Below are 112,664 nucleotides of genomic sequence, written 5' to 3'. Positions count from 1 at the left end.
ATTCGCGGGCACTGGGTTTTGGCAGAACCGAGAACACAACACAGTGACAGGTCAGTTGCTGATGACGCTGCCTGGTGCCAGGTGTCTTCTCCGGAGCTCAGGGGTGAGACCTTCTCAATAATGATCTTGCCCGACAGACTGAGGCTGCTTTGCTCCGATGTCTGCGTCCTCTCGTGCATCCTCTTGAGGAATCTTGTTTTCCAAATGTCTTCCTGGCCTTAAGCTTCTCTGTCCTGCATTATTTCTCTTCTGATGCCAGTTGTGTGCTTGTGCGGGGGGACTGTCCTTCTGCAGACCTGCCCCTGTGGCATTGTCAGCCTGAGGTGGGGACCTGAGGTGGTAGGCTCGCCCACAGTGTTCCCCAGGCACCTAGGGCGTCACAGGCTCAGCAACTAGCTGGGCTCTGGTGAAGTTTACTAACCCACCTGTGTCCACCCTGGTTATGTCTTGGCTGCTTGACTGCGTGAGAGCAGGAGTGGAGAGCTCCGGCTTCACAGTGAGAGGACAGTTGCTCCCGGCCCAGCCACTGAAGAAGTCACTTCAGCAAGTCACTTAGGCTTCCTGGGTTTCAATGTCCTCAACTGCCAAAGGGGGGGTGGGACGTGGGGGAAGATCCAATGAGAAAGTGCTGTGGTCGGGCCTTGTGGCCTGCGAAGCCTGTGCAGCAGCCGGAGACATCAGGGACTACTTCTCTGGCCCTGGGGCAGGCCAGAGCTGTCAGACCCAAGGCTGGGGACTTTCCAGCTGTGACGGACATTCCCTAGCCATCAGGCCAAGGCCTGGAAGGTCAGATGTGGGGGTCCGAGAGGGCGGAAAGCCAACCAGAAAAGAAAAGGTGGGGAGTCCAGGCACCCACTTTGCTCCTGAGCTGGAGATGGCTGATCTGACTATGAAGCTGTTTTTGGTGGCACTTGCTTTTACCTTTGAGAAGCAAGGAAAGTAGATTCAGCTGGAGTCTTGATGCTCTAATAGGCTGTGAAAGCGTTCAGGCTCATGGGGAGGGACAGCACGGGGACCGGGAGGGTTATAAGGCAGCAAGAATGGTTCCTTCGGGGTCTTCGGAGCAGAGCTGCCCCTCTCTCATCCGCACCCTCTGCCTGACGTGGGCTAGGGCTCTTTGGGCCTACGGCACAGAACAGAGGACATGGGGCTGAGCTGACTGCCCCAGGCAGGTGGCCTCTGTCCGTGGAGGCCCCGCAGGGCATGGCCTTGCTGCTCGCAGGAGGAGAGCACCCTCTGAGGGAGCGTGACAAAGCCACATTGTTGAAAAGGCCCCACAAATATTTATCAATGGCACAGACAGCTGGGGTCCGGGAGGCTCCTTCTCAGCTGGAGCTCACTCTGCCCGGCAGGGGAACAAGAGCGGAGGCCGTGGCACTGAACCTGGAGCTGAAGCCTGGCTGTTCTCTCCTACCAGCCGGGCAACGCACGTCAAGTTACTCCACCTTTCTGACCTCAGGCCACTCACTGATGACACAGGAACCATACTACATACTGCTTAGGGATGTTGTGAGATTTGAATGTGGTGAAGTTTGTGCATGGGCTGGAATTAAGAAAAGGGGAGGCGGTACCCAAAGGCAGGCCCAGACTCTCTGCGGAGGCAATTGTCCTACTCAGGCTGGAGTGCTTGTGCTTGACACAGAGGAAGCGGTCAGCAAGCATGTGTGAGGGAGTGAGGGAGTGAGTGAATAAGAGAATGAGTGGAGTAGCTCCGCGTGAGGCAAAAGAGCCTCTCTGCGGCAGCTTTGAGTGCAGCCCCGCCCCAGCCCAGGGCCCCCAGGACTCCAAAGGTGGGTATATGTTCAAGATTGGCTTGTTAACTTTGCAGAGAGAGGAGTCCTGTCGGGCATGGGGCTGAGAGTTGGACAAATGGATGTAATTCATGGGCAAGAATTACAACCTCAAGCTTCCCTGAGATTCCTGGTCTCCATCTCTAGGCCACTGGGTGAACGGCCTTCCTAGGGGCTCCCCGGGTGTCCATTCATCTCCCCTTTACCTCAAACCGAGGTCGTATCAGGCTGGCCCGTACTTTTCTACACTCCCATTAGATCGCAAACTGCATGAAAAAGAAGGTCTTGTCCACATCAACCGATAAAGTGTCCGGTACACGGTAGGTATTTAGTAAGTGTGCGGTGAGCGACTGAATGTGTAAACTAAAACTGCTGTTGCCCCTCGGTTCTGGGAGTCCGCTCTCGGACCACACGGTTTGGGATGCCTGTCAGTTTTGTTCTCAGCTTTCTCTTCTGATCTAGCCGATTTGGGTTTTCCAGGAATCAGCTGATGTTTGACCATGAACATTCCTTTTCCTGTGGCACAGGAGGCCCAGCATTTGCAAGTTAATGCCAAATCCGTTCCTGATTAAACAGGCAACAAATGTGGAAACAAAAATCACACAGCGGAGATGATGCAGCAAACACAGGTGGGGGATGCACCTACCTGTGAGAAGACTACATACTAATGAATTCGTTACAGTTAGGCTAAGGCAGTGAAAAGTGCAGCATTGCGTTTATCTATGGTTTTCGTTTAAACTAGCAGCAGAAGGAAGTGATGAAGGCTTCTCTGTGCTCCAAGCCCTCGGCTTCTTGCAGTTTTTCCCCCTGGCCACGGGCCATGTCTCTGCTTGGGATATAAGTCTTTAGTTTATTTGCATATAAATTGCAAACATCTACAAAATCTTCAGCTCAAGCAATTTTTAAGTAAAATGTTATTGCTTCCCTGAAGGCTATAATTCCTTGGTTTTTCTCAATATTCTTCTCATTTAGCAGCCACAAAAGTTGACCCAGATTTTCCACCCCAGAGTGTCTACTACAGGGAGTGGAAGGAGCCAAAGTAAGGGAAAGCAGAGCAGGGAGAAGGGAGCTGGGAGATCGAACCCGCGTTCTCAGGACACCGAGAACCTGACCTAAGTGTTATTAAGTATTATTTTAATTATGAAGCTAACTCTGCGGGGTAGACACTGTCTTCATTTGTAGTGAGGAAATCAAGGTTAGGAGATGTTATGTGACTTGCTCAAGGTCAGACAGCTAGGAAATTGTAGGGATTGGACTCTAAGGGTGTCTGGCTCCTGGAATTTTACACACACACACTTATAAATTTATATTATGTAATTATAATTTCAATAATATACACAAGCATCATACTTATTATACATTTTATAATACAATAAATAATTTAATTTTAAATATTTATAACATTATTTTATAATTTTACTATTATGATTATTATATAATTATAATTATAATTACATTATTATTATATAATTATAAAATGTGTGTATATATTTTTATATATATGTATTTTTTGCCCTGCAAAAAGCTTTATTGTTTCAATTTGATCCATGGCATGGGAGAAGGCTCCAGGGTGGTTAAAAGGCTGATTAGCAGTTGCAGGGAGAGTCGCAGGCAGAAGCCAGGCATCAGGGGAAGGTAGAGAAGCCCCTCAAAGGCCTCTGGGCTCCAAAGGCTCAAGTGAGGGTGAGCCTTTCCAGGAGCTACTTGCCCCGCCCAGCCTGTGGAGCTTAGTCAGGTGGGCTCCCATCCTCTTGATGAGTTTCACCTGCTTATCCAGGAAGTGGTTTCCAGGAAGTCACAGAGATGAGGGTCTGTGCAGGTAGGACCCAGGCATGGAGATGCAAAAGGGCCTGGTCCAGGTTCTTCTCCTTGACCATGGCGGCTTCCCTGGTGCCCTGAGTTTCACCCCACTCATTTGGGAAGAGAACATGGCTACCGCGCTCCTTTTGTGTCTTTGAGAGATGCTCCACTCCCTCACAGAGGTGGCCCATGCCCTCCAGAGCCACACCCTTGCAGTCGAGAAAGAAGCCCAGAGAAAAGTTGGTGCAGGAGGCCGGCAAAGGGAGGTCAACCAGTCAGCCTCTGCCACAGGGGAATAATTTTGAGGAATTGGGGAGCTCGTGGTTTGCTCGGCAATAAGGAGGTAAGCTCAAAAAATGGTGCTGGCTGCTCTTGGAGGCTGAGGTGGTTCTGGAGATGGTGACTGGAGAAGAGGTTGGAGGGTGCTTGGAGCTGGAGGAAAGGGCGTCCCTGGGTCTGTTCTGTCTAAACACTGTTGAAGCAAGAGGCAGACGTGGGGGCTTCCACAGGGTGTTGTCCAGAATTCTGTGTTTAAGCTCTGCTATCTGTGCAAATCACTTATTCTTTACATAGCTTTAAATATATAAGGCAGCCTGTTAACTTACTAATAGTAGTGTGCAGGGTCTACTGACTCGTCCCTACACTGTTTTCAAATCTGAATGTGCTAAGGATTTTGGAGTTACTCTCAGGATAGGGTTGGCTATGTACTTTGTGGGGTTTATTGCAAAATAAAATTATGGGTCATTTCATTCATACACTGTTAAGAATTTCAAAAATGATGACAGCAGCATAAGCATAGGGCCCCTTGGAGCACAGGGCGTTGTACAGCTGCACAGACTGCAGGCCCATGAAGCTGCCTGAGTTGGAATTCTCAGAGGAAACATGTCCATTGTTTCTGGGTACCTGGCCTGGGTCTGGCACATGATAGGCAGTAAAAACTGTTGGCTAACCGAATGAACCAATGCAATAAATATGCATATTCATCTAGTACTGCCTACCAGGTAGTGTTCTAGGCACAGGGCATACAGCAGTAAGCAATATACACAGGGTCCCTGACCCCATGGAGCATAGATTCTGAAGGGATGGAAAAATACAAGGGCACTGGCCCTGGTCGGGTGGCTCAGCTGGTTAGAGTCATTCTGATACATCAAGGTTGTGGGTTCAACACCCAGTCAGGGCACATATTACACGAGAATCAACCGATGAATGTATAAATAAGTGGAATAACAAATCAATGTTTCTTCCTTTCTCTCTCTCTCTTAAAAAAATCAATAAAAAGAAAAACACCAAGGGCACTACCAGGCACACTACCAGGTGGTAGGAATTAATGGGGGGGCGGAGGGGTTACAGGCTTCCTACCCAGACAGGATAGTGAGAAGCTAGGAAAATTCCTTGGCAAGTGGAATAGAGAAGCTGAGACATCTGAACACAATGGCTGAGCAATTTACAGCCAAGTTCATTCGGTCACCACAGCAGAAGACCAGGGTCCCTGACAGGGGGCAGCACTGGGAAAACAAGGACCTCACCCTGAGAGTAACATTTCCTCTATGGAGGGAACATCTAGGCCTCAGGTGTGTTTCAGCTCCAGGCCCGGAAAAGCAACAAAACCAGGTGGGAGACACCAGAACCAATTGCCACGACCCTGACCTGTCAATGACCAATCAGAGGAGACCATGACCCCAAAAGGGTGTTTCTGGATTACTGATGTATCTTCTGCTGAAACCCTCCCCTGAGATCTCCCCTAAGGTTTCCTTCTGCAAGAGAGAAAAAATCTCAAGACAAAAAACCCCAGAGTGCCCTCTCCCTCTGGGCAGCAGCCCGTGCCGTTCCCTTCTTCCCCTTCTTTCTTCATACGCACATGTCTCCTAAACTCAAAGGCAGTGAGAAGTGGCAGCTTGTCCCAGGCTAATCCCCTGAAAGTGTCCCCCAAACCCCCTTTTCTCTGACTTCCCAGTGAGCTAAGGCAGCCCAGCCCAGGCTCTCCTGTTGCTCTTTCTATGCTAGGCCTGTCCTTGTTTCACTGTCCCCAGCTTTAATAGATGTATCCTCACAGGCTCCTGGACTCGTGCTGTGACATCTTTCCTGCATGAAGTCAAGAACCCACACACTACAGCTGGCCCAAGGCAGACCCGCTCAGGGACAGGCCCCTGTCCTGTAACACTTTGCAGGCCCCACCTTTTTCTTAGGTCAGGCGGCCCAAGGAAATATTTCCAACCAGAACATTTCTTCAGGATTGGTGAACCCAGCTAGAAAAGAGGTAAAGCTTGGAGACCCTGTGGACAGCCACGCTCCGCCCTGAGTGGAAGACACTGGTCCGTGGGAAGAATGAAACTGACACCCCGAGGGAAGCGGAGACCCACAGTGGTGGGCCTCCCCGACTGCCTGTGCTCCTGGTGTCATGTGACCCGAGACTCGCCTGTGCTCTGGCCAGTCCTGTAGTTTGGTTGTAGGAGTCAACAAGCTACATCACCTCTATTGTCGCCTGAGCTAATTCAAGGAGGGTTTGTCATTTTAACAAGGGAATGACAACCTGTTAACTGATCCCTGAGGCAGGAAGTCAGTGAGGAAACCATTGCTGTACTTGAGGAGAGAACTAACTGGTGGGGGCCTCAAGAAAGGCCCAGGCGGGAGACCATGAAGAACTGAAGGCAGGGATCCTGCAGGACTGTCCTATCCCCTGCTGTATCCCCAGAGGCAACACTGTGTCTGGCACCTAGGAAAGTGCTCAATAAATATTCACGGAAATGAATGATTAAATGAATGAAGGCAGGAAAGGTAAAAGCCAGGCTTGCTGACCAGCCCTGCCCAGGGTGGCTCAGTTGGTTGGGTATTGTATTGCAGAGCAAAGGGTCAGTATTTTGGTTCCTGGTTGGGACGCATGCCCGGGTTTAGCATTCGGTTCCCAGTGGGGGCGCGTATGAAAGGCAACGGATCAATGTTTCTCTCCCTCTCTTTCTCTTTCACTTCCCCCCCCTCTAAAGATAAATAAAATCTTAAAAGACTTGCTGACTAACAGGAAATAGAAGATGAGCAAGAGGGAGAAATGCAACCTTACAGGGGGCTGGCAGCCCTGTTCAAGACGAGAGGAGCTGCTTTGGATGTCATTGGGTCTGAGGGTCCTGCACTTTGGGTAATGAGTTCAGTTCTGAACTGCTGGCATGCATTTTCAACATGAGTGGCTGGTCTTAGGAAACAGAGGAGTTAACCCACTACACAAGGACCATCCCTGTCCTCGGCCTCCTTAACTCTGGCCACGTAACCAACTGAGTGACTCCAGTGTGTGTGCTCAAAGCCTTTTTACTCCGGAGAAAGACCTAATTTCACAAGTAGGCAATGATCATAACTGCCGCAGGGACTGGAGGTTCTTGATTAGGAGCAGTCTAAAGTTACTGTGACAAAACCAGCTGTCGAGTGTCAGCCTAATGAGTCCTCCTGCCTCCCAGCACCGTTCTCCAGGGTCCCCTGGATGACAGCTCACTTCCCAGCCAGACTGGGCAAGATTATAGAGATGAGCTGAGAAGCTTGAAATTGGGTATTCAGAAAACACACTTGCTTTTCTCCTTTGGGGATGCCCGCATGGAGGCGGGGCATAAACGGCAGCTTTAAAAAGACCGGCACTATAATCTCCTTGGGGCCTGGGTAGCTCAGACGCGGAGGATTAAAGAACTGGCATTATAAAGCTGTCAGAGGTGGGCAAGGCCCCTTGTATTTTGGCATTCTGTGTTCAGTCAGAAGCAGTCCAGGGAGATGGTTAAGCAAAGGTTGTTAAACTTCACCAGAATTTAGTTCGAAGTGCTGTGTTTACATCCCTGGGCGAAGCTTATTAGCATGTGTCAGGAAGGCGGCTTCAGCAGCTCCACAAGGCCCCTGCTGGCCCCTGCTGCTCCGGGCTTGCAGAACGCCTGCCTCACTGCAAGGTCCGCTTCTCTAAGTTCTTCCAAGTTCCTCCTGCCCGAGTAAAGTCTTCTTTTGTGACCCCAGTATGTCCTGCTTTGAGAATGCCTCCTTCCCTCCTCTGAGCTCAGGCCGTGGGAAGGGAGCTGAGCAGAGTACCCAGGAAGAATGGAGTAGTGAAGGCGAGATGCGGCAGATAAACGGCAAAGCTCTAAGAGGGGCAAGGGACCGGTGCTCCTCACCAGCCTCCCAAATGATCGAATTGGCTTCAGCAATTCAGCTCTGCAGCAGTAGAGACAAGCATAACTGCATTAGCAATCCCTGTTTAAAAAAACTTTTCATTGTGGAAAATTTCAAGCATATAAAAAATAGAGATTAATACCCACCACCCAGTTTCAACAACTATCAATTTATGGCTTATCTTGTTTCATTTGAAACAAATCACAGTTATTATGTCATTTTATCTGTAAATATTTCGGCACATGCTCTTTAAAAATAACAATACCACTGTCAAACCTAAAACACCTAATACTGACAGAATTGTACACTGCACTACCTTACCCTTGACCTCTAACAGGAACAATGTGTCAAACAAAAGCCTTGAAAAAGTCAAAGGCAAGGTTATGCCCACACTCAGATGCACTGATATGCATATGTTTGAAACATTTCTTGAAGTAGTCTCATAGAGAAGTTAAAAAAAAAAACAAGAAACAAAAAACAACCCTGGCTTGTGTGGCTCAGTGGATTGAACACTGGTCTGCAAACTGAAAGGTCGCGGGGTCAATTCCCAGTCAGGGCACATGCCTGGGTTGCAGGCCAGGTCCTCAGTAGGGAGGCGTAAGGCAACCACACATTGATGTTTATCTCCCTCCTTCTTTCTCCCTCCCTTCCCCTCTCTCTAAAAATAAGTAAGTAAAATCTAAAAAAAAAAACCCCAAACCAGCAACCCTCCGTTTTTAACCATTTGGTGTTTCCCAGTGCTGCAAGGATGACCCATTAGAGAACGGAGAAGTGGGGGGAAGTGAACAAGGTTCCTCCTCTGATCAGGAGGCTGCCAGGCTGCCGCAGGGTCCTAGCCCTCCACCAGGGTACAGGGGCAATTTCATGGTAACACGAATTTTTAGACTTCTTTCTGGTAGGGTTGTTTTAACAACAGTACTAGATATTTCTGGGAAATAAGTTTTATTAAAGTATACATCTGTAGGAAAGTGCCCAAAACTCTAAAGCACACTTATTTTATAATAATGATTGCTGACCTGAGCTCTATGTTTGTCCCAAGGATTAAGCTAAACACTGAAAGTGAGATGTAAATGGAACAACTGATGTTAGGGCAGCCAGTCACATGGGAAATCATCTCTGTGGGTGAGCAGGATGGGAGGGCATCCCAATGTGGAACGGCCTGGAGCGGGAGTCAGAGGAGCAGGTAGGGGACATGTCTATGCAGAGGGTAGCCAGGTGCAGGATTTCAGGGCCCAGGTGGGGTGGGGAAGCTGCCCATGTGGATGACCCCCAGTGATCCACGGACTCTCAGGACAGCACGCTCCGTGCTGAGCACCAGCGCTGACTCACTATTGGGTGGTGTGTTGACGTGGTGATACAGCATCTTTTATAAAAACTGTATAATCCCAGAATGTAGGCTGGTCAGTGGCAGAAACAGCTGGTCAGTATTAGAGATGGTCACTGTTCACACACAGGTCACACAGGCCTCAAATACTCTTGTTTAGATTAGTGGTCATTAGCCTTTAAAAAAAAAGATTTAACTTATTTTTAGGGAGGGGGGAAGGGAGAGAGAGAGGGAGAGAAACATCCATGGGTGGTTGCCTCTCATGTGTCCCGTATTGGGCACCTGGCCTGCAACCCAGGCATGTGCCCTGACTGGGATTCGAACCAGTGACCCTTTGGTTTGCAGGATAGCACTTAATCCACCGAGCCACACCAAAGGGTATTCATTAGCCTTTTACACAGAAGAGGGAGTGAGGCATTCTCAGTCCAAGCATGGACTAAATCCTTGAGAGTATGGATCAGAGAAGCCATCAAGTGGGGTGTCGAGGCCTTCCACTTTAAATCCCAAGAGCTGCACCAGGACCTCTTGCTAACACGCATTGACCCTCAAACAGCCTGTCAGTAACTGCCTTCAAGTCCCTTCCTAACACTTGCCTGAAGGGAGTGCGAAGCAATCCCTTCTCGCTCCCAACTGCCACCTCTTGCTAGGATTTAATAAATGGGAAAAGCATTATGATAATCCTTCCTGGAACTGCTTGTTGGTGGAAGGAAGTGGGGTGACCTTGCCTCTAACAGGCATCTAGCCTCACAGTGTCATGGACAAAGCTATCTCTGGAAGGGCCAGGGCCACTGGGAAGAGGTGGCCCAGCATTGCTGGGTTTATCCTGGAACAGGTACTGACAGACTCAACCATCCTCTTTTTCCCAAAGACTAGAGGGGCAATGTAGCTGGCCAGGCCCGAAGGGTCCCGAGGGGACAGAGCAGGTACTCCCCAACAAATGCTGTAGGTGAAGGTGGGAGCTAGCATTACCATGGCAACCCCTCCAACCTCAGGCTTTCAAGGAAGACACCATGATCGATCCCGTTTCTCTTAAATTACAGTCCACAGGTTTTAAATTCAAACATCTGTTGACAAGGATACAGAGCCTGTCTCAGTTAAATGATATAATCTGTCCTCATTAGCCTTCTCCCTACTCTCTTGAAAAGCGTGAAGAAAATTACCTTTGGCACGGCAGAGGCTTTTAAACCAAGCTCTTCGCAGTATGTCTCAAATTGAACATTCAGTTAAAACACGTAATTACCAAATAGAAGAGTGCGCTAGATGAGTTGACACAGGATCGCTAATGTAGCTGAAGAGATGATCCCTATTGCCTTTGAAGTTAAAATGTCTTAGATCAGGCCTGCAAGTCAAACAGTGTAATGAAGGAGGCAGACAGTGAATCACTCAGAAATTACGCCCCTCTAAGGTTTCTGTTGCTGAAATTCCCCTTAGACCACCATCTGGCTTCCTCCAACCTCTCCCATCTCCCACACGTCCTCATGACTCCAGTCTCTCAGCTCCTCTGTATCTCTTTGCCACCTGATGTCCAACGTCAGAAAGCCCCTTTGCTTAGTTTGTTGTTTTCCGGTTGTCAAGTCTGCTCCCTATTCTATTATGGATAGAAATTAGGTCCTGGGGAGCTTATAAAAAGTTCTCCTTTCCCCAGGTCCCAATTCAGATGGACTAAATCAGATCCTCTAGAGCAGGAGTTGGCAAACTACAGCCCGCAATCCCAATCCAGCCTGTAGCCTATTTTTGTATGTGTGGCAGGCTAAGAATGGTTTTTACATCTTTGAAGGGTTATAAAAAACACAAATAAGAATTTTGACAGAGACCATGTGCGGCCTGTTGTCTAAAATACTTATTATTGACCCTTTATAGAAAACGTTTGCTGACCCCTGATCCAGAGGAAGGGTCCGGGAATCTGATTTTTAAAAAGCTTCCAAAGTGACCGTGGGCTAGTAGCTGGCAGAGCAATATTCGGGATCTGTTACTGTGGTGGTAGGAGTGATCTCTGGAGCCAGAGGCCTGGGTAAATGCTCTGAGCTCACTATTTCTACAGTTGTAACAATGGATGTGCAGTAATTAATGCAAAACATAACGCATTCAGGTAAAGTACCTCTGTATGGTACAGCACAGGTCACCATCAAGTGGTTATTTTATTATTTTTACTAAATAAGAAGCACTCATTAAGGGTGTCTGGGGAAAAGTTACAAGATGTGCTAATATCACTAAAAACATGTTAGCCTCCCCACATTTCTTGCGAGTGTTTCCCACCATCATCAAGGCCCCTGATAAAGCGACTCACTCTTTTCTTTCTCAAAGATGGCGACCTGTTTTACCCACTTACTGGATTGGGACCATCTAACACAAACATCTCAACTTCCCATTTCTCCTGAGTTTCATTATTCCATCAACACACTAAACATTTTCCCTCTTCAACTGGCATTGTAATTTTTAATTACCCAATTACATTTTAAAATCTTAGACCCTTCCTCTGCTTACATATATGAACACATTGTCTTTATTTTTAAAAAATCTGTCCAACCTATCACTCCATTATCACTACTTTTTCTTTCTGCATTTCCAGTGAACTTGACCTTCCTTGCCTATACTTACTCCATTTCCCTTGCTCTTTACCTATAAATTGCCTTTTTATAGTTCCTTACCTCTCACACTTGACTTGGCTTCTGGGACATTTTATTGTTTCCGACCTAATCTATACAGAGCAGAGTTTCATCCTTTTGAAACTAAACTCTGTAGGTTCGTGTTCAAGGCACCACCTTTCCTAAATACGCCCTGTACTCCATCCATGATGGCTTACTCGCTGTTCCCCAAGTACCCCCAGCTCTTCACCATCCCCCCATCACTCCTGTCCTTTTCCTGTCTCCAAATTTTAGCCATTCTTCAAGGTCCAGCTCAAATATTTCCTCTTTCATATAGCCGGCTGGATGTGATATCTCACACTCTCTGCTAAGCCAGTGCAGCTCTTGAACTTACCTGCCTCACCTCTTGTACCTGAGCTATCACTCCCAGTGTGTGCAGAAAAATCCTCTCGGGTGGTTGTGTAAACTGCCACGAGGACTGCTCACTCCCGTGGGAGAGAACTGCTTGATGCTGATTGGTGGGCTGTCTTCTCTGTCTACATGCTTTGCGTCAACTGGTGACCACCACCACCTATTCAGGTATCGTGAATCCAAATCTTGTGAGTCTGAAGTTTCCTCTGACAGGTGTCAAGAGATTCATAACTTACCTCACCACTAGTCATTTTGTGGGGCTCCCAACACCCCTCAAGATCATTTAGCAGTTTTTGCGGTACTGTTGTGGGATCTGGGTGGATCACTTGAATCTGAACTTATTTTTTTCACCATTAATAAAGGAATAATTATTTCCTACCTCAGAGTTGCTGTGATGATTAACTATGTAAAAATGTTCAAGCAGTTATATGCTGTGTCTAAGTAGTAATGCCAGTATAATTATGCTTATAAATTAATATTCCCTCTTCTAAAGTTATCTCTACAAAAATGGTATTTATTAAACAGCTCACATATTAACCCTGACTTTCATTCCAAACCTCAAAAACAATCTGATAGAGAATGGCCATGCTGACATGAAGCTGACATCACAGTAACTGCCCTGCCCTTTCCTCCAGCCCAAAGCACAGCCTGCCTTTAGGACAGTACAAAGTAGTCTGCTCATCCCTCCCTGGAAATAAAACAGTTCACCATTTGCACCCAAATGACAGGAGTAAGATATAGAACTTGTCCAAACAATGCCAAAACATTTAGTGAGTTGCTAAAATATTTTAAGCCAGAGAACTGCAAGTGAAGTGAGATAGTTATAATCTCCCTTTTATACTCCCAGGACCTCTTAGATGGAATGCACAACGCAAGCAGCAGCACAGTGCTGTCAGGACACATTTTAGAAATTTCCAGGTATATAAAACCAAGTGAATCAGAGATTCAGGAACTTTGTAATTTGTCTGGTAGGTTTGATCTTTACAGAGCAGCATAAAATGTCACTTTATAAACAGAAAACAAACCTGTTTTACTCGTGGGTAGGGAAACCATGCAATCAATACCCCAACTGACGTGGGAACAGGGTTTGGAGTGCAGCCAAACCACTGAGTTTCATCAGACTTCACCTTAACAATGAAAAGTGGTATTACCTCTTCTGTGTAATACCAGACAGTTAAATGTGTACTCTCCATATTTAACCCAGTCATATTTTTACTTAAGCCTTATGCAGTTATGATTCAAAATACTGCTCCCCTCCTTTTTGCTCTCATCACCCAGTACCTAGCACCCAGATGTTTTCTTGTATTCCACAGAAAATTGTTTTCCTATGAGCCCAATGCCAGAAACTCTATTGTACCTAAGAATCAAGGGATCCCATTCCCTCCAGATTTGCTTTAGAGTAGGGGTGTCAAACTCTTCACTGGGGGCCACATGAGCCTCACGGTTACCTTCAAAAGGCCAAAATAATTTTAGGTGTGTATAAATGTAACTGCTCCTTAACTATTAAGGAGTTAAAAATTACATTCAGCCCTTTGACTGTAAAGGGCCATGGACTATAACTATAACTAGGAGGCTGATGTGGCCCCGGGTGAAAATACATTCGACACCCCTGCTCTAGAGCATTAAAAAACCCCCCCACAAAGATCTGATCTATTACACAAATAAAACTGTATTAATAGAATAGGACTAGTGAAAAGTAGGGCTTTCTGCTGATTTTAAATTAAAAGAAAAAGACTTTACTTACTTTTAGAGAGAGGGTAAAAGAGGAAGAGAAAAATTGGTTTGTTTCTTTTCACCTGTGCCTTGACCAGGAATCAAACCTACAAGGTTTTGGTTTACGGGATAACTCTCCAACCAAGTGAGCCACACCAACCAGGGGAGGCACGCTGATTTTAGTAACACTTTGATGTGATTACATTAACAGAATAATTATTCTGTAGAAAAAGTGAGCACATACAAATACTTAGAATTTGGTTCTGCATAAAACAAAAGAATGCAGAAGTAGGGCCCGGGGCAAGGGGAATACAGGGACACTCATGAAGCCTCCAGAAAACCTGCAAAACTTACGGTGCATAAAGATATAATTGGCTGTCAGTCACAACAGCAGAACCAGGAAACGCCTGTATCCTTGATGACTGGAGACACAGTACAATCACAAAGTGACCACAGTCTACATCGAAAGTAAGAGGATCTTGAACTTCACCGTGGTCTTTCCTTCACTCTTCACACTGCCACACGAGAGTAGTAATCCGCACTCAGCTGCTGAAGGCTATGGGAAGGGCACAAGACCTTCCCACAGGGGCACATGACCGAAGCTAAGGAACTAACCTGGCTGCTGCAGACAAGCCGTGTCAACGCAAAGACTTTCATAACCTCTGTGTCCACAGTAGGCACAAACCTTCATCTACAAATGAGATCTACTTATATAAGGCTAGGAAAATACGGTAAAGCTTGTTAGCTTCCCATCAAGCAAATCACAGCAAAATTGAAATTCTATCAATTTTGAAACTGATAATGCTTCACAAAAACAGTCAATGTTCAGAGACAAAAAAACCACTCAGGGGGAAAATATAACTAAAGAACATTTATTCATTTTGCACTAAGACTTTATCTTAGGACATAACTAAACTGTGTCACCACCCTCCACCCCAACTTGAAGAAGGGTTAGTACAGTGAATGTTACAAAGCAGATCTGAATATTAACTGACAAAGAAAACCCCTTCAAAATCATCATAACAATGTTTAAGTAAAAAAAGAAAAAATAGGAGGTGATGGGAGTTTCAGATTGAACAAGATCCTCACATTTCATCTAACACATTCAATCCTGACTAGAGTGTACCAAAATGGAAACAGGATTATTATAGTACAAAACTTCCACTACAGATTGCTGTACACACCTGTGTTCCAAGCCCACCCCCAATCCCTAATTCTCCTAGCACAACTATTTCCCAGCCTGTTGGGCCTGCCGACGAAGGAGCACGTAGATCTTCTCTTTAATCCAGTCTTTGTTATAGGGCTGGTATGTCTGGGTATCAGCTCGGTAACTGAGGAACAAAAAAGTAATAGGCAAAGTTACAATGGTCAAGTACTGTCATTTTTTTAAACCCCAGATTCTAACCCCCCAATGGTGTGATAGATACATACATATTCATAAATGAAATTCAAAAAATGTAAAAGAGCCAATTACAAAATTGTTGAATTTTTTAAGCAATATGAACTTTTGATCATCTAGTACTACTATCTTATAGTAGAGAAGAAACCAAGGCCTGGACATCTTAAGTTAAATGATCATTGTGTTTATCTACCTACTTAAGAGTATGACTGGAAACTGTGTGTTCTCCTGCACAGTCACTATTTTTATAGTACCTCTAGTAATTAAAAAACAAAACCAAACACTCACTAGTACCACAATTTCAAATTTGCTAAATTTATTCTGAATTAACTAAAAAATCTTTAAAAACATATTACCACCACAAAGACTTTTTTCCCCAAAATGCATTAACAAGAAGCAACTTTTTCACCTATATTTTAGGATTGGTTTTTAAAAATAAATAATGCCCCTGGCTGGTGTAGCTCAGTGGATTGAGCTCAGGCCTGCAAACCACACAATCGTGGTTGATTCCCAGTCAGGGCACATGCCTGGGTTGCAGGCCAGGTCCCAGCAGGGGACTCACAAGAGGCAACCACACATTGATATTTCTCTCCTTCTTTCCTTCCCCTCTAAAGATAAATAAATAAAATCTTTAATAAGTAAATAAATAAATAAATAAAAATAATGCTAGAGGCCAGTGGATAATTATTAGAAAAGACAACAGGCTCCGAAATGGCTCTTACAAGAGAAGGGTCAGGATGAACAGTGGGAATGAAATTCCAATGGGACTCTAGGGTTTTAGGAGTCCAAAGTGTCACTAGCCAATCACTCAAGGTATCTTTAGAGGGCTCAATAAACAGATACATTCATCTGACCTACAACTAAAATCTCAGCTGAGCAGGCAATAAATTCATCTTTGGGGTAAAAAAACCTGAAAAGACTGCACAAACACAAAGCCTATCCCAGTGTTTCACAGCCATGTGCACCATCTGGTGGAAACACTCAACGGCACCCTAGAGAGGCAAAGATGCAGTCTGCCTAGAAAGCAACACCTCAGGGGTACCCCAGGACAGCGCTTTCCAACCTGCGTGCACAAGAACTTTAAAAACATGCCACATCGACTATTTTAATCAGGGACACTGACCTCTTTTCCTTCAAACTGTCAAATACAAAAACGACAGCAGCCAACACAACAATAGCTGTCTGAAGTGAATGAATCAAAATTATACCTATTTTTTGGTCAGATTGGCCAAAAAATACAGCATTTTTTTTTGGTGAGCCACAGAATGTTAGTAATTATTTCACGTGTGCCACCAGATGAAAAAAGTTGGTAATTGCTGCCCTAGGAAAATAAAGTATCTAATTTATCAATTATTGTTTAATTTTATCCAAAGTTTCATTTTTTCACATTGTTAGCAAAAAGTTATATAGATACTGTACCTATTAAAAAGTTGCCAACTGCTGGGTACAGTTTAAGTGCTTATCTAAATCAATCCTTTTAACAACCCTGTGAGAGCAGATGCAATTATCCTTTTATAAAGAAGGAAGTTAAGGCTTAAAGAAGTACTTCGGCTTACCAGCTAAGTGCTTTGGGCCAGCAGCAGAAGCTTAAACACCCCTGAGCAGAGTCCTCCTCGCTGATATCCAATTTTTTGGCACGAGAAACAAACTCCAAAGGCTTTGTCATATTATTCCCCTGAATGGTTTATTAAAAATGCACAAGCTTTCTACTTTTACAAAATGCTTAACTAAATAAGAATCTCTAAATTACTAAAAAGTAAAACAATTTTCTCTGAATATCCCTTTTTCATGCTTCCTAAGTATTAATCTAGTCTACTTCAAGGTATGGCAGAATAGAGAATAATATTTATATCAACCCAGGAAAAGAACTAAAAAAGGAACAGAATTTTTCAGTATTATATCTGGGTAGGGTAGTCTTATTTAGAACCCCCCCCCAAGTCAGTTTGGTAGTGAACATTTAGAAATCCATCAACTTACAGGCTATTTCCCAACTATAAAAAAAAAAAAAGTAACAATGCTTTCTTTATGGAAAGCTGTTATATTGATGGTTATTAACTGGTGCTTGAAAATGAGACAATTAAATGTTAAGTATATTTATAAAATCCCAAGCTTTTAGCACAGATGAATCTTTTAGCTTAATATTTGCTCAACAAACAGGTTCATAAAAGAACAAGCTGTAGGAGTGGTGAAACCAACCCGCATCTTTACTGCAGGCGGTGTCTTCCTGATTAGGAGTTCCTTCTCATCACAGTAAAGAGGGGTAAAATTGTCCCTTTTGTCTCTTAAACAAACAAAAACAGCTTACGTATTCAAAGGCTGTTATTTTCATCTTATAAAAAGTCCTATGTCACTGTCAAGTACCCTTAAGAGAAACAAGTACACAGTTCATTTACAAACCAAACTCTATTCAATTCCTGGTCTGAGGAGCAAACAGCCCAGGTCACAATCCCTAAATAAAGAGAGGAGCAGGATGTGCTTGCTAACTGTGTTAAGTGCTATGACACTGGGTGAACTTTGTAGAAACAATATTGTATTCCTCCTGAACATTTAAGTAAGAAAAGAGACAAGACAAAGTCATATGGGCAAGATAGCTCTAAATCCTAAATTTGATTCTTTTGAAAAGTTTTCAGAGGCCAAAAAAGTTTCAACATTGTTTTATAGAAACATAAGCTACAATTTATAATTTTCAGGCAGACTAATAATGCAAATACTAGAAATCATCTTAGCATGCCAAATGTAGTTTCTAGTTTACATTCAGTGACAAAGAAATGTTATGTTCCACTGTTAATGACATACATACAGTGTCTCTTAGAACCATTTTTATTTTGTGCAATTTTCACTGTCAAAAACCCCAGCATAACACTTATTTATTAGTTAACAGCACAATTTAAGTTACTTGTGGTATTTGAAACTTATCATTTGAGTCAAGGCAAATTTTAAATAGCCAATCGACTCACTGTAATTAAAAATAAGCCCTAGGTTTGTGGCTGAATGGACTGAGTGGTGGCCTAAGAACCCGAGGGTCACCAGTTTGATTCCCAGTCAGGGCACATGCCTGGGTTGCCAGCCAGGTCCCCAGTAGGAGGTGCTCAAGAGGCAACTACACATTGATGTTTCTCTCCTTCTTACTCCTTCCTTTACCCTCTCTAAAAATAAATAAAATCTTAAAAAACAAAACGAAACAAAGGCCTGGCCTGACTTTGTCAATCTGTTTAAAAATGGAGTTCCTGCTCCATTTTTATCTTAATAAATTTATCTTAATTTTCCAAACAAGCAAACTGAGGATTAGCAATATTAAGCTAACTTGACCAAGGGAGCCAGAAAATGACAGAGTCAGCACTCAAACTCAGCTATGGCTAAGTGTGAAACTCCAGCTAACTCTTATCTACAACCTCTCAAAAGGTGACTAAAACACGATCTTTAGCTTTAAGTAACTCCCCACCTGTTGGGAATGAGTGCCATGTCCCTAAGCCTCAGGATACCCGATGTCCCAATAAGTGATTTTCATAAAATCCGAATAGTAACTATTAATTTTAAAAATAAAATAATTTTCATTTAAAAAGTAAAGTGAGGGTATGCATATGAACACTGCAAAATTTAGCATGACGTAAGTCAGATTCTTCACTTTTGTTTAACCACCCTATCAATTCAGAATATAGCTGTAATGTAAACAAAGGAAAAGGGAAACTTCCAAGAATTTTAAAAAGCTATGCCTCCAATTACATGGGTGACATGCATTTATACAACTAGTATTTACTCAGTATCAAGTATGTGCCAGATACTATTCTAGGTACTGGGGATACAGCAGTGAATAAAAACAAAGCTGCTGTTCTCAGATTAAAGTCTAGAAAGTAAGTATATTATCAGTGACTTCATACCCAGTAGATAATCCTGCCAACATCTGGACCTCTCAGTTCCTTGAACTCTTCTCCTTCAGTGACCTTGTTGTCTCTTTCCATGCCTCAGCCAGACCCCTTTACCTTGTCATTAGCAGCAACTTCAATGTCTCAATTCCAAGCATCTCATTTTTTGATCACTACTAATTCCCAATAGTCCAACTTAAACAACGCTTTGACACCCCCACCCCAGGATCTATAATTATTTGCTTCTACCTCTGTCTCGACTCCACCCCAACCCTTATATTTCATGGTCATTCAGTCTGTTGCACAATACTCCCTTGCACATGAGGTCTGTCTGGAAAAAGTCCAACCATTGTTAATATAACCGTGCAACATTGATGTAACCTGGCAGCCAAGGAGAGAGGACTGGAATGCACATGAGTGAATGACTTCACTATACTAGTCAGTGGGGGTGGCAGACATCACTGAGTCAGCATGTGTACTGTGTGGCCGTCACATTCAAAATGCCTTGAGCGAGCAGAGCAATGAATCTGCATTAAGCTTGAACATTCCTCTGTGGAAACTATTTGGATTCAGAAGGCCATAGCTATGGACAACTGGTGACTGGCAGCTTCATCACTACAAGCCCCCTCATGCATCACGTCTCATGCAGAGGTTTTTGGCAAAACATCAAATCACCCAGGTGACTCAGTGCCCCTACAGCCCAGATTTGGCTCCCTGCGACTTTGGGCTTTTCTGAAAACTAAAATCGCCTTTGAAAGGGAAGAGATTTCACAACATCGATGAGATTCAGGAAAATACGATGGGGCAGCTGATGGTGACTGTGTGGGGTCTCAAGGTGCCTACTTTGAAGGGGACTGAGGTATGACATCACTGTCCTATGTATAATGTTTCTTGTATCTTCAATAAATGTCTCTTTTTATTATTACGTGGCTGGATACTTTGTGGATGACCTCATATACCCTTAACCTTTTATATTCGCCAACTCCTACCTGTAACCATCAGGTTAAGAATGACTAGAGAAAACCCCATTACCACAAAGACTTACTTCATTTTAAATTCATTATCAGATACCCCATAAATCACACATTCCCCTAATTCTTTCAACCTCCTAGATTATTTCTTTCCTTTTTTTCCACAAACCTTCAACACCTTGCCCCTCACCCTTACCTCTCAAGGGTATCCATGGTTTTTATTTCCCTGAGATAGCTAAAACAATCAGAAAATAATTTCCCCAAACTTCCACCTCTGTCTGTACTTCCTGCTTTACTATTAACAAACCGTCCAAGATTCCATCTAAAACCACCCCCCCATTATAAGTCATCAGCCTTTACACTCACCACTATCCCTCCCACCTTGTCTCTCCCTCCAGCTTTAACCCCTCTTCTCTGCTCTCCTCCTTGCTGGCTACCTACATAGAGCTCCTCTTTTCTCCTGAGCCCAACAACTGCAGCTTTGTTGGCCTCTTATTGTTTTCCGAGCTTTTTATATTAAAATTAGGAGCTACAAGTTTTGCATCACTGAAAAACATATTCACTTCTAGCACAGTGTCTGGAACAGAAAAAATTTCAACTTGACAAAGTTTCTGAGAATAGAAAACATATGGGTCTAAAAATCTCATTCTAGCATACCAAAATATACATGGTTAACACTGGATAGTATTAAAATTAAATTCCATTTCAGTTCTGCATATATTTACATTTAGAAAACAGGGCCATGAGGACAAAAAAACCTAACTTTTAATCCAAAGCTAATTGTTTTAGAGACAAAGACTACAAGGGAAGAAAAACTAAGAAAAAAGATTGATGTAAAGGAACAAAGAATCAGGACTCTGAACTTCTTAATCAGTATTCTCTCTGCATACTAACTGTATCAATTAGCAAAGTTCTCTAGGTTTTCCTGTGCCTTTATCTTACATTGACAACTTAATTTATGAGCCATATGTAAGTGAAATATTATTGCCTAGTAGTTAAAATAAAAAGATCAGTGTCAGGCACAAAGTAACCTCCTAATACCATAAATCACCTCAAACAGATGAATAAACAATAGAAAAATACAACGTTTAAGACACTTGGTGGTAAATACTTACACGAGACAGCTGAGGTCTGCCAGATCATCAATAAAATCAAACAACTGGCTGATATCATATGTGATAGAGGGGCTGTTAGGATTCATTCTCTTCAGATGTTCTTCATACATTTTACAAACGCCTAAAAGAATGGGGGGAGGAGGGAAAACCAGTATTTTATAATTGCATACTCTGATGTTAGTGTTGTATCTTGATATCACAATACTAATTTTTATAAACAGGCTGGGAAAAGAAAGTGAGTTGTTTACATTTGTTTTAACTGTTATCACCAGGACTTTAAAAAAATTATAAACTCACCAAAATGTTAGTATTTTGTGCCTTAATGATTACTTCAACCACTGAGTCTAAAAGGACTTTAAAAATCTGCTATATGATGGTTCAGACAAGTGAGAACATTATAAGTCTTACGGCTTCTCAATAAATGAATATTGCCATGCCTCAGAGTAAAGTAAAACACCACACCTGGGAGTAAGGGATGATAAACGGATGCTTTCCTATTTTGCTTTCAAATTCTGATACAATACAATACAAAAAACCACCACCACCACCACACATACAACAACAGAAAAACAAAACCTGGTAACAAAAACAAAACAAAACAGGCAACGAGAAAGAGATTATCCTAACAAAGTATTTAAGATTATTGATTCTGGGTTCAGAGACTTGGAGATAATAGTATCTTCAAAACTGTCATGAAGATTATGGGAAATAATGCACAAAAAGCACTAGCACATGTAATAAGTACTCAAATATAATAAAGACATTAAAATCACCGAAGTCACTGATAGCACGCCTGCATTAACTTAATTATCTACAGAGCACATTATTTTTAATCCAGTGACACAGGCCTCTCCTGTTCCTAACAAAAGCAAGCATAACCCACTTCAGTCCACCCCACTTCAAGTATACACTCATTAATTTGTTCTGGAACTCATGATGAGTGCCGAAACCAACGAGGATCAAATGATGAAGCATTTTCTCTTGTGGGGCAGCATCACAACTTAAACAAGTTCTAGCAAATGGGATGAGCCCCGAGCAAGTGCCTAGAGCCTGAAGTTTTTTCTTGTCAAAATGCCACGAGTACAGGGTTTGATGAGTTCTGAAGCTGTCAAGTACCAATGTATGTTTGTCTTACACTGACCCACAGCTACTATCATACTCAATAGTGGAGTACAATAGTGGGAAAAGTACTCAATGCTTTCCCACTGATTAGGAAGAACACAGTATCTGTTCATGCCACTTGTGTACAACATTGTAGTGGAGGTGCTGGCCAGGATGGTTTGGGAAGAAAAAGAAGTAGCAGGTATTCAGATTGGAAAGGAAGAAGTGCAACTATCTCTATTCACAGATAACATGATCTTGTATATAGAACATCTTAAGGAAACCACACACGCCTCTATTAGAACTACTAAATGAGTGCTGCGAGACTGCAGGATGTAAGGTCAATATACAAAAATCAATTGTATTTACATACCCCAACAATAAACAATCTGAAAAGGAAATAGCTCTGTGTATAACAGCAAACCCCTGCCCCCCACCAAACACACACCTACACACACACACACCCACACCCACACCCACCCACCAACTCATACATTTAATAAAAGAAGCATAAGCTCTGGCCAGTGTGGCTCAGTTGGCTGGAGCATCATCCCATGAACCAAGAGGTTGCAGGTTCAACCCCCAGGGCACATGCCTGGTTTTGGTTTGGATCCCCAGTCAGGACACATTATAGGAGGTAACTGATCAATGTTTCTGTCTCTCAAAGCAATAAAAAAAAAAGTGTCATTGGGTGAAGATTAAAAAAAAAAAATACAGTGAAAACTACAAAATTTCATTGAAAGTAAAGACTTAATGGAATAATATCTTGTGTTCATGGATTGGGAGACTTAATGTCAAGATGGTAATACTCCCTGAAATGATCTAGAGCTTCAATGCAATCCCTATCAAAATCAGAGTTTTTGCAGAAATTAAGAAGCTGACCCTAAATGTAACAGGAAGTACAAGGGACTCAGGATAGACAAAACAATCTCGAAAAAGAACAAAGTTGGAAGACTCAAGCTTCCAATTCCAAAACTTGCTACAAAACTACAGCAGTCATGATAGTGTGGTAATGTTTATGCATAAAGACAGTGTACAGATCAATGGAACAGAAATGAGAGTTCACAACAAGCCCTACTTACACTTATGGTCGACTGCTTTTTGATAAGGGTACCAAGACAATTCAACAGAGAAGGAATGTCTTTGCAAAAAAAGGAGCTGGAAAACTGTATATTCACGTACAAAAGAGTGAAGCTGGACTCTTACCTCACAGCACACATAAATATTCACTCAAAATGGCTAGGAGACCTAAATATAAGAGCCAAAACTATAAAAACCCTTGTAAAGCATCCCTGTGACTTTGTATAAGGCAATGGCTTCTCAGGTATGACACCAAAGCCACAAGGAACAGAAGAAAAAATATGTAAATTCGAGTTCATAAAAATTTAAACTTTTTATTCTTCAAGAAAGTGAAAAGATAAGCCAGACTTAAAGAAAATCTTTGCAATACACATGTGATAAAGAACTGTTACCCAAAATATGCAAAGGACTCCTAAAACTCAACAGTAAGAAAACAACTCAATTAAAAAATGAGCAGAAGATCTGAAGACACCTCACCAAAGATACACAGATGACAAAGAAGCATTCGGAAAAGATGTTCAAAATTGTGTGATTAGGAAGCTTGCAAATTAAAATAATAAGATATCACTACATACCTAATAGAATGGCAAAAATCCAAAACACTGACAGTGCCAAATATTGCCAAGGATGAAGAGCAATAGGGCCTCTCATTCAATGCTGGTAGGAATGCAAAATGATACAGCCATTTCTGAAGACAGTTTCAGTTCCCTACAAAGCTAATCATAGCCTTACTTATGATCCAATAATCATACTCCTTGTTATTTACCCAAAGGCGGTGAAAACTAATATCCACACAAAAACCTGTACATGAATTGTTTATAGCAGCTTATGCATAACTGCCAAAACTTTGAAAGCAACCAAAATGTCCTTCAATAGGTGAATGGATAACCAAACTGTGGTACACCAATACAATAGAACACTTCAGAGATAAAAAGCCATTTACTGTATAATCCCAACCCTATTCCGGAAAAGGCAAAACTATGAAGACATTAAAAAGATCAGTGGTTGCCAGAAGTTTTGGAGGTGGGAAGAGAAAGGAATAGGTGGAGCAAAGGGGATTTCTAGGAGAGTGAAATTATTCTGTTGATACTGTAATGGTGCACACATGACATTATACATTTGTCAAAACCCACAGAACTGGCCATTGCTGGATAATTCAGCTGGTTAGAGTGTCATCCTGATACATCAAGGCTGCAGGTTCAATCTTTGGTCAGGGCACATACAAGAATCAACCAATAAAAGCATAAATAAGTGGAGTAACAAATCAATGTGTATCTCTCTCTAAAAAACAGAAAAATCAATGAAAATAAAAACCCCACAGAATGATACAACACAAAGAATGAATCCTAATGTAAAATATGGACCTCAGTTAATAATGATAATGTATCAATACTTATTCATCAACTGTAAGCAATGTACTATACCAATGCAAGGTGTTATTAATAGGGGAAACTGTGGTGGTAGTGGGGTAGGGTAGGGCATGGGTAGAGGAAATACATGAGAACTCTCTGTACCTCCTGTCTAATTTTTCTGTAAACCTAAAACTGCTCTAGAAATAAAGTGTACTAATTAAAAAAAACACTAGGCTTCGCTAAAATTAGTGAAGGTTAGTAAAGAGTATTACAGAATCAAAGGCCAAACATAATACATGTAAGGCAACAATCTGCTGAGGCAGCATGCAAACAAAATCTACCTAGATGGCAAGCGAGAATGACAGCAGAGAAAGGGACCTGAAAAGAGCCTTGCTTTTCTTTAAAAATCAGAGCAGAATTTGATGGCAACCAGAAAGACATGGTACCAGTGACCTAGAAGCTGTCTCTAAGTATTACAAGTAGCTTTTTTCACAGGTCTACCCACTGTTGGCTTGCTTTAAATGAACAGATTTTAAGAAGAATACAGTTAGCTTTGGACAGCAACAAATTCAGGGACATGCCTGGCTATAAAAACAGTGAATATAAAAACCTTTACAGAAGTTCTGGCCTGGTAGCTCATCTTAGCACCAAAAGCTTGCAGGTTCAATCCCTGGCTGGGGTGCATACAGGAGGTAACCAATCGATTGATGTCTATCTGTCTGTCTCTCTCACTCAAATCAATAATCCTTGAGTGAGGATTAAAAAAATATTCAGCCCTGGCTGGTGTAGCTCAGTGGATTGAGCACGGGCTTGCAAACCAAGGATCACGGTTTGATTCCCAGTTAGGGCACATGCCTGGGTTGCAGGCCAGTTCCCAGCAGAGGATGCATGAGAAGCAACCATACATTGATATTTCTCTCCCTCTCTCCTTCCCTTCCCCTCTAAAGATAAATAAATAAAATCTTTAAAAAATATTCATAGAAAAAGAATGGACAATTTGCTACAAAGGGTACAGGGTAGATACAAATGCTTTACATGATGTTAACAACTCAATGTAAGGAGTAATGCAATTTGTGAGAATCGCATTATGTGCTCTCATTAGATTCTCATTATGAGAATCTAATTTATGTGCGCTCATCTAATGGTTCACTAAGTAAAGAAAGGGCTAATAGTTCCCTTTAGGGTGGTATCAGCGTATCAAATACACAAGAAATTGTACTGATTTGGTTCCATCTGCCTTGATTCTGTCCGCTAATTTTCATATGTTAATAACATTTCTAAGTATCTAAATATTTAAATCTATCTAAATACCCCCCCCCCCGAAACAATCCAAGAAATCTGGAGGAAAAAACAAATCCAGTTCTTAAATGACATATATTCTAATTGTGAATGTCAGGAGGAAAAAGATGTCTACCCCTTAATGAGTGTTTAAACTCACCTTCCATGCATTCGTTCACTGATTCATAGTCAGCGTAAGTTCTGCCTTCTGGCCTCTTGGTAGGCTGTACCAGTAAAATGGTATGAGACTGCAAGGGAAAAATGTGATTTCAGTATAAGGTTCTAACTCATATTTGAGAAATTCAATTATGCTATAAAATTCATGAAATCCCACTATCTTCAATTCCTACAGCTCAAGGACAAAAAGTAAACATTACTAAACAAATAAATGACCTAATTTACAAAACTATAGTCACAATGATTATTTTTAAATGGCAGTGCTTTCCTGTACCTTCTAAACCAGTTTAGGTCATTTTTTATTGGAGCTATTTTCAGAACCTTTGGTTTTATTAAAAATCCAAATTCATTTGTCTTACAGTTTTTTCCCTTCTTTGGAACTGATTTAGTCCTTGATTTCCTTATGGTCCTGTTTGTCGGAGAAAATATATACTTAAAAAATATATATAAATACATACTGTCAAACCTCAGTTCTCCACAAGTTGTTCACAGGAAAAAATTGTCTAGGTTGCTCTGGGAAAACCTTTCATGCTGATACAATGTAACTTGGGTTCTCGAACTTAATTCATTCAATTTGCAATTGAAGATGTAGAAGAGGGAAGGGAGGACATTCCTACTTCACTGCTAATCAAGGAAATGCTTGGTAAATGGGAAGTAACACAAAAGATCTTTTGAGAAATATCAATCACCCTGATAAAGAAGTAGCAAATTATGTGATAAACTTGTTCAAGTAGTGTTTCACTTCAGGCAAGTGTTAAAAGGCAGGCAAAAACAATCAGCGGATAGGTTTTTAGTGAGAAGCCCAGTGAGCCTGAATCAAGTTCTAGTGAAGCGGAGAGACAAAAGAATGAAGCCCAGAAGACCAACTACCTGACTTTTCCTTGGAAGGGGACTCCTCTTCCAAACGGTAACATCCCTCTACCCCTCCTCTCCATAGTCAGTCATCAAGAGCTCTTAACATTAAAGGTAAGTTCTAGTGTGTACATAGATTTCATTTTTTAACTGTATACTTATCTTCGTTTTTTGTTAAATTTTCATTTATCCAACACATTTCAGGTCCTTTTTGTTTTTAAAGTGTTTATAGGTTAAACAGTACAGTAGACATATACTGTATATAAGAAAGGTTAGCCTTCCGGAATGAATTAGAGAACAAGGTTCCACTCTATACACAAAATATAAGTACAGTCAGGCAAATATATATATATTTAAAAATTTGCCACAATAAAAAAATCATGAAATGTAATCAGAAAACGTTTCACAAAATTATCTTTCTTTTTAAAGATTTTATTTATTTATTTATCTTTAGAGGGGAAGGAGAGAGGGAGAGAAACATCAATGTATGGTTGCCTTTTGTGCATTCCCTGCTGGTAGGTAGTCTGCAAGGAACCAGCCTGCAACCCAGGCATGTGCCCTGACCGGGAATCGAACCGCGATTCTCTGGTTCGCGGGCCCGCGCTCAATCCACTGAGCTACGCCAGCCAGGCGTTTCAGAAAATTATTTTAATGCTATTCTCCGATTACCAAGCAGCTATGATTCACTGCAATGAATGTTAATCTGTTACCTTTTTTCAAGCCTCACAAACATGAACCCTGAATTCTCAGTAATTCCACTGAGAAATACAATACATACAACTTACTCATTAGCTTTAAAAGAAACTGAAGCTTGTATATCCAGTAAAGGAAAAGGCTTTTGAACCAGTAATCAAATATGAATTCTTTTAATTCTACAAGGAATCACTACTGATAATTGTCCGAGAAATGAGTTGAAATGAACTGCCGTCACCTTTTCAGATCTTAATCTAAGCATTTTAACACATCAAATAGTGACAGAGAAAGCAGAGATAGGAAACTCAGAGACACTGTAAAATGACTTGCCCAAAGTCACTCAGCTGGTTATGACAAAATGGGAACCGGAAACCCAATCTTCTAATCTCCAACCCTCTTTGGGAGACTACGCGGGGTCAAATAGTGAAATAGCTTAACTCAGCAAAGCACCACCCGAAACAGTGCCCTCTTCTCAACAGCTGCATAACTTGTTAACAGTAACTGCAGCAACCACAAGTTCAAAGTTGAAGTAACCTCTTAATCTCAGTGTGATCTACTTTTTCAGGATTAAAAAACACACAAACCCCCCCAAAACCCACCCACCCACTGCACCCGACTACCCGGGTCAGATTCTAAGGAGCCTGGACGACAGCTAAGCCTATCTTTTCAGCCTCCACATCCGAGAGAATGTAAAGCCGGTTAAGATCAGGCTTGAAGGCTGAGAGCAACGTCAAACCAGGCTTCTAGGGGTCTTGGAAAAGAGAAAAGGCTATATTTTTCAAAAAGTAGAGCACAGAAAAAAAAGGGGGATAGTTGCTAACACACACTACAAAACCAAGGCGACCTTTTTTGGCCAGGTGCAATATATTCAAACCGTTAGCTTCGGGGACAGGCTTTCAGACATTCCCTCGGCCATTGTTCCTACAGTAAGCCAGGGCGTTTTGGAGGGGAAGAGAAGCATCCCTACGTGTGCCTCTACCAAGCAGCCATCCCGAAAAAGCGCGCAACCACAGGGTGTACCCGGGCTCCGGGGCCTAGTGCCAGGCCCTGCATCTCCACGGCGGGAAGGGGAATGGCAGACCCACAAGCCGAAGGGTGGGGGGCAGCACGCTCGCGGGAGATGGGCCGGGTAAAAGAGGTACCGGGATGGGGTCACCCGGAAGGCTAGGGGTTCGGGAAGCCGCTGAGGCATGTCTCACCATCGCGCCAAACTCTTTCGCTGCAGCCGCCGCGAACACCACCACCTCACACGAGCTAACTCACAACGCCGCCAACAGCCAACCCCCGCGAGAGGAGCCGCCGGAAGTCGTCAAAAACGCACCGCGAAGAAGCCTTTTGGACCATAGAGGCTTACGTATTTCCGGCAGCTAGAGCAGATTCCGACTCTGTTTCAGCCATCTTGGGTAAGGACGATGAAACACGGAGACTTTGGGAAGGTTTAAAAAAATAATTTCTTTCAAAAATCTGTCTTCCTTCTCTTGTTAGGCATACGGTTAAAGTGATCACCGATTTAGTCAGTGACACTAGTCATGTTTCATCTGCCCTACTCAAAAATGGCGGCAGTATAAGAATCCCGCCGTAGGTCGGTTGTTACCCGGAAGTACCCTTTAAAGGAGGGGCGGTGCGGCAATCCGGAAGTGAATGTAATGAAGGGGTGCCACTTGGCGGCCATGGCTGCTGTAACATCGGTATCTCCGGGTCAAAGCCCAGTGGAGTGGAGTAATATGGACAGCACCGGGTATAGGGCAGAGACAGCTTTGTATCGGATTCGCTGCTGAACCCCTAAGACCCATCGTTAGAGACTTACTGGACTCCTTTCCTCCTTCTAGACTCGGACGAGAGTTTGCTGAGACTGGTGGGCTGGTCCCAGCCTGAGGGGATCATTGGCTGGGTGGCCCAAAGAGCTAGGATTGCCGGGAGAACGAACAAGTTCGCTTGGGTTTTCCTCCTCCTTTCTGCTGCTACCCGCAACGTTGTCTGTGAAAGAGTGGACCCGTTGTGCCACCCTCATTCCGACCATTGAAATCGCTCATTCGCGTATTTTCCCCATTGACTTTCCCATCTTTGTTAAGCCACTGGAATCCAGTGACTGGCATCTGAAAACCCAGGGCCTGGGGACCTAAGATTGCTGAAAGTTCTCTCTGGTGCTAATATCAGCATAAGGGGCTATTTCCAGGTACGTTCAATAGTAAGGTGCCTCGTGAACACATCTGCTAGTTGGGAGGACCAAAGAACTGGAAAGTCCTTCCTGTTCCCCTGGAATCACCACACGCATTTAAGAACCTTTTGAAGCCACTGAAAATTTGTAGTCTGGTGGTGGTGGGTGAATAAAGGAGGGCAGAATGGATGATTTCATCTCCATTAGTCTGCTGTCTTTGTCTATGTTGGTGGGATGTTACGTGGCTGGAATCATTCCCTTGGCTGTTAATTTCTCCGAGGTAAGAAATTTGCAATTTTTTTGTCAGCTGTCAGGATGGTTGCTAGAAAGTAGTGACAGTTGTAAAGGATGGCTGCTTCCCTGAATTAATCTAAGAGCTAAAGGTTTTATTAAGGAAGACTTACGTTTTTTAAAAAATGCATAACATTTAATAATAGAAGCAAACTTCATATTCAGCATGAGAGTTTTTAACCTGGTGGGTGGATCCACTGAGATTCTGGAGTACTCCGAACTCTCTGAAATTGCATACAAAAATTTGGAGCTCTGTGCATTTTCCAGGAGAAAGGCACCATAACAGTCTTTGATTCTCAGAAGTTTCAAGGAATGAAGATTTGCGATTGCTGTCAAGAACTATGAATAGTGGATGTTATTTGCTCATATGAGTTAAGATTGATATAACTTATCTTTTTGAAAGAATCAAGCCTCAAGCATAGTTTTTTGGAGAAAGGTAGTTTTTTGGATACCTGTATTAGAATGAAGGAAAAAATACTTTAAAAAATAGATTGTTCAAAATAAAAAACTTAGATTGTTCATAACTCATTTTTCTTTTTAAAGAAGAAAAGCATTGGAATGGATATTCAGTGTTGTCTTCAAATCTGTTTGCTTAGAAGTGAAATTTTTGCTAATATGTTTTGACATTTTGGCTAATTGTCATTACTTATACAGACATTAACTGATGGGGGAAAGAAAGACAGATGAAAGCATTGCTCAGAGGAAAGGGAGATAGGTTCTGCAGGTTGTCGTAAAGAGTGCACGAGGTGCACAGTGCTCAAACCTTTAGGGAGGAAAACACTACACTTCGGGGAACAGGAGTTCATGAGTCTGGCCTGGCCCAAGTTTTACTGCCAGTCCTGAAAGTGCTTTCGTAGGACAGGGGGAAGAATGACTGAAATAGAAAGGAATGGTAAAGACAGGTAGGCTTTGAAGATAGCCTGTGGATGGGAAAGAAAGTGAGACCAGGTCCTATGAGTTTGAAACATAGGTTAAGCCCGCAGCCGGATGGAAGGGAGGGTTGAATTGCTGCCGCTCCTTTCCCATTTCCTTTTTGCATCTGTAGTCTTCAGCATCTCATGCTAACACTAAGCTACATTTTTTTGAGCATGTACACTACCTAACTTCATTTAAAAAGCCTAATGAGGTACATAAGGAATCCAGTACTCAGGTTATATAACTTGGATAAAGTCATAAAGTATGTTAGAATTAGAGCTGGGTGGCTTTTTTTTATTGAATTTATTGAGGTGACATTGGTTAATAAAATGATATAGGTTTCAGGTGTACAGTCCTATAATACATTATCTGTGTATTGTATTTTGTCTTTATCACCACAAAGCAAGTGTCCTTCTATAGCTGTTTTTTAAATCTAAGTTTTTTAGACTCAGAGCAGTTTGTAGCCATTGTCCATTGAGGCAGAGGTAGCAACTGGTAGCCTGTGCACCAAATTTAGCTGGCAGACTTAGTTGTTATACTATAACAGGGGAGTGTGGGGGAGTGTTTAATTTTATTATTGTGTTTTTCTTTTGTCTGTATTTCCTCAAGGCAACAGTTAGCTAGAGCTTAGCAGCAGTAGATTGTCTCTGTATCCTTGGCTGTGAAGCCCACCAAACTCATGTTTAGCTACCTGCCTGCCCAGTGCTTTGTGAGCCTCTTTGTGAGCCCCCATTTTTCCTCTCACATAAACCATATTTTCTTATAACTACATTAGAATTGAATTGACATTAATGGGACTGATGTTTATGAGCTTAAGTTGGTTCGTATATTTAAAAATTTATTGAGGTGACATCAAGAATTATAATTCAAATAAATCGATAAAACTTATTATTTCTATAGAATGCTTAGGACTTTTCCAATTTCAGTATTTTCTATATCTTGGGTGATTTTTGCAATAAGCAGATATATGCTATTTTCTTTTTCACTGAAAGGAAATGTATACACAAATGATATAATTAAGTAGGCCATTAATAAAAGTAATCTGTATGTTTTCTCATCCTAAATTGATAGTCATGTGGTCTTTTCCAATTGTGGGTCTTAAAATGCTATAAATTGGCATTTGTAATATCTATTTATTAAAGCAGGAACAATGCATTTTGAACTGTTAGAATAAAATGAACATTATAAATAAAGGCATTTTAGATTTAACTGGCGTTTTTATCTTGTAGGAGTTGAGAATTTTTTTTAGGTAAATTATACTATTATTATCAACCAAAGTATTATGAAAATAATGAAATGATAAATTTGTAAAAATCAACTTCATCATGGAGGCTGGGAAACACAACTTCTACCCTTAGAAAATAGCTTCCCACATTTCTAGCTTTTCTTAGGGATTAGTGTTATTGTAAATAGGAAGACCAATAAACCTAATTTATTATACAGTTCACTTTAGTTTACGTGAAACAATATGCTTTTTATTTATGTTCTTAATCTAGCTGCCGCTTTGTCACTCAATACTTTTTTTCTTCAGAATGTCTCAGCAGGAATAAAAGATTAATAAAATCAATAATTATTGTCAGGATTGAGTTAAAATCAGGTAGTCTGAAATTACTGTAGCAGTAGTGTCTACCTACCATATTTGAACATCAAGAAGTTTACATGACATTGATTTCTTTGTCATTTTCTCCAACATTCCTTGCCCCCACACCAACATTTTTGATGCTTTTGTAACTTCTCTTCCTTGCCTTTTGGCCTGGTGACTGTGCCTTCATGCCCAAATGATTTCTAAAATGAAGGGAAAAAACCTCTGACTCTCATGCATTTATAAGTAACTGATGAACAAGATGCTCTCTTCCTGAGCATATGGGAAGGAGAAAAACTAAACCTGTAAAGGAGGCCAAAACATGCTCTACACAGATGAGGTCCTGTCTGGTAAGGGAGTTAGACACACTAGCTTAGCTGTCTTATGTTTTTTTATTCAATTGTTAATAAGCGGTTTTCTTTGGCTCTAAATGGAAATACATGTGTAAGTTGAGAACCTGCAACTTAACATTACCTAGTAAAAACCCAACTTAGCAGGTGATCTGATTGATGAATGAAGTTAAGATATAAATGACAGCCAAAGTGGGATTTCAGTTGTATTATCTGAGGGTTGTAATTTACCTGAGCCGGTAACAGTGCAAGCTGCTGCGATTGCATCGAAGCTCTAGGGCAGTGTACCTCTAACTGTCTGGTAAATGACAGCTTTTGTTTTTAACTGCTGTTCCTCTGAAGACCCAATATATTTCTAAAAATGAAACACTTAAGATAATGAAGCAAGGGAAAATGTACAAAATACAGGCCCAAATGTAGTGTTACTAAGTTGAAGAGACTTACAGTTACTTCCTTAATTATAATGATCATATTGCTATAAGTTGTTTCAAGGCTTTCTTTCACTTTTGTACTTTTCTTGTAGACTAGTTTGGATTATAATGCCACATTTTTTCATGGGTTAAAACAGTATAAATAAATCCATAGGTATGCAGATGAAAGTGGTGCTACTCTTTTAAAGAATTTAAGATTATTAGTAATGCATTAATTTCAAAGGGTACTGTCTGAGACAGGTGATATAGTTCAAAATCAGTGTCACTACTGAGCAAGCTATTTAACATCCAACTGTGTTCTGTTAAATGATCTTAATAAGACTGTTGTGAGGTTATAATGAAATAATATAAGCACAGGACTTAACACTGTATTTAGAACATAATAAGGATTTTTTAAAACATTGAGGATTATTCTCAGTACTGATTATGAAGACTTTTGAGGTTTTGATTTTTATGACTTTGTTGTAAGTTATAATTTTTAAACTTTTTTATTTTTGGAACAGACTTATAATAGTGGGTAACCCCTCCCCACCACCACTTCCCTTTAACATGGGAACTCCTCAGCAGTTTGGAATCTGGAAAGGTCTTGTTTGGGGGTTGGCGTTCCTATTTGTTAATGGTCCACTTGGAGAGGCCAGGGCTTTTCCTTTAGTCTCCCTGCCTTATAGTACTTTCCTTAATATTTAACTTTCTTTTCTCCCTTATACTTATTCTTATTTGAAGCTGCGTTTATTTGTTCATGTGTAGAAGTTTTGTTTGTTATCTAATTATAACCGACTCATTTATAATAAATATCGTTAGGGTTTTGAGTTGCCACCAAATGAAAGGTTTATTTTGTAAAGAACAAATTTGTTCAGTATTCTTTGTTTCCTGGCAATTGGTTCTTTTTGAAATAGATTTGGCAAAGTTGCACTTTTAAAGACTTTTGCATTGTTTGGTATATTCACCTTTTATTCTTTTAGGGTCATACAATAGATTTTACTTTTTTTATATCTGTTAGGAATTTCATTTCTAAATTCTAATATTTTAAAGTTTGCATTTTCTGTAATTTACTAGTATCTGGAAAGTGCTCCTTAACTTTGTCTTTTTTCAGGTTATTTTCTTATAAGGTTATTGCCTCCTAAGTATCTTTGCTTGATAAAACTAAATTTGGATCAAGTAAAATCTCAGTGCAATCTGATTCAATATTACTTTCCCGAAAAACTTTTCTCTAGGATGTTATATGGATAAGCATCATTGGAACTTATGTGCACATTGCTTATTGAGCTCCTTCTGTGTACCGGGCACTGATTTGCATCATCGTATTTAAGCTTCAGGTTGCGACTGAGATAGATGCTGTTAAACCTCACTTTGCGAATCAGTAGAGAGGGGGCTCCCTCAACTTTTTTTTTAGGCTTGGAGAGGTCACAAACATTGGTAGGGATGAATTTGAAACTAAGTCTGTTTGATTACCAGTCCAAAGCACTTGACCATTAGATGATTTATTTTTTCCTAATGAAAACTGTGTCAAAAGGAATGAAATGGATCTATATAGGCACGTTCAGCTCCCCACATTAGGAACTTCTTAACCCCACTAATAATGTACCCCTTAAACTCCCCAATTTAGGAATTTTTTTTCTGGCTGCTTGTCATGTAATTTCCACTTGGTGCAAGGAACATGGTTACTGAGTACCAGCAGGGCTCGTAGGTAGTAGAGAGGGGCTCCCTCAACTTATTTTTTTGGTGTTTTGCCATTCTGATATAGAAGAACCCAACTGCTTCTGCTTGCTGCAGCCTGCCTAGTCTGTGGGGTGGGTCAGGAGGGGAAGGAGGTTGAGGAGGGGTGTGAAGAGGGTTCAAGAGAGTCCAGTGCCTCTGGAAGTCTGGCGGCTGGTGATGGCCATTGGGATGGGGGCCTGGTGTTGGCTTTGCTGGTCTGGCTGCCAGGCTCCTTTCTTGTGGCTTCCGGAGCCAGGTCACAGGTGATCATGCTGCCGGAGGCCCAGGGAGATTCCGAGTGCCCTGGGGACTCCAGTACTGTGGCCATGAACTAGAGGGAGGGTAGACTTCCTGAAAATGAAGCATGCCCACCAGTGACCCAGGTCAGCCTTGTGGCGACTAGGGTGGTGGGCAGTGGCATTCCCAAAGTACTCTACACTCCACAGGAGCTGTTACTGGAAGTGGAGCCCAGGAGGCAGTGCTGGTAGTAGTCGTGGGTGGCACCAGCGAGCCGCTGGAGGGGTGTCTGCCATGCTTTTGCTTGTAGACAGGTGGAAATCTTGGCAATGACCCCTCACAGGCCTCAGCACACGATTATGGGTGTCGGAGGACCTGGGAGCTAGGCCACGGAGCCCTGTTGCAGAGGAACTCAGCTCTGTGGCTAAGCCTGAGCCACATGGCATCCCACCTTAGAGACTCACTCGCATTTTACCTTTCACAGTACCTCTCGTGCCTTGTGCCTAGTCAGTGTAACAGCATGGATATTACAGAGGCAGACAGTCTTCAGATACCTTTGAAACCTATGAGAAGGAACTACGTCTTAGATGTCCTGTAAATGAACACCTACCAAATTGGAATCTGAAGCAGTTCCTGCTTTGAACTATCCAAGATTAATTTCACACTTTATATTTTCATAGTTTAGCCATTTCTCAATTATGCTATTTAAGAATTAACATACTTTTTTTTTTGAGGGAAAAAGACCTGAAATGGATTCAGAATGCTTCTGTATGTAAGTCTTAACCTTTCCTCTAACTGGAGAATTTAGTTGAGACTTTGTTGAATGATAAGGTTTAAGATCCTCTGTAGCTCATTTTGAATTCTAGGTAACAAGTAGTAATGCTAAATACAAATATATATATAGGTATTTTTTAAAACCTATGATGGAACTTAAAAAATCTCAATCCTCCTTGAATACTAATATTCAATGTCTAACTTTATTGAAATAAAATAGAAATAGGTGTCGATCTGGAAATTGAAATCCTTCTATCCCAAATACATGGATTTTTAAGTGGTAGGGTTTTGGGGTTAACTACTAGATAATTACATCAAACTACTTACTAAATTCCTGTATTTACCTGGAGGTCAATTTTCTATTAAGCAAAAAATGTTACTATAGCTTCTGTACCTCATATGTTCTTTTCATTACTTCTTTAGTCATTTGCCAAAGGCAAATTGAGGAAAGAAGACAGGTGCTAAAGGCAAAAAATGAAACAGTGAAATGGGTTTTATAGAGATGCAGTTTAGCACAGTGCCTCGGAGTGAAGACCCCGAGGCTGGACTGTTGTATGACGTGGAGGAGTTGGACTGCCTGGCTCTGCCATGTGCCGCCGCATGAGCCCGAGCAGATTATCTGAGCTTCCTGTGCCTCTTGTGAAGTGGGGATACAGGAAGTACCTACCTCATAGGGTTGGGTTAATAGATTATAATAGGACATGCTTGACACAGTAAGTACTTAGGAAGAATATTGGTAGCACCTCTCATCACTTAGGAAATTTCAGTGGTCTTAGATGTTCCAGGCCAAAGTCAGGGATGAAGACCAAATGTATATTTCTTTATAGTTAGAGTGACTTTTGTTATGTGAATGAGGTGACTTATCTTAGGTTATTACTAGATAACCTAAGGGTGGGGGCTGGTTGAAGGATTGAAACTTCAGTCCCACTGGGAAAGTAAGAGGGGCTGGAGGTCGACTCAGTCGCCAGTGTCTGATGGTTTAATCAGTCTTGCCTATGTAATGAAGCCTTGATTTAAAAGGGGTTCATGCCCTGGCTGATGTGACTCAGTGGGTTGAGTACCTGCCTGTGAAGCAAAGGATTGCTGGTTCAATTCCCAGTCAGGGCACATGCCTGGGTTGCAGGCCAGGTCCCTGATGGGGAGGGGGCATATGAGAGGCAACCACACATTGATGTTTCTCTCCCTCTATTTCTCACTCCCTTCCCCTCTTTCTAAAAATAAATAATTTTTTTAAAAACTGAGTTTAGAGAGCTTTCAGGTTGGTGAACACATACATGGAGGTCTTGGGGAGTTTCACGCTTGGGGGGGTGTATGGAAGTTCTACACCCTTTCCCCATTCCTTGACCAGTGCTATCACGTGTATGTCCCTGAATTATATCTTTTAATGATGAACCTCCACCCATAGCCAGTCAGTCAGCAGCCCAGGTAATGAGGGCTTCTGGCTGATTTCTAAAGTGGGTGGACCTGGGCAGCTTTGTAAGACTGAGCTCTCATCCTGTGGGATTTGATGCTGTCTCACAGGGTGAGATAGTGTTAGATAGTTTTAGAGTTCAGTTGAATTGTAGGACGGCCAGCTGGTGTTCCAGCGTTGCTTGGTGTGGGGAAATATACCCCTCATACACACACACACACACACACACACACACACACATGCATGCGCGTGCGCGCGTCAGAGTTGGTCCCAGAACCTTACTCCCAGTTCACGGAGCCCAGCCATGCCCTCTCCAGCAGGGTTTGTATCAGCCCTGGTGGTACCTCTTCTTTGAGTATTCTCTCTGGGCCCTACAGTAGTCACTGGTCCTTTTATTTGCTACTCTTATATGCCTTAGAATTCTCTTATTAGCTAATTTCTCATTCACTCCCCTGCTGTGATTATTCTTTATATTAAACTTCCCTATTCAAATTACTTTTTGATTCCTCTTTCTTGATTGGACCCTACTCGGTACTGGTTATGAAATCAAATAACTATTGAGGCTGAACAGTGAGTCAGGCCTGGAGTAAGATAAAGTAGTTAAAGTTTAATCAAGATACGGGGTGGCTGACCATCAGTGTCAGTGCCTGGGAGCATTTGGGAGTAGTGAGAACTGTCGTCAGCTGAAGAACATGTGGCAGTTGGTGACACCATTGCTGGTGTTGCCTAGTCTTCCTACTTTTCAGAAGGTGGAAATACGAATTTTCACATGCAATCTTCTGAATTTGACATTTGGCTACTAATTCAGATTTTATTAACTCACTGTATGGTCCAGACAACCCATGTTTGTGACCTCCAGGGTAGAACCTCTGCGCTAGCCTGTGTGATTTCTAAGCTCTTTGAAAACTTGTTTTAGAAACAGTAAACTAGAATGGGTAGGGGAGCAAACAGAGGACATGTGTCACAGCATGACAGAAAGGGGGAGACTAAAAAACATTTCAAATTAGTACAAAAACCTCAAAGTGCAGTTGTTTAGAACCACTTAATAAAGGGGAAAACATCTCTTTACATTAAGGACATTGTGCTCTTTAGTCCAACCACACTACAATGATTAATAATAATAATAATTAATAATAATAGCTACTGTGTTAACTGAAGTGTTAAGTTCTGTGTAGCTCTTAACAATAACCTTGGAAGAGAAGAATTCTTCTCTTATAAATGAGGACATTGAGCCTCAAAGCTTATAAGTTCAAAGCCATTAATAACGTAGCCTCTAATTAAATGATCATCCTTTTAAAAAAAAAAGCCTGATTATATAGTAGAGGCTCTTTGTCGAAAATTTAGAAAATGTGATGATGTGTAAAAGGAAAATAAAATCATCTTTTAGCCCTGGCCTCTGTGGCTCAGTTGGTTGGAGTGTTGTCCTGTAGACCAAAAGGTTGCAGGTTCAATTCTGGTCAGGGCACATACCCAGATTGTGGGTTCAGCCCTGGGTTGGGGTGTGTACGAGAAGGCAACCAATCAGTGTTTCTCTCTCACATCAGTGCTTCTCTCTCTTGCTGTCTCTCAAAATAACAGGAAAAAATGTCCTCAGGTAAGGATTAAAAAAATTTCTATCCCACTGTCCAATGAGAATCACTAGTAACATTTTTGTTTTCTTTCCATTCTTTTTTTTCTATTTGTTTGCATTTTTAACGTGGTTGGTTATGTGGTAGATGTGTAATTTTACAGTCTCCCTTCGTTTACTTGGTAGTATAACATGAGTATTTCTGTTATTATTATAAATGAGTTCTAGGCATTGTTAATGCCTTCATTACATTCTGTTATTTTATGTACAGAAATTCCTATTATGCATTTAATTTGTTTTCATAATAGTGTTTTTTAAAAAAATATTTATTTATTTTAGAGAGTGGAAGGGAGGAAGAAAGAGGGAGAGAGACATCAATGTGTGGTTGCCTCGCACACGCCCCCCCACTGTGGACCTGGCCTGCAGCCCAGGCATGTGCCATGACTGGGAATCAAACCAGCGACCCTTGGCTTCATAGTCTGACACTCAATCCACTGAGCCACATCAGCCAGGGCTCATAATAGTGTTGAAAGTGTATTTTCATGTCTGAGGTTAGGAACATATTTCAGATTATTTCTTCAGGGGTAGAATGACAGAATCAAAGAGTATATGTGTTCTTAAGAAGATTCTCAATTTGTATTACCAGCTTTTATAAAACACATTTATTCCAAAAAATGCAAATGACACGTATTCTCACAAACATTGAATGCTATCATTGTTAATTTTTAAAACTTTGCTAATTTGATAGAGAAAAAAGTATTGTTCATTATTTTAGTCTTTCTCAGTTCAATTAAATATCTTTTTTAAAGATTTTATTTTTATTTATTTATTTATTTATTTATTTTTGAGAGGGGGGAAGGGAAGGAGAGAGGGAGAGAAACATCAATGTGTGGTTGCGCCTTGTGCGCTCCCTACTGGGGACCTGGCCCCGCAACCCAGGCATGTGCCCTGAATGGGAATCAGACCAGCAACCCTTTGATTCCCAGACCTGTGCTCAATCCACAGCGCCACACCAGCCAGGGCTAAATTAAACACCTTATAAATCAATAACAGTATTTATTACCAATGTTTTCCCAAGTCCTTTCCCAATGGGTTTTTGTTTGTTTTTGTTTTTATGGTCACATTGAACAGTCATTCTTATGGGATTTAAATTTTTGTTTAGTTCTTTTATATTTAAAAAGGACTGATAGAAAAAGAAATTAGTCTTGTTTTCCAAGATTGGAGGAAGTGGCATTAATAAAGTATTGCTTGTTATTTCTTCTATGTGAAATGAATTAGGAAAAGGAGCCTATATGATGCTGGCAAAAGGGCAAGTATCATGTAGTATTGTTCACTGGAACTTAAGGATCTGGGTTTTATTTTCTTGTTCTATTGGAGGAGGGGCTCAGGAGCTTCCCCTGCTTACAATGGATGCAGTTAAAGATAAGCAATACGGCAGTTACTATGTGCTAAGTGTGCTCATACCCTACTCCTGCATGATAATAGTAGTAGTAGTCATGATCTCAGCACCTTCTTATAGAGGAGGACAGTGAACTTGCTCAGGATCACACAGCTGCTACCTAGAGGCAGGAAGCTTTTTGGCATCTTGTCTCAGGTGTAAGGGCTTGAATAACAAAGTTCATATTTGAGTTTTCTTCAGTACCTGTTACTGACATTTAGCAGATAATATAGTAGTTAAATTAGAAAGTATCTCCGTGAACAGGGTTGTTTTTAAGAATATGGAGAAAGCCTTTGTTGCTTGAACAAGAGGTACTCTGTACCCTATGTATTTCATCTCTTCAGTGTGTAGAGCTTGGAAGAGGTGCATCTCTAATTTTTTAGGAAATTACAGTTGATTTCAGTACAAAAATGAGCATAGTACAAGGGGTGTTGAAATAAACTATTTTCAATATTAAGAGCTTTAAAAATTATTGGCTTATATTTAGGGTAACCAAACAATTTATTGACTCTTTTTATGAGCAAGAAAAGAAAAATCATTTAACTATCTTGGTGTCTGCCAAGAAAATTAAACTTCAAAGCTTTGCACTGATAGTTAATGGCATTGAGTACATGCTGTTGTTTAAAATAATACGCCTGGTCAGTCCTTTGGCTCAGCCAAACTTCTGCTGTGAAGTGGTAGAATGGGATGGCATAAAACCAATGCATTGCACAGTTCATGTCTCTCTTGAGCAAATATTTTATTTTGCTGACAGAAATGATCGCTTTGGGAACTCACTTTTCATCTTGAACTGTACTTGGAATCTGTAGTTCTTCCTTCAGATGCACCCTTTTAGTGATTTACCATAAGCAAAGGAGAGAAACTCTCAGCATTTTAACTGTGACATGCACATAATTTTGAGATTGAATCCCAGGTTGTGAAGTTGTGTGAAAGAATACAGCTATACAGATAACATGGAGCCACATCTGTAGTGCTTAAAATAAGTATGATTGCATCTAAAACAATTCAGGTAGTTAAGAAATTTAAAAAATAAAAACTGAAATGACATCTCATGGCAGTGATGCTTATTCCTTTAAACACTGGTTGTTCTTTTCATGAAAAATGTTGTTTCTATAGTACTGACCACTGAGGTTAGTAGACATTTACCAAGCTAATAAAAGTTATGTGGAATTGAGCTTCTGGTTAAGATGGCAACGTAGGCAGACATGGTTTGCCTCTTCACACAGCCACATCAAAATTACAACTAAAATATAAAACAGCCATCACTCAGGAAGGTCAGAAATCAAGTTGAATGGAAGTGCGACAGCTATAAAATCAAGTTAAATGGAAGTCTGACAACTGCAGAATTGAAGGAACCACATCCTTCCAGACTGCTAGGATGGGCACAGATGTGGAACAGGCTGATCCCACACCCATGCGGATAAAAATTAGGGAGGGATATCTTGGGAGTAAAGAGTCCAGACCCATACTAGGCCCTCCAGCCCAGGGTTCTAATGTCAGAAAGGTAAGTCCCCACAACTTAAGTCTGTGAAAACCAGTGGGGATTGAATGGGTGGAGGAGGCTGCTGGAGCACCAAGCAGTTACTCTGAGGAACCCACACATGGACTCACCTACTCAGACTAGCTCCCTCTGAGCTCCAGCATGGTATGACAGCGTGAAGGGCAACATTGGGGTACAGGGAGAGACTGAAGTATCTGGCATTGGGATGAGCAGAGGTCACTGTCCCTTTGCTGAGTCCTCCCCACACAGAGCCTGTAGGCTTGTGCCGCATCTGAGACTCCATTAACCTGGCTAACACTGTGTGACCCACCTTAGAGATTCACAGAGGCTCTATCCCACCCAATTTACTGGCCCACCTGAGCTGCTTTTCTATATGAATGGCTGGTCTTGGCTCCTAAATCCTATCAAACAAGAAACAGCTGGCTTCAGTGAGCCCTAGCAGCAGTCAGGTTAGAGTCACGGCTTGTCTTTGCCCAGGAATCTCCAAGCCCAGCTCCAGTAGCAGCCATCTCAGGTGGCTTTACAGCTCAGACAGTATACCTTGGGCAAGACACAGGTGGGGCTGACCTTGGCCTGCACCACCTGGGAAGCCCTAGTGCCAGCACACCCAGTAGACAGCTGCAGACCTCGGCGGAACACCACCACCCTGCCCCTGAACACTTGATCCTCTGTGGAGGGCAGAGGTGGTAGTAAGTGGTCACAGCCAGTCCTTGCAGCTGACTAGCCTGGGTAAAGTTCTCTATTAATTTTCCCAACGGCAACCAAGGCTCAACTACAAGAAGAGGGTGTACTGAGCCCACACGAAGGGCGCACCTTGAGTACCCAGCTTGGGTAATAGGGGAGGCTGTGCCACTGGACCCTACAGGACACCTGCTACATTAGGCCACACTACCAAGATACGGGGGCAAAGCAGCTCTACCTAATACATAGAAATAAACACAGGGAAGCTGCCAAAACAAGTAGACAAAGAAACAGGGCTCAAATGAAAGAACAGATCAAAATTCTAGAAAGAGCTGAATGAAATGGGGAGAAGAATCTATCAGGTAGATACTTATGGAGCATCCATAAGATGCAGAGTTTAAAACCCTGGTTATGAGGATGCTCAAGGAACTTAGTGAGAACCTCAGCAGCATATAAAAGATCCAGTCAGAAATGAAGGATACACTAATTGAAGTAAAGAACAATTTACAGCTAGACAACAGTAGAGTGAATGAAGCCAAGAATCAAGTCAGTAATTTGAAACATAGGCAAAAACCAACCACACAGAACAACAAGAAAAAAAAATAAAAAGGGGATAGTATAAACAGCCTCTGGGACAACTTCAAGAGGTCCAACCTTCGCCTCATAGAGGTGCCTGAAGGAGAAGTGCACTGAAAGTGCAAGAAATTGGAAATTTCTCTGAGAAAATGAAAGAAAACTTTACTAATTTGGTGAAGGAAGTAGACATACAAGTCCAAGAAGCACGGAGTCCCAAACAAAATGGATGTAAAGAGGTCCACTCCAAGACATATCATTATTAAAAGACCAGAAGGTTAAACATAGACTCTTAAAAGCAAGAGAAAAGAAGTTGATGACCAGAAGGTTGCCAGATGGGAGGGGAGAAGGGGAGAATGGGTGAAGAGGTGAGGAGATTAAAAACTACAGATAGATAGTTACAGAATAGCCATGGGGATGTAAAATATAGTGTAGGAAATGGAGTAGCCAAAGAGCTTATGCACGTGACCTATGGACATGGACAATGGTGGGGGGATTGCCTGAGGGAGTTGGGGGTGCTGCACGGAGCGGGACAAAGGGGGGAAAATCAGGACAACTGTAATAGCAAAATCAATAAAATATAATTTAAAAAAATTATGTAGGATAAAAGTTTTATATCACTTTACTGAAGATTGAAACAGTGACTGAACACTTCTTGACAAAAAATAGATGTTATTTAAGATATTTGTATTAATGAGATAAATGACAACACTGCCTCACATTTACTATGATGGAATCCTATAGTTCTTGATTATAAGTACTTGAATACCCTTTAAGCCAAAGCATAAATTCCAAGTCAGTTAACCACTGAAAATTCTTGATGAGGTTACACTTGTAAGAAACATGTTTAAACCTGTTTTCCAGTGCAAATATTCTAAAGAAGTTCCATTATATTAATATATTTGTTGATATTAGGGCCAGTGAAGTGGAGCCTAGTGTCTTTCATGATACTCAACATTGAATTTATTCTTTCCGTAAATGTTTAGGGAGACTCTGTTATGTGCCAGATACTGTTCTATAAACAGGTTCAGCAATAAATTAAAAACAAAAATCTCTGCCTTCGTGTAACCTAAAATTTGGGGAAAGCAGTACAGGGACATACAAACATAGTGTTCAGTGGATGTTTAATTTCTTTTGGTAAATAAATGTGCTTTACTTAATTTCAGAGTGAGTTGAAAACATAATACAGTAATTTTAGCTCATATTGCCTTTCCTCCAGAGAAATATTACAAAGCTAGATGGTTCACTCAGGTTTATCTTCATGATCACTTCCTACAAATTCTTATACTTATTGTTGCAGAAGTTTGTTATGGTGTTATAACAGAGCTCATGCTTACACTGTAGATCACACTTTTCCAGGCTTTTATGTTTCACAGGCCAAGAATATTTTTGAAATTAGGGAAAATTGATACAGGGTTGCCCGTTTTTAAGTTTGTCAAATAAGAATGCTAAAAATAGGAACTGTTGTCATCATTATCTTTTAAAAGAAAGGACATTTGATTTTTTAAAAATTAAAGTGTGAAACTATAAGCAAATTTCATTTAATAAAAATTAAATGAGAAGAATACTGGTGTCCTTCTATTATTTCTTACAACCATTTATAATAAAAAATTATCTCAGAAAATATGTTTATCTTTTTTAGAGATCCATTGTAATTGTTTTTATTGTATTTTTCCATTCTATTTATCCCCTTATACTCCCCTCCCCACTGCAATCACCGCAGTGTTGTCCATGTCCACGGGTCAGTAGTTTGTTCCTTTTGGTTCCTCAGTAGAATTACATTGTATGAGTTAACCACAATTTGTTTATCCATTCTCCTGTTGATGGACATTTGTTCTAGATAAAGCTTTTGTAAACATTGTGTACATACATCCTCATTGCTCTTGGTAAATACCCAAAAGTGGAGCTCCTGGTTTAACTTATAAAAGATGAGCAGTTTTCCAAAGTGGTTGTACTATTTTATGTTCCCACCAGTATTGGATGAGAAAGCCAGATGCTCTGTATCCTTGCCGTCATTAAGTGTTGTCAGTCTTATAATTTTAGACATTCTTGTAGGTGTGAAGAGGTATTTCACTGTAGTTTAAATTTGCATTTTCCTGATGACTAAATGATGTTGAGCACCTTTTCCTGAGCTTATAGGCTATTCATATATTTTTTGTGAAGTAGCCGTTCTGTTACTTACTTAGTTATTTATTTACTATCTCTTACTGAGTGTAGAAATTCTTTATATTTCAAATACAAGCCCTACCTCTGTATCTTAGGTTGGGTTCCCAGAAAAACAGACTCTGACAAGTAGATTTGCTTGCAGGAAGTTAATTGGGGAGTGCTCTTGGAGGTGTCAAAGAATGAGCTGGATTAAGCAGATGGAGAAATTAAACTGTAATTAAGTTGCAGTAGCAGCCTCAGCTCACCCCACAGTAAGACTCTGGAGATGGATGGCCCTTCAGAGATATCCTGAATGAAGGCAAAGGGAGCAGACTTTGTCCTCCCTCCAGATAATCCAGTGGACTAGTCAGTGGACATGGACTGACCTGGGAGGGGGAAGTACTTCCCTTTGGCCCTCTGTGAGCCAGTGGTAGGCAACACTCCCAGCAGCTGGGGGAGCAGTGTCTCTGACCTGAAGGGGGCTGATGGGGGCAGTGTTACCACAGCACCCACCACGGATTATATGTATTGCTGCTGATATTTTCTTCCAGTATGTAGCTTGTCTGTTCATTTTTTAATGGATCAGCAAATGTTTTAAATTCTGGTGTTGAATTTTGTGTTTTTGTGTTCTCACTAAGCAATTTTGCAAACCCAAGATTGCAAAAGTATTCTATTCATAGTTTCATTGATTAGAGAGAATGATGAATTAATTACCCTATCAGTCTGCACCTATTGGAGCTGGTTTTCCGTATTGTTCATGCTCTGACAGTTTGTCTCAAATGGATGCTGTGATTAGCAACATTGGTGAGTTTAGTAACATGGAGAAGACAAAGACTCTCAGAATAGCTCAGTATTAAACATTAAAATAGTAACACCAGTTGTTTGGTGTCATTTTTCTGAAATGCTTTAATCACTTTATTGTTTCCTCCTAAATCTCCACAAGATGTGCAGAAATGTTCTTTTTTAAAAAGATTTATTTATTTATTTATCCTTAGAGAGGAAGGGAAGGAGAGAAATATAAATGTATGGTTGCCTCTCGTGATTCCCCTGCTGGGAACTGGCCTGCAACCCAGGCATGTGCCCTGACTGGGAATCGAATCTCGATCATGTGGTTCTTGGGCCTGTGCTCAATCCACTGAGCCACACCAGCCAGGGTGCTGGTGGCTCAGTGAGAAAATAAATAATATTCTTATTTTACAGAAGAAAAGTTGAGGTACTGAATTGTTAACTAAGTTGGACATGGAATCAATTGTATCTCCCAAGCCAGTGCCCCAGCCGCTGGATACATTTAGAATCCTTTTAGTTTATACGTTGCTAATAATGACCATCCTAAATGTTTGAAGGGCTGACCTGGCCTGTGTGCTTGGGTTGTGGGAATTCTCCTCTTGCCGTATGGCAGGTGTTAGTTGGTGCTGGTGAGCAACTGTAGTTGCCTTGTTTTCAATAGAGACACATGATCTATAGATCCCTTTCTTCTTCCCAAATGGGAGACACAGTGAGCTATAGATCATTTCCTCTTTCCCGAACAAGGAGGAGGTAACATTTCAACCAGCCTTTCAGCTAAGAGCTCATTTTCCTCTAGAGATACACGTATATTTATTTCCCCATCCTCATAGACACAAGTTCAGTAGTAACATCAGAGCTAATACAGCCACTCATATTTTGCTAACCTCATAAAGGGAAGTAAATAGAAAAGTAAAGTACATGATATACCATTAAATTGTTGAAACTTTTTCACGAGGAACATACATAATTGCCCTGTACAGTTTTTAAGATCATGTTTTACACTGCTAAGACTCCAGGAAGCCATAGAGGGTATACCACTGCTTCAGGAAGTTTTGAAATGTAATCTTTTTTATTTTGTAGATCAGGAGGCAGCTCTCAAAGAAATCTGGGTTAAAAAAAATTGGGATTAAGTGGCTTAAAGCTGTTTATGGTAAACGCATCAAGTTGTATTCATTAAATATCTGCAGCTTTTGGTATGTCTATCATACCTGAGTAAGTGGTTTAAAAAACCCAGAGAACACTTTAATATTGAACTGAACACAATTTATTGTTGTATGAGTAATACATGTTTATTTTAGATAAATTATAAATGTTTTATAAAATGTGTTACAAAGTGTATATTGTATGTTATGTTTATAAATTATAAAGTAAGAAATTTGTCAACACTTAATTTATATTTGTACTTACATATACACTTTTTGTTAAAAATACGAGATTAACAAAAAACAAAAACCGTGTTGTCTGCCACCAACCTTTTCCTCATAGCAGTACATTATGAGATTTTATAGCCATAAGTAGACCTATATCATAATTTTTAATGAATGGGTGTTATGGTACTGTGGTGAAGTATTATAGTTTATTTAGCCGATCTCCTTGGACATTTAGGTTATTTTTGGGTTTGCACTTTTAACAAGTGAAGTGGTCATCTTTGTATAGTTCTTCTTCTTTGGGGTGAATTTCTAGAAGAGAAATTTTTGAATCAAAGAGTTCACAGTTTTGAGATGTTAAATCCGATTGCCAAATTGTGGTCCATATAGATTACAGCAATTCATATTCCTTCCAGTGGCAGGCAAGTGTGCTTATTATTCCCTATTATGGATAGTGTACAAGTTTTCCTACATCACCGCCAAGCTTGCTAATTTTAAAATGTCATCTTCAGCCCTGGCTGGTGTGGCTCAGTGGATTGTGTGCTGGCCTGTGAACTGAAAGGTTGCCTGTTCAATTCCCAGTTCAGATACATAATTGGGTTGCAGGCCAGGTTCCCAGTAGGGGCACATGAGAGGCAACCACACACTGGTGTTTCTCTCCCTCTCTTTCTCCCTGCCTTCCCCTCTCTATAAATAAATAAATAAATAAATAAATAAATAAATAAATAAATAAATAAAGTTTTAAATGTGATCTTCATGTTTTAACTGGCATTAGTTATTCAGAAAGCTGACTCTTTTTCATTTTCACTGGCCATTGTAGATTTTGGTCTCACAAATGAGCAGCTCACAGTCTTGATTATATACTTCAGAACTGTTTCCCATTCATTGAACGGTTTCTTGTATTTTCTTTCCAGGAGCGACTAAAGCTGGTGACTGTTTTGGGTGCCGGCCTTCTCTGTGGAACTGCACTGGCAGTCATCGTGCCTGAAGGAGTGCATGCACTTTACGAAGATATTCTTGAGGGTGAGTGCGAGAAAGGCCTTCTTTGAGACATGTCATTGACATGGAGGGTTGAAAGGAGCTTAGTGATATTTTTTTCTGAACGCAGTTCAAGTTTGCCATGGAGTCCCCTGAGAAGAGTTCTTAAAATACATCTTTTCAAATCTTGGACATTCAGTGTCCCAATTCATGGGTACTACTTAAGATTTATTTGCAATAATGTATTAATTTAAGTCTTTCAGAATATGACTGGTCTTTATTTTTAAAAAATATTTATTTATTTTTAGAGAGAGGGTAAGGGAGAGAGAAAGGGAGAATGAAACATCAATGTGTGATTGCCTCTCCCACGCCCCCATACTGGGGACCTGGCCTGCAACCCAGACATGTGCCCTGACTGGGGATCAAACTGGCAACACTTTGGTTCGCAGCTGGTGCTCAATCCACTGAGCCAGACCAGTCAGGGCAGGTGTAAGTTTTTTATAGATCCCTTTTCAGGTTAAGGAAACTTTTTTCTATTTTTTCTTTGCTAACAGTTTTTTTTAATCTTAAATGGATGTTGTCAAATGCTTTTTTTTTTAGTGTGTTAATGTGGTGAAATGGAGTGATTTTCAAATGTCACACTAACTTGCATATACCACCCTCCTCACCTCACCCTTGGCTGTTCTGTATTATCCTTTTTATATATTGCCAGATTCAGTTTGCTAATATTTTGTTGAGAATTTTTGTGTCTCTGTTCATGAGGAATATTGGCCTGTGGTTTTCCTTTCTTACCAGGTTTTTATATGTTTTTTGTTATCAGAATAATGCTGGTTTCTTAGGATTAAGAAGTGTTCTCTCTTCTTCTATATTGTGGAAGAGATTGTATAAAATAAAAAATATTTCTTCTGCAGGAACAAGTATAAAGGACACATGGACAATAACAAGGGGGGTGGAAATGGGAGGGAGGGGGGAGCACTGGGGGGTGGGCTGGGATGGGGGTAAAAGGCAGAAAACTGTACTTGAACAACAATTAAAATAATGAAATAAAATATATTTCTTCCTTAAATGTTTGCTGTAGTTTACCAGTGAAATCATCTGGGCCTTTCTATGTTGGAAGGTTTTTGGCTATGAATTCTATTTCTTTAATAGATATAAGACTATTTACGTTCTCTGTTTCTTCTCAAGTGTGCTTTAGAAGTTTATGTCTTTCAAGGAGTTGATTCTTTTCTTCTGAGGTGAAGAATTTATGGGCATAAGGTTGTTCATAGTAATCTTTTATTACCATTTTTATGTTAATAGTAATTTCTTCTCTTTTATTCCTGATGCTGATGATTTATCTTCTCTCATTTTAACTTGGTTGTTCTGGCTAAAGGTTTTTCAGTCTTTTTTTTTTTTTAAAGAACTATATTTGATTTCATTGGGTTTTTTTGTTGATTTTTCTGCTTTCTATTTTATTGATTTCTGCTTTTTATAATTCTTTTTGCTTGCCTTAGGCTTTATTTGCTCTTCTTTTGCAAATTTCTTTAGGTAGAAGCTTATTGACTTGATATCTTGCTCTTCTTTTCTAGTACAGTTAATGCTATATGTTTTCCTCCAACCACTGCTTTAGTTGCATCCCAGGAATTTTGATTTGTTACAGTATTATCTTTATTCAATTCAAAATATTTTCTAATTTCCTTTCCAAATTCTTCTTTGGCTTATATCTTATTTAGAAGTGTTATTTAATTTTCAGTCCTTTTCCCAGATTCTTTCTGTACTGATTTCTAGTTTAATTTTATTATTTATGGCCCTGGCTGATGTGGCTCAGTGGATTGAATGCTGGCCTGTGAACCAAAGGGTCATTGGTTCGAGTCCCACTCAGGAGACATGCCTGGGCTGCAGGCCAGGTCCCCAGTGGGGGGTGCGTGGAAGGCAACCACACATTGATGTTTCTCTCCCTCTGTTTTCCCTCCCTTCCCCTCTGTCTAAAAAAATAAATAAAATCTTTTAAAGTTTTTATTATTTATGGTCAGAGAACATATTTAGTATGATTTGAATAGTTACAAATTTGTAAATGCTTTTTTTAATGGTCCAGAATATGGTTTGTTTTGTTGAATGTTCCATGCACACTGAAAAGAGCATGTATTCTGTTGTTATTTGGTAGAGTGTTCTATAAATTTCAGTTGGGTCAAGTTGTTTGGTAATATTGGTTTTCTATATCCTTGCTGATTTTCTGATTGTTCTATAATTGTTCTATTAATTAATTGTTCTATTAATTACTCCTAGATAGGAGTATTGAAGTCTCCAGGGATGATTGGATTTGTCTGTTGCTTCTTTCAGTTCTATTAGTTTTTGCTTTATGCATATTGAACCTCTTTGGCTAGGTGCCTACACATTTAGGATTGCCATGTCTTATTGATGAACTGACCTTGTTCTCAAGTCTACTTTGTATGATATTAATATAGCCACTCCAGCTTTCTTTTGATCAGTGTTTACGTAGTGTATCTTCTTTCATCCTTTCACTGTTAATCTATGTCATTCATTATATTTCAAGTGAATTTCTTGTAAATAGCATACAGTTGGATCATGTTTTTTATGATTTGTGATTTGACAATCTCTGTCTTCTTATTGACGTGTTTAGACTAGGGGTTGACAGACTGTTTCTGTGAAGAGTCAGATGGTAAATATTTTGGACTTTGGGAGCCGTGTGATCCCTGTTGGTCCTGTTCAACTCCACCCTGGTAGCTAAGCAGACTGATCCTCTCCTGTTTTCTCCTTTCTGCTGCTGGGCCATTTGGTGAATTTACTGTTTCAGATAAATTCTAAAATTTCTACTTGGTTCCTTTTTATACTTTGTTTCTCTGCTGACAACACCCATTCATTTGAAGTGTGTTTAGCTCAGAGAGCATAGTTTAAAGTCTTGTGCGTATTCTAGTGTCTGAGTTGTATTGGGGTTGGGTTGGTTATCTTTTCCCTTGGTAACTGGTTATATTTTCCTTTTTCTTTATATGTCAAGTAATTTTGGATTGTATTCTGGACATTTTAAATATAAGAATTTGAGACTCTGGGTCTTTTCAAAATCTTCTGGAGAATGTTTATTTCTTTCATTTCAGCAGGCAGTTCAGTGTTGCCTTTTTTGGGTGATATTTCCAATTTTAATTCAATTTTCAAAGCCTTAGCAGTGCTGCTTTGGGTATGTCATATCCCTGCAGATTTCAGGGGTGAGTCTTGGACATGTGTCATTTATGCACAGGGTTAGGGGGACACCACCCTCAGCTCTTTCCAATTTTTCCTTCGTGCTCTCTGGCTCCCAGGGGACCCAGAAGAAGTTTCTCTAGGAGTTTTAGCTGCCTATGTTGTCATTGCATAGTTGTGTGTAGCCTGGGCTGCTTTTGGAGCAAAGTGAACAGAATAACTGAATTTCCCTCCATACTTTTCAGACGATTGAGGGCATCTTCCTAGTTACTATGGCCAGAAAGATGGAATTTTTCATGGGGTTTTAATGCCTGTGTTACTGCCATGCATTCTGCCACTGGTGCTGCTTTCAAGTTCACCTGGGGAAGAAGAAAGGGGGAAACGGAAAAGGGGAGTGGGGACTTCCCTGCACACCAGTACTTCTCAGCAGCTCCCTTTCCTGGTCCTTTGGTCCTTTTGAAGCTTTTGCTGCCCTCTCTCCTCTTGATGTTGTTTAGTTTTTTATAGTCTTCAGGTAGTTACTGTAGATGTTTTTTGAACAGAGTTTTGGTCTTAATCAGTACGTAATTGAGACTATAGTGGATTTAATCCATTTGACCAGCACTGGATGTCCCCATCATTCTTTATAAAAAGCAAATATTTTTAGGTAGCTTAGCCATGATACTAGCTTATTTAAACTAAGCTGTCTCCAGATTTTTCACACCTCTCTTCATACTGATGAGTTTAATTACAGTTGTTATAGTTTTTACTACTTTATTTTTTTCTCCCCTCACCTTTTCCCTCTCTTTCTTTCTTTGTAGATCAAACCAACTTTGCTCTAAATTTAAATGAAGGAGTTTGTTTACTTGTTACAACAGCCTATGGCTTAATTTTTCTATGGACCTTGTAATTATGATAATTAACAGATTTTTTTTTCAGAGCTCAGTATACCATGTTAACTAAGTGCTCTGATACTTTAATAAGCACTATTAAATACTAATTAATGTAAAAAGGCATCTCTCACATGTTCTGTAATTATAGCTCTAAAACCACTGGAATTAGTTATCAGCATTCATGTGAGAAAACTGTCTTTCTATAGAAACAGATTTTAAAAACAGTTTATTGAGTACTGCAGTACTTGTTAACCATGGAGCTAAAAGTCGAAACCCCCATAATTCCTCGGGACATGTTTAGGAAAGCAGGCTATTGGGTCAGAGACCTAAATATAGATGTGATGTAGTCGTAGATAATCATTGAGACTATTGTTATGTGGAATGATTCAGTATTGATTTCCCACTCATTTCTGCAAGAGGTGTACACTTACCAGCTTACGGCTTTTCTCTGTCATTTTGCTCCACATTTAAACTTTTAAAAACATTTTATAAGGATTCTGGCCTTGAAAGCATTTATGTTTTGAGTGTCACATGTGTGAATATACACTAGTAGTATTTCTTGGCCAGGTGTTATTTACTGTAATTCAGAATCCCCCAATGATCACGATAATTCTAGAACTGAATTTAGATTGCAGGCTGTACCTCTCTTAACCTGCTCTCCTCTTTTGGTTTCTAGTTAGTGATTTCCCCCTGATATTTTTAAAAACTAAAAGTGTTATATTCAATTTGCTCTTTACCTGCAGTTTTAATATCAACCTAGGTATAAAACTAGATGAATTTGATTGTGACTACTCTTGTTACTTCATTCACCTGTTTTCATCAGAGCAAAATTTACTGTGGTTTCTGATAAGATGGGCATGAATTTCTTAGCCAAAAGTGAGGATTTGGGGATAATATTCCTTGGGATTATAATTGCTTGCTTGGTGATTTGCTTCCATGTCCTAGGTTTTGAGAGAATAGGCAGTTAAAAGGTTTGCATGCCAAAAGTGGAAGACATGTGGGAATTTTCTCATCATGAACTTTAACTTGAAGGAGTTTATAATTAGTTGGATTACAATGTAGAAAATGGATGATTTTGCAGTGAAGTAGAACTTGAAACACCAAAGAATGGAAGCTTCTACATGAAAATGTTTTAAGAGGAAAATATTTTTTCTCTTTATGGTTCATTCTACTCTAGGGAAACACCACCAAGGGAGTGAAACACAGAATGTGATTGCATCAGACAAAGCAGCAGAAGTACCAGTTGCCCATGAACATGAGCACAGCCATGACCACACGCAGCTGCATGCCTACATTGGTGTTTCCCTCGTACTGGGCTTTGTTTTCATGTTGCTGGTGGACCAGATTGGCAGCTCCCATGTGCATTCTACTGATGGTAAGTGATTCCAAGGCTTTCTAGGCGTGCAGTAAATTTGCAGTTTAGAAAATCACAAATGATTGAATATTTTAATGTGTGGCACAGGCCTGATTTAGGGTTAAAACTCTTGTCTTTTTCAGGTTCCTGTGAACATTTTATTCAGTTGTGGGAGCTAGTGAGTTGTAACATGTGACACAGAGTGTTTATTGAATACTACCCTGGTTATCTTAAAACTGTCAAGTTTACTTAAGAGTCTGGGTCAGAAGTCTTGACTCTTTTTGTGCCATGGGACTCTTAGGTAGTATAAAGCCTGTGGACATTTTTTTGAGTAATGTTTTTAAACATGTAAAACATAGTGCATAGCAAACAGTAAACCAGTTATACTGAAATATAGTTACCAAAGCACTAATACAAATTTGTGATCTAGTAATATATGTGTTCTTTATCAATGCATTAAATAATGAGATAATATAAGCAAGGTTAAGTTTTATTTTTCAGGGTATTTGTATGATAGCTACCACTGTTGCTTAGCTTGACTAAGAATTTCAGAATGTGAGATGGGCTCTAACAAGTCAACATGAGTGTCAAGTTGAACATCCATGTCATTCTCGTGTTTGTTTTCATGATCATTAGTGTAAACAACTTTGATTCACAAAGATACTTTCTTATAAATATATGTAAGCACATTTGTAGCTTGCTTATCAAGGAAAGATAAGCTTCTTTCAAGTAGCTTATCTAAGGACAAGGACAACTAGAATTCTCCAAGACTTTTTAAATTTAACTCCAGTTATAGTAACTTTTTGTCTTAAGATCACTGAATTCATCTTCAGTGAGGTCAACATCTTTGATATGGTTTTTCTTAAATAAAAAAGGATTTTGATCTGTGATACAACTTTGAAGCCATCAAAATAGAAATCAATTTGAAAGAGTTATAATAGACATAGGGTTCTAGAGATACAATGTATTGGAAAACATGAAGTTTTCTGCCCTGGCTGGTGTGGCTCAGTGGATGGAGCACGGGCTTGCGAACCAGAATATCATGGTTCGATTCCCAGTCAGGGCACATGCCTGGGTTGCAGGCCAGTCCCCAGCAGGGGACACACGAGAAGCAACCATACATTGATATTTCTCTCCTTCCCTTCCTTCCCCTCTAAAGATAAATAAATAAAATCTTTAAAAAAATGTAGAGTTTTCCAACATATTGACAGAATTTTTGTAGATAGGAACTACTGGAAGACAGCACAGATATCTTGGTCTCCAGGGGGTGGCGATCCCATGACTTTTACTGTCTGACAGCTAAATGACTGTTAGGTGCAGAGGTGCCTGATAGTTGCCTGGCTCAGTCACGTGAGCATCTACAGACAGGAAGGCTAATCAGGCAATGCAGCAGCAGTTCTATAGGCCCTTAAGTTAAAGTAGTGATGAATGAAAGTAATAATGTCAAGATATCTACAACAGTTGTAAAATAATATGAAATTATCTGGGTTCGGGCAAAAATTATAGGTAGTGCAGATATTATTTGTGGTTTATTGTCTATATTTGTAATGAAAGGAAATGCTAATTTTTAGCATTTAAAAGAGGTTAGTAAAAATTAAAACGTATTTTTTCCCAAGCTAAGGCCACAGTCACCCCTACATTCTACATGTGCTCTCCTCTGTGGATCTCAGGTTCATAATCCTTGGTTTAAAGAGAACTGGAGAAAAGCAGGCAAAAGACATGAACAGATAGTTCATAAAAAGATATAATAATAATCTTTAAGCATATGAAAAGTTGTTCACTTTCACTTAAAGTAAGAATATTGCAAATCAGAACTCTGCTGAGATGCTATTTCTCGCCTGTCAGGCAAAAATTCAAAAGCTTGACTATATACTTTATTGGCAAAGCTGTGAAATCTCTGAGAAGCAGAGATTCTCATCTATTCCTGTAGGGATGCAAAATTGTACAATTCCTGTGAGGGGGGATTTGGCAGTACCTAGCAAAACTACATGTATATTTAGCCAAAAATCCCACGTTAGGAATTTATTCTGGTAATATGATCATATGGCTCCATTATGGAAATGTTTATGTACAAGATTAGTCAGTTCAGTACTATTTATCATTATAAAATCACTTAAATGTCCAGTTATGAGGTTGCTTGAATGAAGTGCGGTATGTACATATAACAGAGTTCTGTGTAACTATGAAAAGGAACAAAGAATCAGATTTCCGTGAACTGATGGAGAATTCCAGGAGATATTAAGTGAATAAAAAAAGCAAAAATGTAAATTTGTTTCTATCATATACTATATTTTGTGTAAGAAAGAATGAATGATAAGAATATACATGTTTATTTTTACAAAAAAAGGGACAGAAGGATAGAAAGGGACAGAAGGTTACCTATAAGGGGTGGGGTAGGCTGGGTGGGGGCTATGATAGATAGGTGTTAGGAGGGCATGGCACTTCGCTGGGCTTGCCATTTTAATATAGTTTTGACTTTAGGAAACATGTTAATATTCTCCTTATTCAAAAATAAAATGAAGCCAACAATGCTGGGGGAGCTAACTGAAACAGTTGAACTGTATTTTAGATGAGTAACACAATCACACTGAGGGGGATTTTAAAAAACTACCTCAGACTTCTGATCAAGATAGAGGTGTTGGTAACACTCTTTGCTTCCTTGTGCAACCAAAGAAAAAAATTACAACTAGACCTCAAAACAAATAACACCCAGACCCATCAGAAAATCAAGCTTTATGGAAGTCTGACAACCAAGGATTTAAAAAAAGCTGCATTCATCCAGACAGGTAGGAGGGATGGAGATGTGTATTGCGGTGAGGCAGTTGTGGCAGAATGGGTGGTCCCACATTCATGTGTGGTGGATAGAAGTCGGGAGGATACCTTGGGAGCAAGCGATCTCAGCCCCAGGCCAGATTGCACAGCCCAGGGTTCCAATGGCAGGAAGCATAGCTTTTAGCTGTAAAAACCTGTGTGGGTTGGAGAGGCAGAAGAAACTGACAGATTTTCAGGAGACTGTTAAAGGGCCTGCACAGACTTAAAACATGTGCAGACCCACCAACTCTGGGTTTCAGCAGCAGGGCAACAGCTGGAAGGGTGCCAGTCGCACAGGGCAAGTGCCAGGCACACCTCCAGAAGCCAGGCAGCAGCATTGTCCACTCTTTGAGCTTTCCCCCTATACAGAGTCACAAAGCCGTGAAGTGGGTCACCCCACCCTGGCAATTACCTAAGGCTCTGCCCCACACAGTTTATAGGTGCCTTTTCTACAATAGGTCACACCACTAGGACAGGGAGTCAAAACAGTTTTACCTAATACACAGAAACAAACACAGGGAGGCTGCCAAATTGAGGAGGCAAAGAAACATGGCCCAAAGGAAAGAACAGAACAAAACTTCAGAAAAAGAGCTAAAATGAAATGGAGATAAGCAAACTGTTGGATGCAGAGTTCAAAACGCTGGTGATCAGGATGTTCAAGAATTTAGTGAGGACCTCAGTGGCATAAAAAAGATACAGTCAGAAACAAAGGATTCACTAATTAAAATAAAGAACAATATACAGGGAAACAACAGTAGAGTGGATGAAGCTAAGAACCAAATTAATGATATAGAATATAAAGAAGCAAAAAAACCCAGGCAATTAAAAGAACAGGAAGAAAAAAAAGAATCCAAAAAAAGCAGCCTCTGGGACAACTTCAAGAGGTCCAACAGTAACATCACAGTGGGGCGAGAAGGAGAAGAGAAAGAGCAAGACATTGAGAATCTATTTGAAAAATTAATGAAAGAGCCCTGGCTGGTGTGGCTCAGTGGATTGAGCACTGGCCTGTGAACCAAAAGGTCACGGGTTCCATTCCCAGTCAGGGTACATGCCTGGGTTGTGGTCCAGGTCTCCAGTGCAGAGCATGTGAGAGGCAACCATACACTGATGTTTCTCTCCCCGCCTCCCCCTCTCTTTAAAAATAAATAAATAAAAGTTTTAAAAAGATAATGAAAGAAAACTTTCCTAATTTGGTGAAGGGAATAGACATGCCAGTCCAGGAATCACAGAGAGTCCCAAACAAGATTGATGCAAAAGGCCCACTCTAAGACACTTCATACTTAAAATGCCAAAGATAATGTGAAAGATAAAGAGAGAATCTTAAAAGCAACAAGAGAAAAGATGTTAGTTACCTCCATGGGAGTTCCCATAAGGCTGTCAACTGATTTCTCAAAAGAAACCTTATAGGCTAGAAGGTGCTGGAAAGAAGTATTCAAATTGATGAAAAGCAAGGACCTACAACCTAGATTACTCTACCCACCAAAGCTATTATTTAGAATTGAAGGGCAGATAAAGTGCTTCCCAGACAAAGTAAAGCTAAAGGAGTTCATTATCACTAAGCCATTATTGTATGAAATGTTAAAGGGACTTATTTGAGAAAAAAAGATCAAAACTATAAACATTAAAATGGCAACAAATTCACAACTATCAACAACTCAATGTAAAAAAACTAAGTAAACAATCATAACAAGAACAAAATCATAGATATGGAGGTCATTTGGAGGGTTATCAGCTGGGTGGAGGAAGGGGGAGAATGGGGGAAAAGATGTAGGGATTAAGAAGCATAATTGGTACCTACAAAATAGACAGGGGCATGTTAAGAATAGTATAGGAAATAGAGAAGCCGAAGAACTTATATGCACGACCTGTGGACATGAACTAAGGGGGAGGGATTGCTGGAGGAAATGGGGGTACCAGGCAAAGGAAGGCAATGGGGAAAAAATTGGGACAACTATAATAGCATAATCAATACTTTTAAAAAACCTAACTCAAGTAACTTATGACCATAGTATTTGCTTATATATTTTTAGTCTCAGGTGGAATTGGGGACAAAGCATAAGTAAGCAGTGAACTCTTTTTCATATGCTTTGCTTTTTGTAATGCTATCGGCAAAACATTATAAAATTGTTGTAGGTATATTATAGGATTAAGCAAATGAGTAAATGTGTTGTTGTTGGTGGAAACAGTGTTCTCACTGTGGATGAAGAGATATACCCATATGGAATTGGGGAAGGCAAGAAAGAACCCCTTTAGGGATGGGTTAGATTAGAATTGGAGCAATAGGACTCATGATTTCTGGAACTTACATGTGTAAAGGCATATATGTGTGTGTGTTTATGTCTGCATCTCCTAACTCAGTCTGTAGGGAGGGCCTAGAAGGAAAGACACCCCACTAGCAATGAACGTATTCAGAGAAATGGCTAATTCTGGATAGGGGCAAAGTGGGGTATAGAATAAGCTGGGAATGTCTAATGCTCCAAAAAATCCCAAAACCAAAAACAAACAAACAAACAAAAAAATCCCCAGCAACAAAAAAGCAAGAAGGAAGAAGCTGGAAAATTTTCACAGGATATATGAACCAGCTTGAAGGGACTCCCACTGACCAGATAATAAGATAGAGCACCAAAATAATTAAGAATAGTAGTAAGTGTAAAGCATTGACAAAATGGGAGTCAGTGAGCCCATCTGAGGAGTGGCAGTAGGTAAGGTGGGAGGTTGTGGGGAGGGAGGGAGAAGGCAAGTAGAAGGAAAAGGGAGTGTACTTGCTCACAGCAGAATGCTGAATACCAACTGGTAAATGTAGAAAGAATGCTGGAGTTGGAAAATCATCATTTTTGCAAGCTTCATAGTAAAAATTGGCTTAGGCAAAAAGCATCAATGACTGTTAAATCTAGAAGGTAAATTTTGATTTGTTTATTAGTTAGAAGAGAAAAAGAAGTAACTAAATGAAGAAATCAGACAGTACCTTGACTAGATGATCCAAATTAATGGCCTTAGCGTTCATTCTGCTTTCAGTGTGGGCAAGTAAGTTGCTATCAGACTAACCTTCCTACAGATAACTCTAAATTCTGGACAAAATTTTAAAAACAGCTACCTAAAGACAGAGGAGAATGATCTAAAACAGGCAAATTCTAAAAGGGAGTCATTTTTGTGAGTGTGCAAGAGTTCTTGTTTTTACTGCTTGTTGTAGCAGTCAGCACATGGGAGGTCGCTGCGTCAAACGAAGAGTTTTCTCCCATCCACCTCCTCAGGACAGGGGAAACTTTTAAGGATTTGAAGCAGAAGAAAAAAAGACAGTAGTGAGAAAAATAATCTACTTTAAGAGTTTTCAAAGGATGCTTCTACCTCTGGGTCCGTAGCCTTAACAGTTCTGTTTCTCATTGCTTAATGGCTGCCTTGCTTATTTTTACCTCAGATCCAGAAGCAGCAAGGTCTAGCAACTCCAAAATCACCACCACGCTGGGTCTGGTCGTCCATGCTGCAGGTAGGGAGCCCTTATCTTTTCTGTTGCACAGGAGAGACTTGGTATTTACATCACAGGGACCATCCACAGGACCCACTTTCGGGCTGGCCTTCAGGGAAAGGGGTGCTTAATAAAGTCCTCCAGTGCAAGCACGAGCCCTGGTGTACTGAATGGTTTTTATATTTTTTACTGGTTGAAAGAAAAAGAGTTATTTCATGGCAAATGAAAATTACATAAAATTCAAATTTCAGGGTCTATACATAAAGTTTTGTTGGAAGAGCCGTGACCAGTGTAGCTCAGTTGGTTGGACATCACCCTGCAAAGTGAAAGGTCTGTGGTTTGATCCCCAGTCAGGGGATGTGCAAGAGGCAACTGATCAATGTTTCTTTCCCTCTCTTTCTCCTAACCTTCCCCGCTTTCCAAGAATAAATAAATTAAATATTTTAAAAACCAGTTTTATTGGAATGAAGCCATGCCTACTTGTTTACATATTATCTGTGGCTGCTTTCGTACAGTAATGGCAGAGTTGAGTAGTTGCAAAAGACCAAATGGCCCACAAAGCCTAAAATGCTTCCCATCTGGCCATGGCCAGGTGGCTCATTTAGTTGAAGCATCGTCCCGTACACCAAAAGTTTGCAGGTTGGACCCCAGTCAGGGCACATACCTAGGTCGCAGATTCCATCCCCTGTCAGGGCGTGTAAGGGAGGCAGCTGATCTATGTTTCTCTCATATCGATGTTTCTCTCTCTCTTCTCCCCTTCCTCTCTCTCTCTCTTTCTCAGAAAAATCAATAAACACATTATCAGGTGAGGATTTAATAAAATATAAAATAAAATAAAATAAAAATTTACTATCTGGCCCTTTACCAGAAGTTTGCTGATCTTTATCCAAGAATTTCATCTTGAAAAAAGCCTCAGCACTTCTGTACTGAACAGCCACCCACTCCGTACCCCAGGCGTCAGTTTTAGGTGGAGTGTGGAAGTCTCAGCATTGCTGACTGGGCATGCCTTCGAATCGTAACCCAGTACTTGTCCCATGGTTGGATTCTGTCAGAGACAGACAAAGACGGAAAGGTGGCACACTATTACCTGGACCTTTCTAGTATCAAACCAAAAATTCTTTTCTAACCAAAAATTCATCCATTTAACCAACATTTACTGATATGTCAACCATGCAGACCCGTGTATGTTTATTTTGTTTTTGCATCTGTAAGATGTGGAGCTATTTCCTTTGAAATTCTTTGATATTTCTGTTATTACAATTTGATTATCAGTGGACTTTTTAGGAATTGATTTTAGAAAAAGGAAGGGAGAGAGAAAGAGAGAAACATCAGTTTGTTTTTCCACTCATTTATGTATTCATTGGTAGATTCTCGTATGTGCCCCAACTTGGGATTGAACCCATAACCTAGGTGTATTGGAATGACACTCTAACCAACTGAGCTGCCTGGCCAGGGCTTATCACTTGATTGTTTGAGCATCATACTTTTTCCAATAACATCAGTAGTAATGGCTGACATAGTAAATATTCTGGGCCAGGTGCTAAGCACTTTGCATGTTATCTCAGTTAACCCTCATGAAAACCCCAACAATACATACTTCATTGAATCCATTTTGGAGATGAGAAGGCTAAAAAAAAGTTCACAAGGTTAAGTAACCCTCCCAGAGTCAGACCCAGCTCTGCTTGTCTCTACAGCTCACACAGGCAAACACTACACTGTTATAATTGTTGTTATTTATAGTGTTTTATGTTTTGCTTTTCTCAAATTTAGCTGATGGTGTTGCATTGGGAGCAGCAGCTTCTACTTCACAGACTAGTGTTCAGTTAATTGTGTTTGTGGCAATAATGCTACATAAGGTAAGCAAAATTTTGGTGTAAGATTTAATGTTGAATATATTCATAATTAAAATTAATCTTCTATCATTAATGTTTTTCTGGAATGGGAAATTTTTTTAGTTATTTTCATGATTGCTGTCCATTTAAGAGAATTGAATAAGTTTGTCGTGGATGCTTTTTTGTTACCATTTTCTTAAACTTTTACTTGAAAGGGTTGTTATTTTTTAATCTTCCCCCAAGGATTTATTCATTGATTTTATTTGATTATATTTTATTGATTATTTTATTACAGTTGTCCGTATTTTTCCTCTTTTGCTTCCCCTTCACCCAGCACCACCCACTCCCGCAGGCAATCCCCCCACCATTATTCATGTCAGTGGGTCATGCATATAAGTTCTTTGGCTACTTCATTTCCTACACTGTACTTTACATCTGCATGGCTATTCTGTAACAACCTATTTGTACTTTTTAAAAAATATATATTGTATTGATTATACCATTACAGTTGTTCTATTCCTCCCTTCATTTCCCTCCACCCGGCATACCCCCTCCCCACCCTTCCCCCCTTTAGTTTATGCCCACGTGTCTCAAGTTCTTTAGATTCTATATTTCCCCTACTATTCTTGCCCTCCCCCCTATCTATTTTTTACCTACCGTCTATGCTACTTATTTTCTGTACCTTCTCCCCCCTTCTCCTCCTCCCACTCCCCTGTTGCCAACCCTCCATGTGTTCTTCATTTCTATGGTTCTGCTCCTGATCTGGAAGGGCAGATGAAGTGCTTCTTAGATAAGATCAAATTCAAGGAGTTCATCATCACCAAGCCCTTATTATATGAATGTTAAAGGGACTTATCTAAGAAAAAGAAGATAAAAAATAGGAACAGTGAAAGGACAGCAAACTCACAGTTACTAACAACCACACCTAAAACAAAAGCAAACCAACCTATTTGTACTTTTAATCGCCTCACTTCACCCATTCCCCACAACCCACTCCCATCTGGCAGCCATCAAAATGCTCTCTGTCTCTGTTCTTTTTGTTTGCTTAGTTTGTTTCTTAAATTTGCTTGTTGGTAGATCTGTATTTTTTACCATTTTTTATTCATACTTTTGATCTTCTTTTTTGTAAATAAGTTCCTTTAATATTTCATATAATAATGGTTTAGTGATGATGAACTCCTTTAGTTTTTTCTTGTCTGGGAAGCTGTTTATCTGCTCTTCAATTCTAAATGATAGCTTTGCTGGGTAGAGCAATCTTGGCTGTAGATCCCTGCTTTTCATGTCTTTGACTATTTCTTGCCAATCCCTTGTAGCCTGCAAAGTTTCTTTTGAGAAATCAGCTGACAGTTTTATGGAACTCCTTTGTAAGTAATTGTCTGCATTTCTCTTGCTGCTTTTAAGAGTCTCTCTATCTTTCACCTTTGGCATTTTAATAATGATGTGTCTTGGAGAGGCCTCTTTGCATCCATCTTGTTTGGGACTCTGTGCTTCTTGGACTTCTATGTCTATTTCCTTCACCAAATTAGTGAAGTTTTCTTTCATTGTTTTTTCAGATAAATTTCCAATTTCTTTCTCTTTCTTGTCTCCTTCTGGCACCCCTGTGATGTTACTGTTGGACCTCTTGAAGTTGTCCCAGAGGCTGTTTAAACTGTCCTAATTTTGAGGGATTTTTTTTTCTTCTTGTTGTTCTGTGTGGCTGTTTTTTGCTTCCTTATGTTCCAAATCATTGATTTGATTCTCAGCTTCATCCAGTGTACTGCTGTTTCCCTGTAAATTGTTCTTTATTTCAATTAGTGTATCCTTTGTTTCTGATTGGGTCTTTTTTATGCTGTTGAAGTTTTCACTGAGTTCCTTGAGCATCCTCATAACCAGTGTTTTGAACTCTGCATCTGATAGATTGCTTATCTCCATTTCATTTAGCTCTTTTTCTGGAGTTTTGATCTGTTCTTTCATTTGGGTCATGTTTCTTTCTCCTCAATTTGGCAGCATCCCTGTGTTTGCTCCTGTGTATTAGGTAGAGCAGCTTTGACTCCATGTCTTGGTAGTGTGGCCTAATGCAGCAGGTATCTTGTAGGGTCCAGTGGCACAGCCTCCCCTATTACCCAAGCTGGGTACTCAAGGTGCGCCCTTCACATGGGTTGAATACACCCTTGTAGTAAAGCCTTGGTTACTGTTGGCAGGTCAATGGGAGGGATTTACCCAGGCCTGTCAGATGTAAGGATTGGCTGTAATCACTCACCACCGTCTCTGCCTTCCATGGAGGATCAGCTGTTCAGGGGCAGGGTGGTGGTGCTCGGACGTGGTCTGTAGCTGTTCTTGGGGTTTCCTGGGTGGTGCAGGCCGAGGTCAGCCCCCACCTGTGTTTTGCCTGGGGCACCCTGCTTGAGCTGTAAGGCAATCTGAGATGGCTGTTACTGGAGCTGGGCTTGGAGATTCCCAGGTGGAGCCCAGCTGGGAATCTAGGCTGGCTGCTGCTAGTGCCAGGCCTGGGGTTCACTGGGACCAGTTGTTGCTTATTGGATAGGATTTAGGAAGTTGTGAAGCAGGAGCCAAGACTAGTCATTCCTATGGAAAAGCAGCTTGGGTGGGCCCATAGTAGGGTGGGACAGTCTCTAGGGATCTCCATGGTGGGTCAGTGTTAGCCAAGTTAATGGAATCTCAGATTTGGCGCTAGCCTGCAGGCTCTGTGGAGGGAGGGTTTAGAAAAGGGACAATGGACTCAGCTTGCCTTGATGCCAGACACTTCAAGTGTCTCCTATATGCCACTGGTGCCTTTCAAGCTGCTGCCCCAGTGCTGGAGCTCAGAGGGAAGGAGTCTGAGTAGGTGAGTCCATGTATGGGTTCTTTAAGAGGAACTGCCTGATGCTTTAGCAATTTCTCCCACCTACTCAATCCACAGTGGTTTTTGCACTCAGACATTGTGGGGACTTATCTTCCTGGCACTGGAACGCTGGGCTGGGGGGCCTGGTGTGGGTCTGGGACATCTCACTCTACTTATCCCTCCTGAATTTTTATCCACCACACGTAGGTGAAGACTAGCCCATTCCACGTCTGCGCCCCTCCTAACAGTCTGGACGGATGTGGTTTCTTTAATTCCATGGTTGTCAGACTTCAACTCGATTTCTGATGATTCTGAGTGATGGTTGTTCTATATTTTAGTTGTAATTTTGATGTGGTTGTGTGAAGAGGTGAGCTATGTCTGCCGATGCCGCCGCCTTGACCGGAGTCTTATTTATTGATTTGAAAGAGAGACAGAAACATCAATTGGTTGCCTCCCATATATGCCCCTACTGGGGATCAAACCAGCACCGTAGGAGTGTGATCAGGAATCGAACCCATCCATAACCTTTTGGTATATGGGAAAATGCTTCAACCGACTGAGCCACCTGGCCAGAGTGAAAGGATTTTATTTTTTATGGTCATATACAAACTATTAAATTCTCTATAGATTTCTATATTTTGTAGTACTTTTTGTTTATATATTTTTTCTTATACTTTTTTTGACTGTTTCTTTTTTTCTACTATCCAGGAAACACACGTATGCACACAATACACCCACAAATATGATATATTCTTATGGTAGAACATTAATTCCTAAAAGGCAGAAAAGTCTTGGTATTATGTTTGTTATTTTTGGTATGAAAATTCAGTTAAATGGCAGGTACTTCTTAATGTAGAAGCAATTCACACTTCTGGGGTAATAAAGGATAATTTTTCTTTTCCAGGCACCAGCTGCTTTTGGGCTGGTTTCATTCTTAATGCATGCCGGCCTAGAGCGGAATCGAATCAGAAAGCACTTACTGGTCTTTGCTCTGGCAGCACCAGTTATGTCCATGGTGACGTTTTTAGGACTAAGTAAGGTAAGCCTGGCTCATTACTACTTGATCTAGACAGAGGCCTAGTTCTTCTGTGATCTACCAGAACCTACAGTGTCTTGTGTTGAATTTTTAATTACCTCCTCCAACAGGAGTTAAAAACCTTTACAAGGTAAATGTCTTAATTCCAAGTTGATCCTCTTCATAAATTTAGAGCATTTCCTTAATTTATTTAATTCAAAAACTTTTTTCCCATCAGTTCCAAAAATATTTGCACAGATATATTATCCTTAAAATAATATAACTTAAACCTAACCAGATAAGCTAATTTTATTTGCTAGAGACAGACCTCACAATACACATTTAATGTTTAAGTAGGCACAGGAAGCATGAGTGATAAGCATGCAGCAGCTGTGAGAAGAGTAGGGGATGAGCAGAGATGTCTGCATTCAGCTGAGACTCAAATTCTTCTACTCCCACCTCTCATATCTCTGAATATTAAATATTCAGACTCACAAACAGAGCTCAGGCTGATGGTTGTCAGAGGGGAAGGAGGGGGGGATGGGTAAAAAAAGTGGGGGGCACTGTAAAGTCAGTACTGACTGGTGTGATAAGTTTGCATGGTGAGGTGAGCACATTGTAAGGTATATAAATATTGAATCACTATACTCTGCACCTGAAACTAATATAATTTGTACACCAACTGTACTGAAATAATAAGTAAATAAACATTCAGTTCTTTATCACTGGACTGAATGCTTGAAGTGACCTGAGTCATTTGTCAGCTCAGACCCTGGTAGACCTTCCCATGCCTTATAATTCTGTCCACGAGGGCTGTAGTTCTTAGCGGCAACTGTCCCAATTTTACTTACATGTCAACTGTCAGACAATAGGAGGAAAATTTTAGAGCCAAACCGACTCAGGGCTGGTGCATGGGAACTGCTTCTCCCCATACTCTTTCTGAAGGTCATTCATTCCTCTGGGTGTTGTTTGGTTCATATTTGATACAGTAGAACTTGTACTAAAGGGAGCCTCTGAGGAATGAGATGGACAAAGGATGGGTAAGTTCCTGTTAACCAAGGGTTTGTTTATTGGGATCGCTAACAAATGAGGTGCTATGAAACCCCTTTCCATTCACCTTATCTTTTTTCAGTCAATGAACAATAAATATATGGTTCCTTTAAAAACAGTACCCTGTTTATCACTTCATTCATCAGCGTAAGTTTTTAGAACTTTAAATAGGAATGTAGGATAATTTTGGAGGCATGGAGTTAATTTATGGCATGATCTTTTCTTAAAATTTTAATTAATTATCTTAGTTCCTATGTCCACTTTTTAAGTAGAAAAGCTGAAGTTAGCTTTCTGAGATGTGTCTAAGCTCTGTGAGGGCAGGTACGCATCTTGATTACCTTCGTATCTCAAGCATCTGGTCGACAGCCTGGTGCATAGGCAGTACTTATTAAATGCCAGTAGCCTAAATGCATGAATGTGTGAAATTCAGTATCTGCATGAATAATGCTATTGGTTCCATCTTATGAATTATACAGACCAAACCTGTCAATCAGGCTTGAGGAGTGTCTGAAGAAGCAGTGTGGGCACCACCCGTAGTCTTAAACACTTATTTGGAAGCTTCCCATAAATAACATAAGATTGCTTTGATCTCAAGATGTCCCCAGTGTCCTGGATAGCACTAGTTGTGAATACTGAGTGTTTTTGGTCTTCCTGACCCTGTATTATTCTTGACTTAATTTTTCTTCTCTTTCTCTTTCTGAATTCACAGAGCAGTAAAGAAGCCCTTTCAGAGGTCAATGCCACTGGAGTGGCCATGCTTTTCTCTGCCGGGACATTTCTTTATGTTGCCACAGTACACGTCCTCCCTGAGGTGGGCGGAATGGGGCACAGTCACAGACCCGACCCCACTGGAGGCAGAGGTCTCAGCCGCCTGGAGGTGGCAGCCCTGGTTTTGGGTTGCCTCATCCCACTCATCCTGTCAGTAGGGCACCAGCATTAAATGTTCAGGTTCCAGCCGCAGTCGTGGCCGTTTGCCATCCAGTGAGGACAGCCAGCACATGACAGCCTCTCATTTTCTCAGTCTCTTGTGTCACCTCGCCCTTCTCCACCTGTATTCCTAGCATCCGGAGGGAGGTGAGATTCCAATCTGGAGTTAATGGAACGCTTTTAGAGTAGGAACAACACATTGCGAGTGGGTACAGGCATTCCATTGTGTTGTCTTTTAAAGGGCCCTGGGCATTTTGAGTTTTGATGTTTCTCTTAACCCTATTCTCAGGGAAGATGGAATTCAGTTTTAAGGAAAAGTGGAGGACTTTTCATACTCACAATGAAATAGTAATTAAGACAGTACAGTGTTCTGTAATTAAGCTGAATCTTAGTCTAGAGGCTCTGCCACTTTACCCATTGATTTTTAACGTGGTTCTCGCTGTGTGAGATGGTGCTTTTAGCATCTGTGCCACACGCCTTGAGAGAAGGTCATGGTGCCTGCTGTCTTAGATGCTAAAGATAACTGTAGTCAATTTGGGGCGAGAGTCAAGAAGATGATGGCACGACACCTTGAGAGCTGACTTCATACTCGAGGGGTATCGACTGAAAAGGGACGTCTGCAGGGGTCGAACCTCCTTCTGCTCGTGCCTCCTGGAAGACAGCCTGCCGTCCCACCAAACGGAGCAGCAGAGGTGGACTGGCGGCCGAAGAGGTGACTGGTGTTTAGCAGCATTTCTTTTCAAGTTCTCCTTTGCAGAACTCCTGCCTCCAACACATTCTCATGAGCAGCCAAGTGCTAGTAGGTTCAGGCCGAGGCTTTCCCTCAAGAACAGTCAGATCCCAAAGTATCTTTGGAGATTAACTGGTGTTTAATTTTAAGTGAATTTGGACCCTTACTGACATCTTTGTAAAAGCCTTTGTAAAAGTAAGGTTACCAAAACCTATGTTGTCCTTTTTTTCTTTTTAAGTGTTTATCTTAGCTGACCAGCAGTTCCTCTGGCAGAAATACATGGTGTCCCTTGGGAGATGCCAGGTCAGTGTCGCCTAAGCACCTGCAGCAGTGAAGAAAGTCATGATGTGTCCCACCTGGCAAGTGTCTGCCTGTTCGTTGAAAGCTTACTGAAAGCATGTCTTTTGTCTCTTCATCTTTTCCATGCCTTTCTCCTCACGTTTCCCTCCGCTCCCCCCTCCCTCCAACATGCTGCTTACTGCTGGTGCGATGTTCATGTTTGTGTGAGTTGAGTTCCCGTCAGGACAACCACTTCTGGAGCTGTGGTGACGAAGATAAGATTGTGTCTGTTCCTTACTCCCTTCAAGGAAGTTACCTTTGTGTCAAATGCAGCTTTGATAAGCCCTTAAAATAGCACTTCCTCCTAGGTGAGGTGACACAATCACTAATATTTTGGTAACTTAAACGGTTGAGACAGTTAAAGTGTTTAACAAACTAGGATGATTTTTCCATATTTACCAATATCCATGTAAACCTTATGTTATCAGATAAGTTTATAATGTTGTATTATTTATTTTGATTTGTGGTACCATTTCAAAACGTAGGACATAAAGAGGGAACCAAGACTATTTTCTTCAGGGCAGTGGATTTAGGAGTTTGTAAAATGTTTTATATGACGCGTATGCCAGCATGCCTGTGATTTCTTTATTCCTTCTTATCACTGGGTCAGCAGCTGTGGAAATAGAACTTGGGAGCCCTCTGCTGGCAGTAGACCAAAGTAGCATAAGTGGGTGTAGGTTTTGTGTAGTGGCTGACAACTGCTGCATACAATATTAAAATCAATGAAAGTCTGAGTGACTTTCCTGATAACAACACTCACTTCTGAGAGTTATGGGGTTTCACCTGGTCCTTCCAAGTGACATGGTTGCCTTGATTCTCCCTGGATGTTTTACTTTGTTAAATGAATAGCATATTTTAGTGTCTGGTTTGGATAGTAGCACTTTTTATCAGATTGTTGTGTGCAATGATGAGAAATTTGTTCTGCTGGCCAAAGCCTCTTTCAGCAGTGCCTTGCCATCATGTCTAAAAGTTTGGCTAGAATATCTTGCTGGTTAAGGCCTTGAACTCTGGCAAGGATTGAACCATCCAACTTCTAAATTTGCCTTCCTCTCCGGACCTCACATTAACAGGCAAACCTTTCAAGGCTTATCAGCTCTCCAAAGTGGTGGGCGTTCCCAGATTTTAGAGCTGTTGCCTCAGGAGCTACTCTTTTCTCTCCTGGTCAGCAGACAGAAATAGCCATACTAACCTAATAGGGCTCAAATGCATCTTCAGGCAGCAGGGACCGAGCCGTGCAGCCGAGGCCTCCCTTCCCTGGGGAGAGAACTTGCTCGTGATGGGCAGTGTCCCAGGAGAGGCCACATCGATGGTCACTTATTGGCACGTTTCAGTTTCGTTTTTGTCTTGTATAAAACTGCCTCCTTAGATGTGGATGCCTTAATGCTCTCATACATTTGAAAACATTTGCGGTACCTAAGTGGCTGCCATGATTAGAGGTGGAATTATTGGCTACCAAAGATGCAATTGATGATGAAAAGCATAGTCCTTCCTTCTTTGTGACCAAAGTTAATTTTAATTGCGATTTGGCTCCCTTTCCTTGGTGGGGATAGACATTCTTCTGATTCCGCATACCCTCTTTAGTGGCGAATTACGTTGAAAAACACTACTGATTCATTCTCCTCACTTGTTCTCCAGCGAGTTACTAATCAGTCCCTGTTGCCCCAGTGCAGCAATGCTCCAGGTCTGGTGGCTTTCCCGTGCACGCTGTTGCCAGACTTCTTTTTCTAAGGCAAAGGTTCTGCACTGTAGTGTATAGAGTTAGAAATGGCACCATCTGCAGAGGCTACATGTTCTGTCTTCCTACCCCACCCATAATCACCTTTTCATTTCCCTAATTAAATCAGCTGAGTCAGCCCTGTTCCTATATTTTGAATCACCTTTAGACAAAAAGAAAGAGTTGGCCATTTTGAGTGGTCAGTTCTTTGTAGAAAGGAGAAAATGTAATTGTGTTTTCTACCAGCCTACTACTAAGTGTCCCTGCCTGGTTTTTCTCATTTTTAAGGATTAAAACTAGGAGGACACACCAGCATCAAGTGTATTCAGCCCCTTAAGCACATGGTAGCTAGTTACTGAACCCGGGAACTGTATGTCAACTTCACAAGCCCCCAAAGAATGTTCTTTCCCATGGGGCCCGGGGCCCCTTGGGAGACCAAGAATGATGACCAGATTCATCCAAACTGCTACAATGCCAGGTGAGAACCCTCTGTGGGTGTCTTACAGGGGAGCCTTCCTTGCATTAGAAAATTTCTGCTCAATAGAGAACGGTTCGCATAACCCAAGGAGCACTGTTGGAGATGCTATGGAGTTAAAACCAATGACACAGCCCTTTAGAACCTGGGACATCTAGATTCACCTCAGGAGACCTGAGGGAAATCTGTGACCGGTAGGAAAGGATAAGACAACCATTAGGAATTCTCTAGATATGCTCAGCCTAACACAAAGAGATTGGCTTTGATCTTTTTCCTGATAACATCTTCTAGCAAGTTGGAAGTCTCATGAGCTAACGCTGCAGTTCCCTTGGTTCAGTAGCTCGAACAGTGATTTTAAATGTCCCATTTTCTGGATCTTTTGTAAACATGAATCATTCCATAGATGTCTGCCTTATAATTTTGTCTCTTTCCACTTTAATTGTGAATGGCTAAAAAAAATTTTCGCTGTTTTCTGATTTATGATATTAAATTTTTATTAGTGCATACTTTATGTGACTAGCTCATTAATTTTCTTCTTGGCAGTTTGCTTTTTCTGTTTGATGACCAGACTTGACCCACATTTGAACAGCAGGAAAGGTAATAAATAGCCTTGAAGGGCAAAGGAAAGATGTACCCACTGTGTGCGTGTCCTTTGCAGTGGGGGGGTATTAAGTATTCCATTCACTGTCTACCCCAGAAGATACCCGTTCATTGCAGTCTTTCTTTTTTTCTTTCTTTCTTTTCTTTCTTTCCTTTCTTTTCTTTCTTACATTCATTAGCAAATACTATTTATGAAGGGAGCTATCCACCCCCAGAAACAAGAGGCAGGCCACAGATCCTCAACACAGGGGGTTCATTTTAGAGGGCAAAGTTGCTATATGAGTACACAGAGGCTGTGGACAGTTGACTCTGGAAACAGATTCATATAAAAGTGCAATTTATAAATTTGATAAATGCTTTCTTCGTCTGAGGACTTTAGCACTGGAACTCACTTTGTAACTCATATGCAGGTAAGAACTATGCACAGCGATGTATCACTTAAATATAGTTTGTATACTTAGTCATTAGATTCTATTTCTTATTACTGGTCCACTTTGTGCTGGCTTTATTTATGTATCTCATGTGCTACAGTAAGTTACAAAGATTGTGCCCAGAGTTATATGTTTTCCGGAAACTTCTCGTGAATAGGCAAAAAGCACACATTCTTCTGATTCCTGCCGTCTCTGACAGAGGCCTGTGCATGGACTGCTGACGTCCCTCCTTCACCTCCAGCAGTGGTCTTTGAAATCTCAGGGAGCCAGCGTTGTTCAGTAACAGCCCTGTCCTCCTGCTTCCTTGAGATCAAAATGTGTACATGGTATATATGTTTAGCCCAATAGCCAGCAATCCCTGTGTTGTTGAGTTTTGTTCCAGTTCTTCTAAACTAGCTCTGTGTCTGGCAGTGTGGTTTTTAATGTAGGAAATAAGCAACCTTGTGTCGTCTTGTCCCTATGTTTAGAACGCCAGTCTCCCAGCTCCCTCCCCTCCTTTATTTTAGGTCTAGATCCAAAGTCCTCTTCCATTAGGCATCCCCACCCCCACTGCCCTATTTAAATTATAATCTGCCCCACCCCCACCCCAGTGCTCCTCGCCCTGTTCTATTTAATTTTGTATACCACTGATGGCCTTTTAATCTGCTTTATAATGTGTCTTTACTTTGTCCCTCTTCCTCGATAAAATGAGCTTTGGGAAGCTAGTTCTTGATAAATATATGTTGTTAAATGAATTGGTCTGCCCTGAGGGGGCACCTTCTTCCAGTCCATGCCCCACCCCCACCAGCTGCTGCCCAGACCCCTGGCAGAACCAGCTGCTGGCCTTAGGATAGGGCAGCTCCACCTTTGTCTTACACAGGGGTGAGTGCTGCTTGAGTATTAGCAGGGAGGATGGGGATCAGAAAAGACCTGGGTGTGCAGGTGGGAAGTTAACTGGGTTCGAGTTACTAATCCTGTACTTACTAACCTTAGTAAGGTACTGTGTGACTGATGTAGAAAATCTGGATTCCATTTCTGGCTCAGCTACTGATGTCTGTTGCAGTGTTAGCCGCTGCTCAGTTTTAAAAATATTGGCTAGGAATGTGAGTGAAAGCATGTGTCCCACTCTGGTTGCCTCATTTATTGAGGGATCCTGACAGGATTCAAGAGTCACCAGAGGAGGGAGCCCGGTGGAGAAGGGGTGGAAAGCCAGACACTGAAGGAGGCCTGGAAGGGACTGGCTGGTGTCTGGAAGACCCTTGGGGGCAGAATTTGACAGCCATCACCAGATGCTCAAAGGCTGTGAGGCACAGGAGGGCATAGATCCTGTGTTCTCCAGGGGGCAGACTGGGGAGTAAGCAGGGCCCCACCTCTCCTCTGCTTGTTGTTATCCGCCTCTTTGTTCAGTTCACCGAGCTCTTCCTGTGGACCAGGCACTCCTAGGTGCTGAGTGTACAAAGGGAGTGAGGATCAGTGCCAGTCCTTAAAGAGCTTGTGGGTCTGAGAGGAATTCAGACAAGAAAATGCAGTGGCCAGTGGGTAACACATGGGGAGATAAGGAAGCACAGGCTGCTCAGAGAACACAGGGGGCGAGGAACCCAGAGTGGGGACTTCTGGGAGCACATGCAGAGGGAGGGGAGACCAGAGCTGAACTCAAGGGCTGGGCAGAACTCGCTAGTGAAGGAGGTAGGAAAGGTCCTCTGAGCAGGAGCACCTACGTGGGCCAAGCCCTGGTAACACTTCCACACAGAATGTGGACTCTGCATGAAGAGCTACTGGCTGAAGGGGGCCAGTAGCCCCCTGGGGGTGCAAGACATCAGTTCCCTGGGTGATGTCTAGGTTTCCAGACTTAAAATTATACAGGCAATCAGGCCTAGCAAGGGTCTTTGTAACTCCTGCCTCGGCTCCAAGTGGATCCCCTTGCCAGGCGGTCTTGGCTGGCCTCTCAGTTCCTGTCCCACATGGATGACTCATGGATGTGGCAGTTGTTTCCAGGTCCATGCACTCCAGTGGCTCCTCTGGCACCTCGAGGGGAACTTGGTGACTTTTCTCCTCCCTCATCCCTGCTTGTCTCCCCCGCTTCCTGGTTGGGGCCCACGGGCTCCCGTCATTCCCCTTGCGAACATCTGTGTTACAGTTGTATACAGAGTACCAGACCTGGCCTGGGAGGGGTGCCCACTCTTCCTTCTGTCGCCTGGTTCTCCGTCCCCAACACTCCCGTATGTACCCTCTGGTCTCCTTTATTAAAGGGGATGTGCTCTCTTTTGATGCCCACCCCCTTAGTCCTTTGGCCTACTGGCTTCCAACCTGCTTGTGACGCCCTTTACCCTGCCCCCTCTCCCTCCCAGGTTCGTCCACCCCATCCCCTCTTCTCTGGCAGGCAAGCTCTGTGACAGATAGCGGAGCCTAAGACCTACGCTTGGCCTTAGGAAATGCAGCCAAAGTGGGACACAATTCAATGAAAAGATGTTTTAATCTTCAGAAAGGGGAGGAGGAAGTGGCAGCAGAAAAGGCTTTGCAGAATAAGAGTCATTGGGACGTGGTGGCTTCTCAGAGCATTAAATCCAGTGTGGCTGGAGCGGGGGCTGGGGAACCACAGGGGACGAGCTGGGGCAGTAGCTCAGGACCAGACTGTGTGGAGGGTGTGACCAACGAATGTCGGGAGTTGGGAACCAAGGTCCAAGGAATGGAGTCCCAGACACAGGTTTTAAACAGGAAGCTCACGTGATCCTCTCTGGGCCTTGCAGAGATCACAGGAGTGGTGGTGGGGAGTGAGCATTCCTCAGGGGACCCTGAGGAATAGATAGACCACGGAGGCGTTTGAAAAGTGGAAGAGGGCCACATGAGGGAAGTTGGAAGGCTCAGAGTCCAGTGGTTATCCTCAGTTCACACAGTTAACGGCAGAGTCTGGACGTGAACCTGTCTTAGCGTGAAAAGCAGGTGGCAAGTTGGCCGTTAAAGATTGCTTTCACACAAATTCTCAGCCACCTCACAGATTCTGTTTTGTAGATGAGGGAAAGTGGAGGGCCTGAGAGGGCAGTCTCCATCTGGTAGGCAGGCGGGAACAAGAACGCACAGCACCCAAACGGGGGCTGCGTGAAAACTTCTGTAAGCGTTTGTTGTACAAACACTCTACATGTACATGACTCTGTCCTCAAGGGGCTCAGTCTGGGACGTACCCACATAGCTAAGTGAAACAAGCCAGACACAGAAGGACAAATTCCATATGATCTCACATGTGGCACCTAAAAGTCAAACTCACAGACCCAGAGAGTAGAATGGTGGTTACTGAGGGCTGGGGAAAATGGGAAGATGTTGAAGGGTACAAACTTTCAGCCAGGTAAGTTCTGGAGCTCTAATGTACAGCTAATACTGTATCATATGCTTGAAATTTGCTAAGAGTAGATCTAAAGCAGTAAGTATATGAGGTGATGGATGTGTTAACTTGATCATGGTAAGCATTTCCCAGTATACACATGTGTTGAATCATCACATTTTACACCTTAAAATTATGTTGTGCAACCTAGATATGTACAGTTTTTATTTCCATCATATCTGAATGAAGCTGAGGGGAAAATGATAGGAAAAGAAGATATGTGCTCGTTATTGGGAGTCTGTCCCTAAACGTGGCTGAGAGACGTTTGTGGTGCAAATAGAATTGCGCCTGCAGTTCTGCAGGAACTTGGAGCCTTAGATGAGTTGGCAGTTGAGGAAAAGTACTAGAGAAAAAGGGAAAGACTGAAAGAGGGGTCTCGAATTTTCCCAGACGGCCCTTTGCACGGCGCTGTGTGGCAATGGGATGGGCCTCAGCTCAGAGCCAGCCCAGACCAAGTAACCGCGTCCTGTCACTTCCCTCAGTCCACAGTATCTGAGTGCCTGTCGTGTTCCAGGAAATGACTGGCTGTATGACTTTCAGTAGACAAGGCTTTTGCACTTCATTTTTTCCTCATCTGGAAAACTAAAAGTAATGTGTGCCTCAATGGGGCTGTTTGAAAGATTAAATGAAATGTGTAAGATATAAATAGGATGTTTGAACATCAGCTCTGCATCTGAGCACAAAGGGCCCTCAGGACCCTGAGTTTCCAGCCCTGACTATTCACTTAGTTCCTGGTAACACTGCGCAGCCCTGGCCCACGGGGCTGGGGCACTGGGTCGGCACCCAGCCTGCTTGGTCCTTTTGCAGAAGTACCTGCTGGGCATGTGGCACTCCCACCAGCAGAGACAGCACAAAAGGAAGCAGAAACAGCTGCTCCCAAGGCTGCCTTGGCATGATCTGGGCTGGGTAGTTGAGCAAAGCAGAGATCACTTAAGCATCTAGTGGTCCCTCAAACTTTCCCTCAGGGGAGTGTTTCCACCTGCCTTACCTGCCATTAGTTAAGGTCTGTTCAGAGGTCTCCAGACACAGGCAGAAGGGATGAGCAAGGTTGGTTTCTCTTCACCACGAAGAAACCTGTGCTCTTTCTTCCATGAAGACACTGAATCTTGCTCAGGTGCCATCTGGGCTCCACCCAGCCCTTCTGCTTGGGAGGGACTTCCTTAAGAATGATTTTTCCAAGTATCCTGCCTTTCTCCTACCTATGGCTCAGGAGCTCATCCCAAGTCCTAGCTGGTACTGACCTGAGTAAGCAGAAAAGGAATTATTTTATTAAAAGGATACTGGCAGGGCCAGAGAACCACGCCTAACCAGAGGTGCAGCTTCCAGGAATGCCACCCAAGACCGAGCTGCAGAAACAACTCAATGAGGAAGTTGCTGCCATTTGTGTGTGACCAGGAGCCCACCTACCGTGCAAATGCTGCTTGCTGCACTGGGAACACAACCTTGCAGCCACAGCTGGCTCCCAAAGCAAGTCAGATGCCCTTAGTACCTACCTTCCCCTGAGAAAACTGATACCCGTGCATGGTTTTTCCTCACATTTGTCACCTGCAACTTTGAGTGCAGAGTCCTGTCCTGGTGCCCATGGCCCGTAAACTCCATACTATAGGCTTCCAACACAAGTTTTCTGGCTTTCATCTTGGAAAAGGAGGACTCCCAGAGTGGAGATTTTCCAAGCATTAGGATATGTCAAAAAAATAGCCAAAACCATGTAAAATGGGCTCTCATCTTCCTAGTCCTGTCTTCTCCTATTGATGAACCCAGACCCTGGACCCTGTGTTAACGCTTGGCCTGTGATTTTCTATAGGGACAAGAGTTCAGATGGGCCCCTTTGGACAGTGAGCAATAAGGGGGTGCTGCATGGGCTTGGGAGCCCAGGAGTGAGTTAGGGAAGGGGCACCAGGGCCCTTTGGGAGGCCCCTTCCTAACTAGACACATTGCCCGTTACACTTGGGAAGGCCTGGGGACACATCTAGTGAGGATACAAACCCAGATGCTTACAAGGAGCCAAGCAATAAATGAGGGAAGCAGGCTGAGCAAAGGATGGTGGCTTTTCGAGAGAATGCTATTTTAGTCATTAAAAATTTAAATTTAGGGGGAAGGGTGGGGGTGTGTGCAGGGTAGAGGGGAATGAAGGGGGGAATAGAACAATTGTAATGGTATAACCAAAATATATTAAAAATAAATAATTAAAAAAATTTAAATTTAAAAAAAGTGTGCAAATGTTAAGAATCAGAAAGTGGTTGCCTGGGAGGGAGTGGGGCCAGTGGGGTTGACTAGATAGGAGCAGCATGGGGGAACTTTCTGGGGTAAGGGAAAATGTTTTGCATCTTGCTTTGGGTTGTGGTTACTGTACATTTATCAGATAAACTGCATCAAATAAATACTTAAGATCTGAGCATTTTTAAAAACATTTTATTTATTTATTTTTAGAGAGGGGAAGGGAAGGAGGAAGAGTGGGAGAGAAACATCAATGTGTGGTTGCCTCTCATGTGTCCCCTACTGGGGACCTGGCCTGCAACCCAGGCATGTGCCCTGACTGGGAATCGAACAGGCGACCCTTTGCCTCACAGGCCAGTGCTCAATCCACTGAGCTACACCAGCCAGGGTAGATCTAAGCATTTTATCATGTAACAATTGTACCTCAACTTTTTACTTGGGCAAGTTAAAGTCTGTATAAACTGACTGGGCTCTCAGATTACTGATTTGCAAACTTCCAATCGGACTTCTTTAACACACGAGGAATCACAGAGCCTGAGAGGGGAAGCAGTTTTCCCAAGGGTGCCAGTGAGTTCTGACTGCCCCGAGGCGGCCTGCGGCTGCTCCGCCTGGGAAGACAGCAACGCAGTCTGGCTGGCAGCCTCATCCTGTGCCAACTCACTTCTTTGCCGTTGGAGCGGTGCCGGCAGACAGCGGTGCGAACACAGCTTTCCCCGTGGGCGGGCCCCAGGGGCCAGACAGATGTTTCTGCCACGGCCTGAAAGTGGGACGGTCACCTAGAACTGCTGGGAGCAGCGGAAGTGGATGGAGCGCGGGCCTTGGGAGCACGGGCCAGGCACGCAGATAAATCACAGCCACCTACTGCGCAGGCAGTTCGGGCTTGGCGCTGAGAGCCAAAGGCCGACGCAAACAGACAAGCTCCGGGAAAGGAAATCTGATCCCTGAGAGGCGGCGGCGGTGCAAAGTGAAACCCACCTGAGGAGGCGGGGAGGGCAGGGAGCGGCCGCCGGCCGGGATGGACCCACCTCTGGGACAGGCGCTGCGGACACTTAACTTTGATCTTACTTGGCCGCCGCCCTGCCTGGAGAGGTACAGGTACCTATGTTTTTCAGGTGAGAAAACCAAGGCTCACCGCAGCTTCGTGGCACTACGTAAGGGCTGAGTTGGGATTCCAAGCCCGGATGTCTGACCCCAAACCCTTGGTCCTTACTCTTCCCCGCCCAGAGGCGAGCAGGGATCTGCAGGGGTGACTCCGAGCCTATTCATTACAAAGCAGACGTGGTTCCCAGTTTCTATGTAAGCGCTGCACTTAAGGAACCCGGGGAAGAGATCGAAGCGAGCGGTGCGCATGGGGAACTGCAGAGGCCGCATCCCGGGCCCAGAGACCCGCCGGGACCTTCTGGACTCAGCCCGGCCTTCCAGTCGCCGCCAGCGCTGATTGGCGCTCGCGGCCGGCCTCCAGCGGGCTCACCTGCCCCGCCCAGCCAATCCGGGCCACCAGAATTGGGGCTGACGCGGGAAGGCGGCGTGGCGCTGGGGATGCTGCTGGAGGAGGTTGAGCCGCCCGCCTTGCCCTTGTTCCCGCTGGGCCGGCCCCAATCCCGAGCCCCAGCCGTAGGCTACGCGCTCCGCGCCCCAGGCCCCTTGGGTGCCGCGCGCGCTTTAATGCAGCAGCTCCTGAGTCGGCCGCTCCGCGTCTCCTCTGGCTGGGACGCGCCCCCGACGGCGCCCGGAGCGGCCTGCGGACACCGTCTCCCGCAGTCGTCCTCAGCGCGTCCGCGCTCGCCCGGAACCTAGCGTCCCTGCAGTCCCCGGGAGTGGGTGGGCCGGGCCGGGCCAGCCCCACTAAGGCGGAATGTTCATGTCCAAGTCCAACTCGGTGTCGCCCTCGCCGTCCTTGGAGCAGGCCGACTCGGACGCGCTGGACATCAGCACCAAAGTGCAGCTCTACGGCGTGCTGTGGAAGCGGCCCTTCGGGCGGCCATCAGCCAAGTGGTCCCGGCGGTGAGTGCGCTTCCCGCGTCCCCTGAGGACTACCTGGGGAGGGAGACCAAGGCCTGTGGACCCCTTCGTATCCCCTTCTCTACCATCCTGCCTCTGCCTCCCTTTGTGACCTTGGCCTCCCCTCATTTCACTCTAAGCTGCCTCCCCTGCAAAGTGTGGATCCCAGTCTGGGCTGAGTTCGTCTCTGCCCCAGAGCTGGTGGAGCAGGGGTGGGACTGTAGGCCTGGGGCAGGGGTCTATTCTCTGTGGAATGGATCTAAGCGCGGGTGGGGAGGATAGGTGTTGGCTGAAGAGATCGTGGCCTTGGTGGGAGCCCAGCTGGGTCAGGTTGGGCCAGACTCGGGCCAGACTCTGCTTGGTAAGGGGAAGCTCCATCTGCAGCCAAGATAGCCTCCTGGGACCCCCCACTGCCAATTCCATTAGGTTCATGTCACCCCTCAGCCAGGCCACGGGGTGGGCAGAGAGGTGTGGCACGGGTGCCCTGCCCCCACCGATGCACACTCTGGGATCTTCTAAAAGACTCAGGCCAGGAGAGGGAAGAGGGGCCAGAAAGGGTCTGTGCCCAGCCCTGGAAGAGCTGATGTTGACAACCCCTCCAACTAGCCCGTGCAGTAATTAAAAACAAACAAACAAAAAACACCATCACCACCAACAAAACATCCTGGGCGGAGAGAAAAGAGATTCCAGTGCTTCAGGCAGAGAAACTGGGAAGGAGTGGAGAGACTAAGCTGAGGTGGAAATGAAGCAGAAACTGAGGAGAGTGGGGCTGGGGATGGATTGGCTCTGCCAAAAGAATTGATCCCTGGGAGGGTGTGGGGAGTGGGGAGGGTCAGAGCAGCCATAGCTTCCTGGTCCCCAACTCAGAGGCAACGCCCTAGGCATCAGTAGCTGCTTTCCACTTACCACTGGGCCTGAAAGGTATTGGAAGAAGGGGAGCCCCAACACTGGTTTCAGGAGCAATGGACTATCTTCTGGACAGTTTCCACCTTGAAGCCAATCTCAGTTCTGAGATTCGCTACTGGAATGGCCTATAGAACCCGACCCTGACCCAGCTTCCTGGAGGTGCGACCCTGCCAGGAAACTGGGAGTGTGTCCAGACGCCCCTTCCCATCCCACACGGTGAGTCTACCTCTCATTAGGGGGCCTCAGATGTCTCCGGGACCACAGATCACAGGGATGTAGTTCGTAGTGGTTGGTTCTAATGGTCTATTTTCATGAATAAGTTAGTATTTCTACAAGATCATGGATCAAACGGAGCTGTGAATGGTGTTTCACACATTACATGGCTGGTGTCACACACTTATTAGTCCTGCCAGGTTTCTCTCTGGGGCTTAATGGGATATAGGCTCCTGGAGTTCCTCCAAAGTTAAGCTTATCTTTGATCCCCTAAACGGAGGCCTGGGGCAGCATGGGGCACATCTTGTGAGGGGCTTCCAGCATTGTGCTGTAGCCCCCGAGGGCTGGGAACAGCCTTGTCTCTATGGGGCGCTCCAGTGCTTGTGCTTTCAAATACCACTAGCAGTGTGCCCCGCCTTTCTCTCTGCTACCTCTGCTGCTCCAGGCAGCCAACGCCCCTCCACTGGGCCTGGCTGCTTGTGCTTGGTATTGCTTCTGGGCCTGGTCATCCAAGACTTCTGCTGCCAGGCATTTTCACCTGATTGCATCCCTGGTAAATGCTAAGAACCTGTGACCAGCACCTCTCCCCCCAGAGTACGTCTCTGACTCCTCTTCATCCACAGTTGTGGGGACCTGACTCCTGCACCCAGAGTTGGGAGGTGTCAGGGACAAAAGCTCCCAGCTAAAGACACGGTAGTGGAGCTAGGGAGGGTGTGGAGAATTGTAGCACTGCCCACACCCCGAGAATTTCCTTCAGTAGCCCCCCAGCCACTCAAAAAAACACCCAGTCTGAGAATTCTAGAGCTTCCACTGTGCGAAGGCTCCCCCTCCTCTGGGCCTCAGGAACAAACTGACATCCTGTCTGCCCACTTGGGCCTGTGTCCATGTCACAGTCGTAGAAATGCACCTTCCCCCCTTACACACACACACACACACACACACACACACACACTCGGTGTATTAGCCTTGGGTCAGCAACAGAGCCAGCCAGTGTCTGGGGGTGGGAGAGGCATGATGCTGAGCGGAGGCCCCTTTCACTTCCCAGCAGAGCCCCTGGGCACCGGTTCCCCATTTGTGGAGTGGAGTCTCCGGACCTCAGCTCATTAGCAGCCACAGGAAGGCTTGGGGAGTGAGCAGCTCAGGCCCCTCCCGCAGAGCCGTGCCATTAGGGCAATCGATGCCCTTGCTGGGCGGCTGTGGGGAGGGGTCCTGGAAAGGCTCCTGTGCTGCATAAATAAGGAATGGGCAGGATGGAACCAGCTGTGACCGGCTGGCTTTCATAAAGCTTCTTCCGCTTAAGGTTCATCTCAGGGCCTCCAAACCCTACCGCCCAAGCAGCCCGTCCCTTCCTGGGCTGCAAGATGCCCTTGAACTAAAGGCTCAGCTTTTTTTTTTCCCTGTGGGGAACAAAAGGAAAAAGGGATAAAAAACTATCACTTCGCAGAGATAAGAGAATCAGGGAGAGGTGTTTGGAGGGTAAAGTCGATGGCTTTTCTCCCCTTAGTCTGTGAGCAGTGGAGACACAGGTGCTGTTGGCAAACACCTGGGCCCCTCAGAGCAGACGCGGGAAGGGGTGGGACGTCTCAGCCTCCGCCAGTGTCAACCCCATGGCGGGGCTGGGCCGGCGCACAGCGGAACTCTTCCCTGGGTTCAGAATGCTGTCTCCAGAATTCCGGTCCCTCTCTCTAAGCTCTTCTGCACAACTTCAAGGCTGGAGCCCCTGATGGGGAGGGCCCAGCCCAGTCCCTCCTGCAGCAGGCGGGGCTACACTCCCTCTTGTGCCTCCTTCCCCTGTGGTGTAAGGGGGTCAGTGAGTCCCTGCCTCGGGGAGCTGATTCACAGAATCCACTAAGTGCCACCGGTAGCCCCAACCCCCACACACCCATTCTATTCCTGGAATGCATCTGTCTGTCTCCCCCTTCTGCTCCCTCACAGATTCCTAAGATACTCCTTCCTATTCATTCTTCAAAACCCTCCTCTCAGAGAACCCCTGTGGCCAGACACCTTAACCATTCATTCCTCCCTGATCTGCACTCTTCCTGTATCTCATACAAACTTACAGTGTCCCCGTGTACCCTGGTGCTTCACAGTGTCCCCGTGTACCCTGGTGCTTCACGGTGTCCCCATGTACCCTGGTGCTTCACGGTGTCCCCATGTACCCTGGTGCTTCACGGTGTCCCGGTGTTCCCTGGTGCTTCATGGGGTCCCTGTGTACCCTGGTGCTTCACGGTGTCCCGGTGTTCCCTGGTGCTTCACGGTGTCCCCATGTACCCTGGTGCTTCACAGTGTCCCCGTGTACCCTGGTGCTTCACGGTGTCCCGGTGTTCCCTGGTGCTTCACGGGGTCCCCGTGTACCCTGGTGCTTCACGGTGTTGTAGTAAACATTTTAATTGTCCCAGCTCCCCTCTTACCAGCTGTGTGATCTGGGGCATATTACTCAAGTTCTCTGTACTCGTTACCTCACCTAGCTCATGTGAGGAATGAATGAGTTAACACACATAATGATGTTTCTAGAATAGAGCCTGGCACAAAGGAAGAGCTCCAGAAACATTAGTTACTTTTTAAACTATTGATTTCTACTTGCTTTCCCTCATTTGACTATAAGCTCCTTCAGGGCAGGGAATCATCAAGCCCCGAGACCCAGCATAGTAACTGCCTGTACCAGGTGGCTCCTTAACACTCTCTGACCTGAGCTGGCCCGTAGCTCGCAGACAGGGCAGTGCCACAGGGTGAGGAGGACCAGGCATTGCAGAGTACCACAGTGGAGAATGTGGCCTTTGTCAGCAATGTTGAGTTCCAGGTTTGCTGCTTATTAGTCGCTTAATCTCTGTGCCTCAGTTTCCTGTCCTGTAGAATAGAAAAACATATCTCCACCTTTAGAGTTATTGTGAGAGATGTACATAAGGTAATGTCACTAAAACAGTAGGCAAAGTGTGTGTCTTGGCCCCTCATAAGTGCTCCTGAATCTAGAGGTGAAAACACTATTATGTATGACTGGAGAGAGGAGGCAGCCAAGATTGTCATGACCCTTACCTTGCACATGCTCCCCAGCCTTTACCTTGCCCAGTGGGGTGGGCAAGGAGGGTCCTGAGGGCTGGGCTGAGGACCAAGCTTTGCAGGGGTGGAGCTGGGCCTGGATGGAAGGAGGGGCTCCAGACGAGAGGGAGGGAAAGTGCCATGTGCTTGGGGGACAGGGAGGCCGCCAGCTGGGCAGCAGCCAGCAGCTCCCACTGGTAGGAGCCATGGGAGCACAAATGAGAAAGGTCAGGGGAGGCTGCAGTGGATACTGAACCCAATAATAATAGTACTAATAAAATCGAGCATTTATTGAATTATTTGTCATGTGTCACACAGTGTTCTAAATCTTTGTGTGAACAAACTTATTTAATCGTCTGGATAACACTAAGAGATATAGGTACTATTATTACCCTCAAGGTAATAAGTACTATTATTGCACTGAGGGGACCCGAGGCTTGGAGGGATCAGGTGACTTGTCCTGGTCACATTGCTGGTGAGTGGCAGAGCTCTGACCCTCAATGACCTCAGTCTTCATACCTACAGCCTCTGGCCCATCTCCTTCCCGCCCAGTTGCCAGCACGAGGGAGGAAGCAGCCCCTTAGGCAGTGTGATGTGGGAAGGAGGAGCTGGGACTGTCTGTGGGTTGCAATCCCAGCTCCACCTCTGCCCTCACTATGTGACCTTGTATGAAGTACTTCACCTCTAAGCCTCAGTTTTCTCATCTGCACAATGGGATCAAAGAGCCCTACCTTGCAAGAGTTACATAGATCAAATATCCTGCTACTTATAGAGCACTTAGCACGGCAGCTTGCCCATGAGACCGCCCAGCCCTTGGGTAGCCAGACAACTCTGCAGGGCCTGTAGAAGGGAGGAGGTAGTCATTTGCTGAATCAACGAATGAATGTTCACAGCAGCCCCAAGAGACAGATACCCGCACCCTCATTTTATAGAGGAAATTGGGAAGGAAGGCTCAGCCAGGCTGGGAGCTTGCCTGAGGCTGCAGCTGGAGGGACAGAGGTCACTGGACTCCACAGCCCCTCTTCTCTCCCTGCCCACCTGCCTAGTGGTCATCTGCCTGCCACACCCTGCCCCCGAGCCCCTGGCACAGTGCTTTGTCCTGGGAGAAGAGTCTCCAGAGGTGTCAGGAAAGCAAGAAGGTAGTTGTCTTGGTCAGCTCAGCCTCCCATAACAAAATACCATAGATGGTAACCATCTGTTAAACCATTCAGTCAAACAACAGAAGTTCATTTGCTCGCTGTTCTGGAGGCTGGAAGTCCCAGGTCAGGGTGCCAGCATGGTCGGGGGCTGGAAAGGATCTGCTTCCTGGCTCGCAGGTGCCTCCCTTCTCACTGTGCCCCTGTGTCCAAGGGAGAGGGAATGCCCCCTTTTCACAGAAGGCCAGGGTGCTGTCAGGTTGCGGCCCCACTGTTGGGCCTCATCTGTCCTTATCATGGTAAGGCCTGGAATAAAGTCATTTTGTTCAACGTCACTTCGTTATAATGTTGATGAGAGGCCATAGGAACTTAACTCATATACATAAATTAGCCTATGGTGAAATTAATTTTGTTATGAGTCAATTTGCTTGAAGTTGCAGAACCTATCGATGGCCGTGAGGGAGGACTTACTGTGCCTCTTAAAGACCCCATCTCTGGAGACAGTCAGGTTGGGAGTCAGGGCTCCACATATGAATTGTGTGCGGGGCGCCTAGTTCAGTCCATAGCGGAACGTGGGAAACCACTCGAGGGGAAGAGCAGGGCCCCAGGGCCGCCGAGCTGCCCGGCTCATGCTTTCCTGTGGGTGGGGGATGCATGGCTCTGGCCGGCCTGGCAGATCGAAAAGCACACTCTCCTCCCATCCTCAGGGTGATTGGCAGAGGTGGGTGTTATTGCCCCTCATTCTGCAGGTGAATGAACTGAAGCTCAGAGTGAGCTCACTTGCCCAAGGCCCCCCAGGTGGGAGATGGCAGGTCTCTGTGATGCAAAGCCTGTGTTCCTAATGACTCTCTGAAGGTCCTTTGAAACAGGCAGGGATGTCTCCCTCAGCTCACAGGTTGGAGTGAATACGGCCTGTCCTCCAGGACCCCGATGTCATCCTCGGGACAGGATGGGCACACGGGGTGTGGCCGTGGCTCTAAGTGCCAGTGCGCAGCCCAGTCAGCAGGTGTAGAAGAAGGAGCTCAGACAGCAGCATGGGCTGGTCTGGCCCTCAGGGGTGAGAAGGGTTCTGCCAGGTGGGGGCGAGAGCAGGGCATTCCAGGGAGTGCCCTGGAGGATCCTGCAGGATGTGGTGAGGTGTGAAGCAGTGCGCTCAGTGTTCACCTGAGCAGAGAGGCCGACGGGCAGAAGTGGGGGGAAAGCTGAGAAGGTGGGCAGGGGTCAGGTGCTGGAGGGCCCAGAATGTCCTCACCGTCCTGCTGAGGGTGGTGTCCATGCGCTCTTTCCCAGCTGTGGGCAGAAAGGCCTGGGGAGAATTGGTTTTAGCAGGATGTCGCCTCTGAGATCCATAGTGCCATTTGGTCTCTGGCTGGGCAGAGAGGGTCAGTGCAAATGGAGAACATGGGTGGGCGTGAGACACACACTAAAAGACAAAGTGTGCGTTGCTTTCCTGGGGGAGGTGAGATGGCAACTGTCAGCAGTCCCAGGGATCCTTCGTGCAGCAGCTGTGGCCTCAAAAAAGTTCAGGGGGCTGGGGGAAATTCGCTGACTTAGTGATGCTGACCAGCAACTTTTCAAGCCCTGCCCCAAGGGGCATGCTGGTCCGTGGTCTGCCAATGGGGTCTCGGGGTGGGGGAACAGTGTTTTGTGGTATCTGATGATGCTCATGGTTGTAAATAATCCCACTGTGACCGATAGCAAGCTACCAACACAATATCACCGGCTCGGAGCAGAGGAAACTCACCCCGATGGCTATTGTGAGCCCATCTGAGCTGGCTCCAGCTCCCTGCAGCTCCCAGTATGCCCAGGCCCCTCACTACAGCAGCGGCAGTAGCAGGGGCCCCAGGAGAAAGGGACACCCAGGCTCAAGGGGATCATCTTATCCTCGTCAGTGCTGACCGTGAATCCTGAGGTGGTCCCCCGGGAGTCCCCAGTGCTCCACGTGTGGGCATTGAGGCTGTTGTCTCCCCAACAGTCAGAAAGCACCAGGGGCCTAGAAGTCCTAAGTTCAACCCTGCATCTCAGAAGGAGGCTGTGGAGCAGGCTGAGGGCAAAGGGAGTGCAGACGCCACACACACGCAGGCTGCAGGCCTGGCCCCACGAGCCTGGTTCCCACGTTTCGTTTGATCGACTGCCTTCCTGATCGCTTGTCAGAAGACTCATCTGGGAATCTTGTGTCTTCTTCCCTCCCGCCCCTTCCGCCCCTCCTGGGGGAGACACTAAGGGACTGGAGACAACGGCTCAAGGGGCTGAGGGTACCCAGGAGGATGTAGCGCAGATGTTCCCCTGTGCCAAGGGTGATGACTCGAGAGGGGTGGAGGAGCCAGCCCTGGGGGCTACTGTGGGCCTCCCACCTCAGCTGCCCACTGGTGTGAGGGCCAGGCTGCCTGGGGCAGTGGGCAGCGGGCCAGCTGAGGCCTTTGCTCAGAGGTGGAATGTGGGTTGGTGAGGATGAGTTGGTGTCCCCACGGGCTCCCCATGTGAGTGGAGGGCCCCCAAGGGACCTGACCCTTCTCTCCTTGTTGTCCCTCTTTGTCCACCTCCTGCTATAGGTTTTTCATCATCAAAGAGAGCTTTCTTCTTTACTACTCTGAAAGTGAAAAAAAGAGCTTTGAAACCAATAAGTACTTCAATATACATCCTAAGGTGAGGGGGCCTCTCCCCAGGGCCACACTGGGGGAGGGTGTTCTGTTAGGGTAGGAGGCTGTCTCTTCTGATCTAAAAGAGTCTGGAGCACAAACCCTTCCTAGGGCACAAAGTCCCCTGCCCTCTCTGGGCTGGGCCCCCAGCCTCCTGTGCCCTTGAGCCACAGGGTCCTGCCTCTCCCTCCTGGGAGACCTCTGGTCCGGCTTTCAGCCTGGAGCCCGCAGCATCTCTGAGCTTTGGCTGAGGGCTCCCACAGACCTTGAGTGACCTGGGCTGGGCAGGGTGAGAGCCTCCTGGTCTGGTTCTTTCTCAGGGCGTCATCCCTCTGGGCGGCTGCCTGGTGGAGGCCAGGGAAGAGCCCAGCATGCCCTATGCCATGAGAATCTCCCACCAGGACTTTCATGTGAGTAAAGCTGTTGTCTCAGCCTGGGCTTGGCAGGGGCAGAGGGCCTTCTCTGGGACCCCCAGGCCCCTGGGGCAACCCCTTCAGTGGTGGGCGTCGGGGGCGGCAGGTGTCAGTGCCATAAGGATGTGAGCGGAGGCGAGCAGAGCTGGGCCTGTGGAGGCCTGGGGTGGCCTCCATGTCCTGTGAATGGCCTTCTCTCAGGTACAACGTGGCCCCTCTTCCTGGCAGGGGAACATCTTGCTGGCGGCGGAGTCCGAGTTTGAGCAGACGCAGTGGCTGGAGATGCTGCAGGAGTCAGGGAAGGTGTAAGTGCTCCCAGCAGGGGTGGGGGCAGCCTGAGGTGGCAGGGAGAGGGGTGCGGGCTGGGCTGACTCTGATCTCCCTGTCTCTCTGCTGGGATCTCGCGGGCACTGAGGGTGCAGGGAGAGGGCAGGGTGGGAGGAGAAAGTCTGGGCCTCTCTGAGAACAGGGAGTTGGTTAGGTTGGGCGAGAGGAGATAGAGGCCAGGCTTAGAGCACCTGGGAGAGGTCTCCTAAGTGAGCTTGACCAGGCACACCGAGCTTTGCTTGCCTCAAGTCACAGGTGGCAGGCACAGGCACCATTTGTCCCCAACCCCCGGAGTGAATTCAGCACCACTGGTAGGACTGGGCTACCTCCCCAGCCCCATCCCATCTCCCCAGGCCCACTAGTTAATCCTGGCACAGGCAGAGCTTTGTAAGTCAGGGCCCCGTCTCAGAAACCTCCAGCCTAACACAATTCATTTGCCCGTAAACCCTTGTCCTGGCACCTGCCTACTCAAGCTGGGTCGTGCTTTTAGTTCAACAAATAACCCTGAGTGCACGCTCCATGCCAGGCCATGTGCCGCATGGGAGGCATTCAGTTCTGTAGAGAGCAACCAGGAAGCAATCTCTTCCTTGCTCCAAAAGTGCTGTTGGCCCAGCCCACAGTGGCCCACTTTGCAGCCTGGGCCAGCCTCCAGGGCTGTAACCGATCCAGGCTGGCGGCATGCCCAGAGACCAGGGTGCCAGGGTGAGTGCGAGCTGGGATTCTGGAGAGAAGGGACAGGCACACACAAAACACTCACATTCTCTTTCTCCTGTACCCTTCTGTTTTCACGATTTTGTATTTCTTCTATCCTGTCCCATCTGCCCTCCCTCCCCAGGACCTGGAAGAACGCCCAGCTGGGAGAAGCCATGATCAAAAGCCTGGAGGCTCAGGGGCTGCAGTTGGCCAAGGAGAAGCAGGAGTATTTAGGTGGGCTGGAGGGGCAGGCTGGGAGCTGAGATTCCCTGATGGTAGCACTTTGGGGCCAGAGGCTTGCTGGAGGACCAAGGTTGGTGTCGTGGGCAGGACTTAGCAGGCTATGGGGAGCAAGCCAGACACCAGCTTGGAGCCTGGAGGGCTTTATAATAAGCATCCTGTTGGGCATCGTGACAGGAGGCAGGAGAGCCTGCTGGTTAGGAGCATGGGCTCTGGACCCAGCTTTGTCACCTATCTGTCAGCTGTGTATGTCTTTAGGTAGCACAGCCTCTCTAAGCTTCAGTTTCTCTGAACTGGTGACAGAAAAAGCCCTGAGCTATTGGAGGTGGTGGGGGGATGGAGTTATGTGACAAAACGCCTGTGAGCCCTTGCATCAAGCACGCAGTAAGGGCTCCGAAAATAGAGTCAACGTTCTGTTGTTTGCCTGACCTCAAGGTTCCAGGCCCTGGTGCCCCTCACTGGCTGGTTAACGTGCTTTTTGGGAAAGAAGCTGGGTCTGGAGTTTGGTCCTTTGCCTGGGGACCTCTTCCCTGCACCTCCTTAGATACCTAAGACCCCGACACAGGCTCCCCTCTGCCTGCTCCAGGCACCGCTCACTGCCCAGGATGGCCCTCCGCCACCAGCCAGACACTCGTGCAGCCCCTGGGGCTGCAGAGACTCACTTGCGCTTCGGAGGATAAGACCATCCCTGACTTGTGCATGCACACAGCAGGGACAGTGACAGGGAAGGAGGGTAGCAGCTCCTATCGCCAGGGGCTGGTCCCACCCTCTGGCTGGCCTGGTGCGGCCGAGCTGACCTCTTCCTTAGGAGAAACTGAGGGTGACAGAGGTGACCGAGGCACCAACCCCTCAGGACCGGATCTGGAGTGAGCTTTTCATGGAGTGTGTGTGTGTGCTCGCTTTGGCAGACAAGCTGATGGAAGAGACCGAAGAGCTCTGCCTACAGAGGGAGCAGAGAGAGGTGGGTGCTCACGGAGGCTGCTCAGAATCGCCACCCTTCCCCACCCCACCCCCACTCCGGGGGCCCTGAACAGCCTAGGTGTAGGGCTCGGTTTCTGGCACGAGGGAAGGATGTAGCGGAGCGGCACACCCAGAGAACCAGCTGGAAAGTCAGGCTGGTGGAGCAGGAGGGCCAGTGAGATGACAGTGCTTGAGATGTGCAGTAGCTTCTTGGCAAGAAGTGTGTTTCCTCTGGCCAGCCCCAGGGAGCAAAGTATAAAGAGTAGCTGGCCACCTTCCAGAGAATGAACCATCCCAGCATTTCATTAACTGTGTTGGTAGGTAATGAGCTGCTTGCTGCGGGCGATACTCACAGGGGGCTGGGATGGCCTGAATGATTTATAGAGGGGTTTCTGGCACCTGAAGGGTGAGGGAGTTGGTTATCTTCCAGGTCCCTTCCTTCTCTAAATGTCGATAGTACAAGTCGCAAGGGGGCTAAGCATTGGCCTGAGGCAGCTTGTGCCTCATATGGTGGTGGGGAGTCACTGAAGTCCACTTTCTTTGGACTGTCCACGAAGTGCTGGGCCTTGCCTGTTCTGAGTCATTACATCCCCCAGAGGGCAGATGAGGGTGGTGGTTTGCAGTATGGCCCTAGAGCCACACTCTGGCCAAGTGACCTCTCTGACCATCAACATTGTCACATGAACAATGGGGATAATAACTGAACCCGTCTAACTAGGAGCATTGTGGGGATTAATGAGATGTTAAACATAAAAGGCTTGGCATGGAACACATGCTTAGTGGATATCTGTTTTTGTTAGTATCCCAGTCATGTTATAATTAATTATGGGCCCATCCTGCACGTGACCTGCCTGAGGCCCAAAGCTGCAGAGTGGCTTGCCCAGTGAGGCCCACGGAGGGAGGCCACTGCCCTTTGCCTGGTTGCTTTTCCCTGTCCTTTCCCAGGCGAGGCACAGGGCTGGGGCGGCAGCCTTGCCTCATGCCTGCCTCTCGATGTGACTCGTGCTCACTGCTCATCCTTACTGGGCTCAGAAATAGGCCCTTGGGTCATGTCCCCGTAGCACCCCAGATGGTCGCAGGGCCTGGAACAGCCCCTGGCCCCGGTTGGGCACTTCATACATGTTTGTGGAATGACTCTATGAATGAACTTTTTTTTAGTTTAAATATCTTTTAATTTTTCAGTTATAGTTGATGGACAGTATTATATTAGTTTCAGGTATACAACCCAGTGACTAGACATTATATAATTTACTAAGTGATCATCCCAAGAAATCTTGTGCCCGTCTGACACCGTCCATACTTACAGTACTACTAACTGAATTCCCTGTGCTGTGCTTTACGTACCTGTGACTGCCTGTAACTACCAATCTTCACTTCTTAATCCCTTCTCCTTTTTCACCCACTCCCCAACACCCTCCCCTGCCAAATCTGGCAGTTATTAAAATGTTCTCTGTATCTATGAGTCTGTTTATGTTCTGCTTGCTCATTTATTTTGTTTTTTAGATTCCACATAAAAGTGAATTCATCTGGCCCTTGTCTTCCTCTGCCTGACTCATTTCACACAGCACAGCCCCTCTAGGTCCACCCATGTTGCAGGTGTCAAGACTTCATTTTTTTTCGTGGCTGAGTCATATTCTGTTGTGTGTATGCACCTCTTCTTTATCCATTCATCTATTCACGGGCAGTTAGGTGGCTTCCATATCTTGGCTACTGTAAAGAATACTACAGCGAACATATGGTTGTCTTTTTAATTTAGTGTTCTGGGTTTCTTTGGATAAATACCCAGAAATGGAATTGGTATGTCCTCCTTTGTCTCTTTGTTTTAAAGTCTATTTTTGTCTGGTATAATTATTGCTACCCTGATTTTTGTTCGTTTGTTTCCATTTGCATGACGTATCTGTTTCTGTCCCTTTACTTTTAGCCTGTGGGTGTCTTTCGCTCTGAAGTGAGTCTTTTGTAGACAGTGGATATAAAGATCTTGTTTTGTTATCCATTCAGCCTCCATATGTCTTTTCACTGGGATATTTCGTCCATTTGCATTTGAAGTAATTGTTGATAGATGTGTATTTGTTCCCATTTTTATTGTTGGTATTTTTAATCTTTTTTCTTCTTGAATAAGACCCTTTAACAATGAATAGACATTTTTAAAAGAGATTTTATTTATTTATTTTTAGAAAGAGGGGAAGGGAGGGAGAAAGAATAGAGAAACATTAACGTGCAAGAGATACATTGATTGGTTACCTCTCGCACCCCCCAGCTGGGGACCTGGCCCACAACCCAGGCATGTGCCCCAACCGGGAATTGAACCAGTGACCTTTCAGTTCGCAGACTAGCACTCAATCCACTGAGCTGCACTGGTCAGGGAGAATGAACTTTTTTTTTTGAGTCAAAGTTTTTATTTTATTTTTTTAATATATTTTATTGATTATGCCATTACAGTTGTTCTAATTCCCTCCCTTCATTCCCCTCCACCCTGCACATCCTCCACCATTCCCCCTTTCGTTCATGTTCATGTGTCATAAGTTCTTTAGATTCTGTATTTCCCATAGTATTCCTGCCCTCCCCCTATTTTCTACCTACCCTCTGTGCTACTTATTCTTTGTACCTTCTCCCCCTCTTCTCCTCCTCCCACTCCCCTGTTGCTAACCTTCCATGTGATCTCCATTTCTGTACTTCTGTTCCTGTTCTAGTTGTTTGCTCAGCTTGTTTTTGTTTTTATTTTAGGTGTGGTTATTAATCATTGTGAGTTTACTGTCATTTTACTATCCATGTTTTTATCTTCTTTTTCTTAGATAAGTCCCTTTAACATTTCATATAATAAGGGCTTGGTGATGATGAGCTCCTTGAACTTGACCTTATCTGAGAAGCACTTTATCTGCCCTTCCATTCTAAATGAAAGCTTTGCTGGATAGAGCAATCTTGGCTGTAGGTCTTTGGATTTCATGACTTGGAATACTTCTTCCCAGCCCCTTCTTGCCTGTAAGGTCTCTTTTGAGAAATCCACTGACAGTCTGATGGAAACTTCTTTGTAGGTGACTATCTCCTTATCTCTTGCTGCTTCTAAGATTCTCTTCTTCATTTTAATCTTGGCTAATGTAATTATGATGTGTCTTGGTGAGTTCGTTCTTGAGTCCAACTTTTTTGGGACTCAGAGCTTCCTGGATTTCCTGGAAGTCTATTTCCTTTGCCAGACTGGGGAAGTTCTCCTTTATTATTTGTTCAAATAAGTTTTCCACTTGTCACTCTTCCTCTTCCCTTCTGGTACCCCTATAATTCGGATGTTGGAATGTTCAAAGATGTCCTTGAGGTTCCTAAGCCTCTCCTCATTTTTTTTTTGAATTCTTGTTTCTTCATTCTTTTCTGTTTGTTTGTTTCTTCCTTCTGGTCCACTACATTGATCTGAGTCCCAGTTTCCTTCCCATCACTATTGGTTCCCTGTGCATTTTGCTTCATTTCACTCAGTGTAGCCTTCATTTTTTCAATCTAATTTGTGACTAAAATCAACCAGTTCAGTGAGCATCCTGATCACCAGTGTTTTGAACTGTGCATCTGATAGGTTGGTTATCTCTTGGTTGCTTAGAAGTATTGGCTCTGGGGCTTTGAGCTGTTCTTCTTCTTGAGCCATAATGTTTTGGTCTGTTTGCACCTGTTAGGTATGAGGTGTGGAGCCTTAGGTGTTCACCAGGGTGGGGCAACCCAGATCGCTGGGTTGTGATGCTGTATGTGGGGGTGGGGTCATAGAGGGGCAATGGCATTCTTTCCGCTCTCTCTTGGATTTCGGTCCCCTCTGTTGCTTCCCACAAGCAAATTGGGCCCTTCTGGTGCCGGCTCCCGGGTGTGTGAGCTTGTGCACCCTCCAGGACCCTGTGGGTCTCTTCAACAAACTCTCTGTGAGCCAGGGAGCCTCTCCCTGCACCTCAACCCCCCAAAGTTTTTCCAGTTGGTGCTTTTAGGCTTTAATTTCCATTGCTGGGGCCCTGGTTTGCGCAGTCTGTCTCACTGCTCACTCCTTTGCCTGGTTTATGTGTGTGTGAATATGTGACCGTGGTCAGCTAGCTGCCTTGTGCCCTCACTGGGTCTGCCCATTGCCACCCTGCGCCTGGGATCTGCCAACCACCACCTGCGTTGGTCTGGCCACTTTTTCCTGCTGCGACCCCTCTTTCCTCGCTGGCCACCGACTCCACCCCTCTTATCGGTCTGTATAAATGGTTCGTTGTTGTCGGACTTTGGTACAGTTCGCTTTTCTGTCTGTTTTGGTTGCATTATTGTCGCTAAATCTTTGTTGTCTTTAAACTTGGTTGTGTGAGGAGGTACAGTGTTTCCACCTACGCCTCCATCTTGGCCGGAAGTTCAGAATGAACATTTTTGATTCTTGTAATTTTACATTACATCTTGACTTTAATCCAGTAGGACCATTCACTCTCATTTCTCTTCTTCCAAATTTTTATCAGATATTCTTGCTCATTTATTCTTCCAGCTGGACTTCAGAATCATTTTTTCAGTTAACAATGTAAAAATCTAAACCCAAACAAACAGAACTCCCAAACCAAACCTGTTAAACATTTGTGTTAGGACTGCGTGGGTCTGAGGACTGGCGTGGTGATGGCAGCATTTGGGCCCCTGTGTCTCAGGTTCTCCTTCTAGGTCCCACGTTAGCGTTTTGAGCAGTTTTCCTACAGTTCTGCACAGTTTGAGAAGTGAGGCTTCCAGTGCATTATCAGTGACTTAAAGACAGGTAACTCAGGAAGCCAGGGGATGGGATGGAGTGACAGACAGCCACTGGCAGGAAGACAGACAGCCTTATCCATCAGAGAGGCTGAATCTGGGGCAGCCATCCGCCGCAGGAAAATTTAGACACTCTATCTAGGTCTTTAGCCAGGAAATGAGGACAGTGGAGACCCACTGCACACAGGCCTCGCTGAAAGCTGTAGCACTCTGAAAGAGGGGTGCCTGTCAGCTTGAACTCCCTCTTTTGGGGGGGTTGGTATAAAATGTGAGTGAGACTCACTAGGGCCCAGCTGGTTGCCGCGGTGAAGGCTGCTCTGGGCTGGCAGGAGGGAGGGGACCGTGCCCAGGCTGCTCCAGATCAGGAATAAAACTCACTGAGTCACTCCGTCCAGGTTTTTCCTTCCTCAACTTAATCATTCGTATAAGGGGTCTGCCTAACCCCTGCACTTTAACCCTCCCCACTTCAGGTCATGGAGATTGTCTGAGTGTGTCTTGTGCAACTTAAAAGGGCATTTGGGACAATGGCCCAGTGATGAGATGGAGATTCTCTGGTCTCCATCCAGAGATTGGAGATTCTGCTGGGCCTAAAGGCAGACTCAGGGTCTGGGGTCAGGAGTCCCAGGTTGGCATCTCAACTCTACCGCTGCCTGTGTGGCCTTGGACAAGTTAGCCTCCCTGACCTTCAGGTTCTCCACCTGTGCTGCTCCGATAAGAGTAATGGCCGTGCCCACCTAGCTCCCGGTTGCTGTGAGGTTTAATGAAATAGAAAAGAGGGGAGCGCTCAGTGGACTGGCAAGTTCCATGCAGACATGTGCTGTGTGATGGTGCAGCCGTGACAGCCCCCGTGGGCAAACAGGGCCAGGACTCTGGGGCATGGGCAGAGAGTATGGGGGCGGCCATCCTGGGCTCATCTGCCCGAGGCCAGAAGACCATGTGCTTTTTCATCCCAGGTCCCCCTGGTGTCCCTAGCTCCCTGTGGCCTCATTTCTCTCCCTCCCTGGAGGAGGGCGGCCTGTCATTATTTTCTTTTCTGGCTAAACTGTGAGGGCACAGCCTTGTGCATGGGCAGCCACATGGGAGATCAGAAATGCCCAGGGCCAGTCAGGCAGGGTTCTTGCCACCCAGGGTGCTCCAGTCAGAACACAGACTCTTGGAGTCAGAAAGTACCTCGCACTTCAAAGTGAGGCTCTTGGCTGACCTTCCCGGTGGATGTTGATCCTGATTCTGTGATGTACAACTCACTCCCTCCGGAGGTTGCCTTTGCATTGTTGCTTCATTATTTGGAAGTTCGTCCTTCCACTGAGCTGGAATTTGCCATCTAGTGTCTCCTTTCCAACCTCATGCTCCTGCAACTTAAGTCAAGCCCAGTAGTCAGGAGAACAACACTGTGTGGGGAGAAAGGCTTTAACTGAAGAGATCTTGGTTGGCCTCAGTCTGTGGCAAGGCCACTGCCAACGCTCCTACCATCCTGGGCTGCAGGAGCAGGAGGTTCTGGCTGCTCCATGCTTATAGGTTGAAGGTTTCACTCTAATCAGCATTCTCAGCTGCACTTGGACATCAGCTTCATTTAAGAGCCATAGAGGGGGAGTGAAAGGTGCAAAAGAAGCGAGCAACCAGGAAGGGGATTGTCTTTCTTTTTCCTCTCTTATACGTAACCTTTCCCTAATGGTAGAAATTGTGATCTTTGTAGAAAACTTGGAAAACAAACTTATCCTTAATTGCATAGTTGACAGCTATTGTCAGCTTCTGTGTTTAATTTCAGTGTTTGTTTTTTTTTTAATTTCAGTGTTTTTAAAAAATGCATTATTCTGCCCTGACTGGTGTGGCTCAGTGGATTGGATGCTGGCCTGTGAACTGAAAGCTCACCGGTTCAATTCCGTCAGGGCACATGCCTGGGTTGCAGGCCAAGCCCCCTGTTGGGGGCGTGCGAGAGGTGACTTGTACATCAGTCCTGGTCTACTGTTCTAAATATTTCTGTAGTGAATCCTGTAGGTGAATTACTGACTCAAAGGGCAAGAAGCTTCAAGACTATTGATACCTGTTGTCAACTTGCTTTTCAGAAAATTTGTACTTAATTTACACTCTTACCAGGAGTGTATGGACATTTCCATGGCATTTTAATCATTTACTTTCTACCACTTTCAATTACAAAAAGACACCCTAGCCCTGGCTGGTGTAGCTCAGTGGATTGAACATGGGCCTATGAACCAGAGTATTGCGGTTCGATTCCCAGTCAGGGCACATGCCTGGGCTGCAGGCCAGTTCCCAGTAGGGGACTCACGAGAGGCAACCATACATTGATATTTCTCTCTCTCTCTCCTTCCCTTCCCCTCTAAAGATAAATAAAATATTTAAAGAACAAACAAACAAACAAAACAAAAAGACACCCAAGTGTCATGGTAAGTACAGAGAAGCATTTGTAAGTCGGAGTTCTGGAGAAAGGGCCTCTTCAGAGGGGAGACCCTGGAGCGGGGGTGGCATCCTCCCTCTGGGTCCTGGGGGATCTGTCCTGAAGCAGCAGAAGCCAGGTGCCTATGAGAGCTAAGCTGCCTGTGTGATTTTTCGAGTCCAAGCTCAGGGATGCTTGTAGCCTGTAACTTCCCCAGCCCCCTGAACAGCCCTGCCAAGCAGGCAAAGGCCATCAGAGAGAGGAAATAAGTCATTTTTTTGAATTGAAGTCCACAGGGAAGTTGTCATCACTAGCAACACCAAGTGTCAGCTATGGAGAACGTATAATCAAGGTTTTCAAACTTTTTGAAACTCAACTTTTCTATCAATTAAAAGGGGGAGGGTAGACAAGAATAACATTTTAATTAAGTGTCTATTCTGTCCATATATGGCTGTGTCTACTGCAGTAATGCATAACTCCAACATGTTAGTAGCTGTGAACAGCAAACGGCCCTTTCTCACGTGGCGACATGGGTCAGCTGGGGGCTCAGCTCCACATCACCTCTCAGGGATTCGGGCCAGTGAAGCCTCCGTCACGTGCAGCACCTGCCATGGCAGGGGCAAGGGGGCAGAGTGTGTCACGCCCTGCCTCTTGGAGGCATCTGCCTGGAAGTGACACACTTCTGCTCACATTCCATTGGTCTTAGCCTGTCCCATGGGCCTGCCCAGCTTCGGCACATGCACTGTGGCCCTGCATTGTGCCCGGAGGGGCATCAGAATGCCAGTGAGTGGCCCTCATGGCAGCCACTAGTGAGCCAATGATCCAAATGGAAAGGAAGAGTGACTTTAGAACAGAACAGGAGTGACTTTGGGGGGTAAGAAGTTTGGGAAAGGAGGGCATGGGGTTTGGAATGGATCTCGTCGCTTTTTTTACATTTTATCTTCTGGAAGCCAATGGCAGCTCCTCCCTCCAGACGGCCCCACCTCTTGGTGGGGTTTCCATGAACCTTGAGGGCGCAGCCCCAGGGTGAAAAGTGAGCGTATAATCTGGAACTAGGAGAAGAGAAAGAAAGTGCGTCTAGAAGTAGTACCCTTCCACAGTGTGAGATGTGGAGGAGCAAAGCAGTCACCACAAAAATGCTGCCAGCTGAGCTTCCCTTGACGCTTACCCCCAACACAGCCTGCCCTGTTGAAACCCAGGACAGCAGGACCCCTGGAGGATGCAGGCCAGGGGACCCACACATCTGCCTGCAGTCCTGGCGGGTGGCCTGGCCGCCTGGGCCAGCCCGCTCCAGCCTGCTCTGCACTTTCTGGCTGTCCCATTGCCTGGGGGCTCAGTACAGGGGAAGCTGCTGCGCCTTGCTCTCATTGCTTCGCAGATGCCTTGAGAAAAAAGAATTCTTATGCTCTGACTTTGGGGTTGAAAATGGCTTTTTTTTTTTTCCACTTCCTGTAAATGTTGCTCCAGGGATCTTTAATGGAAATACACTTACCACCTTATCCTCCAGGGCTTGAGGGTCAGCCAGCATGCCTTAGAATGTGAGTGGCGTCCAGAATAATGTATCTCAGGAAGTGATGTTGGGATCGTTCCTAAGCCCTGCCTTCAGCTCGCTAAGGGTGTTTTCACCACAGATTTCGGTTTGGTGGACACTGTGACCCCCCCACTGAGGGGGCCAGGTCTCCGCAGGACTCAGTTTCAAGTTTGGTCCTGCGTGGGCCCCAGACCATGCTGAATCCCTGAGGGCCCCTGGGTTACACTGGAGGTTCCCTTTGTGCCTGTGACTCTCCTTTCTATTCTCTTCAGGAGCTTGAGCGCCTTAACCAGGTGCTGGAGGCTGAGAAGCAGCAGTTCGAGGAGGTGGTGCAGGAGCTGAGAGTGGAGCAGGAGCAGATCAAGAGGTGGTGGTGGTGCCCTGGAGGGGAGGGGAGGGCACAGCTGGGCAAGGGCACCTACAAACCACACTCCTGGTCAGCTGTGGGGAGGCCCCCCGCCCAGGGGACCGTCACTACCTGATGACTTGGTTTGGTCTCTCTTCCCAATGCTTTGGACCCCACTGGGGCATGGGCAGGTGCAGACAGGCATGCCCTAAGCGACGTGCCCTCCTGCCTTTGCCCAATCCCACTCACCCAGGGCAGACAGGACCAAGCTGGCCTGGAGGCACCATTAGCCAGGATCCCTAACACCGCCTGTCTTTCTTGCACAATCCCTTCACATTCTGGCTAGTGACATCCCTTGGGATCTTTAGTCCTGTGTGTGGCTTGCAAACCAGTGGCACATTATAATTAAACAGAATTAGAATCTCCTACAAGTAGACCCCAGAAGTCTGTATTTTTAAAAAGCTCCCTCAGTCGTGCCGATGCAGCTTATCCAGGAATTTGGAGGCTCTCGCTCTGGGTGCTGCTGATGGTGGTGTGGTTATCGATGGTCAGCATCGTTGTCACCATCATCATCACTATTGATCATCACTGATAGCCCAGAAAGATTTTTCTGCAACAGCCTCATAAAGGAAGTCATTAGACATATAACTGGGGGAGGGAGAAGCTCAGGAAATCTTACTAAGTAAGATAGTAAGATTTGGGTAAGATTTGGGCAAATCGCCCAAGCACCCATTCACATCCAGGATTATGCCAGACCCTGAATAGAAGACTTGTCCTTGTCCTGAGGATTTGGCTGGGAAAACCAGACTCACGCCCAGGAAACCTCAACATGATACCATGTGACTGAGTGCTAGGAGGCATGGGGCAAACTCCCTGTGCTATAGGAATTAAATATATGCACAATCCATACGGGCTTGAACAGAGACTAGACTGAGCTGGGCCTTGGAAATGGATTTGGAAAATTGGGCCAGAGAAGGGAAAGGCATTCCAAGCAGGAGGAGCGGAAAGCAGGTATAGATGTGTGAGGTGGCCCAGGCTTGTTAAGAAAGCAGCAAGGAAAAGAGAAAAAACAAACAAAACAGCAAGGAGTTTGTCATCCAGAGAAAGGTCTCAGCTGTGTCCCATCTCAGAGTGAGTGGGTTCTAGCAGGGACTGTCCAGGGAAGATGGGGTGAGATCAAGACCCTTGAGGTCCCCTAGCACTTCTCTGCCTGTGGAGTGGCCCTAGGTTTCTCCGCACTGACAAGTGCATGAGTACCTGCAGCAAGTGACTTCAGCCCCACTCAGCTGGGACCTCCTTTAGCCCTGGGCCCCTGCCCAAGCATGCAGAGGGGCTGGCCTTCCAAGGACCCCAGCGAGCCTTATTGGGAGGTGAAACAAGCTATCCTGGTACAAAGGGAACTGGGAAGGGGGGGCACTGCCTCATTCATACCCTCTGTGCCCGCAGGGAGCTAGAACTGACTGCAAGATGCCTCAAGGGGGTGGAGCAAGAGAAGAAGGAGCTGAGGCACCTCACAGAGTCCTTGCAGCAGACACTGGAGGTGAGGGGCCATCAGTGGGGCTGGCTGACCAGGAGGCGGGCTGGTTGGCTCGGCCACATACTGTTTTTTTCAGTATCCAACAGTATTTCTCCAGTTACTGAGCCATCTGCAAAGCTAAACAGGGCACAAAACGATGCTGATCTAAGGGTCTCCTCTCTGTGGACCATTGGGAACTCCAGCCGACTTAGGAGGCCCATAGCAGGACCCAGAAGGGCAAATTCAAGTTTGCCCTTGCTATAACCGTGGCCTCAGGAAATCCACCTTCTTTAGTGCTTATATTTTTACACCAGATGGAGGATTGATTAGGATGGGCAGCAGGGCCTCTCACCACTTCCTTCTTGTGGCTCTTTCACTTAGCTACTCCAGGGCGAAATTGAGCACAAAGGGAAATCAACTCTCAGGTCACCTCCATTTGATACCACAGAAACTGGGAAGGGGATAACAAGGCATGATGTGTCAAGGACAAAGTGCCAGCTCTGCAGCATGGCACGCAAGGGCAAACTCTGGCGCCAGCCTCTCCTCCCCTGTTGCCCTCTGCTGCCCTTCCACACCCTGAACAAAGACTCCCCACCCCCTCCTCCAAACCACTGAGCTCACGTGCCCTGAGGAAGCCAAGCTCTCTCATCCTCCACACCTTTGCGTGTACTGTCCCTTCTACTCAGAATGTCTTTCACCTCTTTTCTGCCTGGAGAACTCCGTCATCCTTCTGAGGCTTAGCTTAGACGTTACTGTGGTCAAGCTTCCCTGACTTTTCACAGCAGAAATTTGCTCTGCACCCTGGGCTCCCCCGGCACTTTGTACATCTGTTATCACACTTAACACGCCACTAGGTTGTGTTTTCCAAACTGCAAACTTCACTAGTCTGAGTCTTAAGGTCTTTCCAAGCCCAGCACTTAAAGTGAGCTTGGCATGTCCTGGAGAGCGTAGTGTTTACTGCGTTCGTGAACTGCCTGGCAGAATGCAAGGGATTCTGTTCTCGCTTGACTGACGGGCTTTGTTTGTGGTGCCTTTACTTGTTTATCTTTTTCCAGTTCACATCGTGGGAGGGGTTTCCATGGATATTTCAGCCCCAGAATTCCTGGGTAGTGCAAGATCCCAGTCTGATAAATGGGGACGACGCAAACCGTCTCCAGTCTGGTCCTGTTGGGGTTTATCACATGACCCCAACACACTTGCCCCTGGAGGGACGAGAACCCCAGAAGGTCATGGTGCCCTTGTGTCTTGGGCCCTGGCTGTAGTACGTGCCGCCTCCCTGGGAAGCCTGGCTGGGCTCCTCTTTTACTCCCTTGGTGGAGGGGTAACCTTGCCTTGTTGTGAGCAAGATCTTGGTCGGCCTTTGAACTCAAGGGAAGATCGAAGCTCCTGCAGGTGGGCCTCCCAGAGGGCATCCCAGTGTAGGGCCTCGCTCCCTGGAGTTGGGAGGCAGCTGAGGGCAGCCACGGTGCAGAGCTTAAATTAGGTTCTTTCTCTCCCTTCTCTCTCTCTCCTCCCTCCCTCCATGCCAGGAGCTCTCCATAGAGAAGAAGAAGACCCTGGAAATGCTGGAGGAGAATGAGAACCACCTGCAGACGCTGGCCAGTCGGAGCGAGCAGCCCTCTCCCGATGAGGGTCTCCATAGCAACCTAAGGCAGATCGAGGAGAAGATGCAGCAGCTCTTGGAGGAAAAGCTCCTGGCAGAGAAGCGGTGAGGAGCCCAGGGCCCTCGAGTTCATGGTTGACTTTGGCGAGCAGTATTTGTCCTTGAACTGGACACCTGGACTTTAGGGTTCTAGTTGCCATTGCCCAGATAGGTCACTCACTTTCTTTTGCCTGGGACTTAGTTTTCCCATCAGGCAAATGGGAACAGAACCTTCACTACCCAGAACCAACTGCATTGTTGTCTTGTGATGATGTGAGCCATCCTGACAGTCACTAGGTCCGTATAACTCTGCTTTGTGGCCTGATGGGAAGGCCCTCTTAGCCCCTTTTTAGAGATGAGGAAACTGAGCCATGGAGGGGTTGTAGGACTTTCCTAAGGTCACAGAACCAATAAGGCCTGGACTCAGAACTCAGGTCTTCTGACTCTAAGACTATACTCCTCTCCTCACCTGGGTGACAGGACTCTGAACGTTCAGGGGCTCCTGAAGCCTGGGTCTCAGGGCCTCTCCAGCCAGGCCTGCCTATGAAGGACAGCCCTGCTCCTGGAAACCCTGGGTGAGCCGTGACAGAGGGCCTCTTCCTCCGGGCAGGATGAAGGAGAACGAGGAGCGCTCACGGGCTCTGGAGGAGGAGCGTGAGTTCTATTCCAGCCAGTCCCAGGCACTGCAGAACTCGCTGCAGGAGCTGACGGCGCAGAAGCAGCAGGCCGAGCAGGAGCTCAAGGTGCCTTTTCTCACCTGGAGACTTCCCTCACAGCCCTGCACGACACCTGGCAGCTACCTGAATGCTTCTGCCAACCTGAGCAGCCAGGGGCAGGCTGTCCTGAGGGGAAGCAGAGAGTCTGCTGCTTCTGCGGGGCAATGCTTCTGTGGGGCATCATTGCCTCATGTACGGCCGAGTCCAGGCCATCTGGTCAAGGGTTTAAGACACAAGGCCAGAGGTGGTAGCTACCATCCACGTGCAAAGACGAGAAAGCCCACTTCAACTGGGGGTGATCAGGGAACGCTTCCAGGGCAGGTGGCAACTACTGCCCAGGACCCCACATCTCCCTCCTTCCCTCTCCCTTCAGGCTGAGGTGAAGGTCCGTATGGACCTGGAGAGACGTCTGCGGGAGGCTGAGGCAGCCCTGAGAAGCCTGGAACAAGGGCTCAACTCCAAGGTGCGGAACAAGGAGAAGGAGGAGAGGATGCGGGCTGACGTGAGCCATCTGAAGAGTAAGCCCTGCCCTCTGGTGCCTGCCCCTCAGCCCTGGAGCTCGGCCACAGCCAAGTCCAGCCCCATGGAATCTGGAACAGAGCCCAGAGCCCCACACAGGGCCTGCTGTGCATTAGATGTTCTCTATATTGATGGAGTTTCTCCAGAATCCTGCCTGCAGGCATCTCCGCAGCGCACCTTCCTTTTGGCTGTTGGACCTCCTGTAGGGGCGGGAGGGGAAAGCCTGCAGTTCTGCTCCTCCCAGCAGGTGGCGCTGGTTTCCCAAGAGATGGGGTCAGGGAGTTTCTCACTCGCCTGGCACCTGGAGCCTGGGAGGGGTTGGGTGGAACCGGGTGGAAGTGGAGGATGCAATGGAACTTCCATGCAGGGTTCTTCGAGGAGTGCATCCGGAACGCGGAGCTGGAAGCCAAGATGCCAGTCATCATGAAGAACTCCGTGTACATCCACAAGGCAGCCACTCGCCGCATCAAGAGCTGCCGTTTCCACCGGCGCCGGTCCAGCACCACCTGGAATGACAGTGAGTGTGGCGTCTGTGTGCCCTGATGGGATGGGGATAGTCACAGGCCTCAGTGACAAGGCAGGAAGAGGGCAGAGTGCAGATGGCAGAATGGGAAGGGCTGGCCCAGCTCTGAGGCCAGTGTGGCCTTGAACCTGCTCCACTAGCCTTGGGTTTTTCCCAGGATTGGGGGAGCCCATGCATGGGAAGAGGCTGAGTTTTCCCAGCACCACCACGTGGGGCAGTGAGTGAGGAAGGTGGGCTGGGGCTGGGGACAGGGCCAAGCCTTGGAGGAAGGGCTGTTCACAAGCTGGTGGGGCCATCATCTCCCCAGTGAAGCCGTCCCAGTCCTTCATGACCTCCCAACTGGAAGCCAACAACATAGAGGAGCTGAAGGAGGTGGCTAAGCGGCTGAGCCGGGACCAGCGCTTCCGGGAATCCATCTACCACATCATGGTGACTCAGCCCGGACCACCCTCGGCGCTCCCCAAGGGTGGGAAGTGAAGGGCGTTCCTCCCTGCCTCCTAGGTCTTTCCTGGGTGGGGGCTGGGATGGGGCAGCAGTGGGGGGCTGAATCCGCCAGGCTTCTCTCAGCTCTCCTCTGGGCCAGGGCTGCACCTGGGCAGCCTCACCCTCAAAGGACAGGGATGCTGCCTCCCTCACCACCCCCCACCCCAGACTCTACCCTTGGGTCCATGCCAGGCCCATGCAGGGCCCAGCCAGGTGCTGCCTGGTTGTGGTTGTCACGATGAGGCCAGGAAGAGGCCTGGTTGCATGTGGAGACTTTTTTGGGGGGGGTTGGGAGTGTGGTGGGCAGGGCCCACAGCTCTCTCTGTCATGCCTGCTCTACCTCTCTGTGACTCTGCCACCCTGCCCATCCTGGTGTGTGCAGGCCTCCTCTCCACCCCTTGACACTCGCCTCCCCTGAGGGGCTTTCCAGTGCTCTCTGCTTCAGCGACCTATAGACATGCCTTGGTTGAAGGCCCTTACTTTGGCCACATCTGGGTGTGTGGCCTACCGCACCGCCACAGTATCGTAGCGCCTTTCCTGAGGTTGGGGTTTGGCTGTGGGTCACCTGCTTGTTCCCCTCTGCAGGGGAGCTTATCCACCTACAGCCTCAGCAGCCTATGAGGGTGATGTAATGCCCTCCCCTCCCCCCCATCCCACCTGCACAGGTGCGTAGGGCCCTGGCCCCTGGCTGGGAGCTGGGCGGCAGCGACACTGAGAGCTCCCCCAGAGGATTCATCTAGTCAGGCAGCAGATAAAGGTGGCCCTGGCTCCTGCAGTATCTTCTCTTGGTTGGACAGGGAAGCGGCTCCCTCTGGCTACAGTGGTCCTGTTGGCCCATGGTGTCCCAGATGACTCCCTCCCAGCTGCCCCTGCTTTGGTCGCCTTGCTCCCTCCTCTCCCTGCAGAGGCTCTACCCGGTGAAGCAGTGTGACCGTGAACCCTGGAAGATGGGGGCCTGGGCCTGTGAAATGGCCAGTAGCCATTGCTGGGCCCCATGGCAACAGGGGTGAAGCTGAAACACCTACCTGCAGCTTTTGTGGAAAACCGCCACCCTCCACGAGGCTGAGGGCTGTGGGGTGTGTCCCTCACTCAGCCCTTCTCCTTCTAGGCCCACCTCCAAGGCCTCCCTTTCTGTGGGTCTGTCCAGAAAGGGACTCTCTCTGGGATCAGGGTGCTCTGGGACACCGGNAGAGGCTCTACCCGGTGAAGCAGTGTGACCGTGAACCCTGGAAGATGGGGGCCTGGGCCTGTGAAATGGCCAGTAGCCATTGCTGGGCCCCATGGCAACAGGGGTGAAGCTGAAACACCTACCGGCGGCTTTTGTGGAAAACCGCCACCCTCCACGAGGCTGAGGGCTGTGGGTGTGTCCCTCACTCAGCCCCTCTCCTTCTAGGCCCACCTCCAAGGCCTCCCTTTCTGTGGGTCTGTCCAGAAAGGGACTCTCTCTGGGATCAGGGTGCTCTGGGACACCGGTGGCATCAAAGGTGCTGCATCTGCTGCTTGGAAAACTGAGTGAGTTGCTCAGTCTGAGAGATGGACAGATGTCAGCACGATCAGTCCCGCAGAGGCGCATGTCCCTGGGGACGTGTGGGACTGTTCTGTGGGAGGAGGAGCGTCCCCTGCTCTGTGCTCTGAGCTGCCTGGTGAAACTAATCTCAGCAGCCCCTCCTCCTCCGTGGCGGGTGGACTTTGATGGCTTCGGCCAATCTCTTCCGTGTTTAGGTGGGGACGGAGGTGGAGGTGCTTCAGAATCAATGCCTCTAAATTGGAATCTAAATTTAAAACCTTCAAACATGTAGAAACCTGCATAATCCTGGAAATAATTTATGCAGTGTGTATGTGGGATGGACTTTGAAATGGGGGGAAAGATTTATAAAGTAAAGGTTACAGTTCTTGTTTTGTTTTTTTAAGGTTATTTATTTATTTATGTTTGGAGAGGGGAAGGGAGGGAGAAGGAGAGAAGGAAACATCAGTGTGTAGTTGCCTCTCGTGTGGCCCCCACAGGGGACCTGGCCCACAATCCTGTCATGTGCCCTGACTGGGAATCGTACCTGCGACCCTTTGGTTCGCAGCCTATGCTCAATCCACTGAGTTATGCCAGCCCGGGCCAAGGTTACAGTTTTATTCTTTGCATTTTTGTTTTTAAATCATTAGATTAATACTGGTTTGCTTTTGGAGAAAGATCTTTTGGGCATTTTCAAATGCATTTCTTTTTTCTGGGCTGGCTATTGGCCAGAAAGGAAAGTGTTTTTCCATGCATGTTCACCAATCCCTGGGGTTTTTCCTCCTGTTTCACCCTGTACTTACCATGCCTCAGGCCAATCTGGGTTATCTTCAACAAACTGGTCAATTCGCAAGTATTTATTTGTTAAAAACTCACTCTGTACCTATTACTGTAAATAGAAAAAGAGCAATATCCCTATATGAGAATATGTAAAGGTGGAAATTGCTTACTGGAAATATATCGATCTGTTTTTTTTTTAAAACAAAACCTTTATTCCTTGGCCAATTAAATGTTTCCTGCAATATTGCTGGTTGTTGGTTATTGCTGAGGAGATGTTGCCCCTGCAGGTCAAATATGGAATTACAGAATTGCTTGCTTGTGCTTTAACGTTCAGGAAAGTTTCTCTACCCCTAAGGAAGTACTTCCTGCAGGTGCACCTCTTGGGACTGTCTTCTTAATAATTAACTGAAAAAATCTGTGTTCCTGCCCTGTGGTCCTGGACGTTCTCATTTAACAAGGGCTATCAGCTGGGTTTTCTTCTGATCTGAGCATGAACCAAAGGGACAGAGCAAACCTTGCCAGTGAGAATAGCCTCAGGGAGGCAAAGTTTCACACCTCGTTTTATGGCCTTCTAGTTTCAGTATCCCCACCAAAACCTGACAGTTTTACCTGCCCTGATGAGGAGAGGTGCATGCTTTGGCTTCATAGTCAGATAAGGGAGAGCAAGACATAATAATAACTGGCTTCTCCTATTTGGTTTGTCTTCTGATCAGACAGGCGACCTGTCCTCATCCAGGACTGCCCTGGTTTGTGCAGTTCATTTGCTGTCATGAGTGTCCCAGTCTGGATGGTAGTTCTCTGGTCACCTGCTTTCCCCCGGATGAAGCCCGAGATCTGTAAAACCCTGGGTTCTGCCCGGGAAGGATCCACTGCCTGTGCTTGTTTCTGGAGGATGTAATTCTCGCCCACCATGCATCCTACCCCGGCCAGCTCCACATGACCTGGGCAGCCCGTGGGTGCTCGGGCACCATCCTCCTGAAATGTGGAGGCCCTGATAAAAGGTGATGGTGGAACAGGGACGCGCTCGTATCTTGGTGTGTCAGATTTGGTGTAACTAAGAAGGTGGTTATTTAAACCCACCAGATGAGAGAGCTGTTCTGGAGCCCTCAGAGGAAGGCCAGCTGCCCACAGGGAATGTCATGCTTCTGTCATGAGCCAGGATGAAGCTGCTCGGTCTCCTGTGCCGCTGTGGGGTCTCTCTAAGGGCTCCCCAAACTGAGAAACCCTGCAGCTTTGACAGGAGCAAGGTGGATAGAAGGAGCGGCTGACTTCTCTTACCTTGCCCCGCCCCTGGGGATCGAGGGCGAAGGAATGGCTTTTGCAAGGTTTTGGGAGAGGATACCATTTTGTTCTTGACACGTGGAAACAGATCCACTCCCAGAGGTCCAAAGCAGCTGGGAGAAACTGGTTATTCAGACTTCCAAGCAGGTGTGGGTGGGTGCGATGTAACATTCCCAATTCAGGTCCTAGCTCTTTGTACATCCCATTTTCCCTCCCCTCCCCTCCCCTTCCCTTCTTCCCTCCCACTCCTTTTGCTTCCCTTCCCTAAACTTGGGCTTCCACTCATGGCAACCAACTCCTGTGACCCAGAAATGAGCTCCCCTCTCCATCCTGCTGGGTTAGAGGTTTTTAGGGGACTCCAACCCCAGAAATCCTAGGGGTTGTGGGTCAGTGAACTAAATCCCCTTGTGGTGAATTCTACCTGCAATTGTTTTAGTATGGTCTGGCATTCTGTGTCCCTCTGGCTTTACCTCTGGGTGAAACAAGTCAATCAGGTGAGGAAGTTGCAGGGAGACAGGGTTTTACACCGGCTGGACCTCAGAGCCACCTCTGGGAGATATCCGGGCAGCTGCAGAGCCAGCTGGCGCTGCCTTTGGGGCTCATGAGGTCTTGGCACTCTGCTTGCTTCCCATGGAGGGCCTGACACCTGCCTCAGGGCTGAGAGTCCTGCTGTGAACAGACTCAGCTGCCCTCTCCTCCCATGGCTGATGGGCCCCAAGGGTCACCAACCACAAGGGGAAGCTTTCCCCTTGCAGAGCAGTGAGCTTGTCAACTAGAAGCTGAGGGGAGTGACTTGCCCCACACTCTGCCTGCTGCCGCGGAAAGTGGGAGCAGAGAGATGGGGGCTGGGGGGCCTGATGGTGAAAGGCTTTGCCACTTCCTGGCTCTGCAGCTTCTGCAAAGTCATTGTTTAAAATGTCTTACATATTTATATATTTTTATTAAGTAGAAGGTAAATCTCTGAAATCTCACCAGGCTGCTCAGAGCCCTTACGGTCCTGGAGGTCTGTGACCTGGGAACCTGCAGCCCTGGAATCAACAGAAAGGGGCTGCCACAGCCAATGCTGCACGGAAACGAGGCTTCCTGGAGAACAGTCTGGCTCAGCCTGGGTGCGATGCTATGCTGTGGTCAGATGAAATGAAAAGAAAAAATTTTAGTTTTGAGAATAGGAAAGAGAACTGGTTTATCCCCACAAGGCAACTGTGACCAGGCACCGCTTCCAGGTTGTTCCCCAGGATGGAAGGCTTTCCTGGGAGGGGAAAGGTGTCCCTTCACGTATTCTCACTGGTGTCGGAGCCGTCTGCCAGCGTCACTCCCGTCCTCCTTCAATAAGTGTTCATCATGACCGCATCGTGAAGTCAAGCCCGACAGCGTGCTTATCCTTACCACTTACTGATGTTTTTCGTTATGGTAAAATATACACAATATAAAAGTTAGCATTGTAACCATTTAAGTGCACAGTTTAATAATGTAAGGCATAGTCACGTCATTGTACAACTAATTTCCAGAACTCTTTATCTTGCAAAGCTGAAATTCTATATCCATTAAACAACTCCTTGTTTCCTGCTCCCCCTAACCTCTGACCACCTCCATCCTGCTCTCTGTTTCTCTGAATTTGACTACTTCGGATACCTCATAAAAGTGAGATTGTCAGTATTTTTCTTTTTGTGTCTGGCTTATTTCACTTAACAGTGTCCTTGAGGTTGACCCATATTGTAGCATGTGTTGGAATTTCCTTCCTTTACTTAAGGGTAAAAAATATCCTGTCATTTTTCAAAAGAAAAACATATTGACATTTTTTCTGACAAACTATTAGCTAATGGTGAGGGGGCTACCTCAGCATACAAATCATAGCCAAGGAGGAGCTGAGTCCCATGGTTCCCCTCTTCCAGGTTGTTCCCCAGGATGGCCAAGTGTTAAGGCATGCTTTGGTGGTCCTTCTGCCTTCCTCCCAGCAGAGGGCAGCATGCTCCGAGCTGGGCCAGCAAAATCAAGCCGCTGGAGAAAGGGGATGACGTTGAGACACACTGCATTATGGTGTTAAATCTCCCCATCGTTCTCTCCTTTAGGATATGAAACAAAAGTCGCCACCTCAAACATCATTTATTTAGTTGTAAATATTCATTTATTGTACACCAACGCTTTCACTTTAATTTATCTTTTTTGTTCTCACAATAGTCCTGTCCTTGATGTATAGACGAAACCCATAGAGGTTATGGGATTTGCTCACTGTCTCACAGCTTCTATGTGGAGGTTCAGGTATTTGAGTTCAAGGCCAATGTTCTTTCTAGCATATGCACATAATTATATGTTAATATGTAAATTATTTCATGAATCTTTTAAATAATTTCCCTCCCTTCCACAAATCTGTTGAGCCCCTCCCTCAGTGTTAGAGGCACCGAGAATCTCCACTGAGATCTCTTCTAATGTGGGCTCTTATGGGGCAGACTCGGCTGCTTGGTGACTGGCAGTTTCCAGAGCACTCTTCCCCTGGAGATCTGGCCAGTCCACTGCGGTGTGTCTTCCTCACAGACAGAGAGTCACGGGGGAGGTAGGCGTCGCAGGGGTCATGATGAAACTCGGGCACGTTGTTCTGCAGGCTGTTGGCCACTCTCTTCCCCAGGTGTTTCCCATCTTGTTAGGCACGCGAGTGATTTATGGTGGAAATCTGCGACTAACCAAGTCTAAAAGAGCTCCTTCCATGATTGCAAAATGAAAATGCTGAGTGAAAGCATGGTGTTGTAGTTTAATTGGCAGCATTTTTAATTTCCTCATGTTGCATAAAATAACAGTGTGCCCTATACTCAGGGGTGTCATGAGTTGGATTATGTGGTAGGTGCCAGCACTGTTCTGGTGCTGTGGGTGTGAGAGTGAATTAGAGTCAGAGCCCCAGTTGTCTGTGCAGGTTGGCTGTGGAGAGAGTCCTGTACACGTCATTCAGGGGCCTATGTGACAGCCACTTTTCTGTCACAGCCTAGGATTCCAAGGTTGCCTTGGGGTCGTGAATTTGAGCCACCCGAAGGATTTCTTTCTCTTTGTGCCTGGAAGTGGCCCAGAGCACCTCTGCTCTCATTTAATTGGCTGAAACTCAGTCACATGGCCACATTCCACCCCCAAGGATTCTGGGAAATGTAGTCTGGCTGAGTGCTGAGGAGAAAAGGTAGGTGTTGTTGCTGATGAGCTGCATCAGTCTGTGTTGCATAGTGTGAGTGACACTGTGGAGGTGGCAGGGAGTCCCAGCAGCCCAGAGCCTCCCCAGAGAAAAGAAATGGAAAACACCAACGTGCCCTTGTGTCACTGTTTCTGGGGATGCTGTCCTGAATATCAGGCATATCACTGACTGGGAAATGTATATGACAGAATATTAACCACATAGGTATCCAGGTCTTAGCAGTTAACGGAATCTGTGGTGTTTATCCTAAACGATGAATCTCTACCTGAGACATTTTAGGCAGAAGAGGTTTTTCAGGAGTGTTTGTACAGCGCACCACTTAGCACAGGCGATTCCGCCACGCTACCTCTCTGGGGGCTGGTGGGCAGTGTGCTTGCTCGGGGGTGTGTATGCTGGATGAGGATGCAGGGCCCCAGCCTCCAGGAAGCAGAGCAGAGCCACACACATGAGCGCGGAGGCAGCTAGAAGTCCCGGGGAGGAGTTCGGTTTTCGCCAGTCCTAAGCTGCGCGACCCGGGTAAATTACATAGGATTCCCCAGTTGTGCATTTACACTCCACAGAAGTAAACGCAGCCACAATGCCTGCCCATCCTGCCTCACCAGTAGTGACTCCGGAGGGTCCAGAGAGGCCGTTGTGGATTATAAACCTTTAGACAAATGCTGCATGGTGCCGACGTGAGAGTGCAGCGTCTGCACTAGGAGGAACCTCAGGGACCCTCCCTGAGTCCCTGGTGGCCTTGGTGGCCTTGCTTATGCTCACTGCATCTGATCTGTCATTTCTAAGCCGCCTGTTTGGAAGCCTTTCCCTCCTGCCACAGACACGCACACGCATGCACACGCACACACATGCACAGTGCAGCTTGTTCTGTTCTTGTTCGGGTGAAGCTTCCAAGGGCTGAGGCTGGTAATAATGGGAAGTCCTCAGGGAAGGGCAGGAAGCTGGAGGCTGTGGCTGCCCTCCCACCCTGTGTGACAACGGAATGCAGCCGCAGTAAGCAGTGGCTGGCAGTGCCAGGAGGAGCCCACATGCCAGGCACAGTGGCACGCAGCTTTGTCTCCCTCCTCAGGCCAGCGTTGTGGGTTGGCTCCTTTCTGTCCCTCCACCTTTCTCTGCATGAACCATTTCTGTCAGTCCCTGAATCCTGTAACATATTCTGGAGCTCCAAGCCTTTTGAGCCTTACTGTCTCCTCTTGCTCCTCTCACAGTTACAGGAGGGAAGAGAGATTGGGAACCAGAGGTGTCCCCGCTGTGTTAGGGCTATGCAAATTA

At 45.1% G+C, this 112,664-nt stretch overlaps 3 protein-coding genes, 1 long non-coding RNA gene and 1 pseudogene across 7 annotated transcripts; 2 read left to right on the top strand and 3 right to left on the bottom strand.

Annotated features, from left to right (window-relative positions):
• Nucleotides 1-14,609: 14,609 nt before the first annotated feature.
• Nucleotides 14,610-28,946, bottom strand: ERH (ERH mRNA splicing and mitosis factor). The gene is made up of 4 exons (XM_037031305.1): nt 28,838-28,946; nt 26,077-26,164; nt 21,106-21,226; nt 14,610-15,088 (listed from the first exon to the last, which is right to left on the bottom strand). The coding sequence occupies exons 1-4, from the start codon at nt 28,838-28,840 to the stop codon at nt 14,986-14,988; spliced, it is 315 nt and encodes a 104-aa protein (XP_036887200.1). The 5' UTR covers nt 28,841-28,946; the 3' UTR covers nt 14,610-14,985.
• A 320-nt stretch (nt 28,947-29,266) lies between these two features.
• SLC39A9 (solute carrier family 39 member 9) lies at nt 29,267-71,753 on the top strand. Of its 3 annotated transcripts, none has more exons than XM_037031301.1 (7): nt 29,267-30,076; nt 48,458-48,566; nt 53,745-53,942; nt 60,148-60,216; nt 61,966-62,051; nt 65,753-65,887; nt 67,623-71,753. In XM_037031301.1, exons 1-7 carry the CDS (start codon nt 29,981-29,983, stop codon nt 67,851-67,853), a joined length of 924 nt encoding a protein of 307 aa, XP_036887196.1. In that variant the 5' UTR covers nt 29,267-29,980; the 3' UTR covers nt 67,854-71,753. The 3 variants fall into 3 exon arrangements, with proteins under 3 accessions (XP_036887196.1, XP_036887199.1, XP_036887197.1); XM_037031304.1 differs by having other exon boundaries at nt 29,733-29,814; XM_037031302.1 differs by lacking the exons at nt 29,267-30,076; nt 48,458-48,566 and adding an exon at nt 53,528-53,652.
• LOC118976682 (pancreatic progenitor cell differentiation and proliferation factor-like) lies at nt 35,161-35,770 on the bottom strand (annotated as a pseudogene).
• A 4,729-nt stretch (nt 71,754-76,482) lies between the features above and the next one.
• LOC118976689 (uncharacterized) lies at nt 76,483-79,181 on the bottom strand. The gene is made up of 2 exons (XR_005064333.1): nt 78,912-79,181; nt 76,483-76,725 (listed from the first exon to the last, which is right to left on the bottom strand). It is a non-coding gene; the product is annotated as an uncharacterized LOC118976689 (long non-coding RNA).
• Nucleotides 79,182-79,485: 304 nt separating this feature from the next.
• Nucleotides 79,486-105,829, top strand: PLEKHD1 (pleckstrin homology and coiled-coil domain containing D1). 2 transcript variants are annotated; one of them, XM_037031300.1, is made up of 13 exons: nt 79,486-79,705; nt 87,546-87,639; nt 87,953-88,042; nt 88,274-88,350; nt 89,208-89,299; nt 90,214-90,266; nt 99,186-99,280; nt 100,706-100,799; nt 102,305-102,483; nt 103,028-103,160; nt 103,507-103,651; nt 104,020-104,169; nt 104,483-105,829. In XM_037031300.1, exons 1-13 carry the CDS (start codon nt 79,557-79,559, stop codon nt 104,650-104,652), a joined length of 1,521 nt encoding a protein of 506 aa, XP_036887195.1. In that variant the 5' UTR covers nt 79,486-79,556; the 3' UTR covers nt 104,653-105,829. The 2 variants fall into 2 exon arrangements, with proteins under 2 accessions (XP_036887195.1, XP_036887194.1); XM_037031299.1 differs by having other exon boundaries at nt 88,247-88,350.
• Nucleotides 105,830-112,664: the final 6,835 nt, after the last annotated feature.

This window comes from Sturnira hondurensis, unplaced genomic scaffold (assembly GCF_014824575.4).
Source record: "Sturnira hondurensis isolate 20B ecotype Veracruz unplaced genomic scaffold, ASM1482457v3 Scaffold0021143, whole genome shotgun sequence".
Classification (NCBI taxonomy): Eukaryota; Metazoa; Chordata; class Mammalia; order Chiroptera; family Phyllostomidae; genus Sturnira; species Sturnira hondurensis.
The sequence above is the reverse complement of the archived record's forward strand: the minus strand, read 5'-3'. Positions and strand labels throughout refer to the sequence as shown.

What these genes read in the sequence shown, in the direction of transcription:
- ERH (XM_037031305.1), bottom strand. An exon ending in AGTGAACGAATGCATGGAAG is followed by an intron (nt 21,227 to 26,076) that starts GTGAGTTTAAAC and finishes CCATTCTTTTAG; the next exon opens with GCGTTTGTAAAATGTATGAA. An exon ending in GCAGACCTCAGCTGTCTCGT is followed by an intron (nt 15,089 to 21,105) that starts GTAAGTATTTAC and finishes TTTGTTCCTCAG; the next exon opens with TTACCGAGCTGATACCCAGA.
- SLC39A9 (XM_037031301.1), top strand. Translation starts at nt 29,981, where the DNA reads ATGGATGATTTCATCTCCATTAGTCTGCTGTCTTTGTCTATGTTGGTG. An exon ending in CCATGTGCATTCTACTGATG is followed by an intron (nt 53,943 to 60,147) that starts GTAAGTGATTCC and finishes TTTTTACCTCAG; the next exon opens with ATCCAGAAGCAGCAAGGTCT. An exon ending in CGTTTTTAGGACTAAGTAAG is followed by an intron (nt 65,888 to 67,622) that starts GTAAGCCTGGCT and finishes CTGAATTCACAG; the next exon opens with AGCAGTAAAGAAGCCCTTTC.
- PLEKHD1 (XM_037031299.1), top strand. Translation starts at nt 79,557, where the DNA reads ATGTTCATGTCCAAGTCCAACTCGGTGTCGCCCTCGCCGTCCTTGGAG. An exon ending in CTGCAGGAGTCAGGGAAGGT is followed by an intron (nt 88,351 to 89,207) that starts GTAAGTGCTCCC and finishes CTCCCTCCCCAG; the next exon opens with GACCTGGAAGAACGCCCAGC. An exon ending in GAGCAGGAGCAGATCAAGAG is followed by an intron (nt 99,281 to 100,705) that starts GTGGTGGTGGTG and finishes CTGTGCCCGCAG; the next exon opens with GGAGCTAGAACTGACTGCAA.